Below are 144,179 nucleotides of genomic sequence, written 5' to 3'. Positions count from 1 at the left end.
GCCCCCTGCGGGGTCTGCGGGGGTTTCCGCTACGCCAGTGGATTTGGTGGAGTCAAGACAGGACCTCAGCATTTTCTCCCCCCTCTGTGGTTAGTTGGTACAGCCTATCCCAGCTCCCCGATAGATAACCTATGGCAGCAAGCAACAAGTTTGTTTTACTAGCGTGAGTCTCCCTCTGTGCCACACACAGAGACTGTCATGCAAACAAGTCTCCAACAACTTTTGTATTTCAACTGTCTGGATATCCTGAAAAAATATAGAGTGAAATAATAAAAAATGCCCATCCCTGGTGTGTGTGTGTGTGTGTGTGTGTGTGTGTGTGTGTGTGTGTGTGTGTGTGTGTGTGTGTGTGTGTGTGTGTGTGTGTGTCAGTGACACATTACTGCTATCACAACAGATTGAGGGCAGTCAGAAAGGAGATACAGAAAGTGGGAAGGAGATATAGAGAGATATACCGTAAATAAAGAAGGAGCGATAGAGAGATATGGTATAAAATAAGGAGGGAGAGATAGAGAGATATACTGTAAATAAGAAGGGAGAGATAGAGAGATATACTGTAAATAAGGAGGGAGAGATAGAGAGATATACTGTAAATAAGGAGGGAGAGAGAGATATACTGTAAATAAGGAGGGAGAGATAGAGAGATATTGTCACACCCTGATCAGTTTCGCCTGTCCTCGATTTTGCCTCCACCCCCTCCAGGTGTCGCTTGTTTTCCCCAGTGTATTTATCCCTGTGTTTCCTGTCTCTCTGTGCCAGTTCGTCTTGTATGTTCCAAGTCAACCAGTGTTTTTTCCCGTACGCCTGCCTTTGCTATTCTCTTTTTTCTAGTCCTCCCAGTTTTGACTCTTGCCTGTTCTGGACTCTGTACCCGCCTGCCTGACCAATCTGCCTGACTTGACCACAAGCCTTTCTGCCACTCTGTACCTCCTGGACTCTGATCTGTTTTTGACCTTTTGCCTGTCCACAACCATTCTATTGTCTACTCCTTTTGGATTATTTAACATGGTAAGACTCCAACCATCTGCCTCCTGTGTCTGCATCTGGGTCTCGACTTGTGTCATTATAGTACGAACTGGCCATGACAGACCCAGCAGACTTGGACCAGCTCTGCCACACTGTCTCCCTGCAGGGAGCCCCCATTAGGATACATGAGTTGTTGCAGGGCCTTTTGGAAGGGCTCAGTTCCTTGACGGAATGCCACGACCATGGGTTAAAGGCTATTATGGAGCAAATCAGGGAGTTAGCTCAGAGGCTCGCCTGCCACCTCTGGAAAACCCCAATTATCCAGCAATCCCCCCCCCCTCTGTGGTTAGTTGGTACAGCCTATCCCGGCTCCCCAAGAACCACGCTTACCTCCTCTTGGGCAATATTCGGGGAATCCTGTTGCCTGCCAGGGTTTTCTTTCTCAGTGCTCGCTTATTTTTGAGCTACAGCCATCTTCGTTTCCTTCAGACCGATCGAAGATAGAGTATATAGAGTATATCATTACGCTAATGTCAGGAAGGGCACTCTCCTGGGCTATAGCAGTTTGGGAGCAACAATCTGCCATTTGTAGTCATCTGGAGAAATTTATGGCAGAGGTCAGAAAGGAATTTGAGTCTCCGGTACCTGGGAGAAAGGTTGGTCAGTAAATTTCTTGACCTACGTCAAAACTCCCGTAGTGTGGCAGACTACACAATTGATTTTCACACATTGGCCACTGAGAGTGCCTGGAATCCGGAGTCTCTTTTCGATACTTTTCTGCACAGATTATCTGAGGATGTAAAGGATGAGCTAGCTGCTCGGGAATTATCGGTGGACCTCAACTCCCTTATCGCCCAAACCATCAAAATCAATGGACACCTAAGGGAACGTAGTGAGAGGAGGTCTGGTCTCAGGCGCACTCGTGCACCCGATATGGCTCATTCACCTTCGATGTAATCCGGAACTTTCTGAGGACAGCTTTTCCGAGAGGATTTGAAGCCACCCGAGCACTCTCGTGAATCTACAATGGGTGAGCTGGATACTCCTGAGACTATGCAGTTGGGAAGAGCTAGGTTGTCAGTTGGGGAATGCTCACGGAGGATGAACAGTAACTGTGGTCTGTACTGTGGAGGGGCAGGACATTTTATGACATTTAGCTACCTGTCATATTAGGAAACCCTTGTCTCTAGTGGGTACCAGCACTATGGTGAGTCAGACCGGGAGTTCCCTAATTCCCATCACCCGCACACCCTTTGTTGTGCTTGTGCTGTGGGGAGACCAATCCAAGTCCCTCCGAGTGCTCATTGACTCTGGGGCAGATAAATGTCTTATGGATGCCACTATTGCTTCGGAGCATGGTATTCTCACTCAGCCTCTCTCTGTTCCCATGGATGCTAGGGCACTTGACGGCCGCTCTGTAAGGGAAGTCACCCATAGTACTGTGCCCGTTCAATTACGTGTTTCTGGTAACCACAGTGAGACATACTGTTCCTCCTCATTGCATCTCCCCATGTTCCAGGCATTTTGGGATTTTCCTGGCTACAAAATCATAATTCTGTAATTGACTGGAGCACAAGTTCCATCCTGGGTTGGAGCCCATTTTGCCATTCCCACTGCCTTCAAGAAGCACAGCCTTCCCCAAGTCATCTTCCTCAGGATGTTAGCAAGACTGTGGATGTCTCTGCCGTTCCCACTGAGTACCATGGCCTCCTGGTCTTCAGTAAGGCACGTGCTACTTCCCTTCCCCCGCACCGTCCTTATGACTGTGCCATTGATCTTATCCCAGGCACTACACCACCTTAGGGTCGGTTCTATTCTCTGTCCGGACCAGAGACCAAAGCTATGGAGGAGTACATACGTAGAGGAGTCTGGGACCGTCCGTCCATCTGCATCTCCTGCCGGCGCAGGGTTTTTCTTTGTGGAGAAGAAGGACAAGACCCTGCGTCCGTGCATTGACTACTGGGAACTTAACAACATTACTGTCAAGAATCGTTAACCACCTACCTCTCCTCTGCGTTTGAACCTCTCCAAGGGGCCACCATATTTTCCAGGTTGGACCTTCAAAATGCCTACCACCTGGTTCAGATATGCGAGGGTGATGAGTGGAAGACAGCCTTCAATATAGCCAGTGGACGTTATGAGAACCAGGTCATGCCATTTGGACTCACCAACTGTTTTCCAGGCTTTTGTCAATGATGTGCTTTGGGACATGCTAAACCGGTTTGTGTTTGTGTACCTTACCTGTTTTTTCCCCCGATCTGCACAAGAACATGAACTTCCTGTCAGACAGGTCCTTCAGCACCTCCTGGAGAACCAACTGTTCGTGAAAGCCGAGAAGTGTGAGCTCCACCGCTCTACAATCACCTTTCTGGGATATGTCATTGCTGAGGGCAATGTTCAGATGGATCCTGGAAAGGTGAAAACAGTGGTGGATTGGCCTCAACCAATGTCCAGGGTGCAGTTGAAACGGTTTCTTGGTTTTACAAACTTCTACTGCTGTTTCCATTTGGGACTACAGCACCCTGGCGGTCCCCCTCTCAGCACTCACCTCTCACAAGGTACCGTTCAAATGGTCTCCAGCTGTCGACAAAGCCTTTGTGGACCTGAAGCATCGGTTCACAACAGCATCCATCCTCTTCTATCTAGACCCCTCGCATCAATTTGTGGTGGAAGTTGATGCTTCGGATGTTGGAGTGAGGGCCATCCTGTACCGGCGATCTGCCCAGGACCAAAAGCTTCATCCCTGTGCCTTCCTGTCCCATTGTCTCAATCCTGCAGAGAGGAACTACAATGTAGACAACCGAGAACTCCTGCCAGTTAAGATGGCGTTGGAAGAGTGGAGGTACTTGCTGGAAGGAGCAGAACAGCCATTCTTGGTCTGGACCAACCATAAAAACATAGAATATCTCCGTACAGCCAAGCGCCTCAACTCCAGGCAGGCCCAGTGGGCCCTCCTGTTTACCAGATTCAACTTCACCATTTCCTACCACCTAGGGTCAAAAAATGTGAAGCCTGACACTCTCTCCCACCTATACAGTTCCTCTGCCACACCCTCGATCTCCGTAACCATTCTCCCTATCTCATGCCTTGCTGCCACTGTGGATTAGGGTATTGAGAACCTGGTTTGCGAGGCACAACGTTCAAGCCTGGACCATAAGGGGGCCCGGCTAACCGGCTGTTTGTCCCTAACCCAGTCCGGTCCTGGGTCCTGGGCTCATTCCTCCAGGCTGACCTGTCATCCAGGGTTCATACACAAGCCTTCCTCTGACAACATTTCTGGTGGCCCACCATGGTTCCTGACATCTCTGCCTTCTTCGCCGCATGCACAGTGTGTGCTCAGAACAAGACTCCACGACAAGCTCCTTCTGGCCTCCTTCAGCCTCTACCGGATCTCCGGCTCTCTCTCTGCAGCGGGATCAACAGGCGCCTTGCCTCAGCCAGCTCGCCAGGTGGCGCCCCTAGAGGGGGGGGGGGGGGGGTACTGTCCCGACTGCTTCCGCTCTCCCCCCTCCTGGCACTTGAGGGCGCCAGGCTGCCCTGCATCACACACTCATATCATCCATTACGCACAGCTGCCTTCTCTCGTCATGCGCATCAGCGATATTAGACTCACCTGGACTCACTCATCATCTGTTATTTCCTCCCCTATATTTGTCAGTTCCCATGCTCTGTTCCCCGCTGCTGCATTAATTGTTTTTGTCTGTATTACTCATTTGCTGATGCTGTTTCTGTCTGGTTACATGTCCGTTCCTTATTAAATGTTTGACTCCCTGTACCTGCTTCGTCTCTCCAGCGTCATCCATGTGACACCGCTCAGCAAGGAAGAAGCCACTGCTTCAAAACCTCCATAAACAAGCCAGACTACAGTTTGCAACTGCACATGGGGACAAAGATCATACTTTTTGGAGAAATGTCCTCTGGTCCAATGAAACAAAAATAGTTTGGCCATAATGACCATCGTTATGTTTGGAGGAAAAAGGGGGAGGCTTGCAAGCCGAAGAACAACATCCCAACCGTGAAGCACAGGGGTGGCAGCATCATGTTGTGGGGGTGCATGGCTGCAGGAGGGACTGGTGCACTTCACAAAATAGATGGCATCATAAGGGAGAAGAATTGTGGAAATATTGAAGCAACCTCTCAAGACATCAGTCAGGAAGTTAAAGCTTGGTCACAAATGGGTCTTCCAAATGGACAATGACTCCAAGCATACTTCCAAAGTTGTGGCAAAATGGCTTAAGGACAACAAAGTCAAGGTATTAGAGTGGCCATCACAAAGCCTTGACCTCAATCCCATACGAAATTTGTTGGCAGAACTGAAAAAGCCTGTGCGAGTTAGGAGGCCTACAAACCTGACTCAGTTACACCAGCTCTGTCAGGAGGAATGGGCCAAAATTCAAGCTTGTGATTGGCTACCCGAAATTCAAGCTTGTGATTGGCTACCCGAAACTTTTGACCCAAGTTAAACGATTTAAAGGCAATGCTACCAAATACTAATTGAGTGTATGTAAACTTCTGACCAACTGGGAATGTGATGAAAGAAATAAAAGCTGAAATAAATCGTTCTCTCTACTATTATTCTGACATTTCATATTCTTAAAATCAAGTGATCCTAACTGACCTAAAACAGGAATTTTTACAATGTCAGGAATTGTGAAAAACTGAGTTGAAATGTATTTGGCTAAGGTGTATATAAACTTCTGACATCAACTGTATATACTGTAAATAAGGAAGAGAGAGAGCGCTATAGATAAGGAGGGAGAGATAGAACGCTATAGATAAGGAGGGAGAGATAGAATGCTATATATAGGAGGGAGAGATAGAACGCTATATATAGGAGGGAGAGATAGAGTGCTATAGATGAGGGAGAGATAGAACGCTATAGATAAGGAGGGAGAGATAGAACGCTATATATAGGAGGGAGAGATAGAGTGCTATAGATGAGGGAGAGATAGAGTGCTATAGATAAGGAGGGAGAGATAGAACGCTATAGATAAGGAGGGAGAGATAGAGTGCTATAGATGAGGGAGAGATAGAGCGCTATAGATAAGGAGGGAGAGATAGAATGCTATAGATAAGGAGGGAGAGATAGAACGCTATAGATAAGGAGGGAGAGATAGAGTGCTATAGATAAGGAGGGAGAGATAGAGTGCTATAGATAAGGAGGGAGAGATAGAACACTATAGATAAGGAGGGAGAGATAGAGTGCTATAGATGAGGGAGAGATAGAGCGCTATAGATAAGGAGGGAAGGACGGAAGGATCATTCTCTTCCCTCCTCTCCCTGTCAAGATGGCTCCTGTTAAGGATGTGCTACTCTGATCTTCTGACTGGTAATGAACAACTCCTCTCTCCAGAGTTGAATAGTACTAAGCTCTTTTCTCCTACTCTCTCCTTGTCTGTCTGTCTGTCTGTCTGTCTGTCTGTCTGTCTGTCTGTCTGTCTGTCTGTCTGTCTGTCTGTCTGTCTGTCTGTCTGTCTGTCTGTCTGTCTGTCTGTCTGTCTGTCTGTCTGTCTGTCTGTCTGTCTGTCTGTCTGTCTGTCTATCTGTCTATCTATCTCTCTCAATATTAATTCTTTCATTATGTCCCATCCCTCTCTCTCGCTCCCCCACAACCCTTCTCCTTTCTCCCTCCATGTCCTCCTAGGCTGTTGAGTGGCTTCTACTCAGGGAACTATAGAGGAGCAGAGCGTGGGTGATCGAAGGGGACCACCATAAACCCATGGAGGAGCCCTGACAGGAGTCCCATAAAGGCTGCTGGAGTAATGGTGTGAGGCCTGGCATCTGCAGATACACACCATCATCTGTGACTTAGCCTCCTTCCATTGACTGTGGCCCTCTGTAATCCCTGGGCCTGCGGTGGCTATCAGAGCTAAGCCTCAGCACGTCACACTACAGCTCCAGTTAATGCTCACAACAGAACAGACACTGGAGAGGAAGCCATACAGAGAGAGAGAGAAAGTCTGCCTCCCAAATGGTGACTCTCTCTCTCTCTGTAGTGGATGGCTTCCTCTCCAGTGTGGCTGTTCTGTTGTGAGTAGTACACTATAAAGGGAATAGGGTGCCATTTGGGACGAAGACAGAGAGGGAAGATGCCTGCATGGAGACTAACATTCATAAAGGAAAGGGAATGTTCAGACTCACTTTCATCCCCAAAAAACCCACTTACTTTAAGTGCTAAAGATTGTATTTTATATTGATGGTAAATAATGCTCTGAACTCAGTACAGATGTAGAACAGGTTACATGTTGAGGGTTCAATCATTGACTTCAATTAAATTCTTATCTAGTTAATTTTGGACCCTTCTGCAATAAAGAAAAATAATAGTCAAACTTAATTTACATCTTCTGGTTTTTAACCCACAACCTTACATTGTGGATTGAGGGGTGAAACTAATCATTCATTTTTACAACAGATCTATTCCATTATAATTCTACCATGATGTATTAAGCATTGGTAACAGGCACCATAGCAACATAGTGACATTGACTCAGGATAACAGAAATGTTATTGAGAAAAGAACCAAATCATCTGTGTATCTATATTTGGATCAAGTTATCTTACCCACCAGATTCTCCTCCTGAAATTACATCGGAATAGGCAAATAAACAATGATGCGACCAGCCGGGGATAGGTTGTCTCTACCCCCCCCCCCATCCCTCTCGTCTCTCCCTCCTCTGTCTATCTCTGTCTTATCTCCCTCTCTTTTTTCAGTTATTTATTCCTCCACATTCTCTCCCTCTGTTTGTTTCACTCTCCCTTACACACTCTGCCCCCCTCTCTTGGTCTCTCTCTTGGTCTCTCTCTCTTGCTCTCACTTATGGCTGACCTATGTTTCAGTAGACTGAGGTGACCTGCCACTGCAAAATGAGAGCCAGAGTGTGCTGGGTGAGACAAAGTCCCTGAAAAGTGAGCCCACCATCTTCTACATTCATCAGTAGAGTCTCTCTCTCTCCCCTTTTTTTTCTACCATGCCTCGTCTGCAGAACCCAACCACAGTCTTGTCTGAGGTCATCTATTTCAATGTGTCGAGATGCTTCAGACTGCCCCTCACAAACACGTCAACTTTTCAAATGTAGATTTGGGGAACAGCTAGACGTCGTAATGGGGGACCAAGATACGAACACAATGAATCTGTTGTCTGTCTTTCAACAACTGCTGCAACATTTGGCAAACAGCCCTTATTTACCGAGCGGGTAGATATGTGATCATATTGTCTATTTCCACTGAGAGTGACTGTTAGCAAGGACGCTAATTAGCCAACAATTAAGCTCTCACATAAAGAGCTACTGGAGATTAATTGACACTGAAGTTTACAAGAGCTTCAGGTTCTGTAAATAATGTAGCTTAAACAATAATACACCTTGTCACACAGTGTGAATGGAAAATGTGTCATTGTTTCATTTTGACCCCAATGACTTGATTCCAGGACCTAAGTATGCTCAGTTAAAGAATGCTGGCGCGACCTAAGTGTTGGGTAAGCTGTATGTCTCAGGGTTATCATGTCAATCAACTGACAAAAATAGGTTTTTATTAAATGTTCAGAGGAGAAAGTATTAGCTAGTTTTACAGTACGATATTGACAGGTATCTTTAGAAGAAAAAAGGAATAGTATTTAACGGGGCATCAGCCCAGGAATGGTAGTCACTTCTGCCCTGCAGGGTTTTCAGGCAATCTACGAGGTAGTGTGGTCTTCTGGAAGTGGAAGTCATAGTCTGGGGCGTCTTGAAACTGCCTGCTCTAAACTACATTTGCTGTTCTGCCCTCTCCCTATCCTCCCTCGACTCACAGTGTCTCTACTGGTAGCTCCAGAGAGTTTTTTGGGGGAGGAGGGTGGGAAAGTTACAGCCAGGTCTTCCTCTCTGTGACTGTGCTCATGTTGGTGATTGTATAAACTGGACAACGGGCAAGCATCTAGCAGTGTGCAGAGATTTTTATTTATTTTTAACTTAGTTTAGCTCCTGAAAGTGTACATGTTTTGCCTCTAAAAGCATCCATGTTGTAACATTCCACAATACAATGGCTGCCTGTAACCTTTCGTCGTGGTAACAAAGGCTGATGATTGATATGTGCATTTTTATATTGAACATTGCACTATTGGGTAGGGCTTGCAAGTCAAGCATTGTGCATGTGACAAATAAAACTTGAACTTGAAACATTCCTGAATCATTTCTGGTAACAAGTTCATCATTTGTGTGGTTTACTGGTCCCTTGTTGTGAAATGCTCATAGACAGAAGTTCCAGGGAGACTTCAGAATTCACTGCCTGAGCCAATAGAAAAGCCAAAGATGGGCTATGACTTCTAAAGAGTGTAACCTTGTTACAGTTTGTCTTCTGTTTACACAAACAGTTGCGCAGTCTTCAGAAGACCAACCCAGTGCCCCCAACTCTTTATTACTGTCTGTGCTCACTGATGATTCACAGAATACTGTCTGTGTGCTGTATGTATGCTGTCTGTTGACTGTATGCTGGCGATTTACAGAAATACAAGCAACCAATGGACTCAATGGTCCTAATATATACATTTGAAATCGGAAGTTGACATATACTTAGGTTGGAGTCATTGAAACTCGTTTTTCAACCACTCCACAAATTTCTTGTTAACAAACTATAGTTTTGGCAAGTCGGTTAGGACATCTACTTTGTGCATGACACAAGTAATTTTTCCAACAATTGTTTACAGACATATTATTTCACTTATAACTCACTGTATCACAATTCCAGTGGGTCAGAAGTTTACATACACTAAGTTGACTGTGCCTTTAAACAGCTTGGGAAATTCCAGAAAACTATGTCATGGCTTTAGAAGCTTCGGATAGGCTAATTGACGTCATCTGAGTCAATTGGAGGTGTACCTGTGGGTGTATTTCAAGGCCTACCTTCAAACTCAGTGCGTATTTGCTTGACATCATGGGGAAATCAAAAGAAATCAGCCAATTGTAGACCTCCACAAGTCTGGTTCATCCTTGGGAGCAATTTTCAAATGCCTGAAGGTACCACGTTGATTTGTACGAACAGTAGTACAAACATCAAGGGACCACGCAGCCATCATACCACTCAGGAAGGAGACGCTTTCTGTCTCCTAAAGATGAACGTACTTTGGTGCGAAAAGTGCAAATCAATCCCAGAACAACAGCCAAGGATCTCTGTCTCGTTCCATGTCCGTTCCTTATTAAATGTTTGACTCCCTGTACCTGCTTCGTCTCACCAGCATCATCCATGTGACACCGCTCAGCAAGGAAGAAGCCACTGCTTCAAAACTGCCATAAAAAGCCAGACTGCGGTTTGCAACTGCACATGGGGAAAAGATCGTACTTTTTGGAGAAATGTCCTCTGGTCTGATGAAACAAAAATAGAACTGTTTGGCCATGATGATCATCGTTATGTTTGGAGGGAAAAGGGGGAGGCTTGCAAGCCGAAGAATAACATCCCAACCGTGAAGCACGGGGGTGGCAGCATCACGTTGTGGGGGTGCTTTGCTGCAGGAGGGTCTGGTAAACTTCACAAAATAGATGGCATCATGAGGCAGGAAAATTATGTGGATATATTGAAGGAACATCTCAAAACATCAGTCAGGAAGTTAAAGCTTGGTCGCAAATGGGTCTTCCAAATGGACAATGACCCCAAGCATTGTCACGCCCTGGCCATAGAGAGGCTTTTTATTCTCTATTTTGGTTAGGCCAGGGTGTGACTAGGGTGGGCATTCTATGTCCTTTTTTCTATGTTTTGTATTTCTATGTCTTGGCCTGGTATGGTTCTCAATCAGGGACAGCTGTCTATCATTGTCTCTGATTGAGAACCATACTTAGGTACCCTTTTCCCCCACCTGTTTTGTGGGAAGTTAACGTTGTCTTTGTTCAGGGCACATAGCCCAAAGCTTCACGGTTTGGTTTTGTTCTTTGTTTTGTCGGCGTCATTTTCAATAAAGAGAGAATGTACGCTTCCCATGCTGCACCTTGGTCCAGTCCTTCAGCCAGTCGTGACAAGCATACTTCCAAAGTTGTGGCAAAATGGCTTAAGGACAACAAAGTCAAGGTATTAGAGTGGCCATCACAAAGCCCTGACTTCAATCTTATCAAAAATGCGTGGGCAGAGCTGAAAAAGTGTGTGCGAGCAACCAGGCCTACACACCTGACTCAGTTACACCAGCTCTGTTAGGAGGAATGGGCCAAAATTCACCCAACTTGTTGTGTGAAGCTTGTGGAAGGCTACCCGAAACGTTTGACCCAAGTTAAACAATTTAAAGACAATGCTACCAAATACTAATTGATTGCAAACTTCTGATCGACTGGGAATGTGATGAAATAAATAAAAGCTGAAGTAAATCATTCTCTGACATTTCACATTCCTAAAATAAAGTGGTGATCCTAACTGACCTAAGACAGGGATTTTTTACTCTGATTAAATGTCGGGAATTGTGAAAAACTGAGTTGAAATGTATTTGGCTAAGGTGTATGTAAACTTCCGAAGAGAGCAACTGTAATAGGCCTACTGTAAAGTCTGTCAAGTCATGTCTACCTGGCTGACCTCTCTGCATTCTCAGCTGTACAGTGTAGGCTATGTCTCTGGGGAAGCCATTGTGAGTCCAGCCCCTTGACAGTAAAATGTTATTATTATCTGTGATTGGGATGTTTGGGAAGAACCTTAAAACCCAGCTCTCAACAGTATGCCATAAGCTCTACTTGTCACTTCTCCATCACATTGATGTAAATGGGCTTTAACGCTTCCCAAACATTTCCAGTGTGGTTTATTAGTGTGTAGTGATTTCCTGTAGGCCATTCCCTCTCTCTGATCAGCACTGCGGGGTTGACAGGGCAGCATCTGTATCAAACGCTTTTGGAGGAGGGGAAAACATGAGGATGGGGGGATTCTCTCCCCTCCTTTCTGGTTTATCATGCTAATTCAGACTGTAATTAAGCATCTGTTTAACAAGCTATTATTGGAGGTCCTCTAGTGTTTCTGAACAGATGTTCAGACATCATTGGGATGATATGACTTTATCTCTAATGGAACTGAAGCACCGTAGTGTTTGCTGTGTATGGTCATGCATAGCACAGCATTCAGACATCATCTGATCATCTATGAACCTATAGAAATGATTCTCTAGGATGGTAATATGTGTTGACAGTCTGTCAATATAGACTGGCAATCTGAAAATGGAAAACTAAGACACAGTCTAATGAACACAAATGTCAATGTGATCATGAGGAATTTGTCATAAGAGAATCTCCTTGGGGGGTGAGGTGACAAAGTTTGTGATTTCATTTTTGAATCCATAAGCCTGATAAGTTTCAGACGGGTTGGGATCAAAACAGAAGACAAACTTCTGTAGACTGCAAGGAATATGGATCATTCACATCTTCTTCTATATGGAGGACAGCTACATGTATCGGTCTCTACTGACAGCCAGAGTCAAAGGACAGCTACATGTATCGGTCTCTACTGATAGCCAGAGTCAAAGGACAGCTACATGTATCGGTCTCTACTGATAGCCAGAGTCAAAGGACAGCTACATGTATCGGTCTCTACTGACAGCCAGAGTCAAAGGACAGCTACATGTATCGGTCTCTACTGATAGCCAGAGTCAAAGGACAGCTACATGTATCGGTCTCTACTGATAGCCAGAGTCAAAGGACAGCTACATGTATCGGTCTCTACTGACAGCCAGAGTCAAAGGACAGCTACATGTATCGGTCTCTACTGATAGCCAGAGTCAAAGGACAGCTACATGTATCGGTCTCTACTGATAGCCAGAGTCAAAGGACAGCTACATGTATCGGTCTCTACTGATAGCCAGAGTCAAAGGACAGCTACATGTATCGGTCTCTACTGATAGCCAGAGTCAAAGGACAGCTACATGTATCGGTCTCTACTGATAGCCAGAGTCAAAGGACAGCTACATGTATCGGTCTCTACTGATAGCCAGAGTCAAAGGACAGCTACATGTATCGGTCTCTACTGATAGCCAGAGTCAAAGGACAGCTACATGTATCGGTCTCTACTGATAGCCAGAGTCAAAGGACAGCTACATGTATCGGTCTCTACTGATAGCCAGAGTCAAAGGACAGCTACATGTATCGGTCTCTACTGATAGCCAGAGTCAAAGGACAGCTACATGTATCGGTCTCTACTGATAGCCAGAGTCAAATGGAATCCTTTAGTCTTACTATTGAGAAATGTTTTCATCTTATTTTCACTCTATGGGTGAAAATCCAAATCTCCCCTTTTAAACATACAAAACAGCATATTCCAGTTATCGGTGGAACTCATTTTCTGTGTTAATTACATTGCCGAGATGAAATAGTATTGCGTCCTGGGACTCAGAAAAGGCCGGTGGAAAAACTCCCATTACAATTAGATGTATGCACAGCCTTCTTTTGAATTCCAGGCAGGTTTTCTGTTGGTGAAATTCCTGATGATCTGAGACGGACCGAGCGTGCACTGGGTGCTAATGTGCCAGACGGAACATTGGAGCGCCGAAGTGCCAGGCGGGCAACCGCGGAGAACTCTGGGCAATAAAGCTGCAGATGAGTGTGTGTGTGTGCGTGAGTATGTGTGTGCGTGCGATTGTCTGAGTTAGTATGTCCTCACTCACAGCTGTTCCTTGTCTCTCCTCTCTGTCTAATGTGTTCTTACTGACAGACCTCTTTAGTGCAGATGTCTAGTGCTAGTGCAGACAGGTCAGGGCCTGGGAGTGTAACCCAGGTTTGGCTGGAGGTTACCCAGGTTAGAGTGCTCTTTGGCTTGGCTGTCCTATCTCCCCTTTCCAGGCCTGGATGATGGATGGGTCTGGATGGAGGTCAGGACAGGAAGTTGTCCCTGTTCTCTCTTCTCCTCTATAACTGGACATTGATTCCTGAAATTCCCTTCTTCCTTAAAGTAAACAACAGGTGCACCAGAAGTCCTTCAGTGGACAAGATGGTCACAGGCTGGAGTTTATTCGAATCTGGCAATGCTAAGTTTACCCAGCAATGTACTACTGCCTGCACACGCATGCTTCTTGTTCAGAAAACTGTGGAAGCATCAGAGCCTTGACCAGGGGAAAAATAACTACTGTGTAAATACAGGAATGCGGGTTTCATTCGATTGGGCCCACGGTTCTGGGAGCATTCATGTCTTTCAGATGAGCGGTTTTAATACTGCCTGTTTTTTACTGTCCCTAGTGCCTTTATATGATCAAGTCATTTTCCAAACAGGAAAAGTAAAACTTGAGGGACAACAGTGCTTTCCTTTAGGAGATGGGTCTCTGTCTGCACTGACTCATAAAGTACAGGCTGAGAGTCTGAGGAGGTTGACTGGATTTGATTTCAAAGATCCACAGATGCGGGGGAGCCGTGGACATAAAGTGGCAGATTTGTTTTGAAACAGCAGGACAGCTCAACACAACATTTTTTTACCTAGTGTCCATGTACACTCCAGGTAAGAAAGATAGCTTCAAGCCCTCAATGGGACATTGTTGTGTAGTACTGATATACTGAAAGCTGTTTGTGCACTTTGGGATCACCAACAAGCAACAATCCCAAATGTGTGTCTACTGTATGTGTGTGATGTGAGTCTGTTTGTAGTTTGTTTTGTGAAGTGCTAATCCATAACAGTTCCATAGGCTACACACACACACACACACACACACACACACACACACACATATACACAGGTTATTCAAAACCATACATAACAACCCTGTGTTTACTAAATGGAGTAAATACCATCACATGCCAGGATTGTTTTCCCTTGGTAACTAAAAACATATGTGCATACAGACCAGCTTTGACAAATACAGCAAGGTCTGTATTCCTTCATCCATTCATTCTCTTATGTCTCTTCAGCGCACGCACGCACGCACACACAAACATGCACGCACACTCGCACGCACGCACGCACGCACACACACACACACACACACACACACACACACACACACACACACACACACACAATGGAGTGATTAGCCCCAGAGAGCATAGGGAGAGCCCTTTACCCAGGGTACACCACAGTCTGCCCAGCCGCCACTCTGGAAAATCGTACTAATGCTGGAGCAGAATTGTGTGTCGTGTCTGGATTTGTACACCCACTTGCCTGTGTGTGTCTGTGTGTGTCATATACTCCACTGCCCAGAAGCGTTAAAGGGAGAGCACTATTATTTTCTCAAGTACAGTCTTTAGACTCTTGCTTTTGACGACAACTAACAAGCTGAGAACATGGACCGCACAACTACTTTTTTATACAAGCGAAGTATAACAAAGTACTGAAATATGTCTTTATATTAGCCTTACATAAGCCTAATTTCTTCTTCAAAGTGTATTCACCATGTTCACAGGTGTAAAAGTACAGTGAAATTCTTACTTGAGAGTTCTTTCCCAACAATGCAACATAAATTATTTGACAACATCCTGAAAATACCATGCTTTCCATTTCATAAAATAATTCACCCTTCACCCTGCTGAATGTGTCTTCTCTGCTAGGTGACCCGTTAGGTGATAAATGCAAATATTTAGGTGCAATGGCAGTCTCCTCTCCTGTTGGAGTTGGTTGTACACCTGGGGTGTATTCATTTGTCAGATTAGTTTAATCTGCAAAACATTTCATCTGTTGCAAAACTTTGCAACGGTGACTGTTTACTCCAAACAGAAAATGTTTTGCAACAAAAACAAGAGTTTCTGTTGGACAAATTCAGATAGGTCCCTCCCCATTTCGTTGTGTTCGCTCTGTTTGCTTCCATTTGGTTGTTAGAGTAAACTGTAAATGGTTTCTGTTTCAAAGCGCTTTTCAGCGACTAAACGTTTTGCAATGGAATGCGACTAATGAATGCACCCCGTCGTGAGGATGAGCTGGGGGATGTTAGGAGAGAGTTAATACAACTGTAGTGGTTAACATAGTCAAGGTTCCTGATAGCCACTCTAGCACAGGTGGGATTGCAAATGTTCATAAATGCATGCAAAAAAACATAACCGCTATTTCAAACATGCATCTACGGTTGGGTCTTTTGTCCATGTATTAACAGCAAAGAAAAAAAACATTGCAATACATCCATAGAGGCAGATGTTACTCTAATCGCATGTCATTGTTCCAAGGTGTTACTCTAATCGCATGTCATTGTTCCAAGGTGTTACTCTAATCGCATGTCATTGTTCCAAGGTGTTACTCTAATCGCATGTCATTGTTCCAAGGTGTTACTCTAATCGCATGTCATTGTTCCAAGGTGTAACTGGTTGGAAAAATGCGCTTGTATGAAATGACTCCTTCTCCACTAGCGGGTCATCAGGCAAAAGACATTTACAGAGGAGGAATAACAAAATGCATGTGTAAAGTGTCACGAACCAGCTCGAAGTCCGTAACAAAAAGAGAGGGGGGGGGGGTGCACTGTGTATCCCTGTGCCAATGGATCAAACTTCTCCATTCACCATTTAATGAATTTACACTCTCCTACATATTGGGACCACTGGGTCACGGAGGAGAAGACAGAATTTTTCCCAATTGAAAATCTCACTATGCTCTCCATTCTGCGCATTCCACACTTCCTGGTCACCTATGTGCCACATGTGACCACCAGTGACCCATGACCCAACATAGAGTGCCCTCTAGTGTAATTACGTGGTAAATACAAAGACAAAGCTGAACTATAAATAACACAACAACCACGTACAGTGCCTTCCACATTTTGTACCACATTTTGCTGTGTTCCAGCCTAAATTCAAAATATATTTTTCTCAACCATCTACACACAATATCCCATAATGATAGTGGAAGCATGGTTTTAGAAATATTAGCAAATTAGTTGAAAATGAAATACAGAAATATGACATTTACATGAATAATCACACCTCAAAACAATACATGTTAGAATCACCTTTGACAGTTATTTACACATGATTATTTTTTAAATTGTTCAAGCTCTGTCAAGTTGGTTGTTAGTCATTGTTTGACAGGCCTTTTCAAGTCTTGCCTTTTTATCTTGAAAAACTACCCAGTCCTTGCCAATGACAAGCATACTCATAACATGATGCAGCCACTACCCTGATTGAACATATGAAGAGTGGTACTCAGTGATGTGTTGTGTTGGATCTGCCCCAAACATAACACTTTGTATTCAGGACATAAAGTTAATTTTTTGGTCACATTTTTTGCAGTTTTATTTTAGTGCCTTATTGCAAATAGGATGCTTTAAAAATATATATATTTGTATTCTGTACAGGCTTCCTTCTTTTAACGCTGCCATTTAGTTTAGTATTGTAGAATAACTAGAATGTTGTTGATCCAGCCTCAGTTTTCTCCTATCACAGCCATTAAACTCTGTACCTGTTTTAAAGTCACCATTGGCCTCATGAAATCCCTGTGCGGTTACCTTCCCCTCTGGCAACTGAGTTAGGAAGGATGCCTGTATCTTTGTAGTGACTGGTTGTATTGATTCACCATCCAAAGTGTAATTAATAACTTCACCATGCTCAAAGGGATATTCAATGTCTGCTTTTTTTTACCCTTGGACCAATAAGTGCCGTTCTTTGCGAGGCATTGAAAAACGTCCCTGGGCTTTGTGATTGAATCTCTGTTAGAAATTCACTGCTCGACTGACGGACCTTACAGACAATTCTATGTGTAGGGTACAGAGATGAGGTAATCATTCAGCATATTATGACCACTTATTTAGGCTTGCCATAATAAAGGGCTTGAATACCTATTGACTCAAGACATTTCAGCTTTTCGTTTTAAATGAATATCAAAACATTCCTAAAAAAATTATTACACTTTGAAATGATGGGGTATTGTGTGTAGGCCAGTGACACAAAATTCAATCCATTTTAAATTCAGGCTGTAACACAACTAAATGTGAAAATGTGAATTCATTCTGAAGGCACTGTAAGTAGGCAAAAATGGCTCTTACACAACATAAATGTTACATTTACTGTAGAGTTGGTCAGCTCGGGACTTTATACAGAAAAACATGTAGATCTGATCCATGTTTGGAAACTACATTAGTCCTTGAAGAGCCTTACCTTTATGCTTCCATTTGTTATTTGTGATTTTCTGAATGTTGTGTCGTGCAGATGTACAAAATGCACTGACCTTGACCATCAAACATTGAGAACTTCTAAGCTATTGAACAACTTCTTACAATACAATTGAACAGACTCAACTCATGTTCACACCACAAAAGTAATATTTTCTGAAACATCTTTTTTTTTACAGGGAATGAATCACTGGGTATGAACAGTGTGTCCCTCAGGCTTGTTGTCTGGTTAAAGAAGAGTGAGTTGGTGTCTTCTGTAGTGTCAGTGCGTTCACGCCTCGCTGCTCCTGTTAAAAGTGAGAGTGTTGCTCTGCTCCTCTTCGAGGTCTTTGGAAGGTGAACGGTAATTGCTGAGGGAGGATTTAGCCCAACCAGTTTACCAAGGAAACTCTCTATACCACAGAGGTCTAGAAAGTTAGTAGCATGTTTCTCAAACTTCAGACATGAAGTGGTTGAAGATTACAGTGTGTGTGTGTGTGTGTGTGTGTGTGTGTGTGTGTGTGTGTGTGTGTGTGTGTGTGTGTGTGTGTGTGTGTGTGTGTGTGTGTGTGCGTGCGTGTGCGTGTGCGCGTGCACGTGCGTGTGTATGTGTATGCCTCACTCTCATTAGCAGTAGTGTTATCGCTGTGGTTATGACATCTTAGCGACAGTATGGGCTTTTACAGCTGGACCGCAGAGAGCGGGAGAACCTCAAACCACGTCGCCCCATTTAATGTTCAGATTCTTTCACCCTGACTACATGATGCAATAGGCTGTTCAGGAAAACCCCAAAACCCAAACAGCCTTTTCCCAATTGTTTCACTATCACATTGCAGTGGCACTGGATAAAATGGATAAGCTTTGTCTGGGGAGACACGCACACACACACACACACACACACACACACACACACACACACACACACACACACACACACACACACACACACACACACACACACACACACACACACACACACACACACACACACACACACACACACACACACACACAGAGGCCTACTGGTGGTAAACTAGGGTTTCTGCTGTCTTGAGAGACATGGTGGTGGTTATAGCGTGAGTTTTTTATGGAATAGTAATCTGCTCTGTGTGTGTGTGAGCGCGTGCGCGTGTGTGTGAAAGAGAGAGATGGAGGGAAGAGGGAGATGGTAGAGAGAGAGTGTGAGAGAGAGACGATTCAGCTTAGTGTTTTATTCTTGATTCGAAACCATTTCTTAGTGAAGATCCGTAGAAAATGACATAGGGGCCTAGTTGTTGGGTCTTCGACAGAGTTTGTTTCTAGCAGAGCCCTCACCAGCATGGTTTAAGGAGAAGAAAGTGTTATCAAAGGATCTGCACCAAATTAGGATTGCCAACTGTTCTCTCTGTGGCTTCCTGTTTTGCTGTAGGAATTCTTTAGGTGAGTGCTAAGGCACAGAACTGCACAAATCTGACAGGGTAAACCATTTCATTGCCTCTTTTTCAATTATGACATTTGTTTCACTGTTTTAAAACTATATCTTAATAAAGTATATCTCTATGGAAAAAGTCTCCCAACATACACTGAGGAGACAGGTTAAAGAAGGACTTTTAAGCCTTGAGACAACTGAGACATGGGTTGTGTATGTGTGCCATTCAGAGGGTGAATGGGAAAGACTAAATATTGAAGTGCCTCTGAACGGGGTATGGTAGTAGGTGCCAGGCGCACCGGGTTGTGTCAAGAACTGCAACGCTGCTGAGTTTTTCACTCTCAACAGTTTCCAGTGTGCATCAAGAATGGTCCACCACCCAAAGGACATCCAGCCAACTTGACACAACTGTGGGAAGCATTGGAGTCAACATGGGCCAGCATCCCTGTGGAACACTTTCGACACCTTGTAGAGTCCATGCCCTGACAAATTAAGTCTGTTCTGAGGGCAAAAGGGGGGGGACTCAATATTAGGAAGGTGTTCTTAATGTTTGCTATACTCAGTATATGCAGTATCCACTTATTTTACACAGCACCTCATCTCCAATCGTTGAGCACAGCCAACTAGGCACACCATGAAATATCAACGTGGATAATTGGGGAGTATTTGGTTGAGATGTTGATTAATGAGAATGCAAGCTATTTTCACCCACTCAAAAAGACAGCCAAAAGTTTGTTTTTCAAACACTCCACAAATTTCTTGTTGACAAACTATAGTTTTGGTAAATCGGTTGGGAAATCTACTTTGTGCATGACACAAGTCATTTTTCCAACAATTGTTTAGACAGATTGTTTCACTTATAACTCACTGTATCACAATTCCAGTGGGTCAGAAGTTTACATACACTAAGTTGACTGTGCTTTTAAACAGCTTGGAAAATTCCAGAAAACTATGTCATGGCGTTAGAAGCTTCTGATAGGCTAATTGACGTCATCTGAGTCAATTGGAGGTGTACCTGTGGATGTATTTCAAGGCCTACCTACAAACTCAGTGCCTCTTTGCTTGACATCATGGGAAAATCAAAAGAAATCAGCCAAGACCTCAGAAAATGAATTGTAGACCTCCACAAGTCTGGTTCGTCATTGGGAGCAATTTCCAAATGCTTGAAGGTACCACGTTCATCTGTACAAACAATAGTACGCAAGTATAAACACCATGTGACCACGCAGCCATCATACCGCTCAGGAAGGAGACGCGTTTTGTCTCCTAGAGATGAACGTACTTTGGTGCGAAAAGTGCAAATCAATCCCAGAACAACAGCAAAGGACCTTGTGAAGATGCTGGAAGAAACTGGTACAAAAGTATCTATATCCACAGTATAACTAGTCCTATATTGACATAACCTGAAAGGCCGCTCAGCAAGGAGGAAGCCACTGCTCCAAAACCGCCATAAAAAAGTCAGACTACGGTTTGCAACTGCACATGGGGACAAAGATCGTACTTTTTGGAGAAATGTCCTCTGGTCTGATGAGATAAAAATAGAACTGTTTGGCTATAATGACCATTGTTATGTTTGGAGGAAAAGGTTTGCAAGCTGAAGAACAACATTCCAACCGTGAAGCACAGGGGTTGGCAGCATCATGTTGTGGGGGTGCTTTGCTGCAGGAGGGACTGGTGCACTTCACAAAATAGATGGCATCATGAAGCAGGAAAATTATGTGGATATATTGAGGCAATATCTCAAGACATCAGTCAGAAGGTTAAAGCTTGGTCGCAAATGGGTCTTCCAAATGGACAATGACCCCAAGCATACTTCCAAAATGGCTAAAGGACTAAAAAGTCAAGGTATTGGAGTGGCCATCACAAAGCCCTGACCTCAATCCTATAGACAATGTGTGGGCAGAACTGAAAAATTGTGTGTGAGCAAGGAGGCCTACAAACCTGATTCAGTTACACCAGCTCTGTCAGGAGGAATGGGCCAAAATTCACCAACAATTTGTGGGAAGCGTGTGGAAGGCTACCCGAAACGTTTGACCCAAGTTAAACAATTTAAAGGCAATGCTACCAAATACTAATTGAGTGTATGTAAACTTCTGACACACTGGGAATATGATGAAAGAAATACAAGCTGAAATAAATCATTCTCTCTACTATTATTCTGACATTTCACATTCTTAAAATCAAGTGGTGATCCCAACTGACCTAATACAGGGAATTTTTACTCTGATTAAATGTCAGGAATTATGAAAAACTGAGTTTAAATGTAATTGGCTAAGGTGTATGTAAACTTCCGACTTCAACTGTATATTTTAATGGATACATTTTTTTCCCTATATTCATACAGTTTCTTGACTGTCCAGCTCTCTAATAATTACTAGACAGGAAGCATCAAAAATTCTAAATAAGATGGCTAGAGGACTAGGAAATATAACACATTTTCAGTGCGGCCTTCCGGACATCATTGAAGACCGAATGCGGCCCCCGGGGGAAAATGAGTTCAACACCCCTGCTGTAAATCTAATGTGTGTGTGTGTTTGTGCGTCCGACTGTGTATGTGTGTGTAAAGTATGTAGTCAAAAGGTCCTGTTGCCTGGGAGCAACAGCCTTGTAGCAAAGCGTGCCAAACACCCACCCACAACAAATAGACTTCCAGTTTCAAACCAGCTGGATCCCCTTGCTCCCGGATTAGTCCCTGTGTACAAACCAGCTGGATCCCCTTGCTCCCGGATTAGTCCCTGTGTACAAACCAGCTGGATCCCCTTGCTCCCGGATTAGTCCCTGTGTACAAACCAGCTGGATCCCCTTGCTCCCGGATTAGTCCCTGTGTACAAACCAGCTGGATCCCCTTGCTCCCGGATTAGTCCCTGTATACAAACCAGCTGGATCCCCTTGCTCCCGGATTAGTCCCGTGTACAAACCAGCTGGATCCCTTTGCTCCCGGATTAGTCCCTGTGTACAAAGCTTTATACCCTCCACTGTTACTGAAAACCTCTCATTGAGTGGAATTAAGCCCCTTCAAAGCAAATCAAAAGTCCTCAAATTTCCACTCTTACTAACAGTGGAACCTAGCTGAAACAATCCAACATTGTAGGTGTTAATCATGTACAAATAGTGAGGTTTAAACTAGTGTAACAATCTTTTAATATTGAAAATCCTTTCAAAAACTAAGGGAGATACAGACCCTAAAAGGATACGCCCAATCCCAGGTTATGCTTCACTTAACCATCCTTGGTTCTCTTGTGATAGGGCTGACCATGTGACCTGGGCTGAGTCCTGATTCTTCGTCGTTCTCCAAAATGTGTACACTTTGGCTGCATCTACACAGGCAGCCCAGAAACTGATCTTTTGAATTCAGATTTAGTCCACATTTCTCAATCTTGATATAATTCTGATGTTTCATAGGCACCCTCAGTCTGGACACTCAAACAATAAAATAATGACAGTTTTTCTCAGTCGCTTTGGTGCATTTATCACATCATCCCTAACATGTGCAAAATAATAAGTACATTTCTCAGAACAATTTGTACAAACTGAAATATACAATAGATATGTTTCTAAAGCTAGTCAGTCACTAAAAATCCTTAGGACATCTCTCAAAAGTAAATATTCATGCCAATGATCATGTCAGTGTCATCAGAATGATAAGTCATTGAGTCATTGTTCACGAACAAGGTCGTCAAAATGTTTAGGCTTGTTGTCAATGTAACTGTGTACTTTGACAGTATTACCTGATGTAAACTTAGGCTACATGACAGTTACTGTACTGAAAATGCACAAGGCTGCACTTCTATGGCATATATCAATTCCAACAGTACTATTTACATATTACTGTATGTGGGTTATTGATTGAAAGAGACTGGACAACCCAAAGGAAAAAAAACTAAATTAGAAAGAAACACAGGAAACCACCCCTAAGGCACAACTTTGCCCACAGCACTGTTGTGCTGTCTCTACACATCCAGACGTTCCTGTCTGTCGGCCCACATATTCTCATCCACATCATACCGGATATTTTCCCTTCCAATGCAGCGTGGAAAGAATCTTTTGGAATGCCTTATCCATCCTCTGCAGGTGTCTACTGTGATGTCCTCACATGCTGCATCCATTGCAGCCAGCAGGGTCATCTGTGTGTGTGGCTGACGATCGTACACCTTCCACCTCCATGCTGAAAATAACTCCTCAATTGGGTTAAGGAATGGTGAATAAGGAGGAGGAATTCTATGAGCATCCTCAGGTGGGTTACAAACCATTGCCTTATGATGTTTGATCGATGGAAACTCACATTATCACAAATGACCACATACTTTGGCAAATCCTCTCTAAACAGACCCCTCTCATCATCAGGGATGAGAGCCCTGTAGAGAGTAGATGCTGGATGTTGTATGGCCCTATAAGGGGGATATGGGTTAGGACACCATGCTCCGAAATAGCAGCACACATGGTGATATTTCCTCCCCGTTGGCCTGGCAAATCCACAGTAGCTCTGTGACCGATGATATTCCGACCCTGCCTTCTGCATTTGGTCAGGTTGAAGCCAGCCTCATCCACGTATACAAAGTTGTGAGAGGGTTCACTTGATTCCAACTCCATTATACGCTATATCCCAGAACACACAGTTGAATTTGTTTTGGTAAGGAAGAGTGACATAAAATGTACATATATTGCATGTTCCTTCCACCGCAATGGAAATGTGTGCAGTTTATGCTTACTGTACTATGTATCACTATAAAATGTTGCTGTAAAGTAGTTACATAGATATGTTTTACCTGTACATACTGGTACCGTAGCTCCTTAACTCTGTCCTCATTCCTTTGGAATGGTACACGGTACAACTGTTTCATACTCATCTGGTTTCTATGCAGCACCCTGTCGATGGTTGAGATGCTAACCGTATGGATGTTTTCAAAGACATCGTTGTCTTCTATAATGGTCCGTTGTATTTCCCTGAGTCTCATGGCATTGGTTACTCGGACCATGGTGCAAATAGCCTCCTCCTGTTGAGGTGTGAAAAGGCGTCCTCTGCCACTGGTTTGAGGTAATCTTGCAGTCCTATGTGGGGAAAAATGCAGTGATGCATCGCACACTTTCACATAGACAAAAACTATGCGAACACACATTTTACTGTAAAACATACAGGTGGGTGCATGTAAGGTGCAGTATGTATCTGTATAGAGTATATTTCTGTATGCTGTGAAATACAAGTGGACTACTGTAATATGAAGCATTGTAGGAAGTATACAGTATACTGCTTATATACAGTAACAGTGCACTGTACATTGGGGGACATACCTGTTCTCTCTTCGAAACGTTTGAACTATTGACACGGTTGATCTCCCAATATTCGGCTGCACCCTTCGACCTCCCTCAGCCATTGTAAGGCCATGATTGACAACATGGTCTACAATAGTGGCCCTTATGTCATCAGATATGCGCCTATGTCCTCTTCTGCCTCTTCCTCTGTTTTGCCTTCCACCACGCATCCTTGTTCCTCTTCTTCCTCCTCTTGGCTGTTGACCCTGTTCGTTTCCTGGTCCATCCATTATTGGAAAATTGCAACTCTGTGTTGTGGTCTGTCTATAAATGCTTGCCAATTGATTCTTCATGAGATGCACCTTTGAGCAATTTAGACAACTGGTTGATTGTTGGTTGAACTAACACTTTACATTCCTTCATGAGTGAGGGTCAATTTCACCTGCACGATTCATCAATTCACGTTTTTGTACAAAAAGTCTAATAGAAATGTGTAAAACTATGCTTGACAGTTTATGACAAATAGTTCAACAATTTTGCATGTAATGGCTTATGATGCAAGGAACTAATGCCTAGATGTTTTGAGGGGTAAGACTATTCAACAGAGAACCATCTACTATATTTTGATCAACATGACATGAGCAATTGATAATGTGGAAAAAAGCTGACACCTGTACATTATCAATTGCAATTTGTTCAAAGGAATAAGAAATTGCTTTAATGATGTGCACAAGTGACTAGATGATTTGGAATTTGTACAAGTAGTATCAAGAATTGCACTTTTGATCTAAGAAATGCACCAAAGCGACTGAGAAAAACTGTAACACGACAATCACCCCACTAAAGAATGTGGAAAAGTGACAAGAATTTCACCTGTGCACTATTTCAGAGGCTACATCAGTGGCAATCCGTGAATCTGATATGGGTCACGTAAAACTGAATGTGGAAGCAAACAAAATATATACTGGACATGGAGAAAAACAATCAGAATTGGATCATTTGGATGGCTCTAAACACAGGCTTTGTCACAAGGATTTTACAACAGTGGAAACTCCCTCCAGCCAATGCTTAAACAAATCCCATGCTTCTAAATCAGTGATGGAAGTGTACACTTTTGGAAAAGGATGGAGAATCGAGATGTTGCCCTGGCCAGGAGACCAGGAACAACTCTGAGGACGTGGTCAGACAAAACTCCTCGTCTTAACTCAACTGCCCATCTTGTCCTAACAAACGTTTGTGAACAATGCCCAATCATGGCAGAGGTCCACCTGGCAGAGCAAGGGTGGTCATGATCACTCTGTAGAGAACGCCAGTGAGATTGAGTCACTGCAATCCTCTGTCCAATTTAAACATGAAACATGTTTTTTCTACTCCACTATTTATGTGTGTATTACGATAAAAAGGGATCAAGAGGAGTCATCACGTCTAATGGACAATTCAAGGGAATTTACCAGGGGAAGATGCTTTCCTCAATTAATGATGACAACTTGCTCTTATGTTGAATGTCTCTTTGAGATGAGTTTGGGATGCTCTTGAAGAGGTTTTTCCTCATATATACAGCATATATATAAAAACATTTTGATACAGCTGTATTTGAAGGTCCTCATCCTTCTCCTTTGCTTAAGAGGACACAAAAACAGAGGCATGACTAATGAGCAGTGTGTGTATATTCGTGTGCAAACTGTCAAGGTGTAGTGTTCTAACAGCATTGAGCAGTGATCCATGTAGTGTGGTATGATAACCATCTATGAACTCTCATTGTTACAAGACCAAGGCATGCTCTACATCTTGTAACACATGGCCTCAATACATTTACACAGCCCGGCTTGACCTCTGACAAGTCAATTGTTCAAACTGTTGCACTTTACTGCCCCAGTGAGAAAGATTCAATGGCACCCTATTCCCTATCCAGTACCCTTCTTTTGACCTATGCGCCCTGGTTAAAAGTAGTGCACTAATATATAAGTAATGAATAGGGTGTCATTTGGGACGTACCCATCGTGAAGACAAGAGCACAAGAGCACTGGCAGTCGATGTCTCTCTGCTAAGTTCACTATGAAGAACGACACAGTGGGAATGGAAAGATATGTGGCCAAAGTAACTTGCGTCAAGTGATTTTATGTCCTAGAAATGTCCTAGAATTTATGTCCCAGAAATGTTTTTCTAATAAATGTTTTTCTAATAAACCATTTTCTAATAAATGTTTTTCTAATAAACCATTTTCAACAATGTGGAGATTGTATTCTCTCTTAAAACCAGAGTGCAAAGTGAAGCTTTGAAAACACTACTGCAGCTTGATATCTGAAATTGAAGATATTGACATTAAAAGAGGGTGCCATTGAATGTTACCGATAGGCTCCCTTTAAGATTAAACACATTCATTGTTCAACAACCACACATTGAAAATGGCTTTTGCTTCTCATTGCTTCCTGCACAGATTTCTAATATGACGCCAGTCTGGGGCAGCAGGTAGCCTAGTGGTTAGAGCATCGGGCCAGTAACTGAAATAGTAGCTGAATTGAATCCCGAGCCAACAAGGCAAAAATGTGTCATTCTGAACAAGGCAGTTAACCCATGCTTAACAATTACAGTGTTCAAAAGTCATATTAATAGATAGATTATTAGAAATAATGTTTTGTTACATTTAACTGCTGAAAATGCTGTTATCAAGGTCATTTCCTTTAGTAGGTGACATCAGAGGTCAGGATGTGGGAGAAGTCAGAGGTCAGGATGTGGGAGAAGTCAGAGGTCAGGATGTGGGAGAAGTCAGAGCTCAGGATGACAGACTAGTTTCCCACAAGTAATTACGAGCTGGAGGGACGTTCAAGTGGATTTTTCCCAGTCGTATGTGCTAAATACCAACTTCCCACTTGGTTATGAACGCAGCATTAGTTGTCTTCATTGAGCTGCTCAGATGAAACGCTGAACATCATACAAAAGTAAAGGAACTATCACCATCTAGTGGCAAGGAAATAACAATACACCTGAGTTGTCACCATCTCTGAATGTGCAACACTGTTCCACAAATTCATTGACAAAAATCAAGTGGAGCCACTTCTTGTTTTTAGCTGATAGGAGTGGAACCCAGTGTCATCGTCTGTTGAAATTTAATTTTATTTTATTTCACCTTTATTTAACCAGGTAGGCAAGTTGAGAACAAGTTCTCATTTACAATTGCGACCTGGCCAAGATAAAGCAAAGCAGTTCGACAGATACAACGACACAGAGTTACACATGGAGTAAAACAAACATACAGTCAATAATACAGTATAAACAAGTCTATATACAATGTGAGCAAATTAGGTGAGAAGGGAGGTAAAGGCAAAAAAAGGCCATGGTGGCAAAGTAAATACAATATAGCAAGTAAAACACTGGAATGGTAGTTTTGCAATGGAAGAATGTGCAAAGTAGAAATAAAAATAATGGGGTGCAAAGGAGCAAAATAAATAAATAAATAAAATACAGTTGGGAAAGAGGTAGTTGTTTGGGCTAAATTATAGGTGGGCTATGTAGAGGTGCAGTAATCTGTGAGCTGCTCTGACAGTTGGTGCTTAAAGCTAGTGAGGGAGATAAGTGTTTCCAGTTTCAGAGATTTTTGTAGTTCGTTCCAGTCATTGGCAGCAGGCAGCAGAGAACTGGAAGGAGAGGCGGCCAAAGAAATAATTGGTTTTGGGGGTGACTAGAGAGATATAACTGCTGGAGCGTGTGCTACAGGTGGGAGATGCTATGGTGACCAGCGAGCTGAGATAAGGGGGGACTTTACCTAGCAGGGTCTTGTAGATGACATGGAGCCAGTGGGTTTGGCGACGAGAATGAAGCGAGGGCCAGCCAACGAGAGCGTACAGGTCGCAATGGTGGGTAGTATATGGGGCTTTGGTGACAAAACGGAAATAGCCCAACTGTGACAAGGATCGACGAGTCGTGCATTCTGCGATGCCGTTCTGCACACCACTGTTGTACTATGCCGTAATTTGCCTGTTTGTGGCCCACCTCTTAGTTGGCAAAATTCTTGCCATTCTCCTTCGACTTGTCATCAACGAGCTGTTTTCACCCACAGTACTACCGCTGACCGATGTTTTTTGTTGGTCGCACCAATCTCTGTTAACCCTAGACCAGAGGCATTCGACTCTTACCCTACGAGGTCTGGAGCCTGCTGGTTTTCTGTTCAACCTGCTAATTAATTGTACCCACCTGGTGGCCGAGGTCTATCTAAATCAGTTCCCGACTAGAGTGAAAAAATGAAAAAATGTAGTGGAACTGGCTTCGAGGTCCAGAGTTTAGCTTGAGGGACCTAGACACTTGTCGTGCGTAAAAATCCCAGGAGGCCAGCAGTTTCTGAGAACTGGCATCGAAAATCATGCAATGCTCAAAGTCGCTTAGGTCACTCGTTTGGCCCATTCTAACGTTCAATAGTACAGTAACTGTCTGCCTGTTTTATATAGCAAGCCAAGACCACTTTCTGTCCGAGCTAACAATTTTCGTGAATGGTTGTGTACCTAATAAACTGGCCACTGAGTGTATATTGCGTAGAAAAGACATGTCTCTCTTGACACATGTTAAGTATGGTCCCGCTCCGTGCCTGCATGGCATTTATATCTGCAATACTGAGCTGGCCTGACAAGATTTCTTACTGTACTGCACATGTCAGAGGCATATCTGCCCGAATATATTTCAAGCGGAATGTTGTCATTGTGGATTGTGCCTTACTGATCACCGCCCAGGTGTTGACACTTTCTCCGTGGTCAAACAATAGCCTTGAAAGGTATCGCTTTCTCCATGCACAAACAAAGCCAATCAAACCACCTTAGTTTAAAGACAACAGAAATTTACCTGCACATTTCCCTCAAAATATGTGCTCTCAGTGGAATGAATGATGAGTTGATCGATTGTGAAGCTGTTTAGCTAGCTAGCTAAATTGCTATTTTAGATATTAGTTGTCAGTAGCTAAATTGTCATTGCAGTTAATGAATTGAACTTAATTCATTTGGCTACATCTCATTACTTTCATATCTCTAAACCATATGAAATCATCGCCATCATATCTAAACCATGCAGGTTGCAATTGTTCTAGTTACGTTTTTAAAATACTTTGATTGACTGAAGGGACATTAACGGGTTAACATTCCCATTCAAGAAGAACGGTTCAGCACGAGACGCCCCTGTGTGCATATCGTGGGCTTGCGCAGTCTGGTTTAAACAGTACACACACAGTTGTTGCTTTTTCTTCAGAGCCATTTTTTTTGCACAAAAAATGTTTGGAGAAACGTTTAAAAATTTTACAATACATTTCAACGCCAATAACCCGAGAGTTACTTTCTCGAGTGGTGACTTTATGGCAGGTCAGATTTCCTTTGATCTTTCGAAAGAAACAAAGCTCAGCTCTATAACATTAACATTAAATGGAAAAGCAAAGGTACAGTGGACAACACAAGGAGGAGGTGGTGGAAGAAGAGGACGACGCAGAAGGCAACGACGAGTCCACTCGGCAAGGCTGGAATTCTTCAACTTCTCTCAAATCGTAATGCAAGAAAATAACGGTAGTTATGTTATTACTTAGCTAGCTACACAGTTAGTTATTTACAAATATGCATCATAATCTGAATTGTGATACACCGGTGTATTTGAAAAGGTGTGTGTGCGTCTGTGTATCACATTGGAGTTATAATCATAGCTAGCTAGTCAGCTAGCTGTTGTGTTGTGTTTAAATGAACTGTTTTGTTTTCAATCTTCAGCGGTCCCTAACACCACACTTCAACCAGGAACCCATGTGTACCCATTCACATGCCAAATCCCACAAGGGTGTGTATGACGTCTTATTACTGTGTGTGTGTGTGTTTTATTCACTGTTGTATATTCAAGGTCTGACCATTATTGTTAAACTTATTTTCATTCATTCAGAAACTTCCCCTCCTCTTTCCATGGGGTGCATGGCAGTATCATTTACTCAATGAAGGTGGAGATACACAGGCCATGGCATCTAGCCAAGGAATTTGTGACTGAGTTCAACTTTGCCAGCCACATAGATGCCAACCAACCACATCTTCTGGTAAGGGCATGTCCTCCCATTGTCTATCTGAACCTACCTGGGCATTACACCAACCTTGAATGTCAATGAGTTAAATGTCATCCTATTATAATTGCCTTATGTAGGTTATCCAACTGATTCCCTTTTGATATAGGCCTATGACATATTAGATTGGTTTGAGTTGAAGGAAGAATTTCAGCATTTGTCACAGCCATACAAAGTATAGCCTGATCCCAAATCTGTGTGTTGTTCCAGGCTCCTCTGGCAGGCAGCAACACTAAGACCCTGTGCTGCCTCTGGTGTGCCTCAGGTCCCATCTCAATGACTGTCTGCACTGAGAGGAAAGGCTTTGTCCCAGGTAAGTAAGCCTTGTCCAAGCCCGAAAGGCTCCTGCCCTTTGGACCAAACTCCTGTTTCTGTAGCGTTAGGCAAGTTAATGTACACGTACACAGGAAGCTAGTACTGGAACAATAAAAAACATTTCCTTAGAGGGGCTCCAGCCCTGACATTGTTGTATTTTTCTAAACTTCAACCATCCTGAGTTCACATTCTACATGCACGATGTGAAATGAACTGGGAATGCAGCAGTAAGTTCTTGTTCACAAGGCTAGTATTTTACAAAACAAGACCAATATGTTAGCCAGCAGACTGTGGTATGCACCCAGATTTGGTCTAAGAAGTGGGTCTCTCTTTGTGAACAAGGGAATAATTGTGTCAGAATGTTAGCTAGAAATGCTATGTGTGCGTGCCTGAGTTTTCCAGCGCATGACTGGTGTACAAAATTACTCATCTATTATTGTGAAATAAATGAAGACTCAATAGAAATTCCTGTTCACTTGTCAAGTCTTCCAAGATAGTTGTGTTTACACACTCCAATAAACAGACACATCTCACCTTTGAATCCCCTTTTTTTTTCTATAGGAGAGATGGTGAAAATCATCTGTGAGCTTAGTAACGGCTCCTCTCGGATAGTGACTCCGCATGCGACCCTTATCCAGAAGCAGATGTTTTACACCCATAACAAGTGCAACAGGAGGTTGCAGATGAAAAACCTGGCCTCAGTGGATGGTCAGCCTGTCAACCCCAGTAGCTCTGAGGTCTACAGCGATATGATGCTTCCCATCCCTCCCAACACGACTCTCACTATCTCCAACTGTCCTATACTGGAGCTGGATTACACTGTGGATGTAGGTATCCATCTGGAAATGATGCAGCTTTTACTACCAATCCCAAATCGACCCCTATCCCCTAAGCACTCCTGGAGATCTGGGCCTGCATTCAACAAAGCGTCTCAGAGTAGGAGGGCGGATCTAGGATCAGGTCCCCCCCTGTCCATGTAATGTTATTCATGATCTTAAATGCAACACTGATCCTACATCAGCACTCCTACTCTAGAGACTTGTTGTAAATATGAGGCTGAGAGGTATAAGCCATATGGAAATCACCCCTACTTGCCCTCTCGATAGCCCAGGTGCAATTTTTTGCCATATTGCTTACATCTGTATAACCTGCACAGATCTCCTCAAAATCGTAGGTTAAATAGGTGATTGGACTGGCCCAATGCCTATCCTTCTGTTCTGATGTTGTCTTTTCTTCCTGTTCTTCTTCTCTCCTGCAGGTGAGTCTACGTATCAGAGGTTCCACGGACCTCAAGGTGCTGTTCCCCATTGTGCTGTGTAATATTCCTGTTTACGCTCCCCAGCCTCCACCTCCATATCAGTAGCAATAGTACTAGGATCACATTGCCCCTAGACTCCAATCTAAGGTCAGTGTTTTTCTACCTAGTGGTTAAGGTTAGGATTTAGGCAGGGTAAGCAGCACTTAGATACGAATGTCTCTAATATGTAACTAGTCATATTAGAGACATGCATAGTGTCTCACAACTGGGAATGGGAATATGAGGGTTACTAGGAACCATTCTTCTGGTGAGCCGGTTTTTGTGTCACTGATTATTTGGACAAATCACGATTTTGCCGGGTTGGTGTAAACCTGGCATCTTTAGAATTTTGGAAAGGGGGGGGGGGGGTAATTTAGGCCCACAGATGGCTAAAAGGATTTCAGAGGAGGGCATATGGACTTCGCCGCTCACATTAGGCCAAACATCTCAACAAGCCCTCCCACACCAAGTCTGGTAGCTGGCCAGAGGCCGGCATTCACTCTAGATTTGGTTCTGGATTCTGAGATTAGACACTGCCAAACCCCTTTTAAGATGGGGTTTCCAATTCTACAATTTATACATGTTTATCACCATAGGAATTGTTAGAGCAAGTTTTGTCATCGACCACCATGTCAAATCCTTCCTTCATATATTGTCTCTTACCAATACCTATGGAAGTCTTGTGCTGTTTCTGCTCACTATTGCCATAAATGTTCAGAATTCATTACTTTAAAAAAACAACTGACATTTCAGAGCCTAATTCACCTCCATCTAGGTCATGAGATGAGGAACTATTGGGCAATGCTATTGCTTCGAGGACTAACTCAATACTACAGCTGATAAGGAAGAAGGCTTGATAGACAACTAAACTTGCTCCAACACATCTTACAACATAACAAATTGTAGGATTTATGTTAAATGCCTCTTAAAAAGGTTGATTTGCAATAGTTCTCAGGGTTGTACCAAATACGGTACCAGATTTTCTAATATTTTATGCATCAACTTTTAAAAGGTGTTTGTTCCGTTAATATTTCTGTTACATGTTTTTATAGCCATGCGGTTTTATTTACAGTTGTATGTATGTATGTATATATATATATATATACACACAACTGTAAATAAAACTGCATATATTTCATACTACTTACATGTAATGATGCCTTGCCGTCCTCCAGTGTTTGAGGTGACAGACGGACAGTGCTTTAAATATCTAATGGTGCAGTCGTCGTTCATCTCTTGCCAGGTCATGTTGCTTAGCATTTCTTTCAAGGTGCTTGAGTGATTGTTAACATAAGATAATTGGGCTTTGTGACTGTGTTTACTCATGTTTGATCAATCGCTCCGTGGTGTCTGTCTCACCCTACTTCTCTTTTTTATCATGGTTAATTTAAGGATTCGATTTGTTATTCATGGTCAACATTGTTTTGCCCATTCGTTTGGAAAATAGAATGTTCAGGATGCTTGTGATCCAATCACTAATTCATTTGAATGTCCATTTTAAAATTACACTAATGCAACTACACTGTTCTCTTGCTGTGGTCTGAATAACAAAAGCATGTTTTTACACTCCTAGTTGTATGAGCGTAATCCAACAAAGTCTGAAACATTTGACATTCATATAGTAAACTCAACCATATAAAGAACCACTCAAATTCACGCACAATAATGTTTTTCATATGAATTGTATTGTGTTTGTGTAAATTATATATTGTATTTATGTTGCTGTTCTAACTGTTTTTATGTCTGTTTTAACACTCCCAAGTTCATCCATTGAGGACATCTACTCATTTGAAACTCTTTCAAACTCCCTTGAAGAGTTCAGTACTGCCGTTAGAAGATGTGCACAACCCATTGTTTTGAAGATGTATTGGTGGTAAATTCATTGTGTTGTATTGAACGTGGACATTTTCATTTGATTTCAAATGTCAAAACTGTCCTTGTTTGTGACGTAGTCCTTGCCATTGAGTTCCCTTGAACCTTCTTAATGAAGACAGGGAAGTACACATCTCTAGACTCTTTATGTATTGCCCAAAATGTATCATTTGTAATATCACAATAGAATCAGACAGTATTCTGATAAAAACATGTTGAATTGTCTCTGTGTGTATGTGTACATACATACATACATACATACATGTTTTAACCACAATACCTTTTAACAATGTACTGTATATTTTGTTGTGTTTGTCAAACTGAGTATCAAGGTAGCACTTTAGGAAAGCCCACTGATAAACTCTAAGTAGATCTTCACAGATTGGCCACCTGTAGAATTGAACATTTTGTAAGTACTGTTTGACTGATACTACTTATATGCCATGAATGTTATTGACCTGTAATAAACACATTAACTTCCATTTGACCATTTAAAAAACATTTGAACATGATTTCAGAGGGGTTGGGTTAAATGTGGAAGACACATTTCAGTGTCTTTTCCTTTCCCATTCTTGTGTTTCCATATCCATCAGTGTTTGTGACAATACTATACCCACAGTGTACAACAATGAAATGTTGGTTAAATATTTGTTTCATATATTTTATATACCTGCATTTGTTCTGGGTATGAATTTCCTGTCCTTATATTTGAGATGAAGGTGGATTCGTTTTTATTCCCAACGAGGGCAATATGGGTCAGAGTATTTTCACATACACTGAGTGTACAAAACATTAGTTGAGTTGCACCATCTTTTGCCCTCGAACAGCCTCAATTCGTCCGGGGCATGGACTGTACAAGGTGTCAAGCGTTCCGAAGGGATGCTGACCCATGTTGACTCCAATGCTTTCCACCATTGTGTCAAGTTGGCTGGATGTCCTTTGGGTGGTGGACCATTCTTGATACACACACAGGATACTGTTGAGCATGGAAAAACCCAGCAGCGTTGCCGTTCTTTACACACTTAAACTGGTGTGCCTGGCATATACTACCATACCCTGTTCAATGGCACTTAAATCTTTTGACCTGCCCACTCACCCTCTGAATGGCACATATACACAATCTGTCTCAATTGTCCCAAGGCTTAAATCGACTTCAATGAGTGTAGATGAAGGGGAGAAGACAGGTTCAATTATTTTTAACAGAATGACATCAATAAGGGATTTTGTGTCTTTGGCTATGCCGGATTAAGTGATATGACATGCCATTCTATAAAATAATTTCTCCGTAATTATTATCACCTGATTGAGCTAATCATGTAAATGTAATTAACTAGAGAGTCGGGCACCACAAAATAATATTTATAGAGCTGTTATCTTCCGAATACACCATTTTTTTGTTGTTGAATTTTACCCCTTTTTCTCCCCAATTTCGTGGTATCCAATTGTTTTTAGTAGCTACTATCTTGTCTCATCGCTACAACTCCCGTACGGGCTCAGGAGAGACGAAGGTTGAAAGTCATGCGTCCTCCGATACACAACCCAACCAAGCCGCACTGCTTCTTAACACAGCGCGCATCCAACCCGGAAGCCAGCTGCACCAATGTGTCGGAGGAAACACTGTGCACCTGGCAACCTTGGTTAGCGCACACTGCGCCTGGCCCGTCACAGGAGTCGCTGGTGCGTGATGAGACAAGGATATCCCTACCGGCCAAGCCCTCCCTAACCCGGACGACGCTAGGCCAATTGTGCGTCGCCCCACGGACCTCCCGGTCGCGGCAGAGCCTGGGCGCGAACCCAGAGTCTCTAATCATGTAAATGTAATAAACTAGAGAGTTGGGCACCACAAAATAATATTTATAGAGCTGTTATCTTCCGAATAAACTCTTACAGACCTAGTAATATTTTACATCAATAGCAGTCAATATCAATCGTCATCTTAATTCAGTCTCATCTGAAAGTTGTAAATTCGAACCCTGGCTAACAATTTGAATCAGCAATACAAAATTAGGTTTAATTATTTATTTACTAAATACCTAACTAATCACACAGAATTACACATACACATAATTAAATCATAACTTGATTACAAATTACGTCATAAAGGAAAACGTCCCTAGCGGGCGGAACAGATATGACAGCTTGTTACAAAGGAAAAGGGCTGGGTTTGAGTGAAAGAACGGGAAGACTGAGGGACACAGGGAGAAGCTGTGCTATCGTAAATACAGTATCTGATGCATTCTAAATTACCACCCATTTGGAAAAGGAAAATGCAATAAATATTTACTCTGAGCTGCGCTTCGGTAGGTTGGTGGTAAATGGAAGGCCGTGTTGCCAAACCGAGTCCTTTGAAGAATGTCTCTGGTTGTCAATTGGATACGTTGTAGTAATGTCGTTGGGTGATAGACGGGATACTCTGTCTGTTCCTTCCTAACCCTCGTTGCATCTGCTGTTGCTAACACAACGGCTAGGAGGTATCACTTCTGTAGTGAATAAGAGTTCAAAGTTCATACCATTCGCAACCAAAGCTCACGCTGATGTTGGCTTCATTCTGTTGTTATTATCTGAACCATTCTGACATCGGACAGTCGTCCTACATCCTCGGAACAGGAAGTTATATTGTCGTCAAGGGCTTATATAGGAAGGGAGAGGAGGGCGTGTTTGAAAAGTTTTATAGCCCATGTCCCTTCACAGGGGCAGGCCACTGATTGAGCAGCCCTATCTTATGAAAACCCAAATCTCACATTTTAGAAGCTAAAATCACATTTCATCCCATCACGAATAATTTCATATTCAAACGTTTAAATTGAACAACAATTCCATGTGAATCCGATAACTCTGATGTGTAGACTTTCCACTGTAGCGTTTGTCATCTTATCATTGATGAGAATGTCTCAGATGATAACCGAACTGACATCATATTCATTAAGTACCACCGCATATGTTCAGTTGTTCGGATTACCAGAATATAGTTTATTTCCCCCGACCTTCTGATGTTCCCAGAATCTCTATGTTAACCAAGGGTTTTGCAAATGTAACCTCAGTATGGTAGAGAGAGGAAAAAGGGCGGAAGAGGTATTTATGACTGTCATAAACCTACCCCCAGGCCAACGTCATGACAGGATCATACCTTTCATCTAGAATCACCTGGTCAGTCTGTCATGGAAATAGCAGGTGTTCCTAATGTTTTATACACTTCTACAACCAATCTCAGTCCTCTTTAAAGTGAACTCTAAAAAGGAAAATAACTCTGTTCTTTTAGTATTCACACTGCCTTTGAGGACCAGTTCACTTCACCCATTTTGTGGTCCTCTTTGCATTCACATTGCTATGTTTTGAAAGGAACCAAGATCTTTTTCCAAAATTCACTGAATGCACTGGGTTTTTCCAAAGTGCAGGACAAGCCATTCCATCAGTTTGTCATCAGACAGCTAGATAGACCTACTTACATTTTGGAAGCTAATATATTCCATTTAGTTAAAAGATTAGGCATAATAATTGTAATCAAAAGATACTATTAACATGTAGATATTATTGGTAACAAATAGCAGAATAATAACTGCAGATTAAATAATGTTGTAATTATAAATTGTACACCCAAGGTAGGCTACTGCCCCTTTAAGACCTAGAATAGATTTTGTACCCTATGTTATGATTCTCACCAAATACACTGCTCAAAAAAATAAAGGGAACACTAAAATAACACATCCTAGATCTGAATGAATGAAATATTCTTATTAAATACTTTCAAATACTTTTAATTCTTTACATAGTTGAATGTGCTGACAACAAAATCACACAAAAATGATCAATGGAAATCAAATTTATCAACCCATGGAGGTCTGGATTTGGAGTCACACTCAAAATTAAAGTGGAAAACCACACTACAGAATGATCCAACTTTGATGTAATGTCCTTAAAACAAGTCAAAATGAGGCTCAGTAGTGTGTGTGGCCTCCACGTGCCTGTATGACCTCCCTATAATGCCTGGGCATGCTCCTGATGAGGTGGCGGATGGTCTCCTGAAGGATCTCCTCCCAGACCTGGACTAAAGCATCCGCCAACTCCTGGACAGTCTGTGTTGCAATGTTGGTCGATGGAGCGAGACATGATGTCCCAGATGTGCTCAATTGGATTCAGGTCTGGGGAACGGGCGGGCCAGTCCATAGCATCAATGCCTTCCTCTTGCAGGAACTGCTGACACACTCCAGCCACATGAGGTCTAGCATTGTCTTGCATTAGGAGGAACCCAGGGCCAACCGCACCAGCATATGGTCTCACAAGAGGTCTGAGGATCTCATCTCGGTACCTAATGGCAGTCAGGCTACCTCTGCGGCCCCCCAAAGAAATGCCACCCCACACCATGACTGACCCACCACCAAACCGGTCATGCTGGAGGATGTTGCAGGCAGCAGAAAGTTCTCCACGGCGTCTCCAGACTCTGTCACGTCTGTCACGTGCTCAGTGTGAACCTGCATGGATGGTGGTGTATTGTATTTGTTGTGGTAAATGGATGGTGGTGTATCGTATTGTTGTGGTAAATGGATGGTGGTGTATTGTATTTGTTGTGGTAAATGGATGGTGGTGTATTGTATTTGTTGTGGTAAATGGATGGTGGTGTATCGTATTGTTGTGGTAAATGGATGGTGGTGTATTGTATTTGTTGTGGTAAATGGATGGTGGTGTATCGTATTGTTGTGGTAAATGGATGGTGGTGTATTGTATTTGTTGTGGTAAATGGATGGTGGTGTATCGTATTGTTGTGGTAAATGGATGGTGGTGTATTGTATTTGTTGTGGTAAATGGATGGTGGTGTATTGTATTTGTTGTGGTAAATAGATGGGGGTGTATTGTATTTGTTGTGGTAAATGGATGGTGGTGTATCGTATTGTTGTGGTAAATGGATGGTGGTGAATTTTATTTGTTGTGTTAAATGGATGGTGGTGTATTGTATTTGTTGTGGTAAATGGATGGTGGTGTATTGTATTTGTTGTGGTGTATTGTATTTGTTGTGGTAAATGTATGGTGGTGTATTGTATTTGTTGTGGTGTATTGTATTTGTTGTGGTAAATGTATGGTGGTGTATTGTATTTGTTGTGGTAAATGTATGGTGGTGTATTGTATTTGTTGTGGTGTATTGTGTTTGTTGTGGTAAATGTATGGTGGTGTATTGTATTTGTTGTGGTAAATGTATGGTGGTGTATTGTATTTGTTGTGGTAAATGTATGGTGGTGTATTGTATTTGTTGTGGTAAATGTATGGTGGTGTATTGTATTTGTTGTGGTAAATGGATGGTGGTGTATCGTATTGTTGTGGTAAATGGATGGTGGTGTATCGTATTGTTGTGGTAAATGGATGGTGGGGTCACGGCCGTCAAAAGAAATGGACCAAAGTGCAGCGTTGTGAGCGTACATTTTCCTTTTATTTTAAAATGTTGCCAACAAAACAACAAATGAAAGAAACAACCGTGAAGCTTACGGGGCTAAGTGCCACAAACAAAGTTAACTACCCACACTGAAGGAGGAAAAAAGGGCTACCTAAGTATGATGCCCAATCAGAGACAACGATAGACAGCTGTCCCTGATTGAGAACCATACCTGGCCAAAACATAGAATGCCCACCCCACATCACACCCTGACCAAACCAAATAGAGAAATAAAACGTCTCTCTAAGGTCAGGGCATGACAGGTGGTGTATTGTATTTGTTGTGGTAAATGGATGGTGGTGTATTGTATTTGTTGTGGTGTATTGTATTTGTTGTGGTAAATTGATGGTGGTGTATTGTAGTAAATGTATGGTGGTGTATTGTATTTATTGTGGTAAATGGATGGTGGTGTATTGTATTTGTTGTGGTGTATTGTATTTGTTGTGGTAAATGTATGGTGGTGTATTGTATTTGTTGTGGTGTATTGTATTTGTTGTGGTAAATGTATGGTGGTGTATCGTATTGTTGTGGTAAATGTATGGTGGTGTATTGTATTTGTTGTGGTGTATTGTATTTGTTGTGGTAAATGTATGGTGGTGTATTGTATTTGTTGTGGTAAATGTATGGTGGTGTATTGTATTTGTTGTGGTGTATTGTATTTGTTATGGTGTATTGTATTTGTTGTGGTAAATGTATGGTGGTGTATTGTATTTGTTGTGGTAAATGTATGGTGGTGTATTGTATTTGTTGTGGTGTATTGTATTGTTGTGGTAAATGTATGGTGGTGTATTGTATTTGTTGTGGTAAATGTATGGTGGTGTATTGTATTTGTTGTGGTAAATGTATGGTGGTGTATTGTATTTGTTGTGGTAAATGGATGGTGGTGTATTGTATTTGTTGTGGAGTATTGTATTTGTTGTGGTAAATGTATGGTGGTGTATTGTATTTGTTGTGGTAAATAGATGGTGGTGTATTGTATTTGTTGTGGTAAATGGATGGTGGTGTATTGTATTTGTTGTGGTGTATTGTATTTGTTGTGGTAAATGTATGGTGGTGTATTGTTATTTGTTGTGGTAAATGGATGGTGGTGTATTGTATTTGTTGTGGTAAATGTATGGTGGTGTATTGTATTTGTTGTGGTAAATGGATGGTGGTGTATTGTATTTGTTGTGGTGTATTGTATTTGTTGTGGTAAATTGATGGTGGTGTATTGTAGTAAATGTATGGTGGTGTATTGTAGTAAATGTATGGTGGTGTATTGTATCTATTGTGGTAAATGGATGGTGGTGTATTGTATTTGTTGTGGTAAAGTATGGTGGTGTATTGTATTTGTTGTGGTGTATTGTATTTGTTGTGGTAAATGTATGGTGGTGTATTGTATTTGTTGTGGTAAATGTATGGTGGTGTATTGTATTTGTTGTGGTAAATGGATGGTGGTGTATTGTATTTGTTGTGGTAAATGGATGGTGGTGTATTGTATTTGTTGTGGTAAATGGATGGTGGTGTATTGTATTTGTTGTGGTGTATTGTATTTGTTGTGGTAAATGTATGGTGGTGTATTGTATTTGTTGTGGTGTATTGTATTTGTTGTGGTAAATGTATGGTGGTGTATTGTATTTGTTGTGGTAAATGGATGGTGGTGTATTGTATTTGTTGTGGTAAATGTATGGTGGTGTATTGTATTTGTTGTGGTAAATGTATGGTGGTGTATTGTATTTGTTGTGGTAAATGTATGGTGGTGTATTGTATTTGTTGTGGTGTATTGTATTTGTTGTGGTAAATGTATGGTGGTGTATTGTATTTGTTGTGGTAAATGGATGGTGGTGTATTGTATTTGTTGTGGTAAATGTATGGTGGTGTATTGTATTTGTTGTGGTAAATGTATGGTGGTGTATTGTATTTGTTGTGGTGTATTGTATTTGTTGTGGTAAATTGATGGTGGTGTATTGTATCTATTGTGGTAAAGTATGGTGGTGTATTGTATTTGTTGTGGTGTATTGTATTTGTTGTGGTAAATGTATGGTGGTGTATTGTATTTGTTGTGGTAAATGTATGGTGGTGTATTGTATTTGTTGTGGTAAATGGATGGTGGTGTATTGTATTTGTTGTGGTAAATGGATGGTGGTGTATTGTATTTGTTGTGGTAAATGGATGGTGGTGTATTGTATTTGTTGTGGTAAATGGATGGTGGTGTATTGTATTTGTTGTGGTAAATGTATGGTGGTGTATTGTATTTGTTGTGGTAAATGTATGGTGGTGTATTGTATTTGTTGTGGTAAATGGATGGTGGTGTATTGTATTTTTTATGGTAAATGGATGGTGGTGTATTGTATTTGTTGTGGTAAATGGATGGTGGTGTATTGTATTTGTTGTGGTAAATGTATGGTGGTGTATTGTATTTGTTGTGGTAAATGGATGGTGGTGTATTGTATTTGTTGTGGTAAATGGATGGTGGTGTATTGTATTTGTTGTGGTAAAAGGATGGTGATGTATTGTATTTGTTGTGGTAAATGGATGGTGGTGTATTGTATTTGTTGTGGTAAATGTATGGTGGTGTATTGTATTTGTTGTGGTGTATTGTATTTGTTGTGGTAAATGGATGGTGGTGTATTGTATTTGTTGTGGTAAATGGATGGTGGTGTATTGTATTTGTTGTGGTAAAAGGATGGTGATGTATTGTATTTGTTGTGGTAAATGGATGGTGGTGTATTGTATTTGTTGTGGTAAATGTATGGTGGTGTATTGTATTTGTTGTGGTAAATGGATGGTGGTGTATTGTATTTTTTATGGTAAATGGATGGTGGTGTATTGTATTTGTTGTGGTAAATGGATGGTGGTGTATTGTATTTGTTGTGGTAAATGTATGGTGGTGTATTGTATTTGTTGTGGTAAATGGATGGTGGTGTATTGTATTTGTTGTGGTAAATGGATGGTGGTGTATTGTATTTGTTGTGGTAAATGGATGGTGGTGTATTGTATTTGTTGTGGTAAAAGGATGGTGATGTATTGTATTTGTTGTGGTAAATGGATGGTGGTGTATTGTATTTGTTGTGGTAAATGTATGGTGGTGTATTGTATTTGTTGTGGTGTATTGTATTTGTTGTGGTAAATGGATGGTGGTGTATTGTATTTGTTGTGGTAAATGGATGGTGGTGTATTGTATTTGTTGTGGTAAAAGGATGGTGATGTATTGTATTTGTTGTGGTAAATGGATGGTGGTGTATTGTATTTGTTGTGGTAAATGTATGGTGGTGTATTGTATTTGTTGTGGTAAATGTATGGTGGTGTATTGTATTTGTTGTGGTAAATGGATGGTGGTGTATTGTATTTATTGTTATTTATTTAAACTCCATTGCTTCAACCTTCCTTAACTGAAGTAGTGCCTAAATGTAATGCCGTACAGTATATGCGACAAGAATACTATATCAAATAAGGGTAGTACAGATAGTATTTGTACAATGTGGGGCGGCAGGTAGCCTAGTGGTTAGAGTGTTGGGCAAGTATCAGAAAGGTTGCTAGATCGAATCCCCAAGCTGACAAGGTAAAAATCTGTCGTTCTGCCCCTGAACAAGGCAGTTAACTGTTCCTAAGAATTTGTTCTTAACTGACTTGCCTAGTTAAAGGTTAAATAAATGAATGTGCGTATATAGTGCATTGGAAAAGCCAATTGTGTCAGCTACATTAGGCTTTCCCCTTGTACTATGATAGGACTATTACAAAGTATTAAAACCCAATTTGCATAGTCCCAAGTAGATGGTTTGTAGATGTTCACAATAACTGTCAACGTTTCAACTAACTACCCACTTGCCCTAACCTTAACCTTAGCAAGCAGTTGCTTATCAACAGATTTGTTGATAGTATGACCATCTAAATAAAGTGTGACCTAAGTATTCTCCCAAAATCATATGATGGCCTAGAAATTAGAAATTGCACAAGGCCATAAGGATTTCAATCTCTGTCCAATCTCAAGTGTGTGTATTCATTTGGGTCCTACAGTAGAAAGCCTACTCTTCAAATATTCTAAGGACATTTAATGGAGAATTTCCATGACTCAACTGTAGCGTCATGTTGCCTCTTCCTTCTGCATGTTACAACCAGTAGGTCTATCCTGAGCCCAAACAGTGGTTTCCAATCCATTTAATTGTGGAGTGGAGATATGTTTTTTTTATCACAGCTAGATTATAAATTAGGAGCAAGAGATCATCAGGCTAATAATCTCGGTCTTGTGACAAAATATAATAGATCACTCACATGTGACTCAGGTCAGGTGACCGTTCACCATGGCAACTTAACTGGTTAAACCAGAACCTCATCCCCACATGATTCATGACTACAGTCTATGTACAGTAGGATTACAGTAGGTGTGTTATTCCTCTCAAAGAGTAAGCATTACACCAGATAGCATATACAGTAGCCTTTAAGAGCATCTGGTATACAGAGTAGCCTACAATTACGCATTGGCTTGGCAGCACAGCACAGTTATCCAGAGTTATCAGTGTCATACAAGGCAATACATGAGTCAAATACCTTTTTGAAGGGAGATAGTCTTTATTGTTACAAGCCGAGGGTAAAGCGCGTGTGTGTGAACATTACTGAACCTGGACGGCATGAGTATCTCACCCCTTTCCTTTTCAGATTCAGTCAGTTATATTCACTCACTGTAATACACTTTGGATGACAGTTAAATTATATTATAATATCCCTTCTATTGAAAAAAAAAAAAAAGTAAACATTTTCTCTATGTAGCCTACATAATATCCTGAAATGCACTTTTCACCTCCTGAAATGCACTTTTCATGTCATCAGAGACATGCCGTCATCAGCAGATCTATGCGTTGAAAGCCCAATCTTCTTTCAACAATGTCTCAAAATGGGCTGCACCCACTCCACACCGGTTGTCCCCTTAGGATGCCACCATAGAGAAGAAACTGCGTTTTGGATTGAACGAGATGATTCAGGAGAGTGAAAAAGGTGGAAAAGGGAAGGAGGAAATGGAAAAGAAAAAGAGGGAGAGAGAAAGGAAGTACATGGAGAAGAGGGTGAAGAAGGAAATGGAGCAGATGAGAGAGTGAGAAGGATAATGGAAGGCGGGGAGTAGAGAACAAAGGAAGAGAAGGAAGTACATGGAGAAGAGGGTGAAGAAGGAAATGGAGCAGATGAGAGTGAGAAGGATAATGGAAGGCGGGGAGTAGAGAACAAAGGAAGTAAAACTATATATCCACAGTAAAACTAGCCCTATATCGACATAACCTGAAAGGCCGCTCAGCAAGGAAGAAGCCACTGCTCCAAAACCGCCATAAAAAAGCCAGACGACGGTGTTGCAACTGTACATGGGGACAAGGATCGTACTTTTTGGAGAAATGTCCTCTGATCTGATGAAACAAAAATATAACTGTCATAATGACCATCTGGAGGAAAAGGGGGAGGCTTGCAAGCCGAAGAACACCATCCCAGGCCTGAAGCACGTGGGTGGCAGCATCATGTTGTGGGGGTGCTTTGCTGCAGGAGGGACTGGTGCAATTCACAAAATAGATGGCATTGAGGCAGGAAAATGATGTGGACATATTGAAGCAGCATCTCAAGACATCAGTCAGGAAGTTAAAGCTTGGTCGCAAATGGTTCTTCCAAATAGACAATAACCCCAAGCATACTTCCAAAGTTGTGGCAAAATGGCTGAAGGACAACAAAGTCAAGGTATTGGAGTGGCCATCACAAAGCCCTGACCTCAATCCTATAGAAAATTCGTGGGCAGAACTGAAAAAGTGTGTGCGAGCAAGGAGGCCTACAAACCTGACTCAGTTACACCAGCTCTGTCAGGAGGAATGGGCTAAAATTCACCCAACTTATTGTGGGAAGCTTGTGGAAGGCTACCTGAAACGTTTGACTCAAGTTAAACAATTTAAAGGCAATAATACCAAATACAAATTGACTGTATGTAAACTTATGATCCACTGGGAATGTGATGAAAGACATAAAACCTTAAATAAATCATTCTCCACTATTATTCTGACATTTCACAAAATAAAGTGGTGATCCTAAGACAGGGAATTTTTACTACGATTAAACGTCAGAAATTGTGAAAAACTGAGTTTAAATGTATTTGGCTAAGGTGTATGTAAACTTCTGACTTCAACTGTATATGGCCACCGCAGATGTCATTCACTAACTAACATTAGCTTGTATTCATAGCCAGAGCCACTATTCAGTTACGAATGAATGGTAGCATGATCTTGTCTGAATGCAGAAACCACATCATGATGCTGTAACTATAAAACTGTTTCTTTCACTTTCAGATTTCCAGATAGATTTCCTGACCTCATCAAAGGGGAGTAGGATGGAGGAGTGCATGCACACACACACACACACACACACACACACACACACACACACACACACACACACACACACACACACACACACACACGCTAGTACTTTTCTAAAATGTCTTAGTGAAAAACTCAAATTCAAATAAAGTCATGCGATGGCAAAGCGGTTGTGTTTTGGTCCTTAGTGTAATGCCACCTTAGCTTTAGAGGTTATAGTAAGGTAAGAAACACAGCAAATTCCTCTAGGTATTTGATATCCATGATATCCATTTAATTTTGATATTATGGAATCTGGTTGGTTTCAATCCATATCGCAGAAGTATCACAGAAGATCTGCATTATAGCGTGATTGAAATGCAAAGGCAATTGTTACGGTAAACTCTGCATATGACGGCTCATTTGGAAATAACCTTTACATTTTAACGCGGCTCTTCTGGGATACGGATTGAATCCAGTCCTTAAACAGCATATGCTGAGGAGAGGACTGAGGCCTTCCGCACCTTACAGTACATATGTTATGCAGCACTTACTGTAGGCAAAAGCAAGAGTCAAAACAGTCAATCTACCGTTACTGACAACACAGATTCAAAGGCATTGGGCGCTAAAAGCTAAATAACAATGCATTTCATTTACTATTCCACTGATGCAAAATAAAGCAATGTTTTCTTGTTGTTAGGGCAGACATTTGTGCAGACTCAGACTGTTCTCACATTATTACACTGTACAATCAAGACCCTGAAAACCTAGATGAGATGATGGATTCAAAAATATATAATACATTGTAATGGTTTCAAAATGGTTGTTTTCGTAAATGAATAGGCACATCTGCAAGGCAACAATAAAGAAACAATTTAAAACACTAAAACAACCCCCAAAATGGCACCAAATATAACAGAATGTCAATGATTTAGAATTTTAAAACCATTGACAACAAAGGCCTCTGAAATGATTGGAACATGTGTGGATGGAATGAGAATGTTCCCCCAGGGTTCCATCTCAGAACGTGGCTGATCTATCTGGAACACAAACATCCGTGGTAGGAATCTGGGTTATGGTTGAGTCGGAATGAGCTGTAATGAACCCAATGCGACCTCTTGCACCCACCCAATCCCTACAGTACTTTAATGTTAACACTGTAGCGCATTGGCTTACTATTTAGTACATAACACTGCACAGTATAACAGCAACGGTCTCAAACACAAAGACGCATTAGTCAACATTCAACATTCAATAAATACATCGATAAAGACTCTGATCAATATATTATGAATCAGTATATTATTTACATTTTTTTTCTTCTCTTGGTCAGAATATATTACTCTATGCATACTTCTCACTTGAGGAAAACGCTGTTAGCCAGCCCAAAAGGGTGAGTTGTGTTACAGTAGAACTGTAACAATAATTAGGTTTGTCACAATTTGGCAGCTCTGCAATTAAAGATGTATTATTCTAATCATAAGTATTATCAAAAATATGTTGTATCACACTTAAAATAATTGCATTAAAGGCTTGGTCATAACTGATCAAAAGGAAAACCTTTTTCATTGGGTGATATAAGTTTCAACTCATGTAGCTGTTACTGTAACTGTTACTGTAGCTAGACCCTCAGGCCAAGGCAGAACCACTATGCTTAACTCAGAATGACAGGGCACCCACTACAGAGTGGTAGTAGGCTCATTTGTCCGGTCTGGCCCAGAGAGGTCAGAGGCTCCAGCTGCACCCCCTCACTCAGTCTTCCAGACCGTGTTGAGAACCTTGACCACCTCCTCATAGATGATGAAGACGATGGCCACATCCAGACACACACGGCCCAGCCGAGGAACCGTCCCCTTATAAAACCTAGAGAACATAGAACAAGGAGAGTAGAACATAGAATTGCATATAGAACACATGATCTCTGAAGTAGAACCTCGAGAATCCTTATGCTCCTGAAGGGTGTCATGAATAAAGTTTGATTGTATAGAAGAGTATAAGTGGTGCACTTACGCTCGTACACCCTCGTGTCTCATGATCTTGACGGCACAGTCCAGTGTACTCTTATACTTATGAGCCTCCAGACCCTTAGAAAGAAAACAACAGGGTTATTCCCTTAGACAGAGGTAGAGTTAAGTCAAACATATATTTTTAACACATTCAATCCTTTCAGATCTAAACAAGTGCCTGTAGATGCTACCCTAATGCTGTACCTGCATCCTGGTCTTGATGACGTCCAGTGGGGTGTTCCCGAACACACTGGCTGCTCCTGCAATGGCTCCAAACGTTCCCGTCACCACGGGGTTAATAGCCTTATTGGGGTTATCCCCTGGGAAAAGGAGACACAGACAGAATGCTGTTTAACACTCACCCAAGTGACATACTCTCTTTTGACGCTTGTCAAAGAGAGTACCTTTTTCCAATTGACCACTAGAGGTCAGCATTTTCTGTGTGGTGTAGACCTGTACTTAAGCTTCCTGATGATGATGGCTCAGGGTGCTTTTGACCAAAGCCCCATATAGGGAACAGGATAACATCTGCCACACAACTTTGAAGTCTCATACCTTTGTACCAGTTCCTGAGGGAGGTCATGACGTAGAATCGGATGGCTTGGTTGGAGCCCTGCTTCAGAACGGTGGCTGTCAGGCCTTGGTAGGTCCCCCTAATACCTTGGGGACAAAAGCAGACAGCAGCACTTAGCAGCAGTTAGCATCACTGGATGTAGTAGCAGCATATGCATTACCCTCTTTAAACAGTGGATGTCAGTGTGAATCCACATGTAAGGCCCTTGTTGACCGCTCCAGTTTAGGGTGGTAGGACAAAGACTACCCTCCCTAAACCCTAACCTTACCATGGAGAAATGCAAAAGTGACCGATGATCAGTGTCTATGGGTAACCTCCCCCTACACCTTTCTTACCTTGGGTTCTGATGATCTCCCTGACTCCATGGTAGAAGCCTCTGTATTTGGGGTTGGCTGAAGACTGGTCATGGATGAACTTAACCTTGAGAAAGAACACAGGGACAGTGTGATCGCCACACACACTTTTATTAACAATCCCAAGCCTGCTCCAGGAAAATAGCATTATCACTTTTTCCCACTGTTCCTTATTATTTTATTATCAGTTTCTCAGAGCACTGAGAGCAGACAAGACAGCCTTGGGCTTTACTTCAGAGAATATCAGAGTACACTCCTTGAAGGATCGGGTCAACTCACCCTCACACAGCTGTTGGATTAGACAGTTAACAAATCTAGAGACTGATTTGGGATCAGCTCTTTCTACCCATCTCCATCTAAAACAGATAGCCTAGCGGTTAGAGTGTTGGGCCAGTAACCATTGGTCGCTAGTTCATATCCCCAAGCTGACAAGGTGAAAATATGTTGATGTGCCCTTGAGCCAAGGCAATTTCTCCAGGGTCACCGCTGATAATGCCAGACCCTGGCCGTGACCTCAATCTCTGAGGGTCTCAGGGAGAGTGGGATATGCAACAACAAAAAACATATCTCCAATTCACATGTGTGAAATAGGAAAAATATAAGCACCCACCAAATGATTATTAAATATTATTATAATCAGCTGAACAGCCAATCTGACCTCAGATCAGTGGGTAGGGGATATCAGTGACACTGAATCTGAGAGGAGAGGAGTGGAAGATATAGACAAGAAAGAGGAGGGGGAGTGAGATGTGGGCATGGAGGAGAGAAAGAGATACAGGAAAAGAAAGAGAGGAGGATAGAGACAGGAGGAGGAGAGCGATAGGAAGAGGAGAGGGGTATAGAGGAGAGGAAGGGGAGAGAGACAGGAAGAGGAGAGGAGGAGGAGGAGGAGGAGAGCGATAGGAAGAGGAGAGGGGTATAGAGGAGAGGAAGGGGAGAGAGATAGGAAGAGGAGAGGAGGAGAGCAATAGGAAGAGGAGAGGGGTATAGAGGAGAGGACGGGGAGAGAGACAGGAAGAGGAGAGGAGGAGGAGGAGAGCGATAGGAAGAGGAGAGGGGTATAGAGGAGAGGAAGGGGAGAGAGACAGGAAGAGGAGGGGAGAGCGATAGGAAGAGGAGGGGAAGGGGAGAGAGATGATGAGGAGGAGAGCGATAGGAAGAGGAGAGAGGGGTATAGGGGAGAGATACAGGAAGAGGAGAGGAGGAGGAGAGCGACAGGAAGGGGAGGAAGACAGGGAGAGGGGTATAGAGGAGAGGAAGGGGAGAGAGAGACAGAAAGATGAGAGGGGGGTAGATAGATGCTCTTTCTCAGACGCACCTTGACAGTCTCCATGGGGCAGACTATGAATACAGCCTCCATGACTCCAGCCCCCAGCCCACATAGCAGACCCCTGGTGCTGTTCAACTTCCCTGCCTCGTCACGGGCATGGTTACTGAGATACTCAAACACACCAAACCTGAGGGAGGGAAGGGGAGGAGAGGAGAGAAAAAAAAGAGAGATGGAGAGAGAGAACAGGTTAATATACAGTCCATTCCAGTCAGTTTGACCAGTTCAATCAATGTAGTTCTTCTGAGTTAGAGTCATCAATAACAAGCAGAGCTGCTGCTCAGGTTTGAGTGTGGTACAGTGATATCAGGAAGAGGAGTTTAACATTAGTCTATCTCTAAGAATATCAGACTAGAACCTAAATCTAAAATGTTTTAGAATCATATTAGTATCTCATTAGAATCTCCCTCTAGCCTGCGTCCTCTTCAGCTGAGTGGCTGAGCTTGTTACCTTGGTGACAGTAAAACACAGAAACTGATACTGTAGAACTGTGAAGATGAGGAAGGTCAGAGTTACTGATATCTCTGGATGAGCTACAGAAACAATGAAAAGTGTTCAAAGAGTTCTAACCCCACAGGACACCTTAGAGGAAGCCATTTTGGGTTTAATCAGTTAAACTACCGATGAGCAGAATTTCACACCAGTTTCCTCTCTGAACCCATAGTAAAGAACTGCTTAGTAATCACAGTAGAAGTCTTGCCTCAGTCCTATGGAAGTGGATACATAGATACACCTCAAGGCAAGAGGCAAATGACTTCCTTCGATGCCCAGGTGAAATGAAACAAACTGCTAGTGAACTCAATTTGTTTACAACCCAGCACAAGGCGCTTCCATGTTAAAAAATGTAGCAATAAAGTCTGATGCCTCAGCAAGCAACGGATGCCCAGCAACTGCAACCATGGAAGTGAGCTGAGAGTTCCGTTTCACCTCAGGAAGCAAGTGCGTGAGTGTGTGTGTGTGTGTGTGTGTGTGCGTGCGTGTGCGTGCGTGTGCGTGCTTGTGTGCGTAATCAGTTAGGAGATGCTGTTCCATAGAGTCCTTCCCCGGGAAGGTTATTTATAGCAGGAATTGGATTGTGGTGATAGCAGGGACAAACTGAACATGGTGGAAGATAGGAGGAGAGGGGGAGGAGGAGGAGAGGGGGAGGAGGAGGAGAGGGGGGAGGAGGGGAGGGGGGAGGAAAGACACTTTGCCACTTAGTGTTGATTAAAGGTTTGTTTTCATGTAGCCTATTAAACAGTACACTCACAGAATGTGAACTACTGCAAGATCAGGTTGGTTTCACAAGGCTAGAGTTCTTGTGCCTCTGCCCTCTCACCCGAGAGTGTCTGGTCTGAGCGATGTCTTCATGTCTGTCTCAGACATTGATGATCTGTCTCTATCTCTGGGTTTGTTTTGTTGTTCTATTTCCTCATCTCTTCTCCCTCTACCCCTCCTTTTGCTCTCACTATCTTTCTTTCTCTTTTTTTTACCTCATATTTCTTTGTTCTTTCAAATTCAGCATATGTTTATCTGTCTCTATTCAAGACTCGTGTTTGTTTGTTTGAGTGACAGCCGCTTCATGACTCACATACTCTCTCTGCCGTGCAGGAACACACACACTCTGACTGGCAAACAGAAGGCAATGATACCACTATACCGTGAAAGGAGTTTCAAAACAGGTGTCTCTCATTTCCCTCTCTCTTTCTATTTCTCTCCCTCTCTCTTGGTCTCTCTCTTTCTCTCTCCCATCCACCTTACTTGGACTTCAAGGAAGTGGCAAAATACTTTTTTGAACTACACTTTAGATTAGCACATTAAAATGACTAAATGGACAAGAACTACCTCCTCTCTTTAGCCAATTCAAACAGAAGAGAATATTGTTACAACATGACGGATGACAGCTGGGCCTTCACCCATAGTCCAGGATAAGTCAGAGGCACTTTGGTTGTCACAGAGACCATGGAGAGTCTCCTAAACCCATCAGGGCTCTATCTGCAAGATCAGTCTCTCTACATTAAACCCCATCAGGGCTCTATCTGCAAGGTCAGTTGCTCTTTGCCAAGAGATGGGGGGCAGGAGGGAGGAGGCAGGTACATGGAGAACGGGGGGGGGGGGGGGTGTATGGGGATGAAAGGACAGGAAAGAGGATGAGGAGGGGAGGCAGGTGGAGTTAGGTGGGTGGATGAAAAAGATCAGTCTCTCTACATTAAAGCCCATGGCCTCTATCTGCCCCCCCCCCCACACACACACACAGTACATAAAGACAATCAGCTAATGGGATGGGGGAGATGGTAGGAAAGGGGAGAAAAGGATGGATTGGTAGGGGAAGGAGGGAAAGAGGGAAAAGAGGGAGGTGGGGAGAAGACAGAGGATGAAAAATACCCCCCCCCCCCCTACACACACACACAACTGTCACTGAGAGTGTAGACAGATGATGTGGCCTACTCTTGTTGCCCTGTCCACCTCTATGCCCTGTTTGCCTAATGTCCCCCTCCCCTATCTGACTGACACACACAAACACACATCCACAGGTTTTCCTCTCTGTATCTCCACTGAGAGACTGAGTGGCAGCTCTGTCCAGTCTACAGACAGGCTCTGCCCTTTAAGACACACACACACGCACACACACAGGTTTTCCTCTCTGTATCTCCACTGAGACTGAGTGGCAGCTCTGTCCAGTCTACAGACAGGCCCTTTAAGACACAGAGAAAGATGATAAATGCCCCGGTCTCAGACGTTCCTTAAGCCACACTACAGAGAAAGATGATAAATGCCCCGGTCTCAGACGTTCCTTAAGCCACACTACAGAGAAAGATGATAAATGCCCCGGTCTCAGACGTTCCTTAAGCCACACTACAGAGACCAGTGTGACATTTGAGCTATGCATTGTGGGTATGTGAGTGAGTGTGCATGTGTTTGTGTGGGGTTAGGTGCCTTCTACATACCTGACAGCTGATTTGGGTATGGATCCGTAGAGCAGTGAGCTGAGTCCTCTATACAGTCCCCTCACCCCATGACCCTGTACTGTCTGCTTCACACAATCACCTACACACACAATAAACACACAACCTCAAATTAACATACAACCAGCTATAGACACACAGTGAGCATTAATCACATATTCATATTCACACACACTAGCTAGTATGAGACAGCGACATCTGTCTGCAGGCCTCATTAAGATGGTCTCAGATCCTCAGAGCTCCAGCCAAGAGAAACCAGACTGACACTGTGTGTGTGTGTGTCTGTTTACAGTCATACAAACAAGCACAGTGACAGCCTGCCAGAATCACTAATGCACCTGAGGATGATGGGTAATTTGATCCTGAGAGGGCCAGAGAGAAAGAGAGAGAAAGAGAGAAAGCATGCGCGAGAGAGATGAAGGTTGATTGGTTTGGTAAACACAATGACGACCTTGTATCTTTTGAGGGTTAGGGTTAGGGTAACGGTTGGGATTGTTGTTTCAAGTTTTATTAGTCGTATGCAGGGGCGCAACATTCACTAGGGACGGAGGGGACATGTCCCTCCCCCACATTCTGAAATTGCATTTTTGTTCCCCCCAGTTTTATCATTGGAATGTGATACAAAACAAGACAACCATGTGCTTTAGGACCATGGGGACGCCTCCGAACGGTACGGTAGGCTGTTTGGAGTGTTTATCAGACTGGATTTAAAACATGTATATATACAGTACCAGTCAAATGTTAGGAAACACCCACTCATTCAACGGTTTTTATTTATGTTTTACTATTTTCTACATTGTAGAATAATAGTGAAGACATCAAAACTATGAAATAACACATATGGAATCACGTAGTAAGTAAAAGAATGTGGATTCATCAGACCAAAGGTCAGATTTCCACTGGTCTAATGTCCATTGCTCATGTTTCTTGGCCCAAGCAAGTCTCTTCTTATTGGTGTCCTTTAGTAGTGGTTTCTTTGCAGCAATTCGACCATGAAGGCCTGATTAACGCAGTCTCCTCTGAACAGTTGATGTTGAGATGTGTTTGTTACTTGAACTCTGTGAAGCATTTATTTGGGCTTCAATTTCTGAGGTGCAGTTCACTCTCATGAACTTATCCTCCAGCAGCAGAGGTAACTCTGGGTCTTCCTTTCCTGTGGCGATCCTCATGAGAGCTAGTTTCATCTTAGCATTTGTTGGTTTTTGCGACTGCACTTTATGTATTAAAGTAATGATGGACTGTTGTTTCTCTTTGCTTATTTGAGCTGTTCTTGCCATAATATGAACTTGGTCTTTTACCAAATAGGACTCTCTTCTGTATACCACCCCTACCTTGTCACAACACAACTGATTGGCTCAAACGCATTAAGAAGGAAAGAAATTCCACAAATGTACTTTTAACAAGGTACATCTTTTAATTGAAATGCATTCCAGGTGATTACCTCATGAATCTGGTTGAGAAAATGCCAAGAGTGTGCTAAGCTGTCATCAAGGCAAAAGGTGATTACTTTGAAGAATCTAAAATATATTTAGATTTGTTTAACACTTTTTTGGTTACTACATGATTCCATGTGTTTTTTCATAGTTTTGATGTCTTCACTATTATTCTACACAATGTAGAAAAGAGTAAAAATAAAGAAAAACTCAGGAATGAGTAGGTGTGTCCAAACTTTGACTGGTATTGTATATACACCTCCAGGCTCTAAATCTAAAATCTAAAATACACTTTTTTGGTTACTACATGATTCCATATGTGTTAATTCATAGTTTTGATGTCTTCGCTATTATTCTACAATGTAGAAATTTGTAAAATAAAGAAAAACCTTTGAATGAGTCGGCGTGTCCAAACTTTTGGCTGGTACTGTACATGATCAACACTGTCCAACGAAATTCTAACTTGCAGGTTCCTTCTCAACAACGCAACAACAATAATACATATTAAAAGATAAGAATAGGAACATAAAGTAAATGTCTCAGTAGAATAGAACAAACATTTTAGCATCAGCATAATACAGGATTCAATAACTCAATTGTGCAGTATTTAGCCATTTTTATAAGAGTCTGGTAGCAGCAGTTGTGATGTGTGTGTAGCATGTGATGTATGTGAATCAATGTATATACAAAAGCACTATGCAGATGAGTCGCTTGGCAAAAAGGAAGGGGGGAAGTAATGTGTGTTATTGTCAAATCCAATCAAATGGTATTGTTTACATACACAAGGTTAGCAGATATTAATGCAAGTGTAGCGAAATGCTTGTCGAGTGTAGTGAAATGCTTGTTATTGTTATGTTTGTTATTGTGTGTGTGTGTGTGTGTGTGTGCCTGAGTGTGTTAGTATCAGACCTCATGCTCATATATCGTCTGTCCGATGGTAAGGGAGTGAACAACTCGTGGCTGGGGTGTGTGGGGTCCTTGATGATGCTGCTGGCCTTTCTCAGGCACTATTTTGAATAGATATCCTGGATGGCCTTGCGGTCGTGGATGGAACAATTCCCGTACCAGGCCGTGATGCAACCGGTCAGGACGCTCTTAATGGACCCGGGGTGGTTTTCTTCAGCCGCCTTAGGAAGTAGAGACAAGAGTGGTGGTGTTGTTGGACCCTGTCAAGTCCTCAGTGACGTGGACGCCGAAGAGCTTAAAACTGCTGACTCTCTATACTGCAGTCCTGTTGATGTGGATCGGGTCATGTTCTCTCCTCTGCTTCCTGAAGTCAACAATCAACTCCTTTCTTTTGCTGACATTGAGGGAGAGGTTGTTGTCCTGGCACCACAATGCCAGTTCACTTAAATACACCTTATAGGCTGACTCGTCGATGTTAGTTAGAGACCTATGTAACGGATGTGAAATGGCTAGCTAGTTAGCGGTGGTGTGTGCTAATAGCATTTCAAATCGGTGACGTCACTTGCAAGTAGTGGTTCCCCTTGCTCTGCAAGGGCCGCGGCTTTTGTGGAGCGATGGGTAACGATGCTTCGAGGGTGACTGTTGATGTGTGCAGAGGGTCCCTGGTTCAAGCCCAGGTTGGGGCGAGGGGACGGATTAAAGTTATACTGTTACATTGATGCTGTTGACCCGGATCACTGGTTGCTACGGAAAAGGAGGAGGTCAAAAGGGAGGTGAGTGTAACGGATGTGAAATGGCTAGCTAGTTAGCGGTGGTGCGCGCTAATAGCATTTCAATCGGTGACGTCACTTGCTCTGAGACCTTGAAGTAGTGGTTCCTCTTGCTCTGCAAGCGATGGGGAATGATGCTTCGAGGGTGACTGTTGATGTGTGCAGAGGGTCCCAGGTTCGAGCCCAGGTTGGGGCGAGGGGACGGATTAAAGTTATACTGTTACACCTACAACCGTGGTGTCGTCAGCAAACTTGATGATGGAGTTGATGTCTTGCAAAGCCACGCAGTTGTGGGTGAACAGGGCTGAGGATACACCCCTGGGAGGCCCTGTGTTAAGAATCAGTGCAGAGGAGGTGTTGTTGCCAATCCTCACAGCCGGTGGTCTGCCAGTCAGGAAGTCCAGGATCCAGTTGCAGAGGGTGGTGTCCAGACCCAGGGCTCTGAGTTTGGTATCGAGCTTGAAGGGAACAATAGTGTTGAATCCTGAATTGTAGTCAATGAACAGAATTCTCACATCGGTGTTACTCTTGTCCAGATGTGTTAGGGCCAGCTGGTCAGCACACACTCTGAGGACACGGCCAAGGCCTGCGGCTTTGTGAGTATTCACGAGAGTTTTCCTTACGTCTGCCTTGGAGAGTGAGAGCATCTTGTCATCCGGAGCAGCGAGAGTCTTCCTTATACACAAGCAGATACGAGACATCAGGGTTTGTTCTTCTGACATAGAATGCTGCAATACGGGCTCTCAGCATGGCACAGATATCTCTGTTCATCCAGGGTTTTTGGTTGGGGTATGTCCGTACTGTTATTGTGGGTACAACATCATCAACACACTTCCTAATGAAGCCTGTGACTTCATTAGGAGAATGAAGCTGAGCACGCCCCCATTCTCATCGACGGGGCTGCAGTGGAGCAGGTTGAGAGCTTCAAGTTCCTTGGTGTCCACATTACCAACAAACTAACATGGTCCAAGCACACCAAGACAGTTGTGAAGAGGGCACGACAAAACCTATTCCCCCTTAGGAGACTGAAAAGATTTGTCATGGGTCCTCAGATCCTCTCGCACCATCGAGAGCATCCTGACTGGTTGCACCACTGCCTGGTATGGCAACTGCTCGGTCTCTGACCGCAAGACGCTACAGAGGGTAGTACGAACGGCCCAGTATATCACTGGGGCCAAGCTTCCTGCCATCCAGGACCTCTATACCAGGCAGTGTCAGAGGAAGGCCCTAAAAATTATGGACTGTTCTCTCTGCCACCGCATGGCAAGCGGTACCGGAGCGCCAAGTCAAGGTCCAAGAGGCTTCTGAATAGCTTCTACCCCCAAGCCATAAGACTCCTGAACAAGCGCATTGCCTGCCCCCCCCCCCCACCCCCGCTACTCTCTGTTGTCATTTATGCATAGTCACTTTAATAACTCTACTTACATGTACATACTACCTCAACTGACTGGTGCCCCCGCACATTGACTCTGTACCTGCACCGCCCTGTATATATTGTTATTTTTTACTGCTACTCTTTAATTACTTGTTACTTGTTACTTTTATGTTGGTTAGAGGCTCGTTAGTAAGCATTTCACTGTAAGGTCTACACCTGCTGTATAAAATCTGATTTGATTTGACTAATGATAAATATTCTTCAATGTTGATGGATTAGTCCTGGGTGGATGAATCTTTGAACATATTCCAATTAGTATTCTCAAAACAGTCCTGCAGCATTGAGTCTGCCTCTGACCACTATTGTCTGTGTTGGTGGCTCCCCATTGAAATGCTGCTTGTAGGCGGAGAGTAGGAACAGAAAGATGTGATCTGATTGACCGAAGTGGGGGTGGGGGATGACTTTGTATGCACAAGGGATCTTTGTATAGACTGCATTCAGAAAGTATTCAGAACCCTAGACTTTTTCCACATTTTGTTACATTACAGCCTAATTATAAAATTGATTACATTGTTTTGTTGTAGATTGGTGAGGGGGAAAAACCCCATAATGACAAAGCAAAAACTGTTTATACATCTTTGCAAATGTATTACAAATAAAACGTGGAAATATAACATTTATATAAGCATTCAGACCCTTTACTCAGTACTTTGTTGAAGCACCTTTGCCAGCAATTACAGCCTCGAGTCTTCTTGGGTATGACAGTACAAGCATGGCACACCTGTATTTGTGGAGTTTCTCCCATTCTTCTCTGCAGATCCTCTCAAGCTCTGTCAGGTTGGATGGGGAGCATCGCTGCACAGCTATTTTCAGGTTTCTCCAGAGATGTTTGATCGGGTTCAAGTCCGGCGTCTGGCTGGGCAACTCAAGGACATTCAGAGGCTTGTCCTGAAGCCACTGCTGCGTTGTCTTGGCTGTGTGCTTAAGGTCGTTGTTCTGTTGGAAAGTAGACCTTCACCCCAGTCTGAGGTCCTGAGTGCTCTGGAGCAGGTTTTCATCAAGGATATCTCTGTACTTTGCTCCGTTCACCTTTCCCTCGATCCTGACTAGTCTCCCAGTCCCTGCCGCTGAAAAACATCCACACAGCATGATGCTGCCACCACCATGCTTCACCGAAGGGATGGTGCCAGGTTTCCTCCAGATGTGATGCTTGGCATTCAGAACAAAGAGTTCATTCTTGGTTCCATCAGACCAGAAAATCTTGTTTCTCATGGTTTGAGAGTCTTTATGTGCCTTTTGGCAAACTCCAAGCGGGCTGTCATGTGTCTTTTAATGAGGAGTGGCTTTCGTCTTGCCACTCCACCATAAAGGCCTGATTGGTGGAGTGCTGCAGAGATGGTTGTCCTTCTAGAAGATTCTCCCATCTCCACAGAGGAACTCTGGAGCTCTGTCAGACTGACCATCGGGTTCTCATTCACCTCCTTGACCAAGGCCCTTCTCCCCCAATTGCTCAGTTTGGCCAGCCGGCCAGCTCTAGGAAGAGTCTTGGTGGTTCCAAACTTCTTCCATTTAAGAATGACGAAGGCCACTGTATTCTTGGGGATCTTCAATGCTGCATAAATGTTTTGGCTCCCTTCCCCAGATCTGTGCCTCGACACAATCCTGTCTCTGAGCTCTATGGAGAATTCCTTTGACCTCATAGCTTGTTTTTTGCTCTGAAATGCACTGTCAACTGTGGGACCTTGTATAGACAAGGGTAGTGTCTTTCCAAATCATGTCCAATCAATTGAATTTCCCACAGGTGGACTCCAATCAAGTTGTAGAAACATCTCAAGGATGATCAATGGAAAGTTTCATAGCAAAGGGTCTGAATACTTATGTAAATAAGGTATCTGTTTTTATTTTTTATACATTTACAAAAAATTCTAAAAACCTGTTTTCACTTTGTCATTATAGGGTATTGTGTGTCGATTGATGAAGAACACACAAAAAAAAACAGATTTAATCCATTTTAGAATAAGACTGTCACGTGTAACAAATGTGGAAAAAGTCAAGGGGTCTGAATACTTTCCGAATGCACTGTACAGTCGTGGCCAAAAGTTTTGAGAATGACACAAACATAAATTTTCACAAAGTCTGCTGCCTCAGTTTGTATGATAGCAATATGCATATACTCCAGAATGTTATGAAGAGTGATCAGATGAATTGCAAAGTCCCTCTTTGCCATGCAAATGAACTGAATCCCCCAAAAACATTTCCACTGCATTTCAGCCCTGCCACAAAAGGACCAGCTGACATCATGTCAGTGATTCTCTCGTTAATACAGGTGTGAGTGTTGACGAGGACAAGGCTGGAGATCACTCTGTCATGCTGATTGAGTTCGAATAACAGACTGTAAGCTTCAAAAGGAGGGTGGTGCTTAGAATCATTGTTCTTCCTCTGTCAACCATGGTTACCTGCAAGGAAAAACGTGCTGTCATCATTGCTTTGCACATAAAGGGCTTCACAGGCAAGGATTTTGCTGCCAGTAAGATTGCACCTAAATCAACCATTTATATGATATTCAAGAACTTCAAGGAGATCAGTTCAATTGTTGTGAAGAAGGCTTCAGGGTGCCCAAGAAAGTCCAGCAAGCGCCAGGACCATCTCCTAAAGTTGATTCAGCTGTGGGAACGGGGCACCACCAGTACAGAGCTTGCTCAGGAATGGCAGCAGGCAGGTGTGAGTGCATCTGCACGCACAGTGAGGCGAAGACTTTTGGAGGATGGCCTGGCGCCAAGAAGGACAGCAAAGAAGCCACTTCTCTCCAGGAAAAACATCAGGGACAGACTGATATTCTGCAAAAGGTACAGGGATTGGACTGCTGAGGACTGGGGTAAAGTAATTTTCTCTGATGAATCCCCTTTCCGAATGTTTGGGGCATCCTGAAAAAAGCTTGTCCGGAAAAGATAACTTGAGCGCTACCATCAGTCATGTGTCATGCCAACAGTAACGCATCCTGAGACCATTCATGTGTGGGGTTGCTTCTCAGCGAAGGCAGTGGGCTCACTCACAATTATGCCTAAGAACACAGCCATGAATAAATAATGGTACCAACACATCCTCCGAGAGCAACTTCTCCCAACCATCCAGGAACAGTTTGGTGACGAACAATGCCTTTTCCAGCATGATGGAGCACCTTGCCATAAGGCAAAAGTGATAACTAAGTGGCTTTGGGAACAAAACATCGATATTTTGGGTCCATGGCCAGGAAACTCCCCAGACCTTAATCCCATTGAGAACTTGTGGTCAATTCTCAAGAGGCGGGTGGACAAACAAAAACACACAAATTTTGACAAACTCCAAGCATTGATTATGCAAGAATGGGCTGCCATCAGTGTGGCCCAGAAGTTAATTGACAGCATGCCAGGGGCAGATTGCTGAGGTCTTGAAAAAGAAGGGTCAACACTGCAAATATTGACTCTTTGCATCAACTTCATGTAATTGTCAATAAAAGCCTTTGACACTTATGAAATGCTTGTAATTATACTTCAGTATTCCATAGTAACATCTGACAAAAATATCTAAAGACACTGAGGCAGCAGACTTTGTGAAAATTAATATTTGTGTCATTCTCAAAACTTTTGACCAAGACTGTATGTCAAATCAAAATCAAATCAAATGTATTTGTCACATACACATGGTTAGCAGATGTTAATGCGAGTGTAGCGAAATGCTTGTGCTTCTAGTTCCGACAATGCAGTAATAACGAACAAGTGATCTAACTAACAATTCCAAAAAAAACTACTGTCTTATACACAGTGTAAGGGGATAAAGAATATGTACATAAAGATATATGAATGAGTGATGGTACAGAGCAGCATAGGCAAGATACAGTAGATGATATCGAGTACAGTATATACATATGAGATGAGTATGTAAACCAAGTGGCATAGTTAAAGTGGCTAGTGATATATGTATTACATAAGGATGCAGTCGATGATATAGAGTACAGTATCTACGTATGCATATGAGATGAATAATGTAGGGTAAGTAACATTATATAAGGTAGCATTGTTTAAAGTGGCTAGTGATATATTTACATCATTTCCCATCAATTCCCATGATTAAAGTGGCTGGAGTAGAGTCAGTGGCATTGACAGTGTGTTGGCAGTAGCCACTCAATGTTAGTGGTGGCTGTTTAACAGTCTGATGGCCCTGAGATAGAAGCTGTTTTTCAGTCTCTCGGTCCCAGCTTTGATGCACCTGTACTGACCTCGCCTTCTGGATGACAGCGGGGTGAACAGGCAGTGGCTCGGGTGGTTGATGTCCTTGATGATCTTTATGGCCTTCCTGTAGCATCGGGTGGTGTAGGTGTCCTGGAGGGCAGGTAGTTTGCCCCCGGTGATGCGTTGTGCAGACCTCACTACCCTCTGGAGAGCCTTACGGTTGAGGGCGGTGCAGTTGCCATACCAGGCGGTGATACAGCCCGCCAGGATGCTCTCGATTGTGCATCTGTAGAAGTTTGTGAGTGCTTTTGGTGACAAGCCGAATTTCTTCAGCCTCCTGAGGTTGAAGAGGCGCTGCTGCGCCTTCCTCACGATGCTGTCTGTGTGAGTGGACCAATTCAGTTTGTCTGTGATGTGTATGCTGAGGAACTTAAAACTTTCTACCCTCTCCACTACTGTTCCATCGATGTGGATGGGGGGGTGTTCCCTCTGCTGTTTCCTGAAGTCCACAATCATCTCCTTAGTTTTGTTGACGTTGAGTGTGAGGTTATTTTCCTGACACCACACTCCGAGGGCCCTCACCTCCTCCCTGTAGGCCGTCTCGTCGTTGTTGGTAATCAAGCCTACCACTGTTGTGTCGTCCGCAAACTTGATGATTGAGTTGGAGGCGTGCGTGGCCACGCAGTCGTGGGTGAACAGGGAGTACAGGAGAGGGCTCAGAACGCACCCTTGTGGGGCCCCAGTGTTGAGGATCAGCGGGGAGGAGATGTTGTTGCCTACCCTCACCACCTGGGGGCGGCCCGTCAGGAAGTCCAGTACCCAGTTGCACAGGGCGGGGTCGAGACCCAGGGTCTCGAGCTTGATGACGAGCTTGGAGGGTACTATGGTGTTGAATGCCGAGCTGTAGTCGATGAACAGCATTCTCACATAGGTATTCCTCTTGTCCAGATGGGTTAGGGCAGTGTGCAGTGTGGTTGAGATTGCATCGTCTGTGGACCTATTTGGGCGGTAAGCAAATTGGAGTGGGTCAAGGGTGTCAGGTAGGGTGGAGGTGATATGGTCCTTGACTAGTCTCTCAAAGCACTTCATGATGACGGATGTGAGTGCTACGGGGCGGTAGTCGTTTAGCTCAGTTACCTTAGCTTTCTTGGGAACAGGAACAATGGTGGCCCTCTTGAAGCATGTGGGAACAGCAGACTGGTATAGGGATTGGTTGAATATGTCCGTAAACACACCGGCCAGCTGGTCTGCGTATGCTCTGAGGGCGCGGCTGGGGATGCCGTCTGGGCCTGCAGCCTTGCGAGGGTTAACACGTTTAAATGTCTTACTCACTTCGGCTGCAGTGAAGGAGAGACCGCATGTTTTCGTTGCAGGCCGTGTCAGTGGCACTGTATTGTCCTCAAAGCGGGCAAAAAAGTTGTTTAGTCTGCCTGGGAGCAAGACATCCTGGTCCGTGACTGGGCTGGGTTTCTTCCTGTAGTCCGTGATTGACTGTAGACCCTGCCACATGCCTCTTGTGTCTGAGCCGTTGAATTGAGATTCTACTTTGTCTCTGTACTGGCGCTTAGCTTGTTTGATAGCCTTGCGGAGGGAATAGCTGCGCTGTTTGTATTCAGTCATGTTACCAGACACCTTGCCCTGATTAAAAGCAGTGGTTCGCGCCTTCAGTTCCATACGAATGCTGCCATCAATCCACGGTTTCTGGTTGGGGAATGTTTTAATCATTGCTATGGGAACGACATCTTCAACGCACGTTCTAATGAACTCGCACACCGAATCAGCGTATTCGTCAATGTTGTTGGCTGACGCAATACGAAACATCTCCCAGTCCACGTGATGGAAGCAGTCTTGGAGTGTGGAGTCAGCTTGGTCGGACCAGCGTTGGACAGACCTCAGCGTGGGAGCTTCTTGTTTTAGTTTCTGTCTGTAGGCAGGGATCAACAAAATGGAGTCGTGGTCAGCTTTTCCGAAAGGGGGGCGGGGCAGGGCCTTATATGCGTCGCGGAAGTTAGAGTAACAATGATCCAGGGTCTTTCCACCCCTGGTTGCGCAATCGATATGCTGATAAAATTTAGGGAGTCTTGTTTTCAGATTAGCCTTGTTAAAATCCCCAGCTACAATGAATGCAGCCTCCGGATAAATCGTTTCCAGTTTGCAGAGAGTTAAATAAAGTTCGTTCAGAGCCATCGATGTGTCTGCTTGGGGGGGGATATATACGGCTGTGATTATAATCGAAGAGAATTCTCTTGGTAGATAATGCGGTCTACATTTGATTGTGAGGAATTCTAAATCAGGTGAACAGAAGGATTTGAGTTCCTGTATGTTTCTTTCATCACACCATGTCACGTTGGCCATAAGGCATACGCCCCCGCCCCTCTTCTTACCAGAAAGATGTTCGTTTCTGTCCGCGCGATGCGTGGAGAAACCCGCTGGCTGCACCGCTTCGGATTGCGTCTCTCCAGTGAGCCACGTTTCCGTGAAACAGAGAACGTTACAGTCTCTGATGTCCCTCTGGAATGCTACCCTTGCTCGGATTTCATCAACCTTGTTGTCAAGAGACTGGACATTGGCAAGAAGAATGCTAGGGAGTGGTGCACGATGTGCCCGTCTCCGGAGTCTGACCAGAAGACCGCTTCGTTTCCCTCTTTTTCTGAGTCGTTTTTTTGGGTCGCTGCATGGGAACCATCCCGTGGCGCTGGTTGTAAGGCAGAACACAGGATCCGCATCGCGAAAAACATATTCTTGGTCGTACTGGTGGTGAGTTGACGCTGATCTTATATTCAGTAGTTCTTCTAGGCTGTATGTGATGAAACCTAAGATGACCTGGGGTACTAGTGTAAGAAATAACACGTAAAAGAACAAAAAACTGCATAGTTTCCTAGGAACGCGAAGCGAGGCGGCCATCTCTGTCGGCGCCGGAAGTTATCGGTATGTGTTGTGTGTTGTAGGGTGGGAGGACACACACATACACAAACACACAACCATACAGTCAGAAACTCACCGATGCCCCTGTATTTGGGAGGGTTGGCCTTCTCGTCCAGTTGTAGCTGAGTCTTCACATACTCTGTAGGGAAGGTGATACAGATCTCTATACCCCCTGCTATACCACCTGTAGAAAACACAGAGAGCAGAGGTCAGATAAAGCTATACCACCTGTAGAATAGATAGCCTAATTTAGTTACTTTCAACCTGGTACTGCTAAGGATTCAGGGATGAACCAAACGTTGTAAATGTATTCAGAACCATATGTGCTTACTGTCATTACAGTTTGGTGAATTCCTTCGAGCTGAACAGAGAGCAATGGTCAGATAAAGCTTATCAAGCAGAATATTTATTTTGTGAATCTTCAGGTAGCTAGCCTTGGTACCAGACTGCTTCTGCTTTTAATAAAGTAGACAATGACAGGCTGGCTGAAGCAGGCTTCACTTTGGGTAAAGTCATTATATCAAGATAAATAACAATAACCCTACAAATAGCTGTTATACATAAACATTAAAAGCTCAGAGAGTGTGAGAGGAACGTTATGGGGAGATGCGGCAATTTTCTCTATGTATGAACGTGTAGCTGTTAGATCGAACAAACAAAGGAACAAACAAACAAATTAATTAATCGATTAATTAATGAATTATGTTGGACAGCTCTATATTGTGGATGAATTCAGAGGATGGGTATGAGTGTCAAGAGCAGAACTATGCAGATGAGTCACTTGGGAAGAAGGGAGGATGAGAGAGAGGCAGGGAGGGAGGGAGGGAGGATGAGGAAGTTGACATTAATTAAATTACCTGCTCTGCCCAGAGGGAGGGGCTCCCTTACACAGCCCAAGACCCTCCATTAGCTCAATAACACACACAACCCCCCCCCCCCCCCCTCTCTCTCCCTCTCCCTCTCACACACACACACTCACATTCTAATCCCAGAGACCCTCTCTCTCTCCCTCTCACTCACACTCACATTGTAATCCCAGAGGCCCTCTCTGTATAAAGAAATAATGGGAAGTATACAGATATGTCATCCAACTGTGTGACAGCTTGGCATCCATCCCACTGCTGCCATTATTATAGGCCAAGGCTCTCAATCTCTTCTCTACAGCACATAGCATTTTATCATTCTGGAGGTGGTAGGAGATACTGTATATTTAACCTATGACACATACAATACATGTACAGTAGATATAGAAGGATATTAAGGGGTTGGTGGTCAATTACACATTGATATATGGTTGAGTGAGAGTATTCAGCAAAGCAAATTGCCCTAACAAGGCAAAGCCCTGTATACAGTAGCTGATACATAATGCATTTGTACAGTATTTTCCACAGGCAAGATAAGGTTGTACAACAGTCTAAAAAGCTGAGTCATGATGCTGCATTATTTTTATTGCATTACAACCTGTACTTTAAAAAGATTTTTATTTGCATTTCATGTAAATAAAAATGTATTCATGTATTTGGACAATTTTGTGGGGATACACAAAATTGTCCAAATTGGTTAAGTGAATTGAAAAAAAAACACTTGTTTCAAAAAATAAAATAAAAATAAAAACAGAAAAGTGGTGTATTCACGCCCTTTTCTATGAAGCCGCTAAATAAGATCTGGTGCAACTAATTACCTTCAGAAGTCACATAATTAGTTAAATAAAGTCCACCTGTGTGCAATGTAAGTGTCACATGATCTCAAAATATAAAGACCTATTCCGAAAGGTCCCAGAGTCTACAACACCACCAAGCAAGCAGCACCATGAAGATCAAGATGAGGGACAAAGTTGTGGAGAAGTGCAGATCAGGGTTGGGTTATAAAAAAATTGCAGAAACTTTGAACATCCCACGGAGCACCATTAAATCCGTTATAAAAAAATAAAAGAATATGGCACCAAAACAAACCTGCCAAGAGAGGGCCACCCACCAAAACTCACGGACCAGGCAAGGACCACTTAGTACACTCCACATAGCTGGGCTTTATGGAAGAGTGGCTAGAAAAAAGCTATTGCTTAAAGAAAAAAATAAGCAAAAACGTTTGGTGTTCGCCAAAAGGCATGTGAGAGACTCCCCAAAAATATGGAAGAAGGTACTCTAGTCAGATGAGACTAAAATATAGCTTTTTGGCCATCAAGGAAAACGTTATGTCTGGCGCAAACCCTACACCTCTCATCACCCCGAGAACACCATCCACACAGTGAAGCATGGTGGTGGCAGTATCATGCTGTGGGGATGTTTTTCCATCGGCAGGGACTGGGAAACTGGTCAGAATTGAAGGATGACTCTAAATACAGGGAGATTCTTGCGGGAAACCTGTTTCAGTCTTCCAGAGATTTGAGACTGGGATGGAGGTTCACCTTCCAGCAGGACAATGACCCTAAGCATACTGCTAAAGCAACAATCGCGTGGTTTAAGGGGAAACATTTAAATGTCTTGGAATGGCCTAGTCAAAGCCCAGACCTCAATCAAATTGAGAATACTGTGGTATTACTTAAAAATGGCTGTACACCAGCAGAACCCATCCAACTTGAAGGAGCTGGAGCAGTTTTGCCTTGAAGAATGGGCAAAAATCCCAGTGGCTAGATGTGCCAAGCTTTATAGAGACATACCTCAAGATACTCGCAGCTGTAATTGCTGCAAAAGGTGGCTCTACAAGGTATTGACTTTGGGGGGGGGGGGGGGGGGGGGTGAATAGTTATGCATGCTCAAGTTATGTTTTTTTAAATCTTATTTCTTGTTTGTTTCACACAAAAAAATATTTTGCATCTTCAAAGTTGTCACTGGTGGGTATAGCTGGTGCATGGAAGTCAGGCGCAGGAGAGCAGAGATGAATGGACAAAGCACTTTACTAGGCAATCATAATACAGAACGCGACCGCGTGACAAAACAAATGCCCACAGAACAAGTGAGGCAGCAAAAGTACAAAACCCAAGTACAAAGTACCGGCTGCCACAAAGCACGGGTATAAAACAAAACCTGGCGTAAACCAGCCGGAAGCGTGCCAACCTTGACAATAAACAATACCCTACACAGACATGGAGGAAACAGAGGGCTAAATACACATGTTAATTAATAGGAGATGTAAACCAGGTGTGCAGGAAGACAAGACAACACAAATGGAAAATGAAAGGTGGATCGGCGATGGCCGCCCGAACAAGGAGAGGAACCGACTTCGGCGGAAGTCGTGACAAAAGTGGTCGGCATGTTGTGTAAATCAAATGATACACAACCCCAAAAATCCATTTTAATTCCAGGTTGTAAGGCAAGAAAATAAGAAAAATGCCAAGGAGGGTGAATACTTTCATAAGCCACTGTACATACATATTAAAAATAAAAACAGAAAAAAACGTATTTACATAAGTATTCAGACCCTTCGCTATGAGACTAAATTGAGCTCAGGTGCATCCTGTTTCCATTGATCATCTTTGAGATGTTTCTACAACTTGATTGGAGTCCACCTGTGGTAAATTCAATTGATTGGACATTATTTGGAAAGGCACACACCTGTCAATATAAAGATCCACAGTTGATAGTGCATGTCAGAGCAAAAACCAAGCCGTGAGGTCGAAGGAATTGTTCGTAGAGCTCCGAGTCAGGGTTAAGCACAGATCTGGGGAAGGGTACCAAATAATGTCTACAGCATTGAAGGTCCCCAAGAAGACTGAGGCCTTCATCATTCTTAAGTGGAAGAAGGTTGGAACCACCAAGACTCTTCCTAGAGCTGGCTGTCCGGCCAAACTGAGCAATTGGGGGAGAAGGGCCTTGGTCAAGGAGGTGACCAAGAACCCAATGGTTTCTCTGACAGAGCTCCAGAGTTCCTCTGTAGAGAGGGGAGAGCCTTCCAGAAGGACAACCATATCTGCAGCACTCCACCAATCATTCCTTTATGGTAGAGTGGCCAGATGGAAGCCACTCCTCAGTAAAAGGCACATGACAGCCCACTTGCAGTTTGCTAAAAGGCACTTAAAAGACTCTCAGACCACGAGAAACAAGATTCTCTGATCTGATGAAGGTAAGATTGAGCTATTTGGCCTGAATGCCAAGTGTCACGTCTGGAGGAAACCAGGCACCATCCCTATGGTGAAGCATGGTGGTGGCAGTATCATGCTGTGGGGATGTTATTCAGTAGCCAGGACAGGGAGTCTAGTCAGGATCGAGGGAAAGATGAACGGAGCATAGTACAGAGAAATCCTTGATGAAAACCTGCTCCAGAGTGCTCAGGACCTCAGACTGGGGGTGAAGGTTCACCTTCCAACAGGACAACAACCCTAAGCACACAGCTAAGACAACGCAGCAGTGGCTTCGGGACAAGTCTCTGAATGTCCTTGAGTGGCCCAGCCAGAGCCTGGACTTGAACTCAATCGATCTCCGGAGAGACCTGAAAGTAGCTGTGCTGTGATGCTCCCCATCCAACCTGACAGAGCTTGAGAAGTTCTGCAGATAATGGGAGAAACTCCCGAAATATAGGTGTGCGTCATATCCAAGAAGACTTGAGGCTGTAATAGCTGCCAAAGGTGCTTCAACAAAATACTGAGTAAAGGGTCAGAATACCTATGTAAATATGATATTTCAGTTTGTCATTATGTGGTATTGTGTGTAGAAAAACAGAAAAAAAACTATTTCATCAATTTTGGAATAAGGTTGTCACGAAACAAAATGTGGAAAAGTCAAGGGGTCTGAATACTTTCCGAATGCACTGTATGTCTACATTAGACTTCATTCATGCCAGACAGTACTACTACAGTTTTACACATGAAGGCTATTGGGGAAGCAGTGTCTCCATCACAAACACATATGCATGTGCACTAACACAACTCAGATTATTAATTCTCATCAGACATGCAGGAACGTGTTTGCCATCCAACCCATAACACACACAAGACCTTAAATGACTCCAGTAGTACTTGATTGGTTCAGGAATATGACACACAGAAAACAGAACATTCTCCTTCTCTCTCCATCAGTTTCCCCCCTCTCTCATTCTCTCTCTCTGCCAGGTCCCCCTCTCTCTCTCACCTTCCCTCTCTGCTTCTCTCGCTCTGCCAGGTCCCCCCTCTCTCACCTTTCCTCTCTGCTTCTCTCTCTCCACCAGTTCCCCCCTCTCTCTCTGCTCCTCTCTCTCTCCCTGCCAGTTCCCCTCTCTCTCTCACTTCCCTCTCTCCTTCTCTCTCTGCCAGTCCCCCCCTCTCTATATACCTCTTCCCTAGGCTGTGCTCTCTCTCTCTCTCTCTCTCTCTATACACCTCTTCCCTAGGCTGTGCTCTCTCTCTCTCTCTCTCTCTCTCTCTCTCTACACCTCTTCCCTAGGCCGTGCTCTCTCTCTATCTCTCACTCTCTCTCTCTCTCTCTCTCTCTCTCTATACACCTCTTCCCTAGGCTGTGCTCTCTCTCTACCTTTCTGTGTCAGTTCACAAAATCAATGTGTTTTCAAATGACACTGACACTTGTTATTAGTGGGAATTGATGTACCTAGAAACCAGTTTACCATTTCCTACCCAGCAGTCACTGGGAGAGAGGCTTTGCAGGAACAGACAGAGAGGCTGTCAAATACAGAGTATGCACAGCATGTAAACCAATCAGACAACTAGGATATACAGTTGAAGTCGGAAGTGTACATACACTTAGGTTGGAGTCATTAAAACTCATTTTTCAAGCACTCCACAAATTTCTTGTTAACAAACTATAGTTTTTGCACGTTGGTTGGGACATCTACTTTGTGCAAGTAATTTTTCCAACAATTGTTCACAGACAGATTATTTCACATATAATTCACTGTATCACAATTCCAGTGGGTCAAAACTTTACATACACTACGTTGACTGTGCCTTTAAACAGCTTGGAAAATTCCAGAAAATTATGTCATGGCTTTAGAAGATTCTGATTGGCTAATTGACAGCATTTGAGTCAATTGGAGGTGTATCTGTGAATGTATTTCAAACTCAGTGCCTCTTTGCTTGACATTATGGGAAAATCAAAAGAAATCAGCCAAATTGTAGACCACAAGTCTGGTTCATCATTTTGAGCAATTTCCAAATGCCTGAAGGTACCATGTTCATCTGTACAAACAATAGTACGCAAGTATAAACACCATGGGACCACGCAGCCGTCATACCGCTCAGGAAGGAAACGCGTTCTGTCTCCTAGAGATGAACGTACTTTGGTGCGAAAAGTGCAAATAAATCCCAGAACAACAGCAAAGGACCTTGTGAAGATGCTGGAGGAAACAGGTACAAAAGTATCTATATCCACAGTAAAACGAGTCCTATATCGACACAACCTGAAAGGCCGCTCAGCAAGGAAGAAGCCATTGCTCCAAAACCGCCATAAAAACGCCAGACTACGGTTTGCAACTGCACATTGGAAGAAAGGTTCTGCTTTTTGGAGAAATGTCCTCTGGCTTGATGAACCAGAAATAGAACTGTTTGGCCATAATGACCATCATTATGTTTGGAGGAAAAAGGGGGAGGCTTGCAAGCCGAAGAACACCATCCCAACCGGGAAGCACGGGGTGGCAGAATCATGTTGTGGGGGTGCTTTGCTGCAGGAGCAACTGCTGCACTTCACAAAATAGATGGCATCATGAGGAAGGAAAATTATGTGTATATATTGAAGAAAGACATCAGTCAGGAAGTTAAAGCTTGGTTGCAAAAGGGTCTTCCAAATGGACAATGACCCCAAGCATACTTCTTCCAAAGTTGTGGCAAAATAGTTTAAGGACAACAAAGTCAAGGTACTGGAGTGGCCATCACAAAGCCCTGAACTCAATCATATAGAAAATCTGTGGGCAGAACTGAATAAGCGTGTGCGAGCAAGGAGGCCTACAAACCTGACTCAGTTACACCAACACCAGCTATTTTCATCAGTACATTTTGATAGAGGAACTAGTGAGTTTATTTGTGTGTAACTGAGTCAGGTATTAAACACAAGGTCACAGTGAAGGAGTGTATTAAACACAAGGTAACAGTGAAGGAGTGTATTAAACACAAGGTCACAGTGAAGGAGTGTATTAAACACAAGGTCACAGTGAAGGAGTGTATTAAACACAAGGTCACAGTGAAGGAGTGTATTAAACACAAGGTAACAGTGAAGGAGTGTATTAAACACAAGGTCACAGTGAAGGAGTATATTAAACACAAGGTCACAGTGAAGGAGTGTATTAAACACAAGGTCACAGTGAAGGAGTGTATTAAACACAAGGTCACAGTGAAGGAGTGTATTAAACACAAGGTCACAGTGAAGGAGTGTATTAAACACAAGGTCACAGTGAAGGAGTGTATTAAACACAAGGTCACAGTGAAGGAGTGTATTAAACACAAGGTCACAGTGAAGGAGTGTATTAAACACAAGGTCACAGTGAAGGAGTGTATTAAACACAAGGTCACAGTGAAGGAGTGTATTAAACACAAGGTCACAGTGAAGGAGTGTATTAAACACAAGGTCACAGTGAAGGAGTGTATTAAACACAAGGTCACAGTGAAGGAGTGTATTAAACACAAGGTCACAGTGAAGGAATGTACCACCTCATAAATAACACTTTCCTAAATAGATCCCTACCCAACCCTGTCCACCCTTACCCTTAATATAACCCATCCACCATACAGGACAACAGAGTTACAGCAAATTTTTCTATGTTTTAAAAGTCAACTCGGCGATCGCATGATTGTTGATGACTACAGGTTAGCACACTTGGCAAATGATGACACAGCCAAAATGAAAACAAAAAAAGCAAAAAAGGAGAAGAGAAAGGGAACAATGTGAACATTACCCGAACACACGCACACACACACACACACGCGCACACGCACACACGCGCGCACACACACACACACGCACACACACACACACGCACACACACACACGCACACACACACACACCACACGCACACACACACGCACACCACTAAGGCTGATCATCAGTCCAGAGCATGTACAGTGCCTTCAGAAAGTATTCATACGCCTTGGTTTATTACACATTTTGTTACAGCCTGAATTTAAAATGAATATATATTGTTTAAGTATCTCACCCATCTACACACAATACCCCATAATGACAAAGTGAAAAAATATTTGTATAAATGTTTATTGAAAATGAAATAAAGAAATATCTAATTGACATAAGTATAACAAACTTTGGAATAAGTCAAGGGGTATGACTACTTTCTAAAGGCACTGTATAACTGTGGACCTGGTTGAGTGGATAGGCTGCAGCCCAGCAGTAGACACATATCCCAGCCAAGCGAGAGAGAAGAGAGAAGAGAGAGAGGAGGGAAGATAGAGAGGAGGGAAGATAGAGAGAGAGGAGAGAGGGAGACAGAGAAAGGGTTAGATTAAAATTAGGGGAGAAAGGGGATAGCAACAGATGGAGAACGATCAAGGGAGAAAGAGGGAGAAAATACGTGCATTTATTTATTATTTATTTATCCAGACGTGTCAATTGAGAACAAATGTTTATTTACAATGATGGCAAAGAAAGAGGGAGACAGAGAAGAGAAGACCTCTGAAGTGCTATCTATCTGCCTGCTGTTGAGGTAAATCTAATGAGTGTTTTCCACATCTGCTCCTGATGAGAACTTCCAGTTTTTCACTGAGAAAAACAAACTTTCAAATCACCCAACCTGGCAACCAATAAACATAAACAAATCTGGCAACCCCACAGTTTATAAACCAGAACACAGTTTATGTACCATAACATGCAAGAACCAAAACAACAAATAAATCCCCTAAACAGGGGGGGAATCATTTGTGCTTTAAATGTATTCTTATATATCCAGACCAGTCACATTAAAATTAAATGTGTTCTTCAACAACAGAGTGAGAGAGAGAGAGAGATTAAACTACAAGTTGTTTTCAGGCCAACTCGTACATTTAATCATATACATATATGGACCAGAACACTATAATGTGCAAAAGCCAGGACACCAAATTACCCGAAAACCCTCTCTATACCTTTAGTTATCCAGGCTCATCTCATTTATGTAAAATATGTTTATCGGGGACTTGGTGTGAAGAGAGATGAGAATACAGGAGAGAGTGTAGAAAGATGGTGCCACATGTCCCTATTCCTCAACCACAATGTAGACCGTAGCCAGAGGTCTTAACATCAAACACGATGTATTAATACAGTCTTAATATTTCTGTTTGCCTCATCTGAAAGATGAAAGGAATTATTCATCTATCGTCTTCCTTTTTAGGCTTGCCTGTTCAAAACACTGCTCCCAAACCCTACACTAATGTTTAATTACACATGTCTATTAATTTTACATGGAAAATCTTTTGAACTGCTTCTAACCCTCCAGTAGGCCGTTCCCTGCAGACTGGATGGACGGAGTCTGATGTTGTTCTGGCAATGTTGTTGTGTTTTCCTAAAACAGTAAACAATTTGTCTCTCATGAGGATGAGTGGGATGTTATTGTCACTTTCTTAGACAGCAATGAATACATCTGTCAGGGAGAGAGAGAGGTGAGAGAGGTGAGAGAGGAAAAAAAGAGGCAGGGAGAGAGTGTGTATGTGTCTGACAGAAAGGACAACAGGGGTTTCATGATTTGACGTCTTGACCCTCAAGGCGCTGGTGGGTCATGAGTCATAGATTCAGAGTGTATTGCCTAGTGCATAGTGCATAGTGTGCAGAGTTCAGTGGGGTATGAATGAGCAGGGAGTGAGTGCACACTTTGACAAGCCCTCTGAGTCTAAGAGGAGACAGCCACTCAAAGAACTTAACCGGCTGCCCTGCGGCGAGAGTGAGAGAGAAAGTTACAAACACAGAGCAATACAGTGCTCTCTCAGACCTCACACACATGCACAGATGCACACAAAACCAACACGCACACATACACACACATTGTATGACAATAAAAACCTCTACTACAAAGGAACACACGAATACAAAGAAAATCAGGACCAGAAACCCATTTAACAGCCCCAGGCCAATCCTGTCTCATATCATAGCCTCCACCTCTCAACATCGGCCATCACCATTGGCTGCTGAGCCCAGGAGAGGAAGTATAAACAGCTCATACACCCTTCATGTAGAAATGTGCCTCATTGCCATTGTCTGGGTTTGTAAGAGATGCAAGATTTTTCTTCCATTAAGCTATGACTCTTAATGTTCTGTCCATATAACTTCCCCCCCAGTGCCTCCAGGCTGATACAAGAGACCAATACAACCACACACACACACACACACACACACACACACACACAGTGGGTTACTGTAAGGGTGAGACAGCACCATTAGCTAAGACTAAACAATGTTTCTTTTACAACGCCAGATGTCATCTAAGAAGACAAGCTCTCTCTCCTCTCACTCTCCCCCCTCTCTCTCTCCTCTCACTAACTCACTCCATCCGGTAGGCCATCATTGTAAATAAGAATGTTATTAACTGACTTGCCTAGTTAAATTAAAAAAATATATATATATAATCCTCTCATCCCATCTTGCATTACAATCAGTCCCAAAAGTGGAATATTTCTCACAAGCTAAGCTAGGTCCGTTATGGCACCAGACACATGGAGTCATACTAGAGGCATCCAGGCTATGGTCTTTATCTACAGTCCTGAGTTCAAACAACCAGGTGTATGTCATTGGCACAGAAAGATAATGTCTTGCTGTGGTCCTAGGGCCAACAAGGATACTCTCAAGGATATGTACTTTGGAACTCAGCCAGTTACTGAGAAAAGACTGCAGGCAAAGGAGAGAGGGCTCTAACAAGCAGCACACACTCACAATCTCTCGCATACACACACACACACTCATTACTACTCCGAGTGCAGGGTTAAGTAACCAGATATAGCTGTTGTTCCATGTCTAGGCACTGAGAGAAGTGCTTGTCAGATTTATTAACTGTCAAACCGGGTGTCAGGAGGATTCTGTATAGTAAAGCGTAAAGCATTGGCTTGGCTGTTGATTGAGTAATATCTCAGGTCAGAGTTATAGACAAGAGCATTTTACCTGATTGCTTTTATCTCACTGAGTCATAGCGACTCCTTCTCTGAGAGTAGATCAGTTCCTAGGGTACCACAGTGTGATTTCAACACACACTCATCTACTATACATACATACACAAGCCATTAAATCAAAATAACTAACTATTCTTGGTCTCCCCCTAAATTTGCACCCATAGATTCAGACAGGATAAAAAACAGAGAAAGAGAGAGAAATATATTCTATAGAGTAATCAACTGGCTTTAAAGAGTGGAGTGTACAACTACACAAACAGATTAAATAAGAGTTGGGCTGACAGAGAGAGAGAAGAAAGATGGAGCCTGTTTCGGCTGTTAGCGTTCCCAGCCAGCTTGTCTGGTTAGTCTGGTTGAAAGGATAGGAAGGGAGGGAAGAGGCCAGGCGGGTTTCTCCAATCTAACATCTAGATGGATGGCCTCATTTAAATGTACCAATAGCTGAGAGGAGGAGAGCCTGGAGAGACTGTGTGTGATATGGCACCATAGGTTGTTAGGATTGTGAAAGGATATCTACAGAGGAAAAGGTTGCACAAACCTGCAGTACCAAAGAGTACTGTATGAAACTGGCCGGTGGCCGGTTTTACAGCTGGAACAACATTACTACAGTACAAGGTTTGTCAGGGTCACTGTGGTCTCTTGTCAAGGCTGTAATCAATAGAGCGGTGGCCTCTCAAGGCCTCGAAATGCACCAGCCTGCCCTGCCTCACTCTAATCACACACAAAGTGTGGTGGTGGGGGGGGGGAAGAGTATGTATGGGATATGAGCCTGTTATAACTGCATACTGCAGCATTACTAAGAGTCTGTATGAGTTTGTATATTACTACTGCATTAGTCAACCTAGTCCTCCACTATAACAGACCTGATTCTGCCCTTTTATACATGCACTCACACCACTGAGGAATATGTTTATTGTGAATCTCATGCTTTCTACACGTAGGCCTAGTGTATGGCAATTTTGTAATCAAACTACTGAAACCAAATGGCATATCAATGGTTTATGTATAGTACAAGCACAACCCCAGATTCCTGAAGCCTTAATTGAACTTAATTGCATTATCGAATGACAGCATCTCTCTCCTTCAGCATGGTCTACATTTAAATATATCCAGTGTGATGTGGTTGAAGGTAACTAGCAGTGATCACTAGACTAGATCAGAGTAATAGAATGTCATTGCACTGATCCGACCGTAGCAGTTTGGGGCTACGGAGAGAGACCCTGCCAGCCAGGCAGGATAAGGACACAAGTAGAAAACAGATTCTTTCATTCAGTGCTTGAGAATGTCTTAAGTCCTCGCTCTTAAGTCCTCGTATCCCTCACAGCAGTGGAGGTTTCAGAGATGAAGGCTACTAGCCTACTACTACTAATGGGGAGATGTCTGAGCTACTCAATACTCATTTTAGAGACATTCTCCTGCTCAGTCCACAGTGCTTGGGTTATTATATTTGATCCTCATCCAATGCTTGTTATGGTCTTTCTTAAGAGACAGAGGTGGTGGTTTTGGGTGGTTTTACATCAAAAGACATTCCAGTCCAATTTCAGGGTTATTAGTTTTAATTTCACTGTGTGAAGGGGGCAGTCCAGAGGAGAAACATGTAATTTTAGAGAAGGATACACCTGAGAAAGATGACTGTGTCTGCTGCCTAAAAGAACAGGGCTGCAGAGTGGGGACTACATGCCTTGGCCTGCTAAGAGTCTGCCTGTTAATTCCTCTGAACCAGATGGAGATGCAACAGATGCTCTTTGTCATCACAGGTCAATTGCACAGTAACATGAATGAAGGATCTGTATATCCTAACATATGCAGGTAAACATTTCAGCATTCCCCAGTCCTTCTACCTGAGTAACTACTGTCTGCCGCTGAGGGGGGAAATGAGGGGTGTTGGCTTTGTGGTGTCCTTTCACAACCCGGCAGTTGTTTTGCAATGCAGTTTTAGAAGGCTAGTGTTACAACAGTCAGTTACAGAAAAGATCATAAGATAATTTCATAATCATCCATTTTAAAGTATATTCGAAATCGTATTCATTTGAATCTAAATAATATTAAGTTAATAATAATAATAATAATAATAATAAAGCCTACAATTCAACAGTTCCATGTAGCCTACTAGTCTAAAAAGAGTTCACTATTTTGTCATGCGCTCTACGGGCAGCTAAGCAAATCGCCTCTTTATTGAAATGCAAACATACTGACAATAATAACACCGAAGACTAGCATATTCCAACTTTTGTTGTGAATTAACTGTTGAACACAATACAACACAACACATGACAGTTGTAACTTATTCTAGTGCACGGCTTCCAAAGAAACACCGTCAGTACATCATTTACAACAACCCCTGGCTGTCAAGTGAAAGTGACATGATCAGAAACCATGTTACTTCACTCTAATGCTTTCTCTCCACGACGATGCGCTATACAGGAAAGTCACTTTAGTGTGTATCTGAAAAATGTTAAGTCATCTCTATTGGCAATAGGTGGTGTCTGAACAAAGGGTGACAAAACTTACCTGCTAGAATTGCCTTCCCTGGGTGAGTTAATTTCGCTTTTCCTCCAGGTGCCGCCGCCGCCAGACACCTGGGTCTGTGAAAGAGGCTGGTGAATTTACTGTTTCCTTCCATTGTCAATAAATAATTTAACCAATATCTATCTAGCTATAAACTAAGTCTACGAAAGTCCTTAAACTAGTTTCTGGTTGATATAACGTTCAGTGCATTCCATGGATATCATGTCAGACATCCGCTGTATGTGGACAGTAAGCTACTACACAGGTCGCAGTTGCGGGGAGAAAGCCTATCTATCCCTGGGGCGGAGGGAGGAGAGACGGGGCATTTTCGTTCCACACCAGGAGAAGGGCGGGGCTCTGTCTCTCTCTAGTCTAGGCGCGTCACATCCTTGGACGCGTCAACTCGCAAAAATGAATACATTATCAAACATACATTTCTCAGTTCAGAAAACAAACACACAGCGATGTAAATTAAAGTATCAGCCCCAGTAGAGAGCGTAATGTTGAAATAGCACCTTCCTCCACCCAGCTCCCATCAGAGCAAGAGAGCCGTGGTACAAAGGCGCTTCAGACACAACACCATCAATCAAGTGGTGTGACTCAGTGACATCCATCCCCCTTATAGGCTACATCCATGAGAAGACTGCATCCACAACAATATTCATACAGATATCTGTCTTGCTATGAATAGAAAAATCATATAAAATAAAAAGTTTAAACCATCAACAATTTTATTTTGTTCCTAACCTCACTTACAAATAAGACCTATGCTTACATAATACATGTTTTACCATAACCAATTTTTCACTTATCTATTCTGATTATCAAGTTGAATAGATGCTGCTTTGCATTGATGTAGCCGGTACAGAAGGCCTAGTACAACAGGTGTACAAAAAGGCAGTTTCTCCAACAGTAGCAGTTCCCAGGATGAGGACAAAGTAGTCTGGCCTGGTTACAGAACTATATGTGCTTTTACAAACTCCCCTGACTTATGTCATAGGAATAGCTAGGCTGCTAGAGGATTTCTGCAGTGCAAGACAAAGACCAGTTGGATAGAACAGAAACAGATACATTCTGGAGATATACAGTCCATTGTATAGTATTGATTGCATTGTCAGAACTAAAAGAAGCAAGAACATCCTTGAAGTGGCGAAAACCGCTCAACACCAAACCTAATCTCAAACGTTTGTTAATGACCTATGCTCCCCAAGGCAGGAAGTCAGATTTCATTGTCAACTTACTCCATACAATTTGCTTGAACTATTCATCATAAGGGCCACACAATGACATAACACTTCATGAACAGCCGGGAGGGACAGTGTCATAAGCTGAGATGAACCATTGTGACAGTCTGTGCCAGTGTTATGTAGGCCTTATGACCAAAGGTTCTTAGGAAAAGCCAGAGTTAATAGTATGACAATGCAAACATATGGTATTACCACAAACATCCAAGTTCCCTCTGGGGTTACTACTAGGAGTATTGGGAAATGATCACACCCAGATAATGTGTGTGTAAACTTTATTATCCTTGAGAACGCTTGTCTTGAACAGAGAGAAATGGGTGTACACAGGTCAGATTTCAGTGTTTTCTACGAACCTCAATGCAACATTTGTACAATATCGTGGCGCAGCTCCGGATGCATGAGGCCAGATTTACCCATAAACCATGGCGGTAGTTTTCCAGAATATTCTCACTAGACATGTGCTACTTGAACAGGAAGAAAACAAACCCTAGAATGTTGGCTGCTGCAAGCAATCGTTCTGAAGAGTTTAATGTTTGTATTCTGCTCTTTTTGTATAGTCATTTTTATTTTATTTTTAAGTATCATGTTTATGACCAACTACAACAATACACTATAGACAATGCATACTGTATGGTATTCTATCATACTGAACTTCTTTCTTTAAGTATCACAACATATCATAAATTCTACAATGTTTCTTCAGTACATGAAATAACTCTGGACCACTGGCACAGGGATATACAGGAGTTCTATTCCCTCTTGTGTTTTTATTCTCCTTTGTGTAATATTGGACTTCCTTCACCCTCCTGTTAGTTGGTGTCCGTGGTGGGACAGTAAAGGCTTCAAAATACATTTGTTCAGCCTTGAACACAACATAGGTAATACTTGTTATTAAATGCATAACATGGACATTGTGCTCCTGGTTGCATTGTTACAGCATTATATGTTTGGCAGCACATGCACAGACCTCAGCATATAGCAGTTATGTTTCACATCATCATCAACTCCAGAGCTGTGGGATCGTGTGCCATACATCACAGTGTTAAGTGGAGAGACCCAAACGTCCATGTTGACCTAGATATTATCAGCTAGCACATGAGCATTTGGAGAGGAGAATCAATGCAAACCTTCTCAGTCTTGGTGTTGTCAACATATCCCTACATGCTTGATAAACTACACACAGTAAAAGTACACCATAATCCCAATAACTAGTGTTCCTAGTCCATAGTACTGTATAGTGTTGCGTCTTCAACACATAGTACCTGTTCAGATAGACAAACAAAAACTATTGAACAGAAACAGTCAAGAACCAAACGTAGGAGAGAGAGAGAGTGGTGAACCAAACGTAGGAGAGAGAGAGAGTGGTGAACCAAACGTAGGAGAGAGAGAGTGGTGAACCAAACGTAGGAGAGAGAGAGTGGTGAACCAAACGTAGGAGAGAGAGAGTGGTGAACCAAACGTAGGAGAGAGAGTGGTGAACCAAACGTAGGAGAGAGAGTGGTGAACCAAACGTAGGAGAGAGTCGTGAAACAAACTTGAAAAATGACTCAGTTGACACCTCCTGTACAAGGCCAAGCTGTGCTCAGAGGGCAGGGGCACTCCGTGATGAGCCCTTCACCCACTCCCTCTCTGGCTCCTCAGTAAAAGTCTCCACTACCAGTACTCTATTATCATCTCTAGAAAAACTCATATTTTAAAAAGCTGCTCTATGGTTGATACAGTCTATGGAACAGTGATAGAATATACCTGGACAGAGTGGTGTACTGTACGTTAGCTTTTACCTGTTAGCTATTTTCTCTAGGAGCTAAGAGCTGTCGCCATGCTGTGCAGTGGTGAATGGGGGGGCTGGTCAGGCCAGCCTAAGTAGAGGGTTCAGTTAGCCTTGCTCTAGTCCATTGGAGAGGGAGGGGGAGCAAGAGGAGGTGGGGAGTGAGAGGAGATGGGAGCAAAGAGGAGGTATTTTTGGTTGAGTTGGGTGTGGTGGTGGTGGGGTTGAGGTTTGGAGTGTCCAGAGGTGGACTAGGTGTCTCACAGAGTAGAGAGATTGTGTATGAGGGGTTTCAAGGCAGGGAATCCATATTGAATCCATAAGCAAGCTGCATCTGTAATGTATTTGATCCCCGTGTAGGGTAAGTGTGATTCAGGTTGGGTAAGAGGGGTTGGGATGTGGGGGTACTGGGGCCTTATGCTCTACATGATCTGCAACCCAAATGGACACCTTAAAGCCTATATAGGACACTACTTCTGACTGGAGCACTATTGGCCCTGGTCAAAAGTAGTGCACAAAACAGGGAATAGTGTGCCATTTGAGATGCATGGACCCATGTTGTAGCCGTAGGGGGGCTGGGTGGGGTAGAGGTGGTCTACATGTTGTAGCTGTAGGGGGGCTGGGTGGGGTAGAGGTGGTCTACATGTTGTAGCTGTAGAGGGGCTGGGTGGGGTAGAGGTGGTCTATATGTTGTAGCCGTAGGGGGGCTGGGAGGGGTAGAGGTGGTCTACATGTTGTAGCTGTAGGGGGGCTGGGTGGGGTAGCCTGGAGCAGTGTATCCATAGCCTCCTGGATATCCTGGCTGGGGAGCCACTGGAGCGGAACCTGCTGTCAACATCAGCTGTTGACCTGTATGTGTACACACACACACACACACACACACACACACACACACACAGTTATACATACAGGGTTGTCTATATTTCATCAGTAACACACAGCCGGCTTTCTAGCGTTACATTCAGAAGACATGACTCATTCCCCACCACAGAGGATTCCTTTAACAGGCTAGAAGGAACCGGAGCAGAAGGACTGGAGCCAGTTTGGGATTTTAAAAGCATCATAGTCTGCACTACCGAACCTACCAAACACTATGGGGGTGGGTTCTGGGACTTTTTCCTCAGTCTTCCTTTGGCTTTCTGACTCCTCCAGTTTGTCCACCTGAGAACAGAGGGTAAGACAGGAGTCAGAGAGAGGAGCCAGTCAGCCACCTAATGGGTGAGCTCACTAGAATTTAAGAAAAAATTCAACAAAAAACTACAAATCTTAATGTTCTGCAGACAGAAATTAATTTATTGGTGTTAACTTTTGTCATGAAGACAACACTACACACAATATTATACACTACACCTTTCAAAATCATACTTTATAGACTAGTATATAGCTCTACAGTGAGGATGCCTTAGAGAAGATGTCATGCGGAACTGGTGAGACACTTCACTCCAGCTTTCCTTACAGGTGAGGAAGCGTCTTTAAAACTACTCTTTATTAGCATTTCATTGCGTCTCCTGTTGAGGAGAAGCTCAGTCCATGCCAAGATACTGACAGTCCACTTTTATCCAATCTTAGAAAACACAAACACATCTCAGTCCAGGAGCAAAACAGACAAACCTAAATCATAACTTAGCATGCTTCTACTACAGGGCACTCCTTACCTAGCAAAATGCTACATTTCATCAATTCATCTAGAGCTGTTTGTATTTTGCTTGGTTAAGAGCATGCATCTTTATTTTCCTTTTTACTGTAAGAGGTACATTTAACTGCCATCTTAACCAAGGCTAGTTTGTGGTCATTTTGTTAAAGTAAAATGTGCATCAATCTTCCCAGGCAATGCTCCAGAAGTATGAGAAGCACACGGTCAAATAAAGGCTATATAAAACATATATCAGGCAAGGATTCTGATGTCTTCAAGAGTCAAACAGAAATGTTTAATTTACGTCATGTAATACTCCTTGTATAGGTCTTAGAAATCACTCCATCTACAGGTAGTTCAAAATGCTGCAGCTCGGCTTTTAACAGGCATCAGGAAATGTAACCATATCGCACCCGTTTTAGCTTTTCTATAGTGGCTACCAGTCACTTTTACAATCGATTTTCAAATTGTATTAATCACGTTTAAGGCTAGGAGTGGTTTAGCCCAATCCTATATCTCAGATCATTTATCTCCCTTTCGAGCCAGGACACAGCATGAGATCCTCTGGCAGGGCAACGTTGACCATTCCAAAGTCTAGGTTGAAAATAAAAGAACACTGGGCATTTGCCATTAGGGCCCTTAGACTTTGGAATGGATTTGCAGATTCAGTGCCTCTTTAAATCCCCACTGAGGATCCTTTCATAAAGATACTTTCATGTATGATTTATTAGCGTTTTTGTTTCATTGTCCTGCCTCCGGTCTTTGTTAGTACTTTTTATTGTATAATTTTATGATGGGAAGGACTTTGTTGCCTCTATTGAAAAGCGCTATACAAATAAAAGTATTATTAATAATAATAAATTCATGCAATTAAATCATTTTGAACAATTACAATGGAATAATTACAACAAACTGGCAGTGTAACGTTAAGAATTTCAGCAGCAGAGGGGAAAGAGACTACAAGGGAGTACAGGCCTCCTCTTATGATTCAAATCATTAAAGTGTAGAAAGCCAGTAGGGAATATGGTGCCACTTGGGACACACAGACAGTGTGTGGGAGAGGTGCATTTGGTTGTCTGTGGCTGTATACCTAGGGAATCTTCTCACCATGTGGTACTGTGCACTACACTGTTGTTAAAGCTATATGAGAATAGTACAACAGATCTGTATCTGCAGCAGGGGTCTGCGACTCCAGTCATCCAGGAAGCGTCACTGTGTCTGCGACACTTCATCTGCTGCCCATCTAACCAGGTGAGTACAGAGGAAACCAGCAGACCCTGCAGCCCTGGAGCTGCCGACTACTAGCCTGGTCCCAGATCTGTTAGTACTATTGCCAACTCCATTGCCGTCATTGTCAGGCCAATGTGTGACAAGGAGTTGGCATGATAGAACCAACAGATTGACACTCAGGCTAGCTGACTACTGATGTGGAGGATTACAGCACAGCACCTTCCAGAGTTGTGGACTGGAGTCACATAATGTGGACTCGAGTCACAAATTTGATGACTCGAGACTTGAGAGAAAATAAAAATAACTTGACTCAAGACTCGACTTTGACTTGGAACTTATCTGGCCAGATTTCGTAATGTTTTGTCTGTCACTCATTTTGTGGAAGAGTTTATTTATGTGGATTATTCTACACAGCCAGAGGCAGTAGCTTCACACTTGCAAAAAAATCTGCAAAAGATTGTCTCGTGAAATGTACACTGATTGAAGCTAGTGAACAAGTTATCTTAATTTAATTCAACATATGGTTTCCTTTGTTCAAATTTCCCAGAGTTGCGTGTGTCTGTGTCCTACTGTCGCGTTCAAAACAACCGGAAACTCTGAAATCTCCGACTTCGGTACATTCAAGACAACTGGGAACTTGAAAAAAAGCGAGCTCCGACTCAACGGTCATCCAACTTGTGATGTCGGGACTCTATCTAGAGCTCCGACTTTCCAACATGATATCACTGACGTCATGATTTGACCTTGTACTTTTCAGAGTTCCCAGTTGTCTTGAAAGCACCATTAGTCTGTCACTCTGGTTGTGCGTAACAGGAGTGTGCATGCCTCAGTGCCCATAGAAATAGGCCTGTGCTCCACACTTTGGAGTCAGAATGTTGAATAAAATAAAATAGTTCCATGTAGGCATGGTGTTGAAATATCAATAATAATCATTACGTCTGATTAAGAGGAATGTACCAATGGATGTGGAAATTGCCTTTTACATTGTAGAACCAGTTTATTGGTTGTAATTGCTATTTGGGAAATTGTATGGTCCTAGGGGCCAAGTGCTTTTATAATTTACAGTACAGTCTTGCCCTCTACCTGTGTCTGTTCAGATAGGACAGGTTAAGCCCGATACAGAGGATATTTCTTTTGGGCTATTGATTGTGTATATTTGGTAAATCTACGTATATATAGGATATGGCACTTTCACCATTGGATTACCAAGGCCTGTAAATAAATCTACACTGAGCACGTCAACCTGCCTTGCCTTCTGCTGATGTCATGCCCTCACGACTGATACATGTCCCTATTTTACAATTACATTGACGAAATGTGTTGTAGACACACACACATATATATATATATATGTTTTTTACTTGACAACTTGTGACTCGAATTGGAATTGACTCGAGTCTTGACCCGTTCTACTTGTGACTCGAATAATAGTGACTTGGTCTCACCGTTGGCACCTTCTACCATGTGTTACTGTTCTATCACACTGTTCTACCATGTGTTACTGTTCTATCACACTGTTCTACCATGTGTTACTGTTCTATCACACTGTTCTACCATGTGTTACTGTTCTATCACACTGTTCTACCATGTGTTACTGTTCTATCACACTGTTCTACCATGTGTTACTGTTCTATCACACTGTTCTACCATGTGTTACTGTTCTATCACACTGTTCTATCATGTGTTACTGTTCTATCACACTGTTCTACCATGTGTTACTGTTCTATCACACTGTTCTACCATGTGTTACTGTTCTATCATGTGTTACTGTTCTATCACACTGTTCTACCACGTGTTACTGGTCTATCACACTGTTCTACCACGTGTTACTGGTCTATCACACTGTTCTACCACGTGTTACTGGTCTATCACACTGTTCTACCACGTGTTACTGGTCTATCACACTGTTCTACCACGTGTTACTGGTCTATCACACTGTTCTACCACGTGTTACTGGTCTATCACACTGTTCTACCACGTGTTACTGGTCTATCACACTGTTCTACCACGTGTTACTGGTCTATCACACTGTTCTACCACGTGTTACTGGTCTATCACACTGTTCTACCATGTGTTACTGGTCTATCACACTGTTCTACCAAGGCCAGCTTCTTCAGGCAGAAGTTTGCATCCTGTAGCTCCAACTCCAAAAAGTTCTGGGACACTGTGAAGTCCATGGAGAACAAGAGCACCTCCTCCCAGCTGCCCACTGCACTGAGGCTAGGTAACACGGTCACCACTGATAAATCCATGATTATCGAAAACTTCAATAAGCATTTCTCAACGGCTGGCCATGCCTTCCGCCTGGCTACTTCAACCTCGGCCAACAGCTCCGCCCCCCCCCGCAGCTCCTCGCCCAAGCCTCTCCAGGTTCTCCTTTACCCAAATCCAGATAGCAGATGTTCTGAAAGAGCTGCAAAACCTGGACCCGTACAAATCAGCTGGGCTTGACAATCTGGACCCTCTATTTCTGAAACTATCTGCCACCATTGTCGCAACCCCTATTACCAGCCTGTTCAACCTCTCTTTCATCTCGTCTGAGATCCCCAAGGATTGGAAAGCTGCCGCAGTCATCCCCCTCTTCAAAGGGGGAGACACCCTGGACCCAAACTGTTACAGACCTATATCCATCCTGCCCTGCCTATCTAAGGTCTTCGAAAGCCAAGTCAACAAACAGGTCACTGACCATCTCGAATCCCACCGTACCTTCTCCGCTGTGCAATCTGGTTTCCGAGCCGGTCATGGGTGCACCTCAGCCACACTCAAGGTACTAAACGATATCATAACCGCCATCGATAAAAGACAGTACTGTGCAGCCGTCTTCATCGACCTTGCCAAGGCTTTCGACTCTGTCAATCACCATATTCTTATCGGCAGACTCAGTAGCCTCGGTTTTTCGGATGACTGCCTTGCCTGGTTCACCAATTACTTTGCAGACAGAGTTCAGTGTGTCAAATCGGAGGGCATGCTGTCCGGTCCTCTGGCAGTCTCTATGGGGGTGCCACAGGGTTCAATTCTCGGGCCGACTCTTTTCTCTGTGTATATCAATGATGTTGCTCTTGCTGCGGGAGATTCCCTGATCCACCTCTACGCAGACGACACCATTCTATATACTTTCGTCCCGTCTTTGGACACTGTGCTATCTAACCTCCAAACAACCTTCAATGACATACAACACTCCTTCCGTGGCCTCCAACTGCTCTTAAACGCTAGTAAAACCAAATGCATGCTTTTCAACCGGTCGCTGCCTGCACCTGCATGCCCGACTAGCATCACCACCCTGGATGGTTCCGACCTAGAATATGTGGACGTCTATAAGTACCTAGGTGTCTGGCTAGACTGCAAACTCTCCTTCCAGACTCATATCAAACATCTCCAATCGAAAATCAAATCAAGAGTCGGCTTTCTATTCCGCAACAAAGCCTCCTTCACTCAAGCCGCCAAGCTTACCCTAGTAAAACTGACTATCCTACCGATCCTCGACTTCGGCGATGTCATCTACAAAATGGCTTCCAACACTCTACTCAGCAAACTGGATGCAGTCTATCACAGTGCCATCCGTTTTGTCACTAAAGCACCTTATACCACCCACCACTGCGACTTGTATGCTCTAGTCGGCTGGCCCTCGCTACATATTCGTCGCCAGACCCACTGGCTCCAGGTCATCTACAAGTCTATGCTAGGTAAAGCTCCGCCTTATCTCAGCTCACTGGTCACGATGGCAACACCCATCCGTAGCACGCGCTCCAGCAGGTGTATCTCACTGATCATCCCTAAAGCCAACACCTCATTTGGCCGCCTTTCGTTCCAGTACTCTGCTGCCTGTGACTGGAACGAATTGCAAAAAATCGCTGAAGTTGGAGACTTTTATCTCCCTCACCAACTTCAAACATCAGCTATCTGAGCAGCTAACCGATCGCTGCAGCTGTACATAGTCTATTGGTAAATAGCCCACCCTTTTCACCTACCTCATCCCCATACTGTTTTTATTTATTTACTTTTCTGCTCTTCTGCACACCAATATCTCTACCTGTACATGACCATCTGATCTTTTATCACTCCAGTGTTAATCTGCAAAATTGTAATTATTTGCCTACCTCCTCATGCCTTTTGCACACATTGTATATAGACCCCCCCTTTGTTTTCTACTGTGTTATTGACTTGTTAATTGTTTACTCCATGTGTAACTCTTTGTTGTCTGCTCACACTGCTATGCTTTATCTTGGCCAGGTCGCAGTTGCAAATGAGAACTTGTTCTCAACTAGCCTACCTGGTTAAATAAAGGTGAAATAAAAAAAATATATATATCACACTGTTCTACCATGTGCTACTGTTCTATCACACTGTTCTACCATGTGCTACCATGTGTTACTGGTCTATCACACTGTTCTATCATGTGTTACTGTTCTATCACACTGTTCTACCATGTGTTACTGTTCTACCATGTGTTACTGTTCTATCACACTGTTCTACCATGTGTTACTGTTCTATCACACTGTTCTACCATGTGTTACTGTTCTATCACACTGTTCTACCATGTGTTACTGTTCTACCACACTGTTCTACCATGTGTTACTGTTCTACCATGTGTTACTGTTCTACCATGTGTTACTGTTCTATCACACTGTTCTACCATGTGTTACTGTTCTACCATGTGTTACTGTTCTATCACACTGTTCTACCATGTGTTACTGTTCTACCATGTGTTACTGTTCTATCATGTGTTACTGTTCTATCATGTGTTACTGTTCTATTGTTCTATCATGTGTTACTGTTCTATCATGTGTTACTGTTCTATCATGTGTTACTCTTCTATCATGTGTTACTCTTCTATCATGTGTTACTCTTCTATCATGTGTTACTCTTCTATCATGTGTTACTCTTCTATCATGTGTTACTCTTCTACCATGTGTTACTGTTCTACCATGTGTTACTGTTCTACCATGTGTTACTGTTCTATCACACTGTTCTACCACACTGTTCTACCATGTGTTACTGTTCTATCACACTGTTCTATCATGTGTTACTGTTCTATCACACTGTTCTATCATGTGTTACTGTTCTATCACACTGTTCTATCATGTGTTACTGTTCTATCACACTGTTCTACCATGTGTTACTGTTCTATCACACTGTTCTACCATGTGTTACTGTTCTATCACACTGTTCTACCATGTGCTACTGTTCTACCATGTGTTACTGGTCTATCACACTGTTCTACCATGTGTTACTGTTCTGTCATGTGTTACTGTTCTATCACACTGTTCTATCATGTGTTACTGTTCTATCACACTGTTCTACCATGTGTTACTGTTCTACCATGTGTTACTGTTCTATCACACTGTTCTACCATGTGTTACTGTTCTATCACACTGTTCTACCATGTGTTACTGTTCTACCATGTGTTACTGTTCTATCATGTGTTACTGTTCTATCATGTGTTACTGTTCTATCATGTGTTACTGTTCTATCACACTGTTCTACCATGTGTTACTGTTCTACCATGTGTTACTGTTCTATCACACTGTTCTACCATGTGTTACTGTTCTATCACACTGTTCTACCATGTGTTACTGTTCTATCACACTGTTCTACCATGTGTTACTGTTCTATCACACTGTTCTATCACACTGTTCTACCATGTGTTACTGTTCTATCACACTGTTCTATCATGTGTTACTGTTCTATCATGTGTTACTGTTCTACCATGTGTTACTGTTCTATCACACTGTTCTACCATGTGCTACTGTTCTATCACACTGTTCTACCATGTGCTACTGTTCTACCACACTGTTCTACCATGTGCTACTGTTCTACCATGTGTTACTGGTCTATCACACTGTTCTATCATGTGTTACTGTTCTATCACACTGTTCTACCATGTGTTACTGTTCTACCATGTGTTACTGTTCTATCACACTGTTCTACCATGTGTTACTGTTCTATCACACTGTTCTACCATGTGTTACTGTTCTACCATGTGTTACTGTTCTATCACACTGTTCTACCATGTGTTACTGTTCTACCATGTGTTACTGTTCTATCACACTGTTCCACCATGTGTTACTGTTCTACCATGTGTTACTGTTCTATCACACTGTTCTACCATGTGTTACTGTTCTACCATGTGTTACTGTTCTATCACACTGTTCTACCATGTGTTACTGTTCTACCATGTGTTACTGTTCTATCATGTGTTACTGTTCTATCATGTGTTACTGTTCTATCATGTGTTACTGTTCTATCATGTGTTACTGTTCTATCACGTGTTACTGGTCTATCACACTGTTCTATCATGTGTTACTGGTCTATCACACTGTTCTATCATGTGTTACTGGTCTATCACACTGTTCTATCATGTGTTACTGGTCTATCACACTGTTCTATCATGTGTTACTGGTCTATCACACTGTTCTATCATGTGTTACTGGTCTATCACACTGTTCTATCATGTTACTGGTCTATCACACTGTTCTATCATGTTACTGGTCTATCACACTGTTCTATCATGTGTTACTGGTCTATCATGTGTTACTGTTCTATCATGTGTTACTGTTCTACCATGTGCTACTGTTCTATCACACTGTTCTACCATGTGCTACTGTTCTACCATGTGTTACTGGTCTATCACACTGTTCTACCATGTGTTACTGTTCTACCATGTGTTACTGTTCTATCACACTGTTCTACCATATGTTACTGTTCTATCACACTGTTCTACCATGTGTTACTGTTCTATCACACTGTTCTATCATGTGTTACTGTTCTATCACACTGTTCTATCATGTGTTACTGTTCTATCATGTGTTACTGTTCTATCACACTGTTCTATCATGTGTTACTGTTCTATCACACTGTTCTATCATGTGTTACTGTTCTATCACACTGTTCTACCATGTGTTACTGTTCTATCACACTGTTCTACCATGTGTTACTGTTCTATCACACTGTTCTATCATGTGTTACTGTTCTATCACACTGTTCTACCATGTGTTACTGTTCTATCACACTGTTCTACCATGTGTTACTGTTCTATCACACTGTTCTACCATGTGTTACTGTTCTATCACACTGTTCTACCATGTGTTACTGTTCTATCACACTGTTCTACCATGTGTTACTGTTCTATCACACTGTTCTACCATGTGTTACTGTTCTATCACACTGTTCTACCATGTGTTACTGTTCTATCATGTGTTACTGTTCTATCATGTGTTACTGGTCTATCACACTGTTCTATCATGTGTTACTGGTCTATCACACTGTTCTATCATGTGTTACTGGTCTATCACACTGTTCTATCATGTGTTACTGTTCTATCACACTGTTCTACCATGTGTTACTGTTCTACCATGTGTTACTGTTCTATCACACTGTTCTACCATATGTTACTGTTCTATCACACTGTTCTACCATGTGTTACTGTTCTATCACACTGTTCTATCATGTGTTACTGTTCTATCACACTGTTCTATCATGTGTTACTGTTCTATCATGTGTTACTGTTCTATCACACTGTTCTATCATGTGTTACTGTTCTATCACACTGTTCTATCATGTGTTACTGTTCTATCACACTGTTCTACCATGTGTTACTGTTCTATCACACTGTTCTACCATGTGTTACTGTTCTATCACACTGTTCTACCATGTGTTACTGTTCTATCACACTGTTCTACCATGTGTTACTGTTCTATCATGTGTTACTGTTCTATCATGTGTTACTGGTCTATCACACTGTTCTATCATGTGTTACTGGTCTATCACACTGTTCTACCATGTGTTACTGTTCTACCATGTGTTACTGTTCTATCATGTGTTACTGTTCTATCATGTGTTACTGTTCTATCATGTGTTACTGTTCTATCATGTGTTACTGTTCTATCATGTGTTACTGTTCTATCACACTGTTCTACCATGTGTTACTGTTCTACCATGTGTTACTGTTCTATCACACTGTTCTACCATGTGTTACTGTTCTATCACACTGTTCTACCATGTGTTACTGTTCTATCACACTGTTCTACCATGTGTTACTGTTCTATCACACTGTTCTACCATGTGTTACTGTTCTATCACACTGTTCTATCATGTGTTACTGTTCTATCATGTGTTACTGTTCTATCACACTGTTCTATCATGTGTTACTGTTCTATCACACTGTTCTATCATGTGTTACTGTTCTATCACACTGTTCTACCATGTGTTACTGTTCTATCACACTGTTCTACCATGTGTTACTGTTCTATCACACTATTCTACCATGTGTTACTGTTCTATCATGTGTTACTGTTCTATCATGTGTTACTGGTCTATCACACTGTTCTATCATGTGTTACTGGTCTATCACACTGTTCTATCATGTTACTGGTCTATCACACTGTTCTATCATGTGTTACTGGTCTATCATGTGTTACTGTTCTATCATGTGTTACTGTTCTATCACACTGTTCTACCATGTGTTACTGGTCTATCACACTGTTCTACCACGTGTTACTGGTCTATCACACTGTTCTACCACGTGTTACTGGTCTATCACACTGTTCTACCACGTGTTACTGGTCTATCACACTGTTCTACCACGTGTTACTGGTCTACCACACTGTTCTACCACGTGTTACTGGTCTACCACACTGTTCTACCACGTGTTACTGGTCTATCACACTGTTCTACCACGTGTTACTGTTCTATCACACTGTTCTACCATGTGTTACTGTTCTACCATGTGTTACTGTTCTATCATGTGTTACTGTTCTATCATGTGTTACTGTTCTACCATGTGTTACTGGTCTATCACACTGTTCTATCATGTGTTACTGGTCTATCACACTGTTCTACCATGTGTTACTGTTCTACCATGTGTTACTGGTCTATCACACTGTTCTACCATGTGTTACTGGTCTATCACACTGTTCTACCATGTGTTACTGGTCTATCACACTGTTCTACCATGTGTTACTGTTCTACCATGTGTTACTGTTCTATCACACTGTTCTACCACGTGTTACTGGTCTATCACACTGTTCTACCACGTGTTACTGGTCTATCACACTGTTCTACCACGTGTTACTGGTCTATCACACTGTTCTACCACGTGTTACTGGTCTATCACACTGTTCTACCACGTGTTACTGGTCTACCACACTGTTCTACCACGTGTTACTGGTCTATCACACTGTTCTACCACGTGTTACTGGTCTATCACACTGTTCTACCATGTGTTACTGGTCTATCACACTGTTCTACCATGTGTTACTGGTCTATCACACTGTTCTATCATGTGTTACTGTTAACTAGGAGCAAGCAGTCAGGGATTAGCAGTTAGAGGAGACCCGGGGGTGGTCAACCCTCGTCCTAGAGCACAGGAGGTTGGTGGCACCTTAATTTGGGAGGACAGGCCCGTGGTAATGACTGGAGTGGAATGATATCAAACACATGGTTTCTATGTGCTTGATGCCGAGAGGTTTTTGTTTCAGCCCTGCACTTACACGCCTGATTCAGACTTCAATCTAGAAACACAATTTGCTGAATCAGGTGTGTTGGTGCTGGGCTGGAACATAACTTCACAGGGGGTGCAGGGTTCTCTAGGACCAGGGCTGGCCAGCACTCCCTCCAATATCACACTGTTCTACCATGGTAGGTTCCTACATCAGAAACCCAGGGTCTATGTTACAACAGAAAACAGACAGAACAAAAAAGAAAGAAAGAAAGATCCAGAGACCGTCACCTTCTCCGCAACCTCATCAACCTGGAAGAGAACCAAAAGTTCTTTGACCTCACATGGCTTGGGGTCAAAGGTTACAGGAAGTGGTGTCATGAGAGATTGCTTTAACTCTAGAGGAATGCTAGGGTTCCCCAATTTAGTGGCTCATGTTTTTAACTTAGTGAAGAAATACAAAATAATCAAGTTGTATAATTGTACAGAATCATTCTAGCCTTTGAAAAGAAACCGAGTGAAAGCATTCCCTAGCAGCATTATCACATCTTTAAGTAAACTTTCCACTACTTTCCTCTTCATTTGTATTCCCAAAAGTATTGCTTCATTTCTACCCTGTCTGTTAGCAGGAAGAGATCCATTATTTATCTTATATTTTACAACATTTTCACCCACTGAAAACAAATGTGAAGTGTGTCCCAAATGGCACCCTATTTTCTATATAGTGGACTAATTTGACCAGGGCTCATGGGGTTCTGTTCAAAAGCAGTGGCAGGGTGCCATTTGGGACACAGCCTGTGCTTGCTGTGTTTACAGCAGGACTGACCTTGGTGAGATACTCCCTCATGACCTGGATGAAGTATGGCATGGCAAAGTCCATGATGTTGTGTCTCCAGGCCAGCTCCAGCACCACATCAGGGTGCAGCAGGTCATAGGAGGCAAACAGACAGGCAGCGAAACACTCCTTCCTACCCTCCTCCAGGAACCACTGCAGCAGTGTCTCAGTCAACTCTGCATCCTTAGACTCGGCAGCATACAGCATTGCATCCTGACGAACACACACAGGAAGAGGGGGCTTTATTGACAGATTGATTAGTGGATTGATTTGGGATCGATTAAAACATTGATTTGAAACTACAGCAGGGTGTCTAGAGCATCCCATCCTGAGACAGGCTGACAGAGGAAGGTACGGATATTTTTTATTTTAAACTTTATTTAACTAGGCAAGTCAGTTAAGAACAAATTCTTATTTACAGTGACGGTCTACACCGGCCAAACCCTAACACGGACGATGCTGGGACAATTGTGCAACGCCCTATGGGACGCCGAATCACAGCCCGTTGTGAAATCGAACCAGTCTGTAGTGACGCCTCTAGAACTGTGATGCAGTACCTTAGACCGCTGCACCACTCGGGAACATTTTGATTCTCATAGATGTTGCACCAGTGGTTACATACTATTGCAAAGCTGAAAAGCTACTGAGGAGAAAACTGAAGACACTTATTTCAACAGGTTGCAGTTGGCCAAATGTATTCACTAGAATTTCCCTCCTACAAAGCGAAACAGTATCCGCATCAGGCTATAGTCAGAGTAGAGTGAAATGTTAAAGGGTCCAACAACAAAAATGTTCTGTGCAAAAAGAGGAAAACCCTGTGCACAGCAGTGTCTGTATCCAGACGCTGGTTTAGCAGGAACAGCTCGTATCTAAAATGTTTACCTTGTATAATTTGTCCTTCTTGCAGAGTTCCACGCTCTGTCTCCAGCGGTTGTTGCCTTTGTAGAGGTACGCTGCTATGCGTCTGAACTCAATCAGCTCATGCTTCTCCAGTCTCTGGGCCAGAGCATTGGTGTCAAAGTTACCATACGCATCAATCGATGCCCTCAGACCCTATAGACAACACAGGCAGACAAATCAGGCTCAGAGTCTATGGACAAAAACACACAAAAAACACACACACACACCTGGTAGTCCTCCTCCTCTGTCAGTAGGTTATTGAGGGCCTCGTTGACTCCCTTGTTGTTGTGACTCTGGACTGACCGCAGGTAAGGCTTTACCAACTTCAACTGGTTCATCTGGAGACAGACGTCACATTATTTGGTCTTGTGTTGCTGCTAAATTGAAAGTGTTCTATTGTGCTATTACATGTATTTTTTATTTACATTCATTCAATTCCTGGTTTAAATTCCTGACTGTTTTTTTTTATTGATTACCTTGGTGAAGTATGTGACCGCCCGGCTGTGGTCTAACCGTGGTGACAGTATGGTCAGAAGGTCGTTTGTCAGCAGAGGTTTGTAATCCAGGTAAAAGGAAAGGGATTTGTAGTACAGCTCCACATTGGCCAACTAGAAAGAGTCATACAACACAATGAAGTTCCTTGTGAAGAGAGGTGAAAGAACTAGAAAATTAGAGCGATTGGCTACAGTTGTGGTTAGTATACTTTTAGTCCTTCAGTGAGGTTCTCAACTGTTGTGAGAGAGGGCTGCGGAGGTTGTTACCTTAGCAATGATGTCCTTGAACTGCACCTCCTTCCATGCGTCAGTAGGGTGTGACATCATCGTGAGGACAGCATTGTCATACTCCTCATATTTATCATACAGAAACACTAGCTCCGCCCACAGGTGGGACTGCTCCGCCGCTCGCAGCACCTGATTGGAAAACCACAGGAAGTGAGGTGAGGTAACAGACATGACCGATATGGGAGAGAGAAATATTTACTTCCAATAAATATTTTCAGAGCCACACATACACATGCATCACACCTTAGGGATGTTGACACGGGACCAGAAGAGTTCCAGATGTTCTCTCATCTTCTGGGGTTTGAATTTGGAGTAGAGGATGGCCAGCTCTGTGAACATGCCCATGTGAGCACGCTCCAAACCCAATGCTGCCTCCAACAGGGCTATCAGCTCCTCATAATAGCCCCGGTCCTGATGCACACAGAGACAAACGTGAGTTATCCAAGAAACATAGATACTATACAGACACCTGAAATATCTGAAAACAGTAAACACCTGACAGTAAACTATGGAGGGCCTCATCAGGTGAATGATAAAGTGTATTTACCTGATAGTCACTGATGAGCTCCTCCAGTTCATCAGCGTGGATGACGATGTGAAGACCACAGATCTGAGCCAACCGAAACTCCTCCCCAGCCACACACGCAAAACACACCTGGGGGGGGAAGAAAGAAAAAGAAGTCATGATACACAGCCCAACAAATGGAGCTTCCATCTCTCTCTTCCCCATAGAGCAGAATGTGTGTAGAAATATTAAGGTGCACCTCCTTCCAGGTGCGTGTGCTGTTGGCTTTCCTGGCGCTGTCCACAGCAGCCTGGTACTCTCCTAGGTGGACCAGCGTGGACGCCAGGCGGGCAAAGTTGGACACATTATTATACAGCAGCTTGGCAGCATCATACATGCCCTCCTCAAAACACCTATCTCCCACCTGGATGAGGAGAAGATCAGGAAGAGAGAGAAAGGGAGGAATGAGAGGAGAGGGAGAAAGAGCAGTTGAGACAAAGGGTCTCAGTGACCAAACTTTGCATGTTAATATACAGTGCCTTCAGAAAGTATTCAGAACCCTTGACTTTTTCTACATTGTTACTTGAGAGCCTTATTCTAAAATTGATTAAATAAAAAATGTCAAAATAACTCCGCAATATACACAAACACAATACCCAATAATGACAAAGCAAGAACAGGTTTAGACATTTTTGCAAATTTATCAAAAGTAAAAAACAAATACTTTATTTACATAAGAATTCAGACCCTTTGTTATGAGACTAAATTGAGCTCAGGTGCATCCTGTTTCCATTGATCATCCTTGAGATGTTTCTACAACTTCATTCTTATTTGAGTCCACCTATGGGAAATTCAATTGATTGGACATGATTTGGAAAGGCACACACCTGTCAATATAAAAAAGGTCACAGTTGAGAGCGCATGTCAGAGCAAAAACCAAGCCATGTGGTCAAAGGAATTGTCCGTAGAGCTCCGAGATAGGATTGTGTCAAGGCACAGATCTGGGGAAGGGTACCAAAACATTTCTGCAGCATTGAATGTCCCCAAGAACACAGTGGCCTCCATCATTCTTAAATGTAAGAAGTTTGGAACCACCAAGACTCTGGATGAGCTGGCCGCCCATCCAAACTGATCAATCGGGGGAGAATGGCCTTGGTCAGGGAGGTGAATGAGAACCCGATGGTCACACTGACAGTGCTCCAGAGCTCCTCTGTGGAGATGGGAGAACCTTCCAGAAGGACAACCATCTATGCAGCACTCCACCATCAGGCCTTTATGGTAGTGGCCAGATGGAAGCCACTCCTCAGTAAAGGCCACATGACAGTTCGCTTGGAGTTTTCCAAAATGAACCTAAAGGACTCAGACCATGAGAAACAAGATTCTCTGGTCTGATGAAACCAAGATTGAACTCTTTGGCCTGAATGCCAAGAGTCACGTCTGGAGGAAACATGGCACCATCCCTACGGTGAAGCATGGTGGTGGCAGCATCATGTGGGGGGAGGAGGTTCAGCTGCAGGGACTGGGAGACAAGTCAGGATCAAGGCAAAGATGAACGAAGCCAAGTACTGCAAGATTATTGATGAAGTCCTGAGCGACCTGGAACAGGACTGGGGCGAAGGTTCACCTTCCAACAGGACAACGACCCTAAGCACACAGCCTCTGCATGTCCTTAGGTGGCCCAGCTTCAGCCCGGACTTAAACCCGATCAAACGTCACTGGAGAGACCTGAAAATAGCTATGCAGCAACGCTTGAGAGCGTATATATATATATAACAATAAATATATATATAAAAAATAATAAATAAATATATACACACACACAGTGGGGCAAAAAAAGTAATTTTCACCATAGGTACACTTCAACTATGACAGACAAATTGAGAGAAAAAAACCCCCCAGAAAATCACATTGTAGGATTTTTTTATGAATTTATTTGCAAATTATGGTGGAAAATAAGTATTTGGTCAATAACAAAAGTTTCTCAATACTTTGTTATATACCCTTTGTTGGCAATGACAGAGGTCAAGCGTTTTCTGTAAGTCTTCCCACACTGTTGCTGGTATTTTGGCCCATTCCTCCATGCAGATCTCCTCTAGAGCAGTGATGTTTTGGGGCTGTTGCTGGGCAACACAGACTTTCAACTCCCTCCAAAGACTTTCTATGGGGTTGAGATCTGGAGACTGGCTAGGCCACTCCAGGACCTTGAAATGCTTCTTACGAAGCCACTTCGTTGCCCGGGCGGTGTGTCTGGGATCATTGTCATGCTGAAAGACCCAGCCACATTTCATCTTCCATGACCTTGCTGATTTTCACTCAATCTCACAATACATGGCCCCATTCATTCTTTCCTTTACACAGATCAGTTGTCCTGGTCCCTTTGCAGAAAAGCAGCCCCAAAGCATGATGTTTCCACCATCATGCTTCACAGTAGGTATGGTGTTCTTTGGATGCAACTCAGCATTCTTTGTCTTCCAAACACGACGAGTTGAGTTTTTACCAAAAAGTTATATTTTGGTTTCATCTGACCATATGACATTCTCCCAATCTTCTTCTGGATCATCCAAATGCTCTCTAGCAAACTTCAGACGGGCCTGGACATGTACTGGCTTAAGCAGGGGGACACGTCTGGCACTGCAGGATTTGAGTCCCTGGCGGCGTAGTGTGTTACTGATGGTAGGCTTTGTTACTTTGGTCCCAGCTCTCTGCAGGTCATTCACTAGGTCCCCCCGTGTGGTTCTGAGATTTTTGCTCACCGTTCTTGTGATCATTTTGACCCCACGGGGTGAGATTTTGCATGGAGCCCCAGATCAAGTGAGATTATCAGTGGTCTTGTATGTCTTCCATTTCCTAATAATTTCTCCCACAGTTGATTTCTTCAAACCAAGCTGCTTACCTATTGCAGATTCAGTCTTCCCAGCCTGGTGCAGGTCTACAGTTTTGTTTCTGGTGTCCTTTGACAGCTCTTTGGTCTTGGCCATAGTGGAGTTAGGAGTGTGACTGTTTGAGGTTGTGGACAGGTGTCTTTTATACTGATAACAAGTTCAAACAGATGCCATTAATACAGGTAATGAGTGGAGGACAGAGGAGCCTCTTAAAGAAGAAGTTACAGGTCTGTGAGAGCCAGAAATCTTGCTTGTTTGTAGATGACCAAATACTTATTTTCCACCACAATTTGCAAATAAATTCATAAAAAATCCTACAATGTGATTTTTCTGGATTTTTTATGATGAAAATTACAGGCCGCTCTCATCTTGCAAAATTGGTGGCTGACTAAATATTTTTTTGCCCCACTGTATATACACCAAGCTTGTAGCGTCATACCCAAGAAGACTCAATGCTGTAATCGCTGCCAAAGGTGCTTCAATAAAGTATTGAGTAAAGGGTCTGAATACTTATATAAATGTGATCAGTTTAAAAAAAATATATATTTAAAAAAAAAATGCAAACATTTCAAAAAAACGTTTTTTGGTTTGTCATTATGGGGTATTATGATTGATGAGAAAAAAAACATTTGAATCTATTTTAAAATAAGGCTATAATGTAACAAAATGTGGAAAAGGTCAAGGGGTCTGAATACTTTCCGAAGGCACTGTATATCAGCATTTTATACGTATTTGACACCTTTACCTGTTGTATATGGGCATTGTTAGGGCCGTTAACAAACTCATCTAGTTCGGCCAGTCTGCCAGTTTTAGCCAGAGCAAAGATGAGTTCTGTCTCTACGTAGGACTCCCGGGCCTTCTTACGAGCCATCTGAAGGAACTTCACCAGATCCTCCCAGTTATCTACAATGCACACATCACATACACAAACATTATACACTACATGACCAAAGGTATGTGGACACTTGATTTTGGAATGAGATGTTCAACAAGCATGGAGTTGGTCCCAACTTTACTGCTATAACAGCCTCCACTCTTCTGGGAAGGCTTTCCACTAGATGTTGGAACATGGCTGTGGGGGCTTGCTTCCATTCAGCCACAAGAACATTAGTGAGGTCGGGCACTGATGTTGAGCGATTAGGCCTAGCTCGCAGTGGGCATTCCAATTCATCCCAAAGGTCTTCAATGGGGTTGAGGTCAGGGATCTGTGCAGGCCAGTCAAGTTCTTCCACACCGATCTCAACAAACCATTTCTGTATGGACCTCGCTTTGTGCACAGAGGCATTGTCATGCTGAAACAGGAAAGGGCCTTCCCCAAACTGTTGCAACAAAGTTTGAAGTACAGAATCATCTAGAATTTTATTGTATGCTGTAGCGTTAACATTTCCCTAGGCCAAACCACAAAAAACAGCCCCAGATTACCATTCGTCATCCACCAAACTTTACCGTTGGCAATATGAATTCAGGCAGGTAGCGTTCTCCTAGCTTCCTTCAAATCCAGATTAGTCCGACTGCCAGATGGTGAAGCGGATTAATCACTTCATAGAACGCGTTTCCACTGCTCCAGAGTCCAATGGCGACGCTTGGCATTGCACATGGTGATCTAAGGCTTGTGTGCAGCTGGTCGGTCACAGAAACTCATTTCATGAAGCTCCTGACGAACAGTTCTTGTGCTGACGTTGCTTCCAGAGGCAGTTTGGAACTCGGTGGTGAGTGTAGCTTAGTTATGGTGATGTGTTGTCTTACCGTTCTTGCTGGCCGCGCTGACCACCTCCATGTAGGCTGACGGGTCGTCAGCTTTGATGTAGGAGTCGATGGCCTCTTTAACCAGGTCTCTCTGGAGCTGGGCTCTGGCCAGCTGACTCCATACAGCAGCCTCATTACAACGCTCTGCAAACTCATAGGCTCTGTCCAGGTTACTGATATGCTCGATCAGAACCTAGAGACACAGGTGGACGGTATGGTTACGCTGTGTGAATGAGTAAATAGCACAAAGAAAAGTATTATTGGTATTAAATAGAGGGTACCGTGATAAAATATTTGTAAGGAGCACAAAGAAAAGCAAAGCATTATTGGTGCATTGAAATAAAGAAGATACAATGATTAGCTAAATATTTGGATCATCTTTAGACTCTTGTTTACCTGAATGGCGGAGGTGTTGACGTCAAACTTTTTGAAGATGGCGAAGGCTTCCTCGAAGAGCTCGTTGCTGATGGCGATGTTAGCGATGTCTGGGGCGTCGTAGTTGTCTAGGCGGTTGATGTACTCCATCACACGTGTCCGGTCTGCCTTGATGGCCGTCAGGATCAACAGGTTCTGGAGGTTTCTGGAGGAGAAACAGAAGATAAAGAGGCTAGATAAGATATCAACTACAGATATTAGTAGAACTTCTGAAATATTTTTGTCTTTTCATCCTCGAAGCTTAACTTTGGTGCCAAGTAGTGTGTGTGTGAGTGAGAGAGAGAGAAAACGTGTGGTGACTGACCGGTGCTCGCTGAAGACTGAGTTGTCCAGTACAATCTTCTCCAGTAGTTCGATGAGCTCATTGGGCAGGTCAGCTGTCATAAAGGCCTTGACAGTCACCGATACCTCCTCTGGGTCCTGGGTCTCTGACAGAGCTGTCTGCACCACCTGGCCAACACAAGTTACCACAGGGAACCACAGGTCTGAACACAAGGAAGCAGGTAAAACACAGTATACCAACACAGGGTTATGAGAGGGTATTCTACTGACCTGGTCTATGAGTTGGCGTCTATAAGGGTTGTTCTCCTCTAGAACATTGGCCCATAGTTCTGGGTCTTTCCGTCTGACCAGGTAGCGAGCCTCACTCTTGAACAGGGAGTTCTCATTGCACACCTACAACAGAGCACAATGAAACCACATCAATCAATGCATCATAGTCGTGTGTGTGGGAGGGTGTACGAGCGTGCGTGCGTGCTCAGACCTTGATAAGGTCCAGGTCACACTGGCCCCTCTCATAGGCAACACAGGCGAGGTGGGGGTCTCTCTTCTCACAATACTTCCCCACTACAGTGCTGTCGTAGAAGGTGTTCTCCTTCAGGAAGCGCTCCGGGTTGTTGTTACTGTCTATGTAGATCTTAGCCAAGGCATTGTGAGTAGCCGGCTCCTCACAGCCCTCGTGGATACGAGACTCCAGCCACGGCAACAACAGCTTCAGTCTGGGGGACACACACAAAATGTACTTCTGAGAGCCCCTTTCCAACACCTAAGTCACACACAATACTTGGAATTTGAAGTATGGCCTCACAGGGGGGAAAAGAGGCCTGAAAGACTAAATGTTGAGGAAGTACAGGAGCAGACAGTGTTGGAGACCATGTGTGTAAGTGGTGTGTCTGTACCTGTTCCTCTTCTCCACCTCTGCCACCAGCTCATCTGTGGAGAACTGTCCTCTCACCACCAAGATCAGGTTCTTAATGACATCTTCAGCACAGTCTACATCCAATAGACCTCCTATCACCACCGGCAGCCGGCTAGGGTTCACCTACACACCCACACACATCAATGCGAGGCAATGACAGCAGAAAATATTTCTAGGATAGCTAATGCTATTGGTAAAACCAACAATAAGGTATCTTGACATGTTTCATCTTCCTTCCCTGCAGTGCTGTGTTCCTCCTCACTGTGCCTACTGCCAGACTGATGACTCTTACCTTCTGAACATAGATCTCAATGTACTTCTGCAGAGTGTTGCGGTAGAGGTAGAGAACCAGGTCATGGACAAAGTCAAAGCGGTCACACACTATGATCAGAGGCAGCTGGTCTGTCAGTTTAGCCTCCTGATGAGAGAGAAAGCGAGATTGTAGTCTGCTACACTAACGACTGTGTTAAACGTTCCCCCAACCAACCCTGCTAGGGTCGCCCTGGTACCTTGAGGAAGTTCTTGACCCTGTCCGGGTCGTAACAGTTGCTCTCTCTACAGATGCGTTCCACCTCCTTGATCTGTCCGGTCTTACAGGCTGCCTGGATGTATTTAAAATGAACATCGGGGTCCTGGCTAAAGTTCACTATGGAACCCAGGAAGTAGAACACACCTAGGGGAGGAAGAACACCGTTTCACATTGGATTCCTAGTTTCCCTGTGAATGCCGCCCAGGTAAACCAACACGTTAAAGAAAAAAAAGAAGGGGGTTGTGTGTATTTTTTGGGCGATAGGACCATAAAGAGAGGACAGCAAAAGGTAGGAGATGTAAACCCATGGTATACCCCTTGTGTCATCAGGGACCACCTCATAATCAAACTCAAGTACAATAAAAATAACCTACAAGGAGTTTAACTTTGGATTCTGCAGTACATGGCTGATAAACCGAGTCTCAGGCACGGGAAAATATCATTTTTAAAGGCCGCCTCTTGGCATCGGAGAGAAAATTTTGCAGTTTTCAAGCTAATTTCCCGCAATTCTACACATTTTGCCATGAGGCAGATAACACTTTACAAGCTTAAAATTACAGTGCATTCATGTAAAATAATTATAAAATGGGGAATAGTATAGAGTTTAACAATTTATAATTGGTGGAGTGCTGTGGATACCAATATCCCTGTGAGCCTCCCTGGCCCATGTTGCCCAGAGTTAAGAACATACATTGTAGATAATATTACATTGTATTACACACAGGCCATAAGCTGACACATTTTAAAACATAATAGGCCAGATCCAGACATACCCTCAAAACTCTTGAAGGACTCGAAGAGATCCACCAGGGCATTTGTTCCCAGCTGTTCGTGGTATTTAGATGCCACCTGGACACACAGCTGAAGGTTCTGTCGGATGTTGGCTGATAACATGGCCCGAAGACACTCTATAGAGTCCTCTACTGACAGGGCGCCAAAGAAGTTCACCAGCCACTGCAGGGAGAGAGGAGAGGGTTACTACAACACACCCCACACAGAGGATACATTTAAACACACCTACAGGTACATACCTCAGGGTTGAGCAGGTGTGTGTGTACGAGAGTCCTTTTGATGTCGAACAGGTCAGTGTAGTGCTCTAGAGCCCTCTGCAGCAGCCCAGCTTTCTCACACAGCTGGGCGATGTGGGCTCGGTCATAGTGACTAAACATCTGGTTTCCCAGGATTGCATCGGCCACCTGGATACACGCACAAGTTATAACACAACGGACCAATAGAAACACAACTGACATAATGAAAGGTGTGTGTGTTTACCTGGGGAGCATGGAGGAGGTTCATTTCCAGTAGGCGTGTCTGTAGGTGTCCCTCGGCTGGCTGGTTGTTCTTCAGAGCGTCCAATAGGAATGAGGTGCACTGCTGGATCAGACTGCCCTCCATGAACACATCCACTATCTACACCAATCAGGAGAGAGAGGGGACATCAGCCACCAATCACAGGAGAGAAAGAGGTAATCAAGTGTCATAGAGAGTACACTACTGGATCAGATTGCTCTCAACCCTAATACAACCTCTAGTGCCATAGACACCGTGTAGATCCCAAAACAATCATTTAGGTATGATAAGTAATATGGTAATTGCACCACTTTCTGATATGCTACGGTATACATTTTGAACCTCTCCAATCTGCTATACTTTAGTACCTAAGAGCTAAGGGTTAGAGGGGGATTTGCTCTCAAAGGAGCAGCTTATAAGGAACCAACAGGAAGACAGTATAATATTCAATTGAAAGAATTCCATTCAGAATGTGGGAATCATCAGGTAGCATGACATTACCTCTAAACTCATGATTATAGGCGTGTGGCCAAAAAGGAATCTTATTATTATTATTATTGTTATATAGAGAACTAAAGTTGACCAGGGCCCATAGGGCTTTGGTTGAAAGTAGTGCACCATGTTGGGAATAGGCAACCTAAATCTGTGGTTGTGGGCAACTTGTACCCAGAGCCAGTTCAGACAGGAGGAAGGGAAAGTTGATATGCCATTAAAAGGAGGAAGGCTCACTCAGTCAGAGAATTCCTGGCATTGCTCTCCCACATGGAATAACAAACCGGGAGGCTCCCACACTGGGCAGTGTGTGTGTGTGTGTGTGAGTGTCTGTTACCTGGTTGATGTTGGCCAGGGGCTCCTCATCTGCAACCAGCATCTGAGAGAACTGTAGACCCTGTTCTGGACTGACCCGCATCACATTCCTCAACAGAAACACCCAGTCTGGAGAGTAGCCCACCTACACCAGGGAGAGAGAGCGGGAGAGGGAGGCCACATCACAACACCGTCATCTGATGAGACAAGCAGGATCCCATGCCAAATCTGAATTCATAGAGGAAAATGCTATGAGATACTATGAGAGTTGTGCATCCCAAATGACACCATATTCCCTTCATAGTGCGCTACTTTTGACCAGGGCACTATACTGGGAATAGGGTGCAATTTGCAACACATCCAAAGAGATGTCCATCCACTCTGGAAGTGAATTGTACCTTCTTGGCGTAAAGCACTATCTTCTGGAACTGTCCGGTCTCAGCAAAGCACTGGATCACCTTGCTGGGTACGTTGGCCCTGAGGTAGACGCTGAGGGCCAGAGTAGGATCTACTGCCTTAACCAGGTCACCAAGCTCCTCACAACACTCCAGCTACACACACACAGTACATCAACTGTAGCTATACTGCATTTTCAGAGTAAATATACAAAGGGAACAGGTTGAAAGTCTCAATGGACCCTGTTAAAGGACTCCTGTTTACATAGTGTGTGTGAGCATTGTACTAGCTCAGACTTTGCTGATAGCTACTTTATTGACAAAAAGTGTACTTACTATGACAGATATGTGGTTGTCCCACATAGCTATCTTAAGATGAATGCACCAACAGTAAGTCTCTCTGGATAAGAGCATCTGCTAAATGACTACCATGTCAATGTGGCAAAACTGTCTAGTCCACCGCTGAATCTCCAGTCAGTCCTACCTTGTCCTCTTTCAGCCACTTCTCCAGCAGCTGCTTGCGTCCCTGCTGTAGCACGGGCCTGCACAGCTCCAGAGACTCAAACTTGTTGAGCTGGCCTTCGTCCAGCAGGATGCCAAAGTACTGAAGCAGGGGAGAGGCCTGGCCCGGCTGGCTTGGCACACTCTGGAACTTACGGATGGTCTCCGCTGTACGCAGGATACCCTGGAGGAGGGAGGGGGAGTATAGGAGAGGAAGAGGACAATATAGTGTTGTTGTAACGAAGTGTATAACAAAGCTAAGGAGGATATATTCAAAGACAATTGTCTCCTCTTAGGTTTGCAAAATTCCAGTAACTTTCCCCAAATTCCCAGGTCTTCCAAAAATTCTGGTTGGGGTTTTCTGGATATCCTGCTTATTCCCTCCTTATTCTGGGAATCCTCCAACTGGAATTTCAGGAAAGTTACTGTAACCCTCCTCCAGACCGAACAGATCACCTCCTCTCCCCTGCCCCTGGGGTCTGACCTACCTTTGGTGTGGAGGCAGCCACCTTGGCAGCCTCGGAGTAGGAACCCTGGGCGAACAGCGTGTTGAACTTCCTGGCAAACAACTCATCTGCCCCGGCCAGGTTAGAACGCATGGCCATCCTCAGGCCCAGGTCTGGGTTCTGCAGCACGTTGGTGGCATAGTTCACTATGTTCTCCTCCTCCACACACACTGACAACACCTGAGGGGGGATGCATCAAATGAATTGTCTGCTACTGAACAAAGCCCTATTCAAAGTACAGCACAACATAAGGAATAGGCTGCAATTTGGTACACAGCCCAAATCAAATCAATCAATCAATGGATGATTAACTCTGAATAGCTTGTTATGTGTATATGCTTTCACATGTATCCACAAAAAAACGAAATAACTCTAGTGTTCCTGTAGTATACAGACAGTAAATCTGATGGGATTTAAAGGAGTTCTTACCTGTCCCTTCTTGTTAACCCCGATGATGCCGGAGGTGGATTCGTGGGGGGCAGTGACGAAGATGGTCTCAGCGCTGATGCGGTTCATATAGATACACACTCCCGACTCCAGATCATACAGGTGGATGTAGCCATACTTAGTGATCAGGTAGATCACGCCATGCTTGGTGCCAATCTGAGTTCAGAATCATGGGGTACAGCTATTACACCCTGTGTATGGGCCAAAGACAACTATGGGTTCTCTTAGCAGTGTACAACACCAAGAAAAATTCCAATCAACATTGTTGAACGGCAGTTAAGGTTTTTAATAGTTAAAGAAGCCTGAACCGAGAGGTGTGTGTGTGCAGGTTGCTGATTAGTGAATAAGGGAAAACACAACCCGAGCACAAACAGCTTCAGTTGTATTGGTTAAATACACAGAAAGAAAACCTCCCAGCCAACAGAGTTAGTCTGACCCTTCTGATATACTGCACAACTCATTCATTTCATTCAGGCATTGTGAGAGCCACCCTAAGCCTTCCCTGCTGGGTCTTTAGGGGTCCTTACCTGCATGGCGACGGGGAAGTCTGTCTGCGCCTCAGGAGGGAAGAACACATCAACCGCCTTCTTGGTAAATGGCTGGTTCCCTGTAGCCGGGTGACCCACCTCTATGATATGCAGCTGGAACACAACACGACCACACATCAACATACTGACCGCATTCTATCCACAGTAACATATTGACCGCATACTACCCACAGTAACATATTGACCGCATACTACCCACAGTAACATATTGACCGCATACTACCCACAGTAACATATTGACCGCATACTACCCACAGTAACATATTGACCGCATACTACCCACAGTAACATATTGACCGCATACTACCCACAGTAACATATTGACCGCATACTAACCACAGTAACATATTGACCGCATACTACCTACAGTAACATATTGACCGCATACTACCCACAGTAACATATTGACCGCATACTACCCACAGTAACATATTGACCGCATACTACCCACAGTAACATATTGACCGCATACTAACCACAGTAACATATTGACCGCATACTAACCACAGTAACATATTGACCGCATACTAACCACAGTAACATATTGACCGCATACTAACCACAGTAAGTAATTGACCGCATACTAACCACAGTAACATACTGACCGCATACTAACCACAGTAACATACTGACCGCATACTAACCACAGTAACATACTGACCGCATACTAACCACAGTAACATATTGACCACATACTAACCACAGTAACATAACCACACATGACCACAGTAACATACTAACCACAGTAACATACTGACCGCATACTAACCACCCATAACCACAGTAACATATTGACCACATACTAACCACAGTAACATAATAACCACACATGACCACAGTAACATACTAACCACAGTAACACACTGACCACAGTAACACACATCAACATACTGACCACAGTAACACAGACCATACATGTCAATATACTTATTGCATACTAACCACACATGACCACAGTAACACTGACCACACATGTCAACATACTTACTGCATACTAACCACACTGACCACAGTAACACACTGTCCACAGTAACACTGACCATACATGTCAACATACTTACTGCATACTAACCACACTGACCACAGTAACACACTGACCATACATGTGAACATACTTACTGCATACTAACCACAGTAACACACTGACCACACACAAACGTATGCATTTTGCATTATGACCACATAGTAACATACAGTAACCACAAAACAACAAGTCCGCACAAGTCTTAACAGTGATTGGCATTCATATTTCACATGCATATATGGAGAGTCCTGGTTTGAACAGAACTAGGTTCACCATGCCTGTATATCCCCCAGTGTCCTCTTCTCACCTTGCCACCAGCCTGGCTGCGCACAGCAAAGCAGAAGAGAGTGGAGGGTTTGGTGTTGCCCTCCACCTTAAACTCTCCGAAGGCTGCAGCATGTCCCTCGATGGGCTGGGACACCTTCCTGTCCACAGAGTACAGCTGCATGGCCCCCACCACACGGTTTTGCTGCAGGATAGAGGAGAGAGAAGAGGGGATGTCATCACTGTCTGAACATGCTAGAAAAGGACCAAAGTACGGTGCTTTTAGAACACAAACCCTCCCTAACGTACACCGTATGTCTGATGTGTGTGCTGTGAACTATGGGTGTGTATAAGACGTGCGTGGGTGTGTGCATACCTGTGCCGAGATCCCGATAAGCAGAAGCCACTTCTGCTGTTCGTCTGTTCTGTAGTTTATGATCTGGCAACCGGCCAGACTGGCGTGCCGATCAAACACTTTGATTGGCTGAGAGTCCCCCTCCATGCCCCAATGGTAGACGGCCGCTTCAGTCACCAAGGCGACGGTGTTGACAGAGATCCACTTCCAGAACATGACTTCCTCTGTCATGGTGTGAGCCTTCATCTTACTCTTCATCTCAATGTTGAAGATCTGCAGGCACTTAGCAGCTGAGGACAAAGGGAGGGCAAGAGGAGAGACCAATATAACAATTCATAATATTGTTCTATATCTATGGGAGATACAGTGAGACAGTGAATGAAGCTAATGCTAAACTGTAGCTAGTGAACTGCATCTTTGGGTAGCTAGCTGACTATCCAGGACAATGGACTTCCTTCTAGGTCTCCATGAGATTTGTACTTTGTTTGAACAATCCCTTTAAGTTCCCAGCAAACTGGATTTCCATGATGGGTCAAAAGTGTGCTATTTCCCTGTCTAGTGAAAGAGCGTGACCGGAGTGGGGATAAAGAGCGAGGCCGATAGGTAGATAATACACTCAATGACCTAATATATAGTATCTAGCAGACAGATCCTCCAGAACAACTGTGGATCTCTTCCCCAGGTTGTTTCTGTAAAGGAGAACATGTTCTGAATCTCTTAATTACATGGATGGTGAAATAAAAAGGTAAATAAATAGACATACAAACATACATCACAAAAAAGTGTGTCACAGAGACACAGAACGTGGTGCAGCGGTCTAATGCACTGTATCGCAGTACTAGAGGCATCACTACAGTCCCTGGTTTGTTCCCGGGCTGTATCAACTGGCCGTGATCGTGAGTCCCATTGGGCGGTGCACAATTGGACCAGCGTCGTACGGGTTAGGGGAGGGTTTGGCTCATCACGCTCTAGCGACTCCTTGTGGGGGGCCGGGCGCCTGCAGGCTGACCTTGGTCATCAGGTGAACGTTGTTTCCTCCGACACATTGGTGCGGCTGGCTTCCGGGTTAAGCGGGTGTTAAGAAGCGCGGTTTGGCGGGTCATGATTTGGAGGATGCATGACTTGACATTCGCCTCCCGAGCTTGTTAGGGAGTTGCAGCGATGAGACAAGATCGAAATTGGAGAGAGAGAAAAATATTTGGGAGTGGCGGCAACGTTTTAGCAGCGGCGGGACGACACTGCTAAATCAATATAGGGGAAACACTTGAACTAGCAGGCTATTCAAAGGATAGTGAGAGAGAGCTGCCATAATCAGTGTTGGCTACTAAGGTACTGTTCTAGTCTCTGGCATGCTAAGAGAAATTAGTGAGGAAATAAAACTCCATCCTTTACTAACCTCCCATATGACAACCATTGTAAATGGAACTAAGCCCGAAGGACATCATTTAAAGATGAAACTAGACCAGTACTGACAGCATGTCCTATAGTTTCAGGTTTAGACAGTGAGTGAGGAATAGATGTGGGTTTCAGAGACCACCACACGTAGGTGAAGAGGTACGACATACCTGGTACGCTGCAGAGAGAGATCTAGAGATGGAGAGGAATACCTCACACACACACACACCTCCTAGTGTGTATGATATCTGATGAGGTATACCACACACACAGTCAACCAGCATACAACAGGTCATGCTAGCATGTACGGTTCTCATAAAAGCATGTGTGGGTGTCTGTGTTTGTGGGGGGACTGACAAACTGAAAAGTTCCACACTTGAGATGTCACAGTCAGGAGACAGTTACAAAGTGTGGATTCAAATGCTCATCCAAACGATCATCGATTTGGTTACTTTTCAGAAGGAATCAGAATACAGTGCCTTCAAAGTATTTACACCCCTTGATCTTTTCAACATTTTGTCGTTACAGCACAAATTTCAAATTGATTAAATTGAGATTGTGTGTCACTGGCCTACACACAATACCCATAATGTCAAAGTTGGAATTATGTTTTTATAAATGTTTACAAATTAATTTAAAAAGTGAAACGCTGAAATGTTTAGAGTCCATAAATATTTAACCCCTTTGTTAAGGCAAGCCTAAATTAGTTCAGGAGTAAAAATGTGCTTAACAAGTCACATAATAAGTTGCATGGACTCACTTTGTGCAATAACAGTGTTAACATGATTTTTGAATGACTACCCCATCTCTGTACCAGTGAATTACAAACACAAAGACCAAGGAGGTTTTCTAATGCCTCGCAAAAATGGGCACCTTTTGGTAGATGGGTAAAAAAAAGCACACATTGAATATCGCTTTGAGCATGGTGAAGTTATTAATTAGCCTACACTTTGGATTGTGTATCAATACACCCAGTCACTACAAAGATACAGGCCTCCTACCGAACTCAGTTGCCGGAGAGGAAAGAAAACCGCTCAGGGATTTCACCATGATGCAAATCCTGACTTTAAAACAGTTCAAATCAATGGCTGTGATGGGAGAAAACTGAGGATGAATCAACAACATTCTAGTTACTCCACAATACAAAATTAAAGTGAAAAGTTTATGAAAATGAAAATGAATTAAATTTATGAATTTGCATCCTGTTTGCAATAAGGCCCTAAACTAAAACTGCAAAAAATGTGGCAAAGAAATTAACTTTATGTCCTGAATACAAAGTGTTATGTTTGAGGCAAATCCAACATCACAGAGTAGCACTCTTCATATTCTCAAGCATAGTAATTGCTGTATCATGTTATGGGTATGCTTGTCAATGGCAAGGACTAGAGAATTTTGGGGGGATAAAAACAAATCGAATAAAAATAAGCACAGGGCAAAATCCTAGAGAAAAACATGGTTCAATCTGCTTTCAACAGACACTGGGAGACAAATTCACCTTTCAGCAGGACAATAACCTAAAACACAAGGACAAATATGCACTGGAGTTGCTTACCAAGACAACATTGAATGTTCCTGAGTGGCTAGTAACGGTTTTGACTTACTTCTACTTGAAAATCTATGGCAATACTTGAAAATGGCTGTCTAGCAATGATCAACAGCCAACTTGACAGAGCTTGAAGAATTACTTTAAGAATAATGTGCAAATATTGTACAGTACAGATGTGCAAAGCTCTTAGAGACTTACCCAGAAAGACTCACAGCTGTAATCGCTGCCAAAGGTGATTCTAACATGTATTGACTCAGGGGTGTGAATACTTTTGTAAATTAGATCATTTGTGTTTTTAATTTTCAATAAATTTGATTAAGAAGGAAGGGAAGCTTTTATGAGAGACATGATGACCACAGACAGAAGAGACAGACCAGAGACCACAGACAAAGACAGCGATAACAACACAGACAGAGAGTGACAGGTAGGAACTCACCGTCTGAGAGAAGGTGACAAGAAAGCAAGCAAGGGAAAGAAAGCCAAGAATCAGTCTGAGAAAAATAGTTTGAGAGCAAAGCAGACATCTGAGATAGAAAAAGGGAGAGAAAAAAAGGTATGAAAGAAAAAGAGTGAGACGAGAGAGAGAGGAACACTCACCCTCTGATAGATGACAGAAAGCAAGGGAAAGAAAGGTAAGAGTCAGTCAAAGAAAAACGAGGGGGTAATGAGAGAGGTAAAAAGAGATGTGCAAAGCCTGAAGAGATGCATTAGAAGTAAGGCAAACCGATACCGACAGAAGACTAAATGCGCCTGTGTTTTGACAAAGGGGTAGAAGCAGTGGCGGAAAATCAATTTACATGACCAATTTAGTACATTTAGGCAATGTGTCTGAGTGCACTGACTTTGTTTTTACAGCACGGGAGGAAATAGTGCATTATAACACAGATACACCCAACACTGCATTTGACAGCTATGTTAAAGTTGGAGTTACATAAACAGCAATCCTGTGTGCAATACGTAAGCATTAAGACACCTGGGGGTGTGGTATATGGCCAATATACCACAGCTAAGGGATGTTCTTAGGCAAGGCGCATCGCAGAGTACCTGGACACAGACCTTAGCCGTGGTATATTGGCCATATACCACAAAACCAAGAGGTAACTTATTGCTATTATAAACTGGTTATCAGCGTAAATAGAGCAGTAAAAATAAACATTTTGTCACACGGTCTGATATTCAGGGCTCAAACCACCCAGTTTATAATGCTAAATAACACACTATTCCTTTTAGATAACCTTTTCAGAACAAACGTGATGTTGAAAGAGGTTTCTCATATACCCATGTAGTAAAAATTATTTATTTTTTTACCTTTATTTAACTAGGCAAGTCAGTTAAAAACAAATTCTTATTTTCAAAGATGGCCTAGGAACAGTGGGTTAACTGCCTGTTCAGGGGCAGAACGACAGATTTGTACCTTGTCAGCTCAGCTCTTGCATCCTTTCGGCTGGTAGTCCAATGCTCTAACCACTAGGCTACCCTGCCGCCCCAATGATAATGATAATGATAATGATTTAATTACTCTAGTAACAGCATTGGATTAACAAGTAACTACGTAGTAAGTGCATTGCAACAGAGCGTTTTTGTTGGTTGTATTACACCAGTGGAATAAGGAGCAGTGAGGGCAGGGGTCAGGGAGCAGGGGTGTTAGGGAGCATCCCAAATAGCACCCTAATCCCTACACAGTGTGCCATGGGCCCTAGTCAAACGTAGTTTGCTACATAGGGAATAGGGTGCCATTTGGGATTCACCCACAAGGATGTGGGGCCGTGGTGGTAGCCTACCTTTCAGGGCGATGACCTTGCTTGTAGGGTTCATAATGGCGCTGTCAGCGGAAATGGGTCGCCTGCTGGGGTTATTGGGGTCAGCCATGTCTATGATCACCACCTGGTTTTGCTCACCCACCTTCTCCCGGATGCAGATGAATTTGTCAGACTCCATGGTCAGGTAGCTGAACCCGATGTTGGCCGGATTCACCCCTAGGTTCTGCAGCTGAAACACAGCGCAACACACACAGCCGTTAAATGCAATCTAAGTATTTCAGAGGCAACTGCTATAGTCAACCAATAACCCTAGACCCGTGTAGTACAGATGAATGGATTTGAAATTAGCAATGTGGGTATTTGACCTCTTTTGGGCTAGTTGAAATGTGTGGCATTATTGCTCATATCTAACCAATCCTTAAGGACTACACCAGCGCTTAGGTGTACAGTACAGACTAGGGGTCATTTGGAATTGGGCAGTGCAGTCAGTGGCACAATGTAAAGATATGAATCTACAACTGATATTTTCTGGAGTTGTACAAGGATGAAAAAAAACTAAAGTTGCCAGTTGATAACATTTGCCTTGGGTCAGGGAAAACAATTCTCTAAACACTCACTCTATTAAAATAACTGCTGTTCTGGTCCAGTTTTCCAGAAGGATATTCTTAAAGGTTGTTTTACAAGGAGAAGGTTAGGTGGAGTTACATAAACAGCACAGGCAGGCCTGGGAAACATGGCATAGGGCAGGCAGACAACAACAGGGTATTAGGATGACTCTGGAAAGCTTTGTGTGCTGTGACAGCTGCTATTCATCTGGCTTTTACTGAGGCATTATACAATAACATACAGTAACAGTCATTTCCCGCAACTTATTTAATTCAAATAACCCAACACTCCCAAATACCAAACTCTACATAGTAGTGCTTGAGAGAATCTCAAACGCCAAACAGTAATTACTATTTAATTACCATGCTATTATGTTATTTCTAAGTAAATACAATGTAAACAGCAGACTAAAATACAAATGCTGTGTAACCATAAACACTGGCTGATTCAGGTCAGGCCTCTGCTAGTGGTTTCAAAGACTCAGATTGGAGGGCTTCCCAGGTAGGCCTAGAATGTGCCCTGATCTCCAGTGTCCCCCCGAATGGCACCCTATTCCCTGGTGCATGTAGGGTCCTATGCCCTATAGAGAATAGGATGCCAATTGATCTGACCTAGAGTGAGATTAGATGTGATCTCCCCCAGCAGGTCATACTCTTCAAAAAGAGATAGATCTCCAGATAGGAATACGTGATCCTCAGTAGTAAATTATATCCATCATTGAGCTCATTGTTGTCCTAATGAGGAGATTACTCTTGATCTGAAGACGTAGCCTATATAATTGAGTACTGAACATTGTCAGTTACAACCAAAACAGTTCAAACCTGAAGGTTTTCAACCATTTTCAGTACTAGTATTCACTGATACTAGTTCCAGGTAAAAATTGTCCTTGACCATAGACACAGATCTAGAATCAGTTTGCCCTCCCCATATCATAACCTTAACCATTATGGTGGGAAACCACTGAACTGACTCGTGTCTATAGGTCTCCTCTAGCCCCATGACAGCACTGTGAGGTGATCAAGGGTTAGTCCGGATGGAGCACCAATCAGCCGATAACATGAGAGGCCAAAGAGGAGATATCTTTACTGGCTGCCAGAGATCTCTGAGGAGGAAAGAGGGAGGTGAAGGAAAAGAAGGAGGTAATGTTAGGGGAAGAAGGACCAGGGGAGTAGCTGCCAGCTGGGCTGAGGAGGGGAGGCAGTATGGCAGTCCTATGGAACCCTATTCCCTAAATGTAGTGCACTAGAGGGAATAGGATGTAATTTGTAACTTAGCCCAGAATGACAGAAAGATGGATTAAGATGGGGGGGAAGGTGAGTAAGCTAAGGCAATGGGGGAGGGAGGACATACCATGTCTAGAGAGAGGAGTTCCTATAATACTGTGCTTGTGAAAGGCCTGGGGAGGGGTGGCTGAGTCACTGGAAGCATCTCCCCGCTGCACTCCTTCATAGAACATTCCAAACTAAATCACTCGCAACCACAACCCAGTGTCTTCAGAACCCAATCTCTGTGCACATATTGACACGCACACGCGTGCGTTTTGACCAATCATATCAGCTCTGAAAAAGACCTGATTGGTCAAAAGACCAATTAGTGGAAAAAAAGATCAGAATTTGGCTGCCTGTCTAAACGCAGCATCTGAGGCGGCAGGCCTGCCTAAATGTGTATGTACTCTAGTCCTAAGTGTATTGTATTTGCTAATAACACAGCTCAGATTTGTTCTCTGCATTCCTCTGGCTTTACATTTCCTGAAAATGATAATAATAATGAATATTAACGGAGACATTTTCTGATCTAGTAGAGCCGGGAAGATACCAGTATTGCGATACTCATTAGTATAGTGGCAAGGAAACAAAACATTAAGTGGGTTTAACCTTTTTAGGAAAACAGCCCTAATGTTGGAAACAAACCTTGTTGTCATCTAGAGTTACATTTACGGAACACAATAGTTTACATACAGCAGGTTTTTAAAAGGGACCGAAGAGTTTGGTCTGCTTTATGTTCTAATGTTTGCCAAAGAAAAACAATTTGCAATACTGTATCTTCACAGCCCTATTAGGCTTATCTAGTGTTTTGCAATAGTGCTATGTCTTTAAAAAATATTTCTCTCAAAACCGTGATTCCTAAAATATGTGTCCAGAAATTTGGTCAACGGTGTCAGATTTCTCTACAATCATAAATAAATCAGGAATGAACTACACCATAATGACCTCTTCTTCATGTCTTCCTCACATGCAGTACAACAGGACTACTCATGGTCTGTCAAGTTATATAATTGAGAGATTTAAACAATATTGAAATCACCTTGGTCACAACAATAAACTGTCAATGCTATCTCCGTGATAGGATATACATTTTGGTTCAAATGTGTTTATTTTAAATTAGGTTTTAGAGTCATAAAGCAACTGAAGTAAAACTACATTTCTACTTTGACTACCACTGGAATAAGGGGATTGTGTTTGTCAACTTCGTAAAACATCAACTCCGTCAGATTTTTGTCTAACGTCAATTCCGTCCGAGTGCTGAAAGAGCTGATAGATTGGTTCGATTTTTTGGGAGGATTTTAATATGAATAATTTTCTACATTTGAAAATTATTGTTGAACTTTTATTTTTAAAGGCAAAAATAGGTCTGTTAGTATTTGTTGTCAACTCCGTCACTGATGGCTAACCCACTTAAGATCAATTTGTCAATATTGTTCTGCAACATACACTTAAAACAATGCATTTGCTGTCTAAATGTAACAGATAATGTTTGTTTTATAAAATGTTTTACGTGCTGAATCTAGAAAAACATGCCAAAATACAAACAAAATGAGTGCTGGAGCATTATACAGCGTTATGAAATAAAAAATAACTTGAGATCTATATGACATATTTGAATAATCTAATGTTAGAATTACACAATCAAGTCCTTTAAACGCTTGAAAACAAATGTGAAAATGTAAATGCAATTTAAATGGTGTCTGACAGAGTTGACATGGGCTTAAATCCAGTTCATTGCATTTTATGAAGAAATTAAAGAGTTAGGTTGTTCCTTTACACAGTGTGATAGCTGATACTTTGGTCTTTCAAAATAAATATTTAATATAAATACATTTAGAAAAATTTGAAAAAAAGTAGAGATTCTCATCTTTCAAAAATTCCTGAGCTGTCAGTTTAATAGCATGTTAACCTGGCATATTTAGTATCACCACTCTTGCTATAAAAAACAAGTCAATAATATAGGCTAACAAAAATAGACTCTAGTTTAGGACAGCTCCTTCCAGTTAGGTGTATTGTTTCAACTGAGAGAGACTGGTGTGGGTGTGTTATTTTTAGAGTTTCATTACTTAGGCTTTGTCCATATCAATGTGTTGTGCAGGAGGGTAGTAAGCAGTAATAAGACTGACTGGTTGGCTGGACACCAGCCATTAGTTCCGGTGCAAATAGAGCTGTTCCAGCCGACAGCAGTGCTGTCAGAGGTGCTCTGCTGGGCATTATGATCATGATCTCCCTTCCCCTTCCTGCCCTGATGTGATTTTATGGGTTAAATTGGCCTGCTTACCTAATCTGTCTATTAGTGGAGACAACAGCAACAGCCCTGAGCAGGGAGCTGCTCTTCTGTTAGTACTAGAGAGTAATATCCCAAAGCAGGGAGCTGACAGGCAACCAGCTGATGGACAGGCAACAGAGACTGACTGGGACCAGAAATCAACCCAGGCATTTAACACACCAGACAATTTTTTTTGCCAAATAAATTGTAATTATTTATGTGCAAAAACACACAAAAAAACTGGCCCAAAGATGGACCAGCCAATCTGGCATGGCCAATCTGCTTATGACTGGCTACATACCTCACAGGTCTCTCCCTCTCACTAGGGCAGACTCAGACTGAGGCTAAACTACAGGGTATTGAACTTGGGACTTCTGTGAAACTCATGGACTCCATTAGCCTACTGAGCTAAAGCAAAGGTTGGGTGTTTTCAGCAACATCTGGCCTACATAATGCAGAACCTAATTTGTCCTAGACTGAGCCCCAAAATAAATTATTCATCTGCTAATAGACTAACAAACACAATGTATCATAAATGAAATACTAAAGGGCACAGATCACTGATCCATTTACATTAAATAAGTCTCCACGAACACACACGAGTAGGGTCAGTCAGTCAGTCAAGCCTGGGAAAAAGGAGTATTAGACTAAACACAGCTTAGTGTTATTGACATGTTTAAGAACACACAATGAGACAATGGCAATGTTAATTTACAGTGTGCGTGCCTATATTAGGGGTGCTATGTTTATGGCTAACCTTATACAATTGGGATAAGTCCAGCAGTAGTTGTACATAAAGCTAAAACAACCAATCCAGTCTCATCTGTGTGTACAGGGCAGTGAATGTCAACCCAGACTACACTGTTTAATGCATAGAGGCTGTAAATACCAAGACAGGAGAAAAGAAAAAAAGAACTTCAGGGCCAAAGTCCTCAGTTCCCAAATTCCTGGCATTTCTCTCTCAGCTGGAGCCATGACAGATCACAGCAGCCTACCAATCAGAGCAAGCCCGAAAATAAATCATACATGGAATAAAAATAAAGGGATACACTATCAATCGATTTGTCTGGTAAAATCTTGCTCAAATAATGTTGTGTTGCCTTTCAATATATGCATTTGTAGCAATGGAGGGGGAATAACCAGAGTAGGGCTTGAACCAGCAACCCTATATAGGTAAAAGGAATGCATGCCACCTGTGCTATAGAGGTTCAGATCTCGACCCTGTTACCAGATCTGTTAGTGCTGTTTTGCCAACTCCTCATATAAAAAGGGCACCACATTTTAAAATGGAACTGGTGAATGTTGGTGGGCTCTGTTGGCTGCATTGGAACGAGTGGGTAGTAGACATGGTAAATGGTAATTTGCTGGGGAGTGTCCAGAGAAAGAGGTCTTTAGTGAAAGGCAATTTCAGTCTTGATGTTGCCACAGCAACGAGCCACTGAAGGGGAGTGAGGTGGGCACGTCACAAACTTTCTCTTTGGCCCCAAGAAACCGATGGATAGTTGGTGTTCTCCAACATGGCCTACTAATTAAAAAATATGACGCCATCTAATCAAGCCACATCCAAACACCGTTGAGCCATAGTTTATCTAACTGCATACATTTATCGTAAATCACTCAATTCCAACAAGAGTTCATTGCTTAGTCCAGTCACTGGCTGTATTGTCGGGTCCGCTGAAAGCAGACTAACGTTATAGGCTACCAATACGATCTGACTGTTCAAATTTTACAAGTCATCATCTGCCCCCACAGAAGCTAGCTAGGCCTGTGTGTGTGTCTATATTGAGCACTCTCCAAGCAGCCCTGTCAGATTCCATTTAAATGCGGTATGGTGTTCCTATGTCTGAAAAACTGCGCGAAAATGCCTCCTGTGTTTTTTCGTCTGTTAGCGTCTTCTTACCTGCAGATGTTCCTGAAATCGTATCGGCAGTATCTGAGCCATTTTTTTGGCTTTTTGTGTTTCAAGTGTCCGGAGAAAAGGAAAGGGGAAGGGGACACGAGGAGGAATGAATGTTGTCTTGTATTAAAAGTGCCCCAAAAGCTCTCAAAAGTAAAATACGATGTACAATGAAAGGCGTCTCGCCGGCTTACGTTGATATCACCCGAATTCAGTGCTGCACTCATTCAGTAGCCTAACACCCAAACAACACTCCTGAACCAAAACTCTACGCTTCCGCTAAGTAAAATAGTCCACAACCATTAGACTTTAAAGCTCTGAGAGAAAACAAACAAATTGATGGAGCTCGAATGTTTATGGTATTCTACAAAATAACACATTTGCTATTCATAAGCCCCACAGTCGGTCAATAGGATTCCCCCACAAATACCAATGCATTGGCAAAAAAAATCGATGTCCTCAATGTACCCCTCCGCAGCCCCTTCCCCCTTAATTTTTTTCTAACTTCGAAATAAAGGCACGTGACAAGCCCCCTCCCATTCCGATTTCTAAAAACTCCAATGTTTAGACGTCGGGAATGTGCCTTTACCCCACCCGCGTAAAAGAGGAACTGAAACAGTGTATGAGACAAGGTAATAGTATGCGTTTAGGCTATGTATGTGTACATCGCTACCACCACACCTCAACTAGTCAGCACCTACATCATTCACCTATCCCTTTGTAATTATCATCATCAAGGTTTTTATTGTCTGCCACAAATCCACATTTCTAAACTGCTCACTGGTGAGTTGTGCTATGGAAAGACAAGTCGATTATTGTCTTATTTCGGTGGGTTGAAATAGGGTGAAACCTTAGAATTTTGGAAATCTAAACAACTTCAACTTTGAAGGAAAATAAAATGATATTCATGCTGTGGTGTTCCAAATGTAACAGAATTTAAAAAACACAGACCAGACGTCAAAAGATTTCAGTCTATTATTATTATTATTATTATAATAAATAGAAACATACAGATGACCAACACTTATACAGTATTCACAACACAGGTGTAGACCCAAAAGTGAATCCAACATCACTGAAACAAAACTGCATAAAATGGAGTCAGAGCAAGAATTAAGTATTGAATATTCATTTTCATAGTCTACTCACTATTCTATTCAGGTGCAAGCGTATTCAAATCAACCCCCCCCCCCCAAAAGAAAAGTGTTGATAAGGTCATACAGGCATAATTACAGCATATTTTAAAACACTCAAACATATACAGTACACAGATATACTGTAATACACTTTCAACCATTTTCATCACGAAACAAAAAGAGAGGAGTTGTAATGGACATGTTGTGGGTGAGGAATATGACTATTGAAAGTAGTATTTCCACATTTGTAAAATTTATTTAGTTATTAATGGTAGCATTTAATGTACTTTATGGACAGGCTGGTATAGATCCATTTTGTGGGTTAAGGGTAGTGTAGTTTACGGTCAGGCTGGGTGGGCGGGGTAATGTAGTTTATGGACAAGCTGGGTGAGTGAGATGTGTGGTGTGCTTGGCCTGACTCTTGCTATCGATCAGCAGCAGTTGGTTATTCTTGTGGTGAGAGATGATCTCCTGGAGACTACAGAAAAACTGAGAGGGAGGGATGGAGTAGCGAGAGAGAGAGAGAGAAAGGGAGAGTTACTACAGTAGTTATTGCAGAGGTTACAGAATAATACTAAGTTGCATTCCTTAGTCTCTTTTCCACACAGCCTCTGTTCCTCCCACATCCTCCCTCTATCATCTCTCTCACCTGACCCCTTCATTATTTTTTCAAATCCTCCTTTCCTCCTACAGCCTCTGTCTTTCCCCTCTCCTTATCTCTCTTCTCCTCATCCCAACATCCCCTTTTACACCTCCCCCTGCCTCATCACCTCCTCGTTCTTCTTGCCCTCCTTTCCGAGGGCGTAGCCGCGCGTCTCCTCCAGAAAGCGGATGGGGATGTTATAGACCTTCTGTCTGTATAGGACAGCCAGTGTGTAGGGCTGACGGGCATTCTGGGCTGAACTGTGACGTATCAGGAATGCCCCGTCCTACAAGGGGGAGAGTGGTAGGAGAGGTGAGAGGGAGAAGATGGTGAGGGACGAGGGAATATACAGTGGATATCAGTATCAATACCCACATGACCTCTGAATCAGCACAGATTATTCAGACTCACTGATAGTGTGTGTGTCAGCTAAACCCAGAAGCCACACACACACACACACACACACACACACACACACACACACACGGAAGAATACCCTATTACCCTCTGCACTGCCCTGTGCCTTTCCTGTCAACCTGTGTCTGATATAACCTCCCTGCAAACCTGTGTGTCTGCAGTCAAATAAAAGGGGAGTTATGACTGATTACTCTCACATCATTGCTTGTCCATTTCAGCGTGAAATTAAACAGGTCGGCTGTGTTAGTGAAGACAAAGGACCAGAGACAGAAACACTCATATAGCCAGCAGCATTATAACACATAAAACACAGCAGTTACTGAGCAGCACAGAGAGAGGAGGGGAGAGAACAAAAGAGAAGCAGGTGGATGTATTTGACAGGCTAATGACAGCCTAATGCACTAATGATACCGGACTAACTATACTGAACAAAAACGCAACATGAAGCAATTTCAACATTTGAGTTACAGCTCATATAAGAAAATGTGTCAACTGAAATAAATTCAATAGGCCCTATCTATGGATTTCACATGACTGGGAATACAGATATGCATCTGTTGGTCACAGATACCTTGCTGCCGGTAGGGGCGTGGATCAGAAAATCAGTCAGTATCTGGTGTCACCAACATTTGCCTCATGCAGTGTGACATATCCTTCGCATAGAGTTGATCAGGCTGTTGATTGTGGCCTGTGGAATGTTGTCTCCTTCTTCAATGGTTGTGCAAAGTTGCAGGATATTGGCAGGAACTGGAACACGCTGTCACACACGTTGATCCAGAGCATCCCAAACATGCTCAGTGGGAGTATGCAGGCCATGGAAGAACTGGGACATTTTCAGCTTCCAGGAATTGTGTACAGATCCTTGCGACATAGGGCTGTGCATTATCATGCTGAAACATGTGGTGGAGGTGGATGAAGGGCATGACAATGGGCCTCAGGAGCTCATCACGGTATCTCCATGCATTCAAATTGTCATCAATAAAATGCAATTATGTTCATTGTCTGTAGCTTATGCCTGTCCATAACATAACCCCACCGCCACCATGGAGCGCTTTGTTATGCCCACAGGTACACCTGTGTAATGATCATGCTCTGTAATCAGCTTCTTGATATGCCACACCTGTCAGGTGGATGGATTATCTTGGCATAAGAGAAATGCTCACTAACAGGGATTTAAACAAATTTGTGCACAACATGAGAGAAATACGTTTTTTGTGCGTATGGAACATTTCTTTGATATTTTATTTAAGCTCATGAAACATGGGACCAACACTTTACATTTTGAGTTTATATTTTTGTTTAGTGTTTAACTAATCATATTGATTACCATGGTGTGCTTCAGAGCTGGAGATTCTACATCTACATGCATTGTTATTATGTTATTATTATGTTATTATTGTTATAACTTCAAGAAAGGAAAAGGAAAGGGGGATACCTAGTCAGTTGTACAACTGAATGCATTCAACTGAAATGTGTCTTCCGCATTTAACCCAAACCCAAGAACTGTATGTCTGTGTCCATGCTAATCTCCACAGTTTGTTATTGTTTCCCACCTTGTTGATCTGCAGTAAGAAGTCCTCGGCAGTCTTTCTATCGCAGTTTCCAGCAAACCACTCTTTCTCCTGTAACACACCACAGTTCTCTGACACCCTGCCCTATCTGTCATGATACTTTACCCAAGGGCAGCCCATACATCAGGTATATCACTACTTAACTAAGAATTGCAGCAACATTTGTATCACTTTAACACTGTATTACACAACTACAGTGCCATGCGAAAGTATTCGGTCCCCTTGAACTTTGCGACCTTTTGCCACATTTCAGGCTTCAAACAAAGATTTAAAACTATTTTTTTGTGAAGAATCAACAAGTGGGACACAATCATGAAGTGGAACGACATTTATTGGATATTTCAAACTTTTTTAACAAATCAAAAACTGAAAAATTGGGCGTGCAAAATTATTCAGCCCCTTTACTTTCAGTGCAGCAAACTCTCTCCAGAAGTTCAGTGAGGATCTCTGAATGATCCAATGTTGACCTAAATGACTAATGATGATAAATACAATCCACCTGTGTGTAATCAAGTCTCCGTATAAATGCACCTGCACTGTGATAGTCTCAGAGGTCCGTTAAAAGCGCAGAGAGCATCATGAAGAACAAGGAACACACCAGGCAGGTCCGAGATACTGTTGTGAAGAAGTTTAAAGCCGAATTTGGATACAAAAAGATTTCCCAAGCTTTAAACATCCCAAGGAGCACTGTGCAAGCGATAATATTGAAATGGAAGGAGTATCAGACCACTGCAAATCTACCAAGACCTGGCCGTCCCTCTAAACTTTCAGCTCATACAAGGAGAAGACTGATCAGAGATGCAGCCAAGAGGCCCATGATCACTCTGGATGAACTGCAGAGATCTACAGCTGAGGTGGGAGACTCTGTCCATAGGACAACAATCAGTCGTATATTGCACAAATCTGGCCATTATGGAAGAGTGGCAAGAAGAAAGCCATTTCTTAAAGATATTCATAAAAAGTGTTGTTTAAAGTTTGCCACAAGCCACCTGGGAGACACACCAAACATGTGGAAGAAGGTGCTCTGGTCAGATGAAACCAAAATTGAACTTTTTGGCAACAAAAAGCAACACAGCTCATCACCCTGACCACACCATCCCCACTGTCAAACATGGTGGTGGCAGCATCATGGTTTGGGCCTGCTTTTCTTCAGCAGGGACAGGGAAGATGGTTAAAATTGTTGGGAAGATGGATGGAGCCAAATACAGGACCATTCTGGAAGAAAACCTGATGGAGTCTGCAAAAGACCTGAGATTGGGACGGAGATTTGTCTTCCAACAAGACAATGATCCAAAACATAAAGCAAAATCTCCAATGGAATGGTTCAAAAATAAACATTTCCAGGTGTTAGAATGGCCAAGTCAAAGTCCAGACCTGAATCCAATCGAGAATCTGTGGAAAGAACTGAAAACTGCTGTTCACAAATGCTCTCCATCCAACCTCACTGAGCTCAAGCTGTTTTGCAAGGAGGAATGGGAAAACATTTCAGTCTCTCGATGTGCAAAACTGATAGACATACCCCAAGCGACTTACAGCTGTAATCGCAGCAAAAGGTGGCGCTACAAAGTATTAACTTAAGGGGGCTGAATAATTTTGCACGCCCAATTTTTCAGTTTTTGATTTGTTAAAAAAGTTTGAAATATCCAATAAATGTCGTTCCACTTCATGATTGTGTCCCACTTGTTGTGATTCTTCACAAAAAAATACAGTTTTATATCTTTATGTTTGAAGCCTGAAATGTGGCAAAAGGTCGCAAAGTTCAAGGGGGCCGAATACTTTCGCAAGGCACTGTATATGAGAGGTGCAGTATGAGATGGAATGACGCATACCTGCATGGTCGTCTTCATACCAGGGGGAGAAACTTTGACAGATAAAAATTAGTGTTGACCAATGTGTTGAGTGCTCTACAGTCTACTCATAATAAAGCAAGTTCACTAGTATACTGGATAGCACTACTGACAAAAACCACAGTGACCCTAGATTACCCAGGGGTTAAAACATGCTGTTATAATGAAAATGGCTTCCAGTTTACGTAAGTATAGAAAAACAAACAATATGCACCTCCAACTTGTTCATGTAAAAAAAGTAACCTAAAGGAATGAAGGGTGCCCACAACTCTGATAGGCATACCATAGTTGGAGCCGAGTGGTGAGAGAGGTGAGCCAGAAACCAGAGGGTTTCCAGTTCGAATCCCGGGTACGAAAATCTGGCGGGAAGTGAGTGTTGCTGGTATAAAATCCTAGATGCCATTGCCTGCCGTTGTGCCCCCCACAACAACAGCTCCCCAGGCACCCAGTGTGGCAGCCCCCCAAACCTCTCCAAAACTTGTATATGTATGTGTCGTTCACAGCAGTTTGGGTTAAAAGCGGAAGTCAAATTTCAGTTGGACTGTGTGTGCAATTGACTAATAAAGTGATCTTAATTTCAGAGTTCCGGGCATCCTTCCCATTTCTATCTTTCAGATGTGACCCAAAACTGGTCCCGTTTCCAGCAGGCTCTTACCTGCTGCAGTAGAGTGTACAATAGGAGGGGGAGGAGGGCTGCAACAAACACACCAAGTCCAACAATAGCCAACATTCTTACAATAATATGAGCAATATAGTCCCGTGGCTACATTATTTATACACAAGAACAGTAGGCCTTTATAATCCCAAGACATACATTATGAGATACACACACTTATCAAATATAATCTTTATAGACCACAAAGTTAACACTGTATGGATAACTGTAAACAGAATGGAAATCATTATCAGGCAATACTAAGTGGTATCTATGTGTGTTTGATTGTTGATGCTTGTACAAGATTGAATGTTCATAAAGCATGAACCTGCTAAACATGTTTAACACATAAAACATGCATGTTGTGTGTAGCATGGTCTCATCCAGTGTGTATATGCATGGTGCTGTGCTCCCAAGCCTCACCTTGGTTTGGGTTCCTTTAGAGATGCAGGGAGGGGGGGTTTGATGCCCAGGGTGGGTGGGGGCAGTTTGCCAGGGAACATGGAGCGCCTGATATCAGGGGGAGGAGCTGGGGGTGGGATGGTCACAGAAACAGAGCAGTTTCTGCATTTTCACTTAAAGATACACTCCAGGATCTTAAGCACAACAAATTGATAACATATAGTACAAATTGGATTCGTAACATAAAATACGAATTGCTAAAAAGGTAAACAAACTTGGACGTAACATATAAGAAATGGATGACATAGTACACAACAGACAGAGACCACTTTTGGCTCGTGAGCTCCACTCAAAACTATTGTGCATCTTTGATGCTTGCATTCCAAATGGCACCCACCCAGTTCCCTATGTAGGGCTCTGGTCAAAAGTAGTGCGTGTAGGTAATAGGCCATTTGAGATGCAGACATGATCTCTTTTCAATGCAGATGGAAGGTAGTGTGTCACGTACCTGTCTTTGCCTCATTCACCAATAGAGAACTCTGAAATGGAGCAAAAAGTTAAACTAATACAAACATATGTCCATAGATTAAGCCTATACTCCTGCACTAAAAAACATGTTCAGTGGAGAATGTGCGAAACAGGCCAGTGTTGTATTAAAACGTGTGAACCATGGAGAAACTTACAGACTTGGCTCTGGGCACTGGAGGTTTTCTACAGAGAGACAGGCAGAAAGGGTGGGACTGATATCGCATGTCAAACAACAGTACTCAAATACAATATGGCTTCTCTCAAGACATACAACGGTACTAGTAACTGGATGGTGCAAAGGCCAGTTTAACCCAATTAACCCAATTTTTTCATTTACATAACTATAAACAGAATGGAAGTGAGGATATAGACAGGGGTGAAAGTAAGGCGGTACGGTCCGGTACGACGTCCCGTCTAAATAAATAGTGGGGGTACGCCGTACTGGTAAAACGTGACCCTATCACAATTAATACAGCATGCCCATAGCATTCCCAAAAAACTATAGGCTACTACACCATTATTTAACATTACCGCATGTCAACCGCATGACAAATTAGTGAATTGACTGGAAACCGGGATGTATACGCTCCAAATTCCGTTGTGGTTTGAGAACACTTACATTTTGTCAAAGCAGAGACGAGTGCTGGAGATGTTCATGGACAAGGTGGAGATGAGTGGCCGAGACCAAGGCGCGCGTGGACAACAGTGGATGCATTAATTCAGGCTACATGTGTATGTGCTGTAAGCCTAATGCCAACTGCAGAATGTCATTACACTACATGTGGTGTAAAGTACTTAAGCAAAAATACTTGAAAGTACTACTTAAGTAGTTTTTTTGAGTATCTATACTTTACTATTTATATTTTTGACAACTCTTACTTTTACTTCACTACATTGCTAAACAAAATGATGTACTTTTACCTCCATACATTTTCCCTGACACCCAAAAGTACTCGTTACATTTTGAATGCTCAGCAGGACAGGAAAATGGTCTAATTCACACACTTATTAAGAGAACATCCCTGGTCATCCTTATTGCGTCTGATCTGGCGGAATCACCAAACACATGATTTGTTTGTAAATGATGTCTGAGTGTTGGAGCGTGCCCCTGGCTATCCATAAAAAAAAAAAAGAAAATGGTGGCATCTGGTTTGCTTAATAAGGAATTCTAAATTATTTATACTTTTGATACTTAAGTATATTTTAGTATTTACATTTACTTTTGATACTTAAGTATATTTAAAACAAAATACTTGGACTTTTACTGGATGACTCACTTTTACTTGTGTCATTTTCTATTAAGGTATCTTTACTTTTACTCAAGTATGACAATTGGGTACTTTTTCCACCACTGGTGTTTTATAACCGATGTCTCTTTCCATTAATTAAATTGCAGGTGCACAGTACACTTCAAATCAAATCAAATTTATTTGTCACATACACATGGTTAGCAGATGTTAATGCGAGTGTAGCGAAATGCTTGTGCTTCTAGTTCCGACAATGCAGTAATAACGAACAAGTGATCTAACTAACAATTCCAAAAAAAACTACTGTCTTATACACAGTGTAAGGGGATAAAGAATATGTACATAAAGATATATGAATGAGTGATGGTACAGAGCAGCATAGGCAAGATACAGTAGATGATATCGAGTACAGTATATACATATGAGATGAGTATGTAAACCAAGTGGCATAGTTAAAGTGGCTAGTGATACATGTATTACATAAGGATGCAGTCGATGATATAGAGTACAGTATCTACGTATGCATATGAGATGAATAATGTAGGGTAAGTAACATTATATAAGGTAGCATTGTTTAAAGTGGCTAGTGATATATTTACATCATTTCCCATCAATTCCCATGATTAAAGTGGCTGGAGTAGAGTCAGTGGCATTGACAGTGTGTTGGCAGTAGCCACTCAATGTTAGTGGTGGCTGTTTAACAGTCTGATGGCCTTGAGATAGAAGCTGTTTTTCAGTCTCTCGGTCCCAGCTTTGATGCACCTGTACTGACCTCGCCTTCTGGATGACAGCGGGGTGAACAGGCAGTGGCTCGGGTGGTTGATGTCCTTGATGATCTTTATGGCCTTCCTGTAGCATCGGGTGGTGTAGGTGTCCTGGAGGGCAGGTAGTTTGCCCCCGGTGATGCGTTGTGCAGACCTCACTACCCTCTGGAGAGCCTTACGGTTGAGGGCGGTGCAGTTGCCATACCAGGCGGTGATACAGCCCGCCAGGATGCTCTCGATTGTGCATCTGTAGAAGTTTGTGAGTGCTTTTGGTGACAAGCCGAATTTCTTCAGCCTCCTGAGGTTGAAGAGGCGCTGCTGCGCCTTCCTCACGATGCTGTCTGTGTGAGTGGACCAATTCAGTTTGTCTGTGATGTGTATGCCGAGGAACTTAAAACTTGCTACCCTCTCCACTACTGTTCCATCGATGTGGATGGGGGGGTGTTCCCTCTGCTGTTTCCTGAAGTCCACAATCATCTCCTTAGTTTTGTTGACGTTGAGTGTGAGGTTATTTTCCTGACACCACACTCCGAGGGCCCTCACCTCCTCCCTGTAGGCCGTCTCCTCGTTGTTGGTAATCAAGCCTACCACTGTTGTGTCGTCCGCAAACTTGATGATTGAGTTGGAGGCGTGCGTGGCCACGCAGTCGTGGGTGAACAGGGAGTACAGGAGAGGGCTCAGAACGCACCCTTGTGGGGCCCCAGTGTTGAGGATCAGCGGGGAGGAGATGTTGTTGCCTACCCTCACCACCTGGGGGCGGCCCGTCAGGAAGTCCAGTACCCAGTTGCACAGGGCGGGGTCGAGACCCAGCGTCTCGAGCTTGATGACGAGCTTGGAGGGTACTATGGTGTTGAATGCCGAGCTGTAGTCGATGAACAGCATTCTCACATAGGTATTCCTCTTGTCCAGATGGGTTAGGGCAGTGTGCAGTGTGGTTGAGATTGCATCGTCTGTGGACCTATTTGGGCGGTAAGCAAATTGGAGTGGGTCAAGGGTGTCAGGTAGGGTGGAGGTGATATGGTCCTTGACTAGTCTCTCAAAGCACTTCATGATGACGGATGCGAGTGCTACGGGGCGGTAGTCGTTTAGCTCAGTTACCTTAGCTTTCTTGGGAACAGGAACAATGGTGGCCCTCTTGAAGCATGTGGGAACAGCAGACTGGTATAGGGATTGGTTGAATATGTCCGTAAACACACCGGCCAGCTGGTCTGCGCATGCTCTGAGGGCGCGGCTGGGGATGCCGTCTGGGCCTGCAGCCTTGCGAGGGTTAACACGTTTAAATGTCTTACTCACTTCGGCTGCAGTGAAGGAGAGACCGCATGTTTTCGTTGCAGGCCGTGTCAGTGGCACTGTATTGTCCTCAAAGCGGGCAAAAAAGTTGTTTAGTCTGCCTGGGAGCAAGACATCCTGGTCCGTGACTGGGCTGGGTTTCTTCCTGTAGTCCGTGATTGACTGTAGACCCTGCCACATGCCTCTTGTGTCTGAGCCGTTGAATTGAGATTCTACTTTGTCTCTGTACTAGCGCTTAGCTTGTTTGATAGCCTTGCGGAGGGAATAGCTGCGCTGTTTGTATTCAGTCATGTTACCAGACACCTTGCCCTGATTAAAAGCAGTGGTTCGCGCCTTCAGTTCCACACGAATGCTGCCATCAATCCACGGTTTCTGGTTGGGGAATGTTTTAATCGTTGCTATGGGAACGACTTCTTCAACGCACGTTCTAATGAACTCGCACACCGAATCAGCGTATTCGTCAATGTTGTTGGCTGACGCAATACGAAACATCTCCCAGTCCACGTGATGGAAGCAGTCTTGGAGTGTGGAGTCAGCTTGGTCAGACCAGCGTTGGACAGACCTCAGCGTGGGAGCTTCTTGTTTTAGTTTCTGTCTGTAGGCAGGGATCAACAAAATGGAGTCGTGGTCAGCTTTTCCGAAAGGGGGGCGGGGCAGGGCCTTATATGCGTCGCGGAAGTTAGAGTAACAATGATCCAGGGTCTTTCCATCCCTGGTTGCGCAATCGATATGCTGATAAAATTTAGGGAGTCTTGTTTTCAGATTAGCCTTGTTAAAATCCCCAGCTACAATGAATGCAGCCTCCGGATAAATCGTTTCCAGTTTGCAGAGAGTTAAATAAAGTTCGTTCAGAGCCATCGATGTGTCTGCTTGGGGGGGGATATATACGGCTGTGATTATAATCGAAGAGAATTCTCTTGGTAGATAATGCGGTCTACATTTGATTGTGAGGAATTCTAAATCAGGTGAACAGAAGGATTTGAGTTCCTGTATGTTTCTTTCATCACACCATGTCACGTTGGCCATAAGGCATACGCCCCCGCCCCTCTTCTTACCAGAAAGATGTTCGTTTCTGTCCGCGCGATGCGTGGAGAAACCCGCTGGCTGCACCGCTTCGGATTGCGTCTCTCCAGTGAGCCACGTTTCCGTGAAACAGAGAACGTTACAGTCTCTGATGTCCCTCTGGAATGCTACCCTTGCTCGGATTTCATCAACCTTGTTGTCAAGAGACTGGACATTGGCAAGAAGAATGCTAGGGAGTGGTGCACGATGTGCCCGTCTCCGGAGTCTGACCAGAAGACCGCTTCGTTTCCCTCTTTTTCTGAGTCGTTTTTTTGGGTCGCTGCATGGGAACCATCCCGTGGCGCTGGTTGTAAGGCAGAACACAGGATCCGCATCGCGAAAAACATATTCTTGGTCGTACTGGTGGTGAGTTGACGCTGATCTTATATTCAGTAGTTCTTCTCGGCTGTATGTGATGAAACCTAAGATGACCTGGGGTACTAGTGTAAGAAATAACACGTAAAAAAACAAAAAACTGCATAGTTTCCTAGGAACGCGAAGCGAGGCGGCCATCTCTGTCGGTTTGGATGCTTAAATGATTTTCTGCGTGGAACGAATGTACGCGGGTACCCTACAGAAGCACCTTTGTTAAGTGATTGTTTGACAATCAGATGATTGTTTATACCACATTAAAAAGGCATAGACAGTGTGTCCATAAGGCTATGGGAAGCTTTCCCTAAACCAAACCAAAAAATATAGCCTAATTAGCTCACTCCTTATACAGAAAGAAATAAAATCCTTCAATAGGCTACTACACCAGAAAGCATGATTTGGCTACAGAGGATCATTTGCTTTAGAATTTTATTTTTTTAATCTGAGGCCTCCCAAGTGGTGCAGCGGTCTAAGACACTGCATAGCAGCGCTTGAGGCATCACTACAGACCCTGGTTCGATCCAAGGCTGTGTCACAGCCGGCCGTGACCGGGAGACCCATGAGGTGGAGCACAATTGGCCCAGCGTCATCCGGGTTAGGGAAGGGTTTGGCTGGCTGGGATTCCTTGTCCCATCGCGCTCTGACTTCGGTCACCAGCTAGATGGTGTTTCCTCCAACACATTGGTGTGGCTGGCTTCTGGGTTAAGGGAGCAGTAGGTCAAAAAGCAGTGCGGCTTGGCAGGGTTGTGTTTTGGGGACACATGGCTTTCGACCTTCACCTCTCCCAAGTCTGTAGGGGTGTTGCAGCGATGGGACAAGACTAACTACCAATTGGGGAGAAAAAGGGGTAAAAGTTCAATCGCATAGCCTACACTCAGAAAGGCCCGCAATTTGGGCAGCGGGCGCTGCAAATACCAAATAGATGATTGTTAAGTTGCGACTGTCAGTGAAAAGCAGAGATCCAGCCAGGCCAATGGCAATATTTAAAAAATACAATTGCAGAAAAACTGTTTGTCATCTCTATACAACAATAGCCATTTGCAATGAAAAGACTCAAATCTGTCTTTTCGTTATCAAAATTGTTAACTTAATTGAGTGAACAGTAAGTAGCCTATCTTATTGGCACCAGCAGAGAACATCGGCCATATCCCCTGTGAGTGTGCATATTGACTGTCTTTATCATTGGGTCAAGGTCACTTTTGTTTGTTTTTGGACAATAATTTCCTCCTCCAGGTTAGATGGACGTCATATTGTATGTGCGTCTCCCCTTTTCGTAGGCCGATTATATGGATCAGACAACATGGTTTTTATTGATTTGTTTGTCAGTGTCAGCAGAGTTGGCTACCGTCTAATTTTTGTAGTATAAAAATAAATGCGTGCGTGCTCTTGGGTGTCCCGTACCATTAAGAAATTACATTTATTTTAACTCCTGGATAAGATATACACTTATGTTACACCATGATGAGTTTGAGTATTTGTCATCTCATGTCTTGACAGGTGTACTCACATGGGTATGGGGGGAGGGGCGGCTGCTGTCTTGGGTGGGAGGGGCATCCTCATGGGCCCACGAGGAGCAGGGGGGCAAGCTGGAGATAGTGGAGAGACAATGGAGAGATAGTAGTATCTATTTTTTTCTCAAAATAAGACTTGTATAATATCTCATAAAATATAGTCTCTCTGAAGTTATAACCAATCAATCAACCAACCAATCAAACCAGTAGCTACAGGATTGTAATGTGATATGTGAATGTTTACATCTACGTTACAGCTTAGGTAGTGTTAAGCACCGGCAGCAATTTTTCAACTAACCTTTACATGACGATACTTCCATAGTTACCAGTGTCTTCTCCACTCTCATCGCTAGTTGTAGGTGAAATGTTTGAATTTAAAATTAAATTAAATACATGCTCCATGAGGTAATCTAACAATGTGTACGCATATTGTCTATTTCAGATGTTCTCTCATTGATCGAGACAGGTGTGTCATTCAAAGCGACGCTTGATTTCTGATTCGTGTTCATGATGTGCAGCATTTTTGGGTGGACACCAAACTGTCTCGATTACAATCACATTACAATCCTGCAATACACATACTAGTCAAAGAATACAATGGGTGGCCCTACGGGAGTAACTAACCCGCTGTGGGCTCTAGATACAGGTCATCACTGTCTTCCTGAAACAGAGACACAACACACATATTAAATCACCTCTCTCTGGCTGAATTAGAAACCACAGAATATACTGAGTGTACATTGTGACTGTGTTAAAAGGGTACAGCAGATGCAAAGGCTTAAGCTTTGGGGCTGGAGGTAGGGGGTTAGGGGTGAGGCTGTTTGTTAATGATGTGTTGGACTCACCTGTCCTTCATTAGGATCCAGGTAGACATCTGCAGAGAACAAAGAAAAGAGGCTGATGTAGAAACAGTTGCAGTATCACACATCCCTCTAGTGGTCATTTGATGTAATAGCACACTGATATCGGTCCAGGGTTCCAGGGTATTATTTTGGTCAAGTTCCAGCCTGAATACATTACAGACGGATGCCAGATATTACAACACCTGGATAGGAATTTAACATATCAGCTCCACATCATGTGCTATAGCCATCTGATGTTAAAATTAGAAGCCTCCTCCCTAAGTTTGTTTTATTCACTGCTTTAGCACACTCTGTGTGTTCGAGCCGTATCTGAATCCTGGCTTAGGAAGGCCACCAAAGATTCTGAAATCTCCATCCCAAACTACAACATTTTCAGACAAGATAGAACGGCCAAAGGGGGAGGTGTTGCAATCTACTGCAAAGATAGCCTGAAGAGTTCTGCCCTGCTATCCAGTTCTATAGCCAAACAATTTGAACTTCTACTTTTAAAAATCCACCTCTCTAAAAACAAGTCTCTCACCGTTGCCACCTGCTATAGACCACCCTCTGCCCCCAGCTGTGCTCTGGACACCATTTGTGAACTGATTGCCCCCCATCTATCTTCAGAGCTCGTGCTGCTAAGCGACCTAAACTGGAACATGCTTAACACCCCAGCCGTCCTACAATCTAAGCTTGATGCCCTCAATCTCAAACAAATTATCAATGAACCTACCAGGTACCACCACAAAGTGGTAAACACGGGCACCCTCATAGATATTATCCTAACCAACTTGCCCTCTAAATACACCTCTGCTGTTTTCAACCAAGATCTCAGTGATCACTGCCTCATTGCCTGCATCCGTAATGGGTCAGCGGTCAAACGACCCCCACTCATCACTGTCAAACGCTCCCTGAAACACTTCAGTGAGCAGGCCTTTCTAAGCGACCTGGCCGGGGTATCCTGGAAGGATATTGATCTCATCCTGTCAGTAGACGATGCCTGGTTATTTAAAAAAAAATGCCCCATTCAAGAAATTTAGAACCAGGAACAGATATAGCCCTTGGTTCTCGCCAGACCTGACTGCCCATAACCAACAAAAACATCCTATGGCGTTCTGCATTAGCATCAAACAGCCCCTGTGATATGCAACTTTTCAGGGAAGCTAGAAACCAATATACACAGGCAGTTAGAAAAGCCAAGGCTAGCTTTTTCAAGCTAGCTTTTTCTCCTTCTCCCAAATCCAGTCAGCTGATGTTCTGAAAGAGCTACAAAATATGGACCCCTACAAATCAGCCGGACTAGACAATCTGGACCCTTTCTTTCTAAAATTATCTGCCGAAATTGTTGCAATCCCTATTACTAGCCTGTTCAACCTCTCTTTCGTGTCGTATGAGATTCCCAAAGATTGGAAAGCAGCTGCGGTCATCCCCCTCTTCAAAGGGGGGGACACTCTTGACCCAAACTGCTACAGACCTATATCTATCCTACCCTGCCTTTCTAAGGTCTTCGAAAGCCAAGTCAACAAACAGATTACCGACCATTTCGAATCCCACCATACCTTCTCCACTATGCAATCTGGTTTCAGAGCTGGTCATGGGTGCACCTCAGCCACACTCAAGGTCCTAAACGATATCTTAACCGCCATCGATAAGAAACAATACTGTGCAACCGTATTCATTGACCTGGCCAAGGCTTTCAACTCTGTCAATCACCACATCCTCATCGGCAGATTCGATAGCCTTGGTTTCTCAAATGATTTACGTGCTTCTACACCTGCATTGCTTGCTGTTTGGGGTTTTAGGCTGGGTTTCTGTACAGCACTTTGAGATATCAGCTGATGTACGAAGGGCTATATAAATAAATTTGATTTGAATTTGATTTGATTGCCTCGCCTGGTTCACCAACTACTTCTCTGATAGAGTTCAGTGTGTCAAATCGGAGGGCCTGTTGTCCGGGCCTCTGGCAGTCTCTATGGGGGTGCCACAGGGTTCAATTCTTGGACCAACTCTCTTTTCTGTATACATCAATGATGTCGCTCTTGCTGCTGGTGAGTCTCTGATCCACCTCTACGCAGACGACACCATTCTGTATACTTCTGGCCCTTCTTTGGACACTGTGTTAACAACCCTCCAGACGAGCTTCAATGCCATACAACTCTCCTTCCGTGGCCTCCAATTGCTCTTAAATACAAGTAAAACTAAATGCATGCTCTTCAACCGATCGCTGCCCGCACCTGCCCGCCCGTCCAACATCACTACTGTGGACGGTTCTGACTTAGGTATTTGTAGTTGTCCACATATTCTAAGTGTCTGGTTAGACTGTAAACTCTCCTTCCAGACTCATATCAAACATCTCCAATACAAAGTTAAATCTAGAATTGGCTTCCTATTTCGCAACAAAGCATCCTTCACTCATGCTGCCAAACATACCCTTGTAAAACTGACCATCCTACCGATCCTCGACAATGTCATTTACAAAATAGCCTCCAATACCCTACTCAATAAATTGGATGCAGTCTATCAGTGCCATCCGTTTTGTCACCAAAGCCCCATAAACTACCCATCACTGCGACCTGTACGCTCTCGTTGGCTGGCTCTTGCTTCATACTCGTCGCCAAACCCACTGGCTCCAGGTCATCTACAAGACCCTGCTAGGTAAAGTCCCCTCTTATCTCAGCTCGCTGGTCACCATAGCAGCACCCACCTTTAGCACATGCTCCAGCAGGTATATCTCTCTGGTCACCCCAAAAACAAATTCTTCCTTTGGCCGCCTCGCCTTCCAGTTCTCTGCTGCCAATGACTGGAACAAACTACAAAAATCTCTGAAACTGGAAACACTTATCTCCCTCACTAGCTTTAAGCACCAGCTGTCAGAGCAGCTCACATATTACTGCACCTCTACATAGCCCACCTATAATTTAGCCCAAACAACTACCTCTTTCCCTACTGTATTTATTTTATTTCACCTCATTTGCTCACATTGTATGTAGACTTAATTTTCTACTGTATTATTGACTGTATGTTTGTTTTACTTCATGTGTAACTGTGTCGTTGTATCTGTCGAACTGCTTTGCTTTATCTTGGCCAGGTCGCAATTGTAAATGAGAATTTGTCCTCAACTTGCCTACCTGGTTAAATAAAGGTGAAATAAAAAATGTTTTTAAATAACTAACTGACTGCATAGTTGATAACGTGGCATGCAACCATTGGTAGATGAAATACAATGTATCTAGTCAGGTAGGAACTCGACTTGACTGTAGAGTTTACCTTCCTCTGCAGGTGGTGGGGGAGAGGCAAACTTCTTAGGAGTAGACCTCTTCCCTGGCTTCTCCTTCCTATCTACCTCAGGCGCTAGAGAGGGAGAGAGGGAATTCTCCTGTACAATAAATGCGTCAAGAATTATACTAACTGTACCACCTTTTCATGAATCAACATTCACATCTATGTATAGGGCACAATGTGTTCATATTCAAAATACACAATCAAATAGGATGTCCTGGACTAAGAGGGGAGGGTAGAGAGCAGAGGATAGGAGGATAGGGAGCAGAGGATAGGAGGATAGGGAGCAGAGGATAGGAGGATAGAGAGAGGGGAGGATAGGGAGAGGGGAGGATAGAAGGAGGATAAGAGTATAGAGAGAGGGGAGAATAGGAAGATATACGAGCGGAGGAAAGAGAGGGGGAAGTCTCACGTTTCTTGGTGTTGGGGTCAATGTAGAACTCCTCAGGTTGAGGCTGCTGTTTCTATAAAGGGGAAAGACGACATTAAATAAAACTAAAATAATGCACACAGAGAGGTAGGCACACAGGCTAAAGTGAAAGGTAGGTATGGGCAGTGATAGTCTGATAGTTTACCAATGCTTTGCCCATGGGCGCCATCATGGCTGGCCTTGGGGGTGCAGCTGCCTGCCTTTTGGGGAGAACAGGATTGGACCGCTCTGACGTCCTCTCTGTGGAACCCAAAAACAGCCAATCAGAGCGCTACGTCCTTTCCTACAAAGTAAAGAGCTATAGTCCCTCTGAAAATGTTTACACATAAATGCACACCTCAATATAATACATACAGGGACAAAACCTAAATTGGAGATCCACGCACCAAACAAAAGTTTTCAAGCAAATCTCCCATTGGCATGAATGCATGATTTACATGAAAGTCCGATTAGCGGATCTCAAATGGGAATGATATTCTACAGTGGTGGTTACCCAAATAGACATTCTCCTCCACATGTCTGGAAGGAACCTTCAATGCGGGTCTCTCACAGGGGGGCACCTCATATGTGTCCCCATCCTCTTCATCCTGTCATCCACACAGAAACACACCAAGATGACTACACAGGACCTCTTACAACCAAATATCCATTGGTGTATCAGTCGTGTGTGTGACATTTCGCCAGTCACTGTGGGAAAAGGCTATTTTAGGGTTAGGGTTCCAATTAGGGTTAGGTTTAGAAGTTATGGGTTAGGGAAAATAGAATTCTGCATGGGAATCAATTGTTTGATCCCCACAAGGATAGTAAAACAAAAGTGTGTGGGTGTGTGTTCTCCTACTTACAAACTCATCTTCTGGCCACCCACCATACCCCGCATTGTTCTCTGAAACAAAGAAATAGAGAGCGAGAGAAAGTAGAGACGGGAATGGAATAAGAGAGAGAGAAATGGAGGACAAGAGAAGTATAGTCATATGAGAGAGAGAGAGAGAGAGAGAGAGCAGAATAAGCACTTCACACTATAACTTCCATAAAGAGGAACCATATATTCCCAATAGCATAATGAGGGGGATTTCCTGAAGGCTCACCTATCATTTTGGGTGGAGTTGGAGGCCCACTGTGTCTGTAATGAAAAAGAGGAAAGAAAAATGTTGGTTACTTCTCTGCTGTATCATGGCAGTGGCTTATGGTTCTGCTCAGAGGAAGGCAGATAAGAATGAAGAACATAACTTTGATAGGCTACTTACAGGTTCTTTAATTTTCCAAAGAAACTCTGAAAATGAAAAGAAAACAGAAGGACTGTAAAATCTCTCACACACACAGGATCTAAACACTAACCTTTTCAAACCGTTTGTGTGACATTATACAATAAAGGGCACCCTCAGTTATACTGTGTGTCTAGGCCATCCCAGACATGTACATGTCCCTCTCTCGTCAGCCTCGCTATCACACCTATTACACAGGTTGCGTCAATGACTGCTTTAAGTACCGAAGGTCACTAAGCCAGGCAACAGCGGTTTAATCAAAAGCCAATAATTTAAAAGAAAACAACTTTGATGAAGACTGAAACTATCACAAACTACAACAGGGGAATATTGATCATTGAAATGTCCCAAAATCAAAAATAAACACTACCATTCAAAGGTTTGGGGTCATTTAGAAATGTCCTTGTTTTTGAAAAAGAAATTGACTTTTTTGTCCATTAAAATAATATAAAATTGATCAGAAATACAGTGTAGACATGGTTAATGTTGTAAATGACTATTGTAGCTGGAAACTACTGATTTTATGGAATATCTACATAGGCGCTATCAGCAGCCATCACCCCTGTGTTCCAATGGCATGTTGTGTTAGCTAATCCAAGTTTATCATTTTAAAATGCACTTTTCTTTCAAAAACAAGGACATTTCTAAGTGACACCAAACGTATGAACGGTTGTGTATAGTTGTTATACACTAGCCTTGCATGCAGAAATAAACTATTTACACAATTTAACAAATTATCTAGTGAAGCCACAACAATGTGTGTATCTGGGAGGGGAGGTTAAGGGAGGCTATATTGTGTAACACACTGAACCTATGATGAAACAGAGATAAAAACAGGTGACTAAAATCAGGAAGTGAATTTGGCTGTGTTTTCCCACAAGGCTGATTCTCAGCAGGGCTGGTCAGAGAGGAGAGGAAGGATTGATGTAAATTATCACAAAAATAGAGATATGGGGAGGGACAGGGGAGAATGAGACTGGGAGAATAAAGAAACGGCAAGAGAAGCACAGTTTGAGTTGATTCATCTGTTTAATATTTAGATTTCCTGTGTGTGGACATTGTTAATGAACAAAGCCAGCCCCCATAACATGGTATTTTCTGTTCTACAGTATCCTAATTCTTAAAAACAGTGTGTCATTGTCAATAAATCAATTTCAAGTAATCAATCAATGAACATTTGATAGACTTCAGGGATTCTTTGGCATTATGGTTAGCAAGGTGAAGGTCTGTGTATTCAGTGTACAGGAAGATATCATGACTGATATGTATGCCTCAGGTCGACAAAACCTTGAATATAATTTCCCCAATTATTACAGTCCTAGGCCCCATCTTTAACATATTTATGTCCTGCCACATTGTCTTAAATCATTAGCAAGTCACATTTTGTGTTGAACGAGTTAATTTAATCATGTGGGTTTTTTCTACCTTAGAAGTAGTTGGTTATTAGATCAAAAGTCACAGAAACATGTCGATGGCCAAATATAGAAAAGCACAGCAAGTAAGCTGAGGAATCCTTACTTTGTTATTGTTTGTGTCCAAGGAGTCGAAATCTGTCATTTCAGAATGCATGTTCCTTATCCAACCAACAGTATCTGTGGAAGCTCTTTCAAATAGCAACCTCTTTTCACACAGTCTGAAACACCCGCAGTCTAATATAAAAGCAGCCAACTTCTTTAAAAAGGTTTATAGCTCACCCCATATTCAAACTTTGTCAGACGTTTCCTACGTCATGTGTTCCAAAGTCAAACGGACTTTAACAAGACAACAAGACGACAAGACAACAATACACACAAGACCTCATATCAAGACAACAATACACACAAGACCTCATATCTTGTTGGGATCTTTACTGTCTGCATTAGGAGAGATATGTACGGTAGGTTTCAACCCCATAAAGATGCTGCCAATGTTTCCCATTCTTTAGGGATCGAGGTTGCAGATTTTAACAATATCTACAGTGAAATCTACAAAACAGAGAGTGTTGTGTCCCAAATAAAATGGCACCCTGTGCCCTGGTCAAAAGTTCACTACAAGTGCACTACAAAGGAAGGGAGCAGGCAATGTGTTCAATAATGAGCTCGGCTTGACTTTAGACCACATCTGAGGTATGAAAACCATACCTCAAAGCCAGGGTGAGTAGTCACCAAAAAGAAGGACATTGTTACGGACCCTGGGAAACCATAAGCCGCAGGAGGAAAAGGGAAATGACCTTGTGACTGTGAACCTTGTCTGATGCAAACAGGGACAGTGGCGTCTGGTCCTGTCAACACCTGGTTAAAGTGCAATGGTACAGCCATACATGTATTGGGTAACTCTTTCTTTGAGATTTCCTTTATCTATTTCACATCATGGCGCATTACTATTGTACAAGCATAACCATACGCTATTATGGATATCTTCCTAGTATGTTAACATAGCTACTACGACCACTTCCAAGAGGTCTGGACCTTTATGGCACAGGTCAGGTGATTGTGGCTCTCCATGTGCATTTGCTCACTTCCCTTCAATGATTTAAAAGAAAATGACTAATATTAGAAATATGGTGGAATCTCTCTAGCCCATGCACACCAATCCTAGGCTTTTAAATGTGTGGTAAGTAGCCCAGTGAACGAGCGTACACAAAGGAAATTAGACATTATTGGCAGTGGCACACACCAAGCCATGCTTCAATTTTCCTTTCAATCACTGCACGATCATGATTTAATAACAAATACATCATTAACACACACGGAAATAACAGCAATTGATGCACATGGACATGTTGCTATGGAAACCTTTAATTTAGGGTATTATTTTTTATGAAACATTCCTTTAGGCATTACACTGTGTTGGTGTTTATATTGGGAACTTGTGTAGACAGTGGTTGAACGCAATAACTGGGAACACTTATCAACAATAAAGCCACTGTACGAAAAGTTGAAAGTCCACACTGCCTTTATAAGTATGACGCATCATTATAACAATATTCACAGTCTTCCATACTGTAATGAAGGTAGCAGGTCTACTACTGTATTTCCAATAGCTTGCGAACAAGATCAGAAGATGTAACGTTATACACCAGCATTTCCTAAACTCGGTGCACGTTTTGGTTTTTGCCCTACCACTACACAGCTGACAGGTGCACGTTTTGTTTTTTACCCTAATATTACACAGCTGATTCGAATGATCAAAACTTGATGATGAGTTGATTATTTGAATCAGCTGTGTTACGCTAGGGCAAAAAACTAAATGTGCACCCCTTGGGGTCCCTAGGACCGAGTTTGAGAAACCCTGTTATAGGCAAATAGGCCTAGGAGCAACTTCCTTTTACCAACACGAAGTGAGAAGTCTCTATACGAATAGAAAAGTGTATATGCTCCATTGCCGTCTGATTCTTTTGAGAAGGTAAAAAAAATCAAACTGTACATTACCATTGTCATGATTCAGGTGTCTCTCTCTTCTCAAATCATGAGGAAATTAATTTGTTGCTGGCCTCACATGCAAATAGGCTATAGAGAAAGAGGGGGACAAGGGATACAGAAGTGAGTGTGAACAGGTAGGCCAGCAGACTAGTATTCTGCCAGCAGCACAAACGATGACGTCAAATTGGTATGGTAATGAAAAAACCTTCAAAATAAAAGGATGCTTTTCAAAACATTGCAATGTGGATAACTAATTCAAATTATATGGAATTTTAATCAGTTGCCACTTTCATTGTGCCAATAAGAAAATGCAATAAGTCATTTATGAAAACAAATACAAAATATGGTTTTAAAATATATTTTTTTCAAGACCAATAATGAAAAAATACAATGTTGACGCAGGTATATTGAGAATATTGGAGAGAACATTTCTACCTGTCTCAGCTAAAGTGGGGTGGAAAATATTCAGTGGGGTCTCTACTAACCAACTATGGTTCGTTTTGAAGGGGGACTGTGTCACACGGCCTGCTGCTGGCTTTTCACTCCACCCCCTCTATATTGCCTAATGCAATACACTGTAATAGACTGTACATGTGATACATATTGGCTTGTAGAGAACTGATCTACCTGTCTCCGCCAAAGTGGAGTGGAAAATACTCAGTAGTCTCTACTAACTAAATATGGTTAGGTTTGGAGGAGCACTGTGTTGTAGACATGCATTTAGTCCTGCATGTTATAATAATTCCAAAACAATGAATGATTGTACTGTTGTGTTGAATATCAGTTGTAAATACAACACACTTTAATACCTTGCTTTGTTTGTTTCCAGTCTAAAATACAATATAAACAAAGACACAATATGAACCATGATGGACTGGCATACCTGTTAACAACCTAGATCAACCTAATGGTGATCAAATCAATTCCACTTCTAAACATAAATGCACATGTAATAAATGTGCAGCAGAACTCAGTAGACAAACAATTTGGACCTGCATTCCAGATATTCTTGTACTTTATGTTTCTCGTGTAAGGTCAAAAGTCACCACTGTAATGTGAACCTGTATACCCATCTCCCTTTATTGATCTTCCAGCAGTTGGCAATGAAAGGTTGACCTACAGATTGAGCTCAGCTAATATGATCTCAGCCCATGATCTCCTCCACAATCACAGATTATACTCTCAAAATTGCTGTCAGAATGAAGTGGTGCTGGGTATGTACAACACAGTCCCCCTCCTAAACACATATTTGATTAGTAGAGACCCTACTGAGCATTTCCCACCCCACTAGCTGAGACAGGTAGAA

The 144,179-nt window shown here is 43.0% G+C and overlaps 4 protein-coding genes across 8 annotated transcripts; 1 reads left to right on the top strand and 3 right to left on the bottom strand.

Moving 5' to 3' along the window:
- The first annotated feature begins 29,192 nt into the window (after positions 1-29,192).
- LOC109896023 (arrestin domain-containing protein 3) lies at positions 29,193-34,737 on the top strand. Of its 3 annotated transcripts, XM_020490213.2 has the most exons (7): positions 29,817-30,142; positions 30,338-30,404; positions 30,504-30,651; positions 30,886-30,988; positions 31,552-31,817; positions 32,249-32,395; positions 34,050-34,737. In XM_020490213.2, exons 1-6 carry the CDS (start codon positions 29,857-29,859, stop codon positions 32,351-32,353), a joined length of 975 nt encoding a protein of 324 aa, XP_020345802.1. In that variant the 5' UTR covers positions 29,817-29,856; the 3' UTR covers positions 32,354-32,395; positions 34,050-34,737. The 3 variants fall into 3 exon arrangements, with proteins under 3 accessions (XP_031685773.1, XP_020345801.1, XP_020345802.1); XM_020490212.2 differs by having other exon boundaries at positions 29,199-30,142; positions 32,249-34,737; XM_031829913.1 differs by having other exon boundaries at positions 29,193-30,142; positions 30,338-30,651; positions 32,249-34,737.
- A 9,368-nt stretch (positions 34,738-44,105) lies between these two features.
- On the bottom strand, positions 44,106-78,753 carry LOC109896025 (tricarboxylate transport protein B, mitochondrial). Its single transcript, XM_020490214.2, has 9 exons — positions 78,220-78,753; positions 64,782-64,889; positions 53,071-53,170; positions 50,135-50,273; positions 48,799-48,883; positions 48,445-48,549; positions 48,094-48,209; positions 47,894-47,967; positions 44,106-47,746 (listed from the first exon to the last, which is right to left on the bottom strand). Exons 1-9 carry the CDS (start codon positions 78,329-78,331, stop codon positions 47,632-47,634), a joined length of 954 nt encoding a protein of 317 aa, XP_020345803.1. The 5' UTR covers positions 78,332-78,753; the 3' UTR covers positions 44,106-47,631.
- A 965-nt stretch (positions 78,754-79,718) lies between these two features.
- LOC109896026 (clathrin heavy chain 1) lies at positions 79,719-121,065 on the bottom strand. 3 transcript variants are annotated; one of them, XM_031829910.1, is made up of 35 exons: positions 120,218-121,065; positions 114,199-114,406; positions 113,015-113,017; positions 112,854-112,856; positions 109,498-109,766; positions 109,165-109,326; positions 107,813-107,926; positions 107,268-107,441; positions 106,821-107,018; positions 106,316-106,516; positions 105,835-105,987; positions 105,459-105,581; positions 104,612-104,749; positions 104,371-104,535; positions 104,113-104,293; positions 103,320-103,483; positions 103,103-103,228; positions 102,791-102,933; positions 102,376-102,610; positions 102,165-102,287; positions 101,917-102,062; positions 101,574-101,757; positions 101,178-101,370; positions 100,177-100,334; positions 96,809-96,973; positions 96,592-96,699; positions 96,288-96,455; positions 96,024-96,173; positions 95,739-95,870; positions 95,490-95,600; positions 95,245-95,415; positions 94,354-94,575; positions 93,813-93,839; positions 82,314-82,389; positions 79,719-82,077 (listed from the first exon to the last, which is right to left on the bottom strand). In XM_031829910.1, exons 1-35 carry the CDS (start codon positions 120,257-120,259, stop codon positions 81,956-81,958), a joined length of 5,058 nt encoding a protein of 1,685 aa, XP_031685770.1. In that variant the 5' UTR covers positions 120,260-121,065; the 3' UTR covers positions 79,719-81,955. The 3 variants fall into 3 exon arrangements, with proteins under 3 accessions (XP_031685770.1, XP_031685771.1, XP_020345804.2); XM_031829911.1 differs by lacking the exon at positions 93,813-93,839; XM_020490215.2 differs by lacking the exons at positions 112,854-112,856; positions 113,015-113,017.
- A 111-nt stretch (positions 121,066-121,176) lies between these two features.
- On the bottom strand, positions 121,177-142,980 carry LOC109896027 (B-cell linker protein). The gene is made up of 19 exons (XM_020490218.2): positions 142,883-142,980; positions 139,455-139,480; positions 139,296-139,330; positions 139,053-139,093; positions 138,704-138,797; positions 138,356-138,450; positions 138,193-138,244; positions 137,769-137,852; positions 134,505-134,533; positions 134,284-134,320; positions 133,656-133,734; positions 127,569-127,596; positions 127,394-127,424; positions 126,907-127,012; positions 126,484-126,521; positions 125,811-125,842; positions 123,964-124,032; positions 122,121-122,279; positions 121,177-121,839 (listed from the first exon to the last, which is right to left on the bottom strand). The coding sequence occupies exons 1-19, from the start codon at positions 142,889-142,891 to the stop codon at positions 121,723-121,725; spliced, it is 1,161 nt and encodes a 386-aa protein (XP_020345807.1). The 5' UTR covers positions 142,892-142,980; the 3' UTR covers positions 121,177-121,722.
- Between the last annotated feature and the right edge of the window lie 1,199 nt (positions 142,981-144,179).

The sequence above is a fragment of the Oncorhynchus kisutch genome, linkage group LG8 (assembly GCF_002021735.2).
Source record: "Oncorhynchus kisutch isolate 150728-3 linkage group LG8, Okis_V2, whole genome shotgun sequence".
Taxonomy (NCBI): domain Eukaryota; kingdom Metazoa; phylum Chordata; class Actinopteri; order Salmoniformes; family Salmonidae; genus Oncorhynchus; species Oncorhynchus kisutch.
This window is presented reverse-complemented; position numbering and strand designations above follow the sequence as displayed.

Bases quoted from the DNA above. Each gene is read 5' to 3' on its own strand.
- LOC109896023 (XM_020490212.2), top strand. From the start codon at position 29,857: ATGTTTGGAGAAACGTTTAAAAATTTTACAATACATTTCAACGCCAAT. The intron at 30,405-30,503 runs GTGTGTATGACG...TCATTCATTCAG, and splicing joins ACATGCCAAATCCCACAAGG to AAACTTCCCCTCCTCTTTCC. The intron at 31,818-32,248 runs GTAGGTATCCAT...TCTCTCCTGCAG, and splicing joins AGCTGGATTACACTGTGGAT to GTGAGTCTACGTATCAGAGG.
- LOC109896027 (XM_020490218.2), bottom strand. The intron at 134,534-137,768 runs GTAAACTCTACA...TGTTCTCTGCAG, and splicing joins CCCACCACCTGCAGAGGAAG to ATGTCTACCTGGATCCTAAT. The intron at 124,033-125,810 runs GTATGCGTCATT...GGTGTGTTACAG, and splicing joins GTATGAAGACGACCATGCAG to GAGAAAGAGTGGTTTGCTGG.
- LOC109896025 (XM_020490214.2), bottom strand. From the start codon at position 78,331: ATGGAAGGAAACAGTAAATTCACCAGCCTCTTTCACAGACCCAGGTGT. The intron at 48,884-50,134 runs GTGCGTCTGAGA...TTCTTTCTCAAG, and splicing joins GCCCCATGGAGACTGTCAAG to GTTAAGTTCATCCATGACCA. The intron at 47,747-47,893 runs GTAAGTGCACCA...TATGTTCTCTAG, and splicing joins AGACACGAGGGTGTACGAGC to GTTTTATAAGGGGACGGTTC.
- LOC109896026 (XM_031829910.1), bottom strand. From the start codon at position 120,259: ATGGCTCAGATACTGCCGATACGATTTCAGGAACATCTGCAG. The intron at 105,582-105,834 runs GTACAATTCACT...TCCCTGGTGTAG, and splicing joins TAGTGCTTTACGCCAAGAAG to GTGGGCTACTCTCCAGACTG. The intron at 102,934-103,102 runs GTAAGAGTCATC...GTGGGTGTGTAG, and splicing joins TTGAGATCTATGTTCAGAAG to GTGAACCCTAGCCGGCTGCC.